The following is a 144,179-nucleotide window of genomic DNA, read 5'->3' as shown; positions in this document are numbered from 1 at the left end:
TGTTAGCGAGATTAATGGCTGAAGCGGTTGTTTTTGACGCAGCGATCCTTGGCTCCGCTTCTCGCCTGCCGCTTATTGGCTTTTCAGAGCACATTTATTTATTTCGTTAACAAGAGGGAGCGGCCACGTTGCTGTCACTCTTTTGGCTCGCTCACCGCCACAGCAGACTTGTCATCTCCTGCACCGCGGAGTGCGCCTTTGAACCCTGCTACGGACTACGGAGTGAGAATATTAATAGTGCAACAAACAAGACTTTATAAATAGCAGAGTTCGGTCAGAGGCTAAGTGTCACTGACGCTTTCTGTGTGTTTTTGTCAAGTAGACATGTCGACAATCATTTAAGGACAGGTTTTCCTGGACTTAAAAGTCACATATCACCAAATTATCTGTATAAAACAAATCAAACTTTTTTTCTCCAGCATTTTGAGAAAAAGCAGAGATGGCTACACGAATGCACTTATTGTAAGTCGCTTTGGATAAAAGCGTCAGCTAAATGACATGTAATGTAATGTAATGAAAGTAGTGTTGGTAGAGATTTTCTTACTGTGGTTCCAACAGGTGCCAGTAATGTGCTGCTTCAGGAAACTATGCGTTTTATAGAAAGTAACTATATTGACAATTTTATGTAAATGTACATAAATGATAATGTTTTCACATAGTATGTTAGTGATACAACATGTGTATGCATCTTGTACGTCTCATTGACTCCTTCACATCATAAATCACACCTAAAAAAAATAATTTACATAACTTGAAAAGACAAAGACCAGAATGGAAACGTAATCTACAAACAGGATTTGAAATCACATCATCCTCAGTGCAAGAATTCCTCATGCTAAAGTAAATAAACTGAGAAGTGTGATGCGAGATAAAACTGCGGCTGAGTACAATCTGAAATGAATAGTCAATCCATGGACTAATCTGTATTCAGCCTCCCAAGGGAGTCCACACAAAGGACCGTCACTGGCTTAGCCAATAAACTTATTCAAGTCGGTTTCAACACAGCGCAGCATGTTCCAACGTAATCTGTCCGGGAGGTCGTGACCTCCACATCCCCTGCCCGTGGAATAAAGAGGACCTCGGGCCGGGATGACAGGAGAAGTCTTCCAAGGAGTTCATGTTACCGCATGTCATAATAACAAGAAGCTACTGTTCCCCCGCCAGGCTCCTTCCCCCTTTGTCTTGGAGGGGCTCTGGACAGGGGCAGACAGGACGCGCTGGCAGAGCTGAAACTGAATATTATCATTGGGGGGAATCTTGTTTCATGTTACTGAGCGGCTAGGCCAGCTAGCTGAGTGCACCGTCACTTCACCTGACGGGAGCAGTTCCCTTTCAAACACTCAGAGGCCAGTTTTACGCACTCATGCGCGATTCAAAGAAATCTACACTTGGTCCGTTGAGCGTCGATCTTATTTATAGGGCCCTGCACACCTTTCACAGACGCATGCTGTACATTCACACAGAAGCGTTGACCGCTTTACTCCCCCCCCCGCTCCCCGCTCCCCGCTCACCCTCCATGGCGATTGAGAGGTCAATATCTCACTTTACCGTCAGCTACACTTTCCTCTGTCACTCAAAGCGCCCACTCCATTCAAACAGCGGGTTGGCCCAACAAAGGAGACCGCAGGGGAGCTGCCCGAGCCTTCCGCTCACACGCACACAAACACACGCACGTAACGCGGACCGTGCGAGCTGCGGCGCTGCTCGGAGCTTGACGGGTGCTTTGTGCTCATCCGTCAGCCGGCCCCTGGGTCCTGAAGATACCTTCAGTCAGCGAGGCCGGCTACCTGAAAGGAGGGATTTACACAGCTCTGAAATATTGATACCTGGAGCACGCCGACCTTTTGACCTCTCTACATCCTTAGAGGAGAAGAGGAAGTGGAGATGGAGTGGATAGGAGGCCGGAAGTGTTGGGAGCGGCCAGGTGGAGAAGCCAGTTAACTTGTGGGGGGAATTAGTTTTGCTAATGATGTGAAAAATGTACAGATAGTTATTTCCATGCATACAAGTGCCACTATGCAGGGATTTAGTCCGACAAAAAAGTGAATACATTTAGTTTGAAATGGTTACATTTAGTTAGAAACATCTCAAAAACACTCACTAGAGGACAGATAGCACTGAGTTAGCCTTTGACTCGGACAGAGATGTGAAGTGATGAGAGAGAAAGATGGAGAGGGAGAGGGAGGGAGCGGGTAACGGGTCGGAAGTTTGACATTCCTGTGGGCGATGTGTGTCTCGTCAGTGAACGCGTTTGGATTCTTTTAACGGGAGTCGATACCCCCTTCCGCTTCCCAAGCACTCACTGTGAGCTGAGCCGGGGTAATGCCATTGAACAGGGACAATGGGGCCTCTTAAAAGGCAGCTTTTAACTGGGCGTGTGCACGTGTATATCAATACAGCTGATAGTTTTCCATGTAAGAAGATCAAAAGCAGAGACACTGGGTGAATTCTCAGTGAAGAAGCAGAAAGATAAATACATTAAATGACTAGAGGGAGTTTATTTAAAAAAGAGAGAGAGAGAAGTGTTTTGCTGTTGTACAACATACAGGCGTCCCCTCTTTTTTTCCCTTTTTCTCTCTGTCCCCCCTCTTTCTCTTTGCTCAGACACACATGCTCAAGCGTAAGCTCTTCAAGTTTAAAGCATGCATTTCAAAGGCGCTTGGGTGCCCGTATCACTGCTTTAGACAAATGGGCCAGCTCTTAGGAGATAGAGGGGACATCTGAGGCAGAGAGAGAGGGGGAGACAGGAGCAGAGAGAATGAAAGAGAAAGAACGAGCAGGGTTAGAGAGACAGAGGGTGAGAGGGGGAGACAGAGAAGGAGTGAGTGAGGGAGACAAGGGAAGAAGAGAAGGAGGGGGGATGATTGCACGCTTTCAACTGCCTTTTGTGGGCCTCACTGCAGATGTCACCAGCTGTTCCCCTGCACGGAGGGTTCCAGAGCGTGGAACATCGCCTCCGGCCCCGTCCTCGGCCACCTTTCAAGTGTCAATCAGACAGGAGGGGTTGTGGGGGCGGGCGGTGACTGAGGGGTGGAGGACCGGTTGAGGGAGGCAGGAGGAAGGGGGGAGTTCGGTGGAAGGGAGGCAAAAGGGGGCCAACAGACTGGGCTTCGGTCACTGTCCTGAGAACAGTGCCAGCGATTCGCCATTGATTCAGCCCCCCCACTCCATCCAACCCGCTCAATAACAGAGAGAGGATGGAGCCAGCCGTGTGCGGCGTGCAGACAAAAGAGGCCCGTGGGCAAGGTTAGCTGGAGATCACACGGCTGCAAGGCTACTGCTTCCACAGCGCTACCGTTAGCCATAGTGTTAGTGATTAGCGATAGCCGATGCCCTCAACCCAGCCCCTCCTCCCCACCAGCGCTCCTTGGTTCAACACACGCAGTACCGTGAGGGTGACCTACAATTAGCTGTGTGTGTTGTAGTGGGGACGAGGGCGCACAGCGATGGGAGCAAGAAAAGTCGTCATTACGAGTGAGCAAGTAAACATAAAAGAGACTGACATATGGCGTGATTGACACTGAGACAAACAGTGTCTAACGAGGAAGAGACAGTGTGCTTAACACCGCTTAACCTTGGAGCGTCTAGTCGAGTGACATAACTCCAAGACACTTTTATTGACAACATCAATATCTACTGTACGCGGCAGTGTGTGTATAACCTTCTGATCCAGTCGGGGATGATGGTGCTGAAACATGCAGCACAAAAGACATTTAATCAACCAGACAGGGTCAGTCGTCGAAAAACCACAGACGGGAACACAAACAATTCTTCCACGGTTTATATTGGCAGAAAAATAGTGCCGCTGTCACATTGACGTGATATAATTCAAAAGCCTGAAAAAACACACTGATTCTCTGGTTTTATTGACAGCCTAACATGAGAGTCACAGACTCTCAATGCATCTTATCAGGCAGCGTAAGGAGGTCTATTATACACACTATTGCCGTTGCCCTGCTGATAACCTCTGTGCCGAGGCTGTAGAACAAAGGCCTTTGAAGAGGAGAGGAACCGGCGGATTTCGTGTGATTTATGTCTTTTAAAAACAAGATGGCTGAGCAGAGGTACCAGACCATGGCTGACCTCAGTGCTTCCTGTCACCGCCTTGTGTGTCTGCTCTGCGGGGATACTCAAAAAGTACTCAAAAACATGCAGACATGATGAATTAATACCTCTCCTATAATAAGGATAAGGATGTTTATTGTCATTGTAAAAAGATACAATGAAATTTAGTTGACGACTCAGTCAGTTCAGTTCAGCAGCAACAAGGTAAAACGACATTACTGATTTAAAACAAGACATTCAAGTATATTCAAATATATATTTAAAAAAAGATAAAACACAGGCTCATCAATGGCTTTAAAGTGACAAGAGGGCTTTGTTAAAGTGTCGTTTTATTGCTCATATCATTTACAAGATCGTTAAAGTCAGAAAAGTTTACAAAACACAAATGTACTTAATCTGTGCCTCAGCTACATAGAGAGAAACGTATCATGGTAATCGTAGTAAAACAAGAAATCCTAAGATCTGTTGCATTGTTTGTATTTCCAGACTGTTGACTGACTGTCTAGCCCTGAAGCTGCAGTTTTTAGAGGCTGTGAATGAAGGGAAACGGTTCATATATAGATAACAGTTTAAATTTAACTGTGTGTTGTTCATTTAATGTATTTTCAATGACTTGTGCTAATCTTAAAGAACAGCCTTTCAGTAACACACATGATATCATTGTAGGGAGCATTTTTAGACAGGTTGAAGTAGTGCGTCATTTCTTTTTAACTGCAAATGTTGTGCTGATCTCTCCAAAAAAAAAGTTCCCACTCATTGTTAGTATTATTAATATAGAAATGGATGTATTTCTTCAATAACAGTTATTCTTGACCAGACTAACCAGTTCATACTGGTTTATACTCATTATAAATTCATCAAAAAGATATTTCCTGGCTCGTGAACAAGAGATGACCCCTCTTCACATTGTCGTCATAAAACAAAAGGAGGCCAAATCGCTCCTGCCTGTCAGACATGTAGCAAAACACAACTTCAGTCAAGGGGCCAGCACTTTTTCCAAGGGGTAATATCCTTGGGCATTAATCACCCCCGTCATAAATCAAAAGAGCGTGACCACCCCTCCACTTCAACGCCCCGCCGCATCCCTCCTTCACTTCCCCATCCCCTCTCCCCCTTCCCCTCCCGTGCTGTGCATATACTCTCCACTGTTAGAAAAAGTAGAAAAATCATAAATCAAAAGAACGACCTCAGCTATCCTGCCACACGCCATCGCCCGCTCCCCCCCTCTCTTTCCCCCTCCTGCCACACCATCACCCTCTCATCCTCCTCGACCTTCGACACATCAAAGTTCGTCAAACGCGTCAGAAATCAAGAGTGGCTTCCTCAATATTTCCTCATCATCCACCTCCCCCCCCTATCTCTCAGATTAGTTTGCCACCCCTGACAGAACGCTCCCCCCCGCCTCCAGTCTGAGGTCACGGGGTCACCGCGAGTTCTAGTGGCTGACCGACTGAATGTGTCATTGTCTCACCCGGTCTGAAGCGCTGCTATCTTTGGGAGCCGGCTCACTTGCTTGCGGAGGTGGCCCCGTGGTTACAGAGTCCCGTGTTTTTCTGATCCCCTCCTGCAGAAATGAAAAATAGCAGGAAACGTATATCTGTCATTGTCCATTCAGGAGATCACCTGTAAGGAAACGGAGCGGCCAGCAAGTGCTGACACAATCATCCCTGCGCCTAGCAACACATCCTGGTTCCGGCCCAGACGCGAGGGACCGTACAGTATGTCTGAGCTGCTCCGCTTCCTGCCCCGCAAGGCAGAGAGAGGGGGGTGGGGATGGACGGCAGGTTATCACAGGCTGAAAGGGGAATTCTGCAGAGAACAAATAAAGACTTTTGTGGTGAAGGATTGAAAAAAGACCAGACACACTGAATCAGATCATATCTAGCAGTTTTTCCTTTTGCAAAAGAAACAAACACCCAAACAGGGTGGAAATAAAAGTCAAAAGGGCATGTTGCACATGTCAGATTTGAGCAAAAACAAACACAAACTAATTATCAAATTACCAGTTGTGCAGTCAAAGTCAAAGGGCATGTTGCACATGTCAGATTTGAGCACAAAAAAAAAAAAAATCAAATTACAAATTGTGACAAGATAAAAACAGTTATTTCCAAGTGTTGTTATAAGACACTTGCATCTCCTCCTTTGGTGAATTACTGCCATTTGTTACACATTGAGTCAACTGGTGGTTTTCTTAACCCTGACTCAGCGAGTGACCACCGTTTGATCTTCTCTGCTGTTGTGATCGCGTGTTCCTCCCATTACAAAGAGCACCAGGAAATGGCAGTCCCTGGAGAGATGGGAAAGAGACCCTGTTTATCCTGAGCAGAACCCATACTCGTGATTACAACCCAGCCCTGCACCTGGCCCCAGTGACATGCCAAGTACACACACTTTGGAATCCTCAACACACACATCACACACTAACTTGCTCCACTCACACAAGACGGTACAATTCATAAAACACATTATGTTTGGCACACACATATCGAGAGGACTATGAGATTTTGATAAAGTACACAGAACTTAACTGTGGTGAGGAGCTACTCTCATATGAGCACCACAGATTGAATATCTTTGAGGTTGATGTGAAGCTGTGAGATTTGACACGAGACATGATTTCTGGGAAAGACAACCCTATTGAGTGTTTTTTTATTTATTTTTTTTCGAGCGCAGAATAGTCCCATTGTATTGGAGATAAGGCAGACATCTATATAGCCAATATCTTTAACACTCTGCAACTCACACCAAAACAATCAAGACAATCAAGAAAAATATGTATTCGTGATTTTTGGGGTGATCTGTCCCTTTAAGACGGCTTCTGTCTTCACAACATTTTAATATACTCCTGACTCATGATTATTAATTGAGAGTTGATTAATTATTAAATCTACACTAGTAATGAAAAACTAACCAACGATGTGTTTTGTATTGTATTTTCAAAAGTAATTTTGACTTGATAGAAATAAAAATAAAATTAAATAGACAAAACTAGCTACGTTTATAATAAAGGCACATAAATAGAAACACAAAAAGTGAAAAACATCGATTATTATTTCCAACATCAGCTATCAGCTCGGTTAAATAGCTCACTCACCTTGTGTGACTAAAAAAGAGACAATGCTTTCTCAGAATTTTGAGGGGGGAGGTTTATATCGTGTTCTGACCTGAGATGAACTTTATTAAGAAACAAGCCACAGGCCAGAGGAACTTTATTATTTGTATATGATCTCAATCATGGAAACATACATTACACTCTTACTAAAAATACACTGCCAGAAACCACCCAACATGTTGAATCGGGGCCATAGAATCCAATTTGGCAGCAGGGGTTTGTATTGTGTGGGCGGTGCAAAACCCCAGCAGTCCTCGGACCTCTCGTCTTTGTGCTCCTGAGGAGTCACATTGCAAACCAGTGGAATCAAAGACTCACCGAATACTTTCCACAGGCTTTTTATTCCCCTTTTTCGGGCTGAAAGAGCTGTGAGCTGCATGGGTGTAGCTCTGTATCTTTCATGCTGCTTTTTTATTTACCTCTTCTTCCCTCAGCGGCACTCAAGTTCACTTACTCCGTCTCCATTTCTGTTTTCTACAGTCACCCAAACCACTTATTCTCACCTTTTAATTCAGGCAAAACTTGGGAGAAAGAATAGCTTTGGAAAGTCTCTCTCATGCACTCACGATTACGAATGCCACTTCTTTTTCTCTCTCTTCATGGTGTGCTAGCTGCCAGTTCTGGAGGAGCTCTATTGTCTCTTGGACCAGCACCTGTCACCACAGTGTTAAAATGCAGAGGAGAGGGGCCGTATGGTGTAGGACGCCCTCAGCAGGCCACTGGATATGTGGGCAAACGCTTCAATTTGCACGCACACACACACATGAACACGTGCACGTGCTCACAAGTTATTCCTTGTCAAATTGGGGAGGGGTATGTTGGAGGTGTCGGTGAGGTCATTGAAGCTGTGCGCGTGTGTGTGTGTCTGTGTGTCCCTGTGTGTGTTTAATCCACAGAGCAAAGACAGTTTGAGCTGTTAAACAGCTGAGTGTCAAAGGGCTTTTATCAGGGTGAGTGGCGCCTGGACTGAAACACACACACACACACACACACACACACACTTAATTTTTACACCACTCACACATTCATGTACCATACAAATGCATCAAATTAGATTGCACATGCACACACTCACACTATAGCATGACCGTAGTTGTCAGAGATATCTTGACCATACACACACACACTCACACACACACTTCAGGTCTGTCTTGCTGTTTGGGCGCAGCGGTGAACCCAGCTGTTGCTACTTCTCACTTTCAGAGTACATGACAAAAGCATTTGATGAGGACAGGCAACAGCAGTATATGTGTTTGTCATTATTCTTTACTTTCTTGATACTTTCCCATTTCGGTCTTAGCTTTCAACATCCACTGGTATTTTGAATGTTACTTGAAAATAAATATTTTGCATTTATTTTTGGAACATTTGTATGTTCACTATTGTAATTGAATTAACAACAAAAAAATATATCATGCTCAACCACAATGTCGGCTCCTGTTATAACTGTGACACTGCATCTTTGCCTAAAAGGAGAGCGTTCAGCGTGCCGTTGCCTCTCTATAGATCTCACAGATTGAAGCTATTTTTGACCACAGTTTACAAGAGCAATTATATTCTCTAATTCCGCAATTACAAAGAGAGAAGCATGTTGCTGTCCTCAGTAATATCCCCTCACAGAAGATGTGCTGTAAGTAGCTCTGCAATTTCAACCTCAGTGAAGGGAAAATGACTGATAAGTGACTGCACTTGACTCACTGCATGCATAACCTCAAAAAGTCAAAAGCTGCAGTGTCTATAGGTGATAAAAGTAAAGCCTGTGAAATAGTAATGAGTCAAATTAGATTGTTCCGTTGAAAGAGTAACATGTAGAAAGTTTGACATAGAAGTGTAGGCTACTTTATGTTTGACAGTAGTAGTGAGACAAAAGTCTGCACACCTTCTGGGAAACAGCAGGATATGAAGTATGTGTGTCATATTGTAGAAAAGTGTCATAAACTCCACAAACTGACTTGCTAAAGTCCGCTACACAGCAAGACCTATCTAGCTAGCTTTGCTAATATCAGCTAAAGTGTGCCACCATAAGCGACTGGTCAAACTCAGCTCATTCTCACTCCTAGCCTCATAACTACGTATCAAACATACTTGTGTTAAACCAAACCTCAATCTTCTTGCAAACCTAACTACTTTGTTTGCCTAAACCCACGCTGTTTCCTGTGAACACTGACTTGTATTTTAAGAAGACAGTGTGAGCATGTGACAAGCAGAAATTGAAGAGCAAAACTGATGCTAGATGGGTATGTAGAGCGTCATAGCTTGAAGCATGGGGGCCATTGAACAAGCAGCCGAGTGTTGTGTGAGAACCATGGATGTACTGTATATTGGAACTGAATACAGCGTTGGAGGCGGTTTTCTCCATTCAATCCTATGAAAGCAGCTCAGTGTTGTAGCGGCTCTTGAGTGTGTTGAATCAAGCAAGACTGTGTTTTATTGCTTTATGAATTTCACCTCTCAATTGTGCAAGGAAGATTGTGCTATTTCTTCTCTGAAAAGTGACACAGTCTCGCTATAATCTGAGTGTATTAACGACACTGAGGGCATTTCAAGTCAGTCGGTCTCATAGATGCTGAATGGTAAAACAGTGTATTATGTATAAAAGCTGTTATAGCCTGGCATAAGCTGCTTAGCATTCAGACTTGCTATGTTGTCACTGTATGACCATGCATCCACGGACATGAGCTCCTTGTACATGCACACGCACACGCACACACAGAGGCAATGCGACTCCTGCACGCAGAATCACACAGACACTTGCACATCACAAACTCCTCCCCCAGTATAACCTACATCTTTATCTAAATAAAGGCATGTTTCAGATTATCATGCTAATGCGGAGGCATTGTTTACCAGACCACTTTCCCTTGGCCTCCTAGACCCTCCTCCTCCCTCCTTCTCCCCCCTTCCTATATCCCCATCTCTGTGTGGACCTCCTGATTGTGCATTTGCAGCTCCCAAGTCCTCCATCCAGCCATTATCTCCTCTTATCTCTTTCTAAGTCCCCGTGGCCCCTGCCCAGAAAATGTCCACATATTGTTGCTCAGGAGGACTTAAGACGCTCTTGGCCGCACTGAAATGCTCCGAGCAGATGTTTCACTATTTGAGCGCTTTTTATTGCCTGGGCTTTCTTCCTTTGAGAGGTGGAGGGAGGGAGAAAGAATAGAATGGATGGAGGAGAGGAGGTTTAAACATTAGAAGGCCAACAGCTGGTTGCTTCTCCCTCCCTCGGTGCATTAACCTCTTTGCCCCTTTTGCAGCATGTGCCAGTACAAGGAGCCTCTCAGCATCTGGAGCTTAAGTAGGGCACAAATATCACTGTCGCCATGATAAGGGGACAGCAAATCCTGGAAACCGGCTGGAAGATGGAAGAGCAGGTCAGGGCACCACAGATGTAAAAGACATACCAGTTTGATGTGTGTCTTTGGCAGCATACAACTACATGCTAAGCCTTTGCTCAAAGCAAGAAAACAAAATAGTGAAACCAACTTACATAATTGTGCTTTCCACATTTAGTAAATTAACAAAAGGGAAAGTTTAGAGGAATCTTTGCACAGACACAAATACAACTCTTTTACACAGTAGTTTTACATGCAGCCACTTAAATGGCATTTTGTTGTGTTACAAGAAGTCATATGCCAAAATATTGAGAAACCACATATCCTTTTACCATGATTAAGTGCATCTACCGATATACTTGGGGCTAAAGGTTTACTCATTTTGATTGTGACAAAGAAGGCGCTGACAGTTGATGAGCGATCAATGTGTTTGCATCGGGGTGTTGTCAGTTAAATGTCCCATTTCTATTTTGGGGGCCTATAAAATTAAAGGAGGTTTTATATCTTTTTAACCAAAAAAACATGTAAAAGTTTAATAATTACTCCTGTAAGAAGAATTGCAAACTGGAGCCAAGCTAAACGTCTAATCTCACTTGTCAACATACCTTTGATTTGCATGCATAAAAAAAATAATAGAAGCCCAACTATTCCTTTGAGTTATCGATACGCATTGAGGTATGTAATCTTGTTTACTTAGTGAATTGTCATGTCACATGGTATTATTGTGAGAGCATGATATGCATGTCAAGCCTGAATTAAACAAATGCCAAACAAAAAGGAGAAGCTGAATCAAGCAGGAAGCATTAATTGCAAACTGTGTGAGATGGACCTGAAGGCACTCCAGCTTGGCACACACACACACACACACACACACACACACACACACTCACTCACTCACTCACTCACACACAAGTCAGTTGCCATTCAGCAGCCATCACTTTGAACATCCAAAGTGTACATTTTCTTGAGTAAACAGGCCGATTGTCTGTGCCTCTCTCAACCCCTCAGCAGCTGCTTCGCCTTAAGCCATCGCCATCATCATTACCATCATCATCATCATCATTATAATCATCAGCCTGCTTAAACACAAGACAACAAAGGTAGAGACACACAATGGGCCTCAGTAGCTTTGAGGAACATATCAAGGCTTAGTGAGAGAAAAGACAGAGGGATTGCCGTCTTTATTTGAATAGGCAGCCTTTGCCTCATGCAGGGCTCGGCCCTTTCTTCATCTTTGCTCAGTATTGGGTGTTGTGTGCTCAAGTGAAAGGTGTGCGAGTGAGGGTGGGTGAGAGCATGACAATAGGGGCAGGTGCTCTCGAGTTTACCTTCATACAGTTTGTTAGCTCAGGGAACAGACACACAAACACACAATGCTCAAGGAGAAGCGTTCTGTCCCCGACACTTGCTCACTCGTCTATCGTCATCACGGTCTCTTCCTTTTCATATGAAGGACCCGGAGTATCATATCACTCGCGTTTGAAACTGACAGCGCTTTGCCACCGGCGCAAGAGGATGACAAGCATCCACTTCCTTTGTTGAAAACACACATCGCACACATCGATACACCCAGTTATTTAGTATGTTTAAATGGGAACACGACTGATTATAGACGCCAAAGTTAATTTACTAGTCAAGGAGAGTGTGTGTACACAGCTGCAGGATGTCTTCTGGGGTTCTGGAAAGAAAATGTCTTGAGTCTCAAGTGCTTGGAGATCATACATTTCAAAAGACTCTCTAATATGATGGTGAGTGTGGGTCCAGGGTTTTTGGATCGTGGCCGATGACAGCAACTAAAAGAGCCCTTGGTGCACCAATTGTAACCGTTCTTTTGTTCATCTATTTGCCACAGTATTCATATGCTTCACGTAACAGTTATAGCAACTTTCCAAAACCAACACCTTGACAAGTACGCCCATTTCACACAGTGCACGGGGATATTTACCCACCTAAGTGTCTCTCATGGAACACAACAAGTGTTGAACTCCTTTGTAAACACAAAACGTGAAGTGAGAAGAATGACAAACCTAAGAATGAAGTGAGCTTAAGTGAGAAGTTCACTTCAGGAAGTTTCAGGAAGTTACAGAAGTAGTCGGACACAGTGCCCCTAATGCCGATGTGCCAAAGGTACAGGAGGGAGGGGGTTTCGGAAGCTGTTCGGCAATCTGACAATCATTTTGGATTTGTATACACAGGCCCCTTAAGGCGACCTCTTTCTCATCCTATAAACTACTTCTCTCTTGCCTTAACGAGTCTTGCATTGTTATGAAAATGCAGTATTGAGTCAATGTCGTGCCCATTTAAAGCTAAATGAGAGAATTGAGACAGAGCTGAACTCAGTGAACCACATCCTTCACACTGAGCACCTGTATGAATCATTATCATAGTGTACGTTTTCTCTCCTTGATTTTGTTATTTTTTGTTGTTGCTGGCCTTGTTTACCTCTCTTTCTTGAAACGCAAGGAGCATTGAGTCATTTTCTGGCAGCCACAGGAGATGAGAGCTGAAATTGCAGGAGCAGACACTTCCATGGCCAAGTCTCATACGGCAGCACAGCTAGAAATTAATTAAAACAGGAGATGAGAGTGAGTGGGAACAAGAGAGAAAGAGAGGGTTGGGGGGGGGGGGGGGGCTAAGAGAGAGAGAGAGAGAGAGTGAAAGGGGGGGGGGCAGACTGAAAGGATCACAAGGAAAATACAGACATGCACAGATGTACAAAAGCATTGTTACATGTGTCTGCGAGCTGGCTCGCGTGTGAACACCAGTTGTCCTCTCTCGACACAGACAGACGAGGGGAACAGTGCGATCCTGACACAAATCCTTGGTAAGGGTCCTTTTTCTGCCCTCCCTCCCTCGCCCTTTTCTCTTTGCCATCAGTAAATCCGGGTTTCACTACAACTTAAGCACTTAGCTGTAATCCCCATGAAGAGGCAATAGCCCTGCACAAGTCACTTTTCCACCATTAAAGGCATACAATAGGGGTGTGTTAGGGACTCACTTAAATGGATTGAGCACAAAGCCTGTGCTTGATAAGTTTTTAGCTGGGAAGAATCCGCCGTTTACACCCCTCCTTTTGTGCATTCTCTTAGATGTACTTGTCTCAACAGTCTAAGCCGATTTTATCCCTTTTTTTTGCGTTTGTTTAATTCCAGCAACACAGAAAGGCTTTAGAATATGTCCTATTTCTTTCTTTCTCCCGCTCCCTTTTTTTCAAACAAATGTCACAGTGTAAGATTTACAATGGCGGATATCTCTATCCACTTCCTACAAACTAAACACAGGGGATGATGGCCTCTTCTTGATATTTCCAAAGCTCTCCCTTCAAATTAAGCCACTGTTTCTAATCTTTAAATATGGCGCTTCAGCCGGACTGAGGGGAAGTATTTTTTGATACGCCCGTCTCCCTTGGACGAAAGACTCCAGACTCTTCAGAAAAACACTAATACCCATCATCCTCTTGGGGCAAGGAAGAATGCAGTCCGATACTGCTTATCAAAGCAAGAACATTGAAACACAAGCAGCCAAGAAAACAGGCCACAGACAAAACCGGCATTCTCTCTGCTCGTCATTTGCACACTGGCCATAGAGGACCATTTTGGAAAGACAATCCACATTTGTCGCATGTGAAATCAATTAAGGAGAGAGCCCGTGGAAAAACCAGGGTGGATGATCACACTGAGGGGGACTCACCATGAACAAGTTCCAAACCTTTGGAGAGTGGGAATTCTGTATGTTCAAGGACATATAGGAGTTAGTTTTTGGGAAACATAGAGGTCATTACTTCGCACAAGTTATCCAATGAATGTCCGGAAACACCTGCATATCTCTCTGCAATGTCGCAAGACTCTAGTTTACTGGCAAAGAACAAACCAGGCTTCATACAAAGTGGTTAAAAAGAGTATGTATATATTTTATCCCTCGCTGATCTGTTTATAATTGAAATGCTGTCTCATGCTTATTTGCAGTTGCTTGCTTGCATTTACCTTTAAAAAGCTTCTAAAGAAAGTGCTATTAGTCCCACAGACAGATGAAGCCTGGCAGAGAGAGAGAGAGAGAGAGCGAGAGAGAGATCACTAAGTCGTTGAGAGACAATCTAATCCAGAGGTTTGAGTGGTTGCCACTGCCACCATGTCTTAAAGCAGATCTCAGTAGGAGGTGGTGAGATGCTCCTCAGGGCTCAGGACTCTAATGGTTTGATTAAGCTCATCCAGCCAGGCCTGTGCTGCAGAGACTAAAACTCCATTTAAGGACCAGACAAAGACAGGACCGCCGGGACGGATAAGAGTATTAAATCTGACTGCCAGGCTCACAAACACACAGATGTAGATTGTCCACAATGCATACACACACTGCCAGTGATGGTAGTGCATATGTGCATCACACACAGCAGCAGCAGATCATTTAACTATAACGTTGCTTAGTTATTAGTTCTGAGTAACTTTACATATCAACATACATTTTTTTTAGGTGAGTTAGCTAAACACTGCAGCACTGCCATTTGTTCTGTTGTGTCATTTGTGAAATGTGTGTTTTTTTTAAATGCAATCCACAACAATTACTGTAGTCAATCTAATAACGTATAGTCCAGTCTTATTTTATTATTTATTGATTTCTAATGAGAAAACCTGAGATAAATAAAAATAAATGAAAACAAAGTAGCATCATACACACAACCACATTATACATACAATACACACAAGTCAACAACACATCAATACAAATAAAATGTATAACATTTGCATGTTTACATCTCTATAAACTGAGTATATCATAATACACTGGTTTGAAGTATTTGTGAGTAAAGTAATACTTACAAGACACATCAGCATTTATTATTAATGATACACACACACACACACACACATACTAGTGTGTTGTTGCCCGTGTTTAGCATTGTTTTGGAGTATAAAGGGTTAAGTCCGCCAGCTCACTCTCCCTGACTTTGCTGGCTGAGCTGTTAGGCTACTAAGTAGCAGCTGTCCACCTGGCGAAGGAAGACCCTTCTACTGACACGCACACATACACACATCCAATCACAAACACACAAACAGAGACATACACATATATGCCCTCTTGAGGAGAAACTGTTCTCAAGCTCACACACGCTTATCTGCATGTGCACACGCACACACACCCACACACACACACACACACACACTCACACCCACACACACACACACACACAAACACTTTCGTGGAGGAGAGGCCCAGATGGTCAGGGAGAGGAGCAGTGCCCAGTGTCAGTGAGAGAGAAAGAGAGAAATGGAAAGAGAGAGAGAGAGACAGAGAAAGAGAAAAGGGAGAAAGTGAGATAGTTGGAAAGAGAGAGACGAGGGACGGGAGCCAGGCCCGAGTGCAGGAGCTGAAACAGGAAGACAACATCACACCAGTTCAGTCAGCCAGAGCGGCAGACAGACAGAAAAAGGGGCCATCTCTGTTACCAAACACACAATCTGTAATCACATGCCTCCACTGAACTGTGGACTCCACCAGCACTTCAAGGTCTTAATGACAACAGTGAATGATTTAAAGGAACAGATCAGAGTTTTTCTGAGACTTGGTGGCAAATAGCTTAGCTTAGCATAAAGACCTAGCCAAGCTCTGTTTCAAAATTATGACAACTGACATTTGTGGTTTTAGGGGCAGTTGCGTAGTATAACTATGTCTTTCTGGTTGACTGGCAACCTCACAGTGACAGCATCTTTAGCTCGTCATAAACTGTATCTAAAAGTGGACGTAGTTACCATAAACGTCACCCAGTGGTTTTTGAACTCCCGAGCCATCTTGGTTTTTGGTAATTGCCATCTTGATTTTTTGAAAGCACACGTGACACAATATGGTGGAGTACAACCGAACTCTGAATAAAAAATGGCCTATTTAGGCGACCAAAATGTTACCATCAAGTTCCCTGAACTGAAAACTCATTGTGAAAGGGTTAAAGTGACCTGCCTATCACAAGGTAAACACGCCCTAAAGCATACCTTGCTTTAATGTCTACTTTACTCTAAATCGGACAATAGTTTATTAAATTACCATCATACTGTATTAAAGAAGACTTGAAACTAGTGATTGAGACTCATGTCTACAGTTTTTACTCAGGTACAAAATCAAGTGAAAAGTAAGGTAATTTTCTCATAGACTGGCCAGTAGAGAGAATGCACAATTAAAGCACATAAACTTTTATTTTGCATCCTCCGGCGGACGTTCATCTGCATGCACTACATGCACTGTAGTGACCCAAAGCTGGTTGATGATCGGTTCCCTTGAATGAATTGAACCGCAACCACATTATTCTTGACAACTTCAACTTTGCACAGAGCCAAACTAACTGTTTTACCCCCGCTTCCAGTCTTTATGCTAAGCTAGGCTAAATATGTCAAGAATCCAGCGTTGGACTCAATGCATGAGATTAATATCAATCTTCACATCTAACTCCAGCTATAATTCTATACCCCAAAAGGTTGTTTAAATTCCATGCATTTCATCTATGAAACCAACCAACCGACAAATCAATACGAGCAATCGTTGAATCTAGTTCGGCCTACATAACGTAGACATTTTGACAAGCAAAAACAGAAAAAAAGGGGGAGAAAAAACAAAGGCAGGCATCTGAGCAGTGAGTTGTTTCTGGGATGTGAAAGCCTTCGTCCAGATGGCGATATTTTTTTCCAGCTTTAATTCATTTATTTCATGTCACAGTTGTGCTTTGATCGCTCCTCTCTAATAATTAATGTGGTTTTGCTGCGCGCTGCTCTTGAAGTCATTGTTCCAGTCTCCGCTGTACCAACGCGAGCTGGCTTTGACTTCTACACCTGATGGGAAAAGCGCCGCGCCCTCCCCCTCTGCCCCCCCTCCACCTCCCCCCCTGTCTGTTTATCCATCGCTCTCTCTTACTTTTCTTCTCTTTCTCTGAGCTTTGAATCGTCTCGAAGGGGGTCTCACTGTTGCTTTCACACATTTCTACTTACATACACACACGGAAACACACACACACACACACACACACACACATTGAACTGTCTGGTGTCTCTCCAGAGTGGTTGGGATACAGTGGTTGGCATGTGTCACTCATCCATTATTGATTAGATCCAGCTGCCATCATCTACAGATCACTTAGAGATACACCATTGTCTCGCACATTCACACCCAAGCAAACTTGCTTGTTCGCTCACAAACTCATCTATTCATTTTTTCCGCTCAGCTTATTGTCTCGTTGTCATCTCAAAATTCATAATTAGATTTCGCTATTATTATTCCTACTTAGTCTTTGGATTACTTTAGATTCTGGGAAAGGATTTCCTCCACAATACAAAGCACACTATCCCACTATCTCTTTCTATAATGTAGAAATGTTTTTACTATTTTGGCTACATGATCTAAAACAAATCTTCAATCACACACGTAATAATTTGCACAGTAACAGCCGCTCCCTCATCACACCTGTAACTCCTCAATGTATTAAGTGTCTCAAAGATAGTCATCATGGAGCCATGATAAATAGATGTTTAGGTGCTACTTTCTAAAAAGGTTTTGTTAATGCCTAATAGAGTATTCACTAACGCTTTCTATATCATTTATCAGTTATAGTCATTGATAAAAAAGAACGTTTGGGTTGCCATGTTGTGAGAAATCCCTTTTGGCTGGTATTAAATCTCTCCCCGCATGACTTTGTCTTTTTAACTTGTTAATTCATCTAGAAGAACTTTGCCTCATTTCAGATCTCTTTGCTTCTCACAGCTCCAATTTGTTTTGCAATTTAATTATGAAAAAAACTTAAATGATTAAAATCTGTAGAGAATACAGAACACATCCCTTTTTACTAACTAATTAACATTTGAACATTTAGAACTGCAGATGTATTTGAACACTTAAACACGTTATTAATGACTTATCAGCATTTATAATAAAGTGTCATGCTGGAGGAGGATATACACCAATTATTGCAATATTAATTGCAATATGGCAAACATATATAAATTAACAACTAAAAATGTGTATTTCAAATAGTATTTATAAAAGGCGGCCTAATTAGAAAGAGGCAAATTCCAGTTGGTTGGGTGAAAATATAAATGATGAATTTACGTCAAATAGTCTTATTGTTTTTTTAATCGTTTTACACGTTGCTATGTGTGCGCACTGATTTGTAAATTTGCCTAAAAGGGAGGAAGAGGGAGGAGGGAGAGACAGAGATAGGGGGAGAGAGGGAGATGCACTTGTTGGTTGGGGGGTAAGAAGAGGGGGTCTGGGAGAGACACGGAGGGAGGAGGGAGGTTTTGCCCTCTGCAACATATCCACTCAACCATGTCTGTTCTCAACACCCCCTCTCACTCCTCTCTGACTCGCTTTCTTTTTTTCCAAATGCAAGTCACCGTGAAAAATGTGCTGGTCCAATATTTGCACAGAAGTGGTGCTGGGACAGGCAGATAACCTATCAGTATTTGAGTTTGGCTTCCCATGCTCCAAATAGCCATCCTCCGCCTGTTTAGCTTATTGATTGGCTTGGCAAGAAACTAGGTCCCCTCAGCAGTGACCAAGGTCATACAACACATGGACTCTGTGCCACCCATCTGCCCCCTCCCTAACAATACCACCACCCCTTCAACACCCACCACAACCTCTTCCTCCTCCTCCTCCTCCTCCTCCTCCTCCTCTCGCTCTCTCTCTCTCACACATGCACACACACACGCACATGATGTGCACATGCGTGTATTAGCGGGCTTGTTTAGATGCATTCACTCTATCACACATACTTGCACTAAGACAAAGGCATTACACATGAGAGTTTGAAATGTGTTCTGTGAATAGTTGAAAAAAGTAGAAAATTACATGTAAAAACAATGTATGTCTGTGTGTGTGTGTGTGTGTGTGTGTGTGTGTGCGTGTGTGTGTGTGTGTGTGTGCGTGTGTGCGTGTGTGTGTGTGTGTGTGTGTGTGTGTGCGTGTGTGTGTGTGTGTGTAATGACTCAGGGTATGGACCAGAGGCAGCGTCCTCCACTCCTCTGTGGGAATCAATGAGATTGAATTCTGAAGGTTTTCTCAGGGGCATCGGCCCTGCTTGTCAATACTGCTCTGTGTCACAAGTGCATTTTGTACACACGCATACACACACACACACACACACACACACACACACACACACACACACACACACACACTTCCAGTTCACTGTCCCAAGCCAGACCTCTCCCTCGCCCCTCCTCTTCACTTCATCTCCCTTCCAGTCCTCAATTAAACTAGCCCCATGTTTCCCTTTTTTCACATCGCTCCCATTGTCTGCATCGCCACATCTTCCCAATATATTTTTCTTTCTTATCAGTATGATGCTATTTGCTACTGTACACAGAACCTATACAAACAACAAGGTGATACTTGATTGACAACATGTTCAAAGAGTTCATAATTGTGGCCTTTCTGGCTGTGGGTCTGCTAACATCGTCATTGCAATGCCAGTTGTAAAAACACATGCTGCTAAACAATGTATATTAGTGTTTGACCTAAACCACTTCAAAGTGTGTCTCTTATTTCAGACAGAATAAAGAAAATAAATAAGAGTGCTGCAGAAATGAGTACTAAAGCCTGGAAATTGAGGTTCCCTAAAATAAGGTCTGTGGTTAACACAAGCTCAAAAAAGTGTGATGATTTGTTTTAAGATATGAGTAAATACCCCATTTTGAAGCTTTTACGTATCTTAAAAAGGTATCTAAGTATCATAAACTTGTGTTTGCCACAGAGCTTATTTTCCGCAGTAATCCAAAAGCCAATGGAAAAATCCCATTGGCCTTTTGTCGAGGGAACCAGTGTAATGCTAACTACCGGGGTAAGCCTACAGAAATACATCATGCCTGCAGCACTCCATTAGCTCTGGATTAGCTACTTGAGATCTTTTAAATGGGCAACTGACCAAAACCTCTGCAAGTTTCCTTTAAATGTCTGTCTCCTTGCATAGAGGTCAGAGGGTACAGAACGGAAACATTCTTAAACATACTGAAGCGGATGGGGATTCAGGTTGTTGCTCATGGACAGTTGAATACAACATATATTAGTTACTTAAACCTCAGTGTAGTGGCAGTCTCCCTGTTCTATTTTATTCCTGATTTGTAGTAAAACTCAGTGTGGTCACAGTGTCCTGTAGCCGGTGGATGATGAGTGGGACAAGCTGTGTGATTTATGTCCGTTGCTGTGATGGTCTGCCGTGATGCACTCTGACAGATATTCCTGATATTCCCAGAGTCCTTGCTCAGAAACCCACCGGGCTCTGAGGGTAATCGGCCAGCCAACAACAGCCCCGCCTCCTCCCGTTTCTAATTTGAAAGGGCCCTTCACTACCTGCTGGCTGTAGGCTAAACAGTCACACACAAACACACAGATACAGTTGCTACACACACATAATCACTTACTGTTGCACTTAAATATGGCTCTGGGGAGTTTGAGTGTCATTCTCCGGGAGGAGTGAAGGCCCTTGGGCAACAGCTGTGTGTGTCTGAGTCCGATCTGGTATCATGCCACACAGAGGGAGGCCTTGGAGCCCGAGGCTTGCCTGGAGGCTACAGCCAGGCCTTGAAGGACATGAGATATATAGAGGAGACGCTGCCTCTCTTCTGCACCAAGCCAACAGCTTTTCACAAGCTTCTACCAAAAAATAGACTTGTGTTGGATTCTGTTTTACATCCTTCATGTTCATCCTTCTATAACATTCAAGTGCTTTTTCAAACTTGGAGAACCACACCGCAGCCTTCAATGCGTCCCCTACACCCTCCACACACACACACCCACACACACACACACACACACACACACACACACACACACACACACACCCACTTATAGTACTAGCCCCCGTCGCTAAACAGCTGTCTGAGATGCGGCAGCGTGGTGCACCCATGCTTCATCAATGTCATCTCCACATCACCTGCCTTCTTTCTCCTCCTTCCACTTCTCCTCTCCATCCCTCCATCCATCAGCATTTTCAGACACAAGGCTCTGACAAGGGCACATCCGTCCCCTGGTCATACATCACCTTTATAGGGGGGTAGGGGATGAGGGGTGGAGGGAGGGGTTGAAGTGGTGCTGTCCCAAACTCCTTCACAAGTTGGGACCGAGCCAAGTTTCTGTTTGTCCCTATCCTACTTTCCTTTGTGTTTGAGGAGTGGGTTTCTTTTTTTAGTGACACCCTGATGTTTTCTGTTAACTTTCTCTGCCTAAAACTTCTGTTTTCACGTCTTCCAAAATCATATCATCAGTGTTCTTCAAGGGTCTTTATTTTGGAGTAACATTTCAGGATGAGAAGCCCTGATCAACGGGCTCATTATTAGGAAAATTGCAATCGCTGAATCTCTGATTTAAGGTGTTCGGCTATCCAGTTGGCTTGCAAATAGTCCAGCATAAACATTCAGCAATAATCGTGAAATCAATAGATCCAATTGAGGGATTTGGATTTGTTTGCACAAAAGAGGAACTGTTGCACAAAAGAGGAAAGTTATTCTGTCAAACAAACTCTGAATAGCTGGTTCTCCCTAATATGAGAACAGCTGGTCCACCTGAAGTGATCCCGGGCCGAAGATGCCGCTAACTTTGTGGCTAACTCCGTGGCTAACTCATAGCTAACTCCGTGGCTAACTCATGGCTAACTCCGTAGCTAACTCCGTGGCTAACTCATGGCTAACTCATGGCTAACTCCGTAGCTAACTCCGTGGCTAACTCATGGCTAACTCATGGCTAACTCCGTAGCTAACTCCGTGGCTAACTCATGGCTAACTTGTGGCTAACTCCCGTCACTTCAATCAGAAGGTGGCAAGCGAGACACAGGAATTTTGGAGTTATAGCATTTATGTATTAACTCTAAACCCAATGTTCACAGCTATAACGTTACTTTAAATGTTATACTCCTGATGGGCCAACTGGCAGAAACCCTGGTTTGGTGTATTTAATGCACGTTTGTAACTGTGAGAGGTTTGGTTGAACGAGGTACTATCTATGTACTTTTTTGTGACACTTCTGATAAATAGCCTCAATTTAGTAAAAAACGTTTTTTTTTATTCTACAATTGAAATCCGAATACCTACCCAAGGAACAAGTATCCAGTTTAATTCTTGCATCAGTCCTACAAATTATCAGACCATTTTTGAAAAGAATGTTTTTAATTACATGCAGTGCTATGGCAGCTCTTTGTTTGAATACAAATTACTACTAAGTCTACAGAAATCTAGAGACTTATTTAGCTGATGTAGGCAAAATGTTTCTCAACTCATCTGTATTGCCTTTGTCATTTCAAAGATTTCATAAATCTTTTCATTTGTGAAGTTTTGTAACATGTAAATGTATCATATTGTTTTTAGTATGACTATTCGTGGAGAAAGAATGGTAAAATAAACCTTTGTCTCCTTTGCGCAGCTTTAACGTGGAGGACAACTCCTGCTGACCCGGCCTCACTCCTCCTTCAACGTTCTCCTCTATCCCGTCCTCTCTTTCACGGTCTCCCTCACCTGTTCCTTCACTTTTCACACCTGGACTCTATTCTTGGCTGTTTGTTTACTGCTTCTGTTTTCCAAAGTCCTGTCCTCCCTCTTTTCCTCCATTTCCCCTCTCCTGCTGCACCATCTATCACTTACCCTCCTTCTCACCTCTCCCTGCTACCTTCTCTCTTGTCTGTCCTTCCTCCGTTTCTCCTCTGGCTCACCTCTCATTAAGCCCCTGCGCTTATTGCCACCATGCCCAGTGTCCACCCACACGTCTCACACCTCTCGTTCTCGCTTTTTATCTCTTATCTCTGTCCTTCTTTCTTTTTGCATATTTCCATTACGCCCTGATGCAGCCTTCCACATACTCGTGTTTGATCTCCTCCTATTATGTGTTTCCTATATACTTTGAAGTGATATTTTCATATCTGGAGTGATTGAAATTGACGGTAGAAATGCAGAAACTGAATTGTGTTGCTCCAGCAACAAACTGTAGATTGTTTCTGAGGTGTTTGCTGGTTTATACTATGTACACCATAAAAAGCAGTAAATACCTCATCTCTCTTCCCCTATACGAAATAAACCATGCTGAAGCACTATGTTATTTGTCAGTGAAATGCTTATTATAATTCTCATTTTGTGTATTATAAACTAGTCTTGTCTTATCTTGTGTAGATGATATAGATGACAATATAGACATATATTGTAAAAATCTCAGCAGAGTACAACAACTCTATGTTTTTTTTCTTCATTGACCAAATTTTGTTTCAGATCTTTTTGGGTTAAACTAAACTAAAACTAAACTACTGTATGTTATTTAGTTATTATTATATCAGCCACCGTGGGGTGTATTATCATGCTTATATCATGCTTATATCATGGTGGCTTACAACAAAAAGAGAAGCTTGCTTCAAATGATCATCTATTATTTATTATCTATTATTATTATTGTAGATCCAACCTATACACAAAACTGTGGTTAAACTGTTGCCAGAAGATCCTGCAAGCCAATCAGAAACATACTATTCTCAGCCTCTGTGCATACAATACAATATACATCACTATCTTCCTCACAGCACCCCCCTCCCCTTCCCACGTATGTATGCGTTTAGATCACCCGGCAGCCTTACCTTGACCGTACGGCTCCTCCATTGATTACTGCCCATACTTCTTTGCTCAAAAACACAATGCATCACAAAGACCAAACTGTCCGTGAAGGGCTAAAATAATTGTTTATAATAGACCCTCCACTTGCAATGACAAGAGCGCGGTGATGTGTTTTAGGGTGTAGACAAGAGCTCCCGCTTTGTGCTCAGGTAATTTTCTTTCCAGGCGTAAGTGGTCAAGGTCTGGCGTTTTTAAACGCATGTGAGTGATGTGGTGTGGGGGAACCGTATTGTTTCAGGAGATGCACCAATGTCCATTTGGAGAGCAGCAACACTCGTCTCCCCACTTGAGGAACAATGGAATACACTTCAGAGATGCTGCGTATGAAGTATGTTTATGAGTGCGTTCGGACAATGGGGGACGATGTTACACAACACAAGAAATGGGTTTGGCTCTGAGAGGAAATGAGGTGGACCCAGCAGACATCCTTGACATTCAGCGTTAATTAAAACCCGTTGACACGGCTAGAAAAAGACAGCAGTGTTTACAGGAGCATATGATTGCAGAAAGAGCTGCAACCCCTGTGGGTGCAGGAGAAAGTGAGCCGGAGTCATCGTCGAGGTACAGTGAGAGAGAGCACGTTGTGTTGGTGTTTTGTTTGACATAAAAGCCGACTAACAAGCTACTGTAAACCAGGAGTGCTGCCAAGGCTCACAGGTGTCATCAGGGATGTGGCTCCGTGCCACAGAGAGTAGACCCAAATGCCCCGAGGCTCGCCTGGAGGTGTCACCCTCGCTGCAAGATGTACCAAAACATCACAGGGATGGGAAGAGGTCAGGAGAGGATGGGGATCACATTTGAAAGTGTGTAAGGAGGATGAAGAATAGATACTAGGTGTATGTATTTGTCATTGTATCTCGTGCTTAGAGAGGTGGAAGGAATATGGAAAATAATTTTTTCACCCTAATTTGTCAGATGATATAATGGATATGTTAATGATGCCAGCATTGGGCTGTTCCATCAAAGGTGTATATGTATACTAAAAAAAAAATGGTTAAAAAAATACAGCATGCAGAACAAATGCCTTTGGTTAAGTCAGAGTGTCTTCTAATGACCTCATTTACTAACAATAAACCCTGCAACCAAGCAGGCAAACACAGTGCGCAGCAAGACCTCTCTCTCCTTTATCCCAGTGTGGCAGTGGACAGAGGGAAAGAAGGATGGAGGGAGATATAGGAGGAGGCCAAGGGGGAATAAGGAAACATAGAGAGAAGAAATAAAGAGCAGAAAGTGTTGGATGAGAGAAAAAAATAATAAAGAGGAGATGTTAGGGTGGAGGAAAGAGAGATGGAGACAGAAAGGTAAGAGAGCCTGAAGGAGCAATGAAATCAAACACAAAAACACAGTCTCTGTGTGACTGCTCAACCTTGCCAAAGAAAATAGGTTACCTCTGTTTCTCCGGGTGCCCGGGGGACGCACAAACTGGCAAGAGTTGTGCCCCTGTGTCATCCTGTAAACATTTACCACAAAAAACTGCCCCGCATCGCTACCGAGAACAATCCCCACCAACACAGGACAATGTGTGACGCGTAATGTAAAATGTGTGGCAGACATTTTTGTTCAATGTTCACACTAAAAACACGATATATGCCTCTTTTAGCTGGAAAATGAAAAATAATCACACATGCTATAGGTGGAGTGTCAGTTTCATTAGCACAAATTGTGGTGAATTAATATTTGTTAACAGCATTTTTTTAATGATGAAAAAGAGACTAAATCCAAATAAAGTCTGAATATAAGGTTACAGGCAGTAGTGGCTTAGCTTAGCATAAGCACAGGAAACAAAAGGAAACAGCAAGCCGAGCTCTGTCTAAAGGTACAAAAAGTATATCACTACTGAAACCAATATAATCTTTTGTATATATTACAGAAATTGTCCTGCATGTTATGCATGGTATGATTTCATACCCCATGTAAAACTGTGGATTTAGTAGTTTTTTTAAATGTTGGTTTCCATGCAGCTTAAACAAACAACATATAACATGTTAAGTAGTTATTACTAACATGCAAGTGGATTTTCTGTGTTTTTTTTCACTTCCCCTTGTTTCCAACCTTTATGCTAAGCTAAGCTAACAAACTGCTGTCGGTAGCCTTATAATTAACGGACAGACATGAGAGTGATATCAATCCTGTCATCTAACTGTCAGAAAGCAAACAAGCCTATATGTCAAAATGTTGAAATATTCCCTTTAAATATGGCAACACAATACAAAATTATACTAAAATGTCTTTATGAATTTCATTGATTGAAACAAGACTAATATAAACAAAAATGAAATGTGATTTGATAAAAACAATAATTATATATGATTTCATAAAACTAAATTCTAAGATTTCCAACACTGGTTTGGATGCAGTTCAAATGAACAACAGGAGCTGATTCAACTGCACTTCTTTTCTTGACAGTATGAATGCATCCAGCCGTCTCTCTCCTTCCATCCATCTAAGCACCACTAAAGCCCATCTTAATCTCCCTCTTCCACAATCACGGAACAAAGGGCAGAGTGCTGGCAGATCCTTGTTTTTCTAACTAATGTCGATTACATATTTGATAAACATGCATTTGCATTAGCATTAGTGGAGGTCAGGATTAGCAGCGTTCATCCTCAAACTGTGCTGTCTCTACGCTTTGCCTGTTTGTTGATCTTTTTTTCTGGTGGTGCCTTTTTTTTTTCTCCTCCTCCTCCTCCTCCTCCACCTCCTCCTGTTGTTTGTGGCCATCTCAAATCCTAAAGGACACAACTCCACACAGGCGACGGCACAAATATTTGAAAGGGTGATTAAAAATCGTTTGGGAAAACAGATTATTGACTTTCTCTTTTTTTCCCTTTTTTCTTTTAAATCAATCTGTAAACACAAACAGGCTACTTTAAGGAGTCAAAAAGGGTCAGAAACAGTTCACATTGTATCCGTTAATTCAGATTTCAGCTCACTTTAAAAGTCTTGTGAATATCGTTATGGACTTATCCCTTGATATGTAACATTTCTGCGTCGTGTAGAGGCACAACAAAAAAGATTTTTAAGTATTCCATAAATGCCCTTCTTCTGTCTTTTCTACTTCTCTGTACAAAAGCGATACAAAAAAAGAATTAGCTCCAGACTGCCGAGGCTCACGAAAAGTTTCAAGTGCCTCTGTTGACCGCACACAAAGACACTGATCTGCTTAGCAGGCTTAAAACTCTCCCTCTCTCCCTTCTGTCCTTTCTTATGTCAGGCTCTTCCCAAACCCCTTCTCATACCCCCCATACACACCACACAGACACACACTCTGAGATGCATCAAATGCTGCGGCCCAGACCGCTCGTCCTGAATGAGAATCTTAAAAGACCTCTTCCCAACCACCTATTAAACGGCTTAAGGGCATATAATTGTCAGCCAAACGCTTCTTTCCAAAATGGGTTTCTAAAAGCCACATTGTTCCTCTCTGCCACCAAAGGTTGAGTAATCCTGAGGCTTAAGCAGCTGAGAAATGGTCCGTCTCATTCTGTTTAGTTAATGTTCCCTGTATGAATACTCCTGCTTTAATTGTTTGACATTAATGCTCATCAAGCTTTTGTTCTTACTTTGTAACTTCGCCGCCAGACTTACAAATATTTAGTTTCACATTTGACCCGCCCTCCCACGCACCCCGTTTTGCTTGATTTTTTTTTTTTAACATGTTTTTTTTAACATGGTTAAGACATGGTTAAGATTTGTTTGGAAAAATATTACTTCGAGAAAAGGAGAGCAATAATAATTGGCAGTAATGACAGAATATTTAGTGAAGATTATGTGTAGGGCAAACTGATGCTGCAGTGATGAAAAGAGGGGCGACATTAGTATCTAGAGTTGAACCTAATTACGTTTGTGGTAAACAGTATTGGACAAGAATCAATCAAGGAGTCCTGTGGTCACTGCTAATCTGATTGTATTATTGTCCTTATTGCTCGCTCATGGATCTCAAACGGGAAAAAAAAAATGTTTTAATTGGAGAGATGACAAAACAACTGCTGTGGAAGTCTTGATATCTGGAAGCTAATTTAAGGGCCGGAGTACAAACAAAGTGAGGAGGGGGGAAAAAGCCATTCCCTCCTTAATTAAAATGTTTGGTCTCCTTCCTCCCTGACCAGACAATTACCATATTAGAGACCTATTAACCGTATCAACGCAGGCAGAAAGACCCGAAGATTCTGCCTCTAATAAAGCAGGATTGTGGGTAGGAACCCACACGAAGACATTCGGTTGATTAAACCACGCAGCTATAACCATGATCTCTGTTTCCCTGTCTTGGTTAGCGAACTCATTAGTGTGCAAAATGGAACAACACATTCTGAGGGCTTATTATGTATAAAATTGTACATTAAAATGTGATCACTATTTCTTCCAATTGTATTCATGTTGTTTGGTGCAAGAGCTGAGGCCACTTGTCAGTTTGTATTGCTCGTGTCTTCCCAAGAATCCGAGCAGTCCCTTTAGTCCGGACGACTCTAAAGTGAGATTTTATTTATTACATTTCCATAAAGGCAAGTGCACCTCAGACGCTGTTATTTCTGTCACCGAGGACTTAAACCAAATAAAACGATTTGAGAGATTGGAATTGTTCAATTAACTTTCATTGAAGGCAAGTGATTGGTGGAAATGAAATCAGTGCTCTCCTGCTGGATCTCCGGGTTCGAGGATTTGTAGAGAACGTGATTGGTTGCTCGTCCCACCGAGAGTCGTCCAAGTGCTGGTCCATATGGACTCATCTGACCCCTCCAGCCTCTTGATGCTCCCAACTCCACGGCTCCATTTAGCAAACAGGAGCTGTTAAAGGACTGCTAAGTTGTACTTCAGCGGTCCTCCAGTCCAATCACTCATTTACCTGAAGTGATTTTATCACTCTCCAGAGATAATCATGGAGAGTCCGACACAAAGTGCTGGGTTACTGAACTGACAGCGAACAATTAACAAAGTTACAAACCTTGTCCATGTTCAGGCTCTGTGTTAGAAGCATCTTAATAAGGTATTACTGGGGTGAGTTTAGGGCATAGGAATGTGCTTTATTTAGATGCTGTGATGTAAATAAATGCTGCTGAGTTAAAACTAGACATTAGTCTCTAAGTAATGGACGGTGGATATCCTCTCCAGATGGATTTCTCTCTGTCAAGTAGCTCTAAAAGGTTTTGGGATTTGTAGAGTGGGCATGGCCACTGGTTTTTGCATTTTGGGTCCTGCACTCGCAGTGGTTGGTCTGAGGGGAGATTTTAAGAGGGGAATTATCTGGAATAGAGAGAGAGGAATGAAGGCGATTTGTGTGTAGAGAGAGAGAAAGAGAAAGACAGAGACAGGGAGAGATAGAGCGATAGAGAGAGAGAGAGAGAGAGAGAGATACCATGCTTCAGTGGTCCCTTCGGTCAGTGTGCAAAAAACCCACAGAGGGGCCCGAACGCATGGGCCGTTTTTGAGAAGGCTGCCTGCACCAGCTTTGCTCAGATCTCCCCTAATCCTTCCCACTTGAACCTTAGTCTGCCACAATCTGCATGCCAACAGATTAACACAATACGCAAAGATAATTCAGCCGGCCCATGACAGACAGTGATCTCACAAATCTCTGAACGGCCGAGAGAAGATACCTTCCCAAAACCCAGATTAAGTCCACAGATCTGAAGCCTTAGACCCTCTTAGGGCATATATTAGCATTACTGCTGGATGCTTCATTTATATATTTATCTGATTTTAAAAAGAGATAATGCTGCCTGGTCAGTTTGAGTGTCACAAAATCTGCCTTGGGTAGGATGTAGGGAGGAGATCATATCCCAGATTGAGGGAGCAAGAGTGGGAGGTGAAGAGAGAAAGAGAGGGCGAGCGCTCGATAATCCATATTATATGATTCAGAGAGCGAGGGAATTATTTAAGAAGCTCTTTGTTGTGCTCTTTTTGTAAGTGTCCTTTGGGAATGGGCTGAGGGCGGCCAATACCATTCTGTGACAGATTATGAGATTTCAATTAAGAGGCTGAAGATAGAAGATTGGAGAATTATGATTTTCATTTTCAAAGGATGTCAAATTGAGAGATTTAGACAGGGAGGAGAGAGAATTTTGGGATGGCATTTTTAAGCAAGACGACAGATTTGATCACAGATCTTTTACAGTGTAGCTGTTCTACAATGATTACAGTTACTGGGACACTGATAGGGGATGATTCTGCAAAACCCTCCGACAATACGTGTAGTGACAAAAGTTTTTGAACCTTTTTTCACATTTACAATTGCTGGATATACTGTACATGCATGTGTGAAATACGGTATTGATAAGAATGGGGAAAATCGTGGTTATAGTCAAGGTCTGTGACAGGTTTCTCTGACTGACTTTAGACCTGTGTGAATCAATGGAATTATGCACAGTGTTGGCAACCCATTCCAGCATTTTTTTGACCCGTCTGAGAGAACAACGGCATTCGCTATCGGTTAAGTAGTGGGCAATCTCCCCTCGCTCTACCCCTCCCGAACCTGTTCATTCTGCTATCGCAAAAAAAGGGTCGACTGATATTCGCACCAGCTTTGCAGAGAAACACGGAGACAGAGAGAGACGGAGAGAGGGCGAGACGTTCTCTGGTATTGGGTTAGAAGAAGACGTGGACACGGTGCGACATACCCTCTGAAATGCCTCCAAACGCTCCCTCACGTCGATGGTTTTCTGCTTGCCGATACTGTTCTGTACCCTCATATCACGTGCATGCGCCGGGTCTTTTGTCTTTATGTGCACAGGTTTTGAGGCTAATTAAATGCCATAGGCAAGACCAATGAAATAAATGCAAGCCCACATCCCCGGTAGATTACGGATAAACTAATTGCTATTGTGATGACATTCCAGAGTTGTAAAAATCAGTATCAGGGTAGTAGAAACATCTGTGCACCTTGTCTATGTACCTGAAACAAGGCTTCCCCCATCCCCCACCCCAATATATCAAAACCCTAACCGTCCATGACTCATTGGAAACACTGACATTGGACATAAATTGTCGCTCATTGTGGACATTTTTGCAAGGATGCTGGGCTTGAATATTGTTTTCAGACAGATGTGAAAAAATCTCGACCTTTCCTTTAAAGAAATGCAAAATGTCTGAGGTTCATTCACACACACAATTACACATTATCTAAATAGGACAACATCCAATTTGAACAGCACAATTTGCATCTACACTCCCTCAACTCATAACTTTTTTTTACATTTTTTGAGGAGAAGGTGGGGGCGTGGGGGGGAGGGGGGAGACGAAGTTGCCAAACTCCTTCCCCATTGTGTTTTTCCCAGTGCGGTGCTGGGATAGTTTGGAGAGCTCGCTGTGTTCCCGCGGCGACAGACTGCGGCCCCTCTCTGCCGCGCTCAAGGGCCCTTGAGGCGGCCATTATCTGGACGCCCGCCTCGCTGAGGCATATGGGTAATTACTGAGCTAATAGAGTGATGGAGGGAGAGGCAGAGGCAGGAGCCTAGGCCAATTAGATGATGCATTAGTGCTCTGTCTTTTGTAAGCACCTAATGTGTGGGGAAAGGATGGGGTAGATAGAGAAAACGTGTCATTTCTGAAGGGTCAGGATCCTTGAGCAAATGCAAACAGTCTCTCCCTCTCTCTCGCACACACACTCTCTCACACACACACACACAGACACACACACACGGGACTCACATGCACAGGAGCTGCAGACACATCTACACAAGCTTGTGTGCGCAAACACATGTAGACGCTGAAACCACATTTGCACAATTGCACTTAAAATGTACCAAACCACACACACACACACACACACACACACACACACACACAAACACACACACACACAAACACACACACACACACACACACAGGCATACACACACACTGATTACTGTGCTTTGTTTTGCTCTTTTCTCTAAGTGTCTGAAGAGTGTGAAGTCATAATTATTGCACACTCTAGCTCTACCTCATGCCTGTGCACATGAACACATAAACACACACACACATATACACACACACACACACACACACACACACACACACACACACACACACACGCAGACCAAATGCAGATGAGTCCAAATAAATGAGGAGACCCTGCCCAGTCTATTGAGGTCTGCTATGAGAATCCACTCCATCAATTACATTAAAGAGGCTGCCTAATGATGGCCACAGCTGTAATCACGCTCAGCTGAAGCATTTTACACCCCGCTTCTTTGTTTTCACCTATTATCATCCATTCCACAAAGGAGAGAAATTCTATCTCAAGCATCGGCACAGTGTTTTGAGTTAAGAATGTGCTTTTTGTCATCATCCAGTTTTTTCAGATTGTGAATCAGTGTTTTGGCAGTTGCAGCTGGAGTTATTGAAGTTGGCAGGCGACAACAAGTTTTCAACTTTCAGTTGTTCACTCTCACAGGTTGCCACACTTCAACTTTAAAAAGGAATTTGGATGTAAAACTAGATTCTGAGAGTACAGACACTGTCAACCTCTTTCTCATTCAATGTGCGCTAAAACTTTGATTTCATCAATTTGAGTGCCAGTCTTTCCCAACACCACACACATGTTCTCTTAAACGTCCATGTCGTTAACTTAATTATTATTCCACTGTACAATTAGCATCAAAACAGTCTCATCAAAGAGTGAACACAGCCGGGACTGCTGCATGGAAGCGTATGATTGACACTCCACATCGACTTCATTGTTACGGCCGTAACAATAACTCCAAGGACCTTCTCTCTATGTTGCCTGACCAAGGTGACCGGTCACTTCATCATCAACCCCACAATTACAGACGTACAGAACGTGCGTGTTTTAGTGTGCGACACTGAATATTGCACAGAGCATTGTTATTCATTCAATCCCAACAGATGAAACTGTAATAGCCATGTATTATTATTCTCTATCAGAAATAGCAGCTCTCATTATCAAACAAAAGACTATATTACTGATATCATTGTCAAAGGGGGAAACGGAGGAGGGGGTCTATAGCTTTGTTTCCCAGCCCCTTAGTGGGATTTTACTGTTGTCGTGATTGGCATGTACGTTTTATTTTTTTTAAACAGGTCAGCTTCACATCTTTGACCTTGTTGCTGCTGAGTGACAATGTGTGAAGTTAGTGGGCGATTATTGGTAATGATGAAGCCACGGCTCTCCTATCATGGTTTTTTTTTTGTTTTATGGTGGCTGTGGAAATACCTTAATTGCATCTAATTCAAGCTCATATTTGATGAGTGGAAGAGGGGAGGGGGGTAAACGCAACTGCGCTTGCATTTTCGCAGACGCATTGATCTTTTGTGCAGGCGGGCGTAGCTGCCGGGAGGTTCAAAGACATTCCCAAACTGAATCACCTTGAGGAGCTCGCTTCAGGCGGTCTTAGCTCCGCTGACTCACAAATAAAAGCGGCTCACGGTCGGGAGCTGGCATAAAATATGTTTTAAAAACCCTTGAAAGGATGTTGTGACCGCTGGACACAACCTCAGCAGCCAAATATTTTTAAGTACTTTTGATTGAATTTTGATTGCCGATAATGTGAAGAACCAGATCATATTAATGTACGGTATTCTAAATGATGGCATGTCCTTTAAATCAAAATCCAGTTCATTCCTAGCAGTCTGGCCATCGCTCCTCTTAGTAATGATATGATTGTACAACCCAATTAAACTGATCTGGGAAGTCAGACAAGATGTGTTGATGTTAGCCAATCAAAGCGATGGCTAGAACTACAAATAAGTTGTAATAAACCAAGGGCCAAATGTATCATTCACAAACATTGTTGAGCATGAACATTGTGTTTGCTCAATTTTAATCGCAGTGAAATCAGAGACAAAATGTGTATTATCTTTTTTCTCCTTTCAAAAGGAATCTGATTGCTTATCATAACACAAGAGCAAAGCAAGATAATGCAGAATTTATTAATAATCACTGATAATTGGGATGTGCCTGAATCGAGTTTTAACACCAAAATATAATGGCCAAAGATATCACGCATGGCATTGTCATGTTAGTTATCAAACTTTCTCTTCCAGTTTATTCTAGCTGTATTATATTTAGTACTGTGGTGGTCTACGTTTCTTAGCTACAAAACAGAAACAAAGTTTTACATCGTACAGTAAATTTAGGAAGCAACGGGGTGGCAACATTTAAACCAATCCCCTGTCTGTGTAGTATAAATGTGTGTGAGAAAGATTTACATACTAACATAAGCCTAACACGCTGGGCAAATACTGCTCAGCAAACAAGACGGCGGGTTTACCCTCCTCTACATCCCCCTGGTTGTTAGTGATACAACTGAGGAACGGACTCCGGGACAGCCGAGCCGAAAACACTAAACACATGCTAATGTGTGACCTGGCTCTCGAGTCTCACCTCATGCGATAGAGAACCATAGTTCTCAAGTACAGCCAACCTGGTCCTTAATCTATCAATGGGAGGCCCTCCTCTCCCAACATTCAGACACATAACCATCCTTCCATTCTCCAGACAGAGAACCCTCTCCTTTCCTCCTGAGCCATCATACCCCCCCCCCACCCCCCCCCCCACCCCACCCCACCCCACCCCACCCACAGAGTGGCCCCTGCCCCGGGTAAGACCGGTCCCCATCTCCTCTGGGCTGAAGGGCCCTTCAGACGTCTACTGAGAAAGAGCAGAGGGCTGGGAAAGAGAGGCTGAGGACAGAAAAGACTGCAGAGAGGGGAGGAAATGTTGGAGGAAAAAAAAAAGAAATGACAGAGAGGTGTGAAAAGAGAAGGAGTGAAGGAGGTAGAGGAGCTGAATATTGCATCGGGCCCCTGAGGGTTATGGCTGTAGTTCATGTTGTATATTAATGTGTGAAGCGCTAGCATTCTGTGTCATGCTAATCTCACTGTGTTTCTTTGTTGTGTTGGCTGGTGTCTGCTAGTGTCACATACACTCATCTCTCCTCTCTTCCTTTGCTTTCTTCTCTTTATGTGCTCCCCTTTTGGAGTGGACGATCAGAGGGAGTAATAGGGGGTAAACAGTTCTGTTGTCTAAAAGGATCACATTTGAATAACTAATACATTGTTAGCATTAGCATACATTAATTATTCAGTCCTGCAAAGGTGCTAGCCCTTTTCCAAATAAGCCTCAGTTGTTTTTTCAGTCGTTGTTTACAGAAGGAATGCTTCCAGGAATCAGGACACATGAAAGAAAAGAGAGAAAAAAAGGAAAATGTTAAAAGCACCATCAGCTCGGTAGACCCTGGGGCTCAACAGTGCAACGTCCGTCCTTGTTTCGCGTTTTTTTTAATATGCAACAATCAAAAGAGGAACATTTCAAATGCGTGGCAAGTGTTGAATAGTCACCACGCGGTTTTTTTCTTCTTCTTCAGTTTCCTCCTGATTACTTTATCGGTTTGAAATCTTGCATGGGAAGAGAAAATTGCGAGAGCGAGCCGAGCCAGATTTTCCTGGAGGTAACATATCTCTCAAGTCTCAGTTGGTGTGGATGGAGGAGAGGAGGGGGATCTCCTCCTGCGTGTTTATCCACAGTAATCAGGAGTCTGTGGAGCAGGAGCGGAGGCTTGGCAGTGGGGGGACCCTGCCACATTAGAGAGGAATGAATAGAAATGTGCCAAGCCTGGCACACCAACACTTTAGACACAGCATCCTTTCTGATTTGGTCAAAACTTTAGGAGGCAGAGAGAGGGAGCGAGAGGGAGAGAGACCTTGAGACTGTTAATCTGGAGCAAACTGGACCAAATGTTTCAGTTTTGTTTTGTTTTGTTTTTTTTCTTGTTTTTTTTTCTTCTCTCCACCCATGAACTTTTGCAGCAAAGCAATGGGGAGGGACAAAAGAAGCCGTTCTGGGTTGACAAAGAGGAGAATAGATGGTATGCGAACGACAAGCCGCCATCTGCTCTGGAGGACGACCAAAATCTTGACACACTTCAGCAATCCCACAATCCCCTGCTCCAGGAGCGTTCCAGGCGCCCCATTCATACTCTCCCCTCCGCTCCCAGAGTCTGTGTGATTTCCCCCTTTTCTCTCCTCCTCAATTAAGTCATTAATTCCTTTCTTCGCCCCCCTCTTAATGACCGCAGAGGCACAAACAAGCCATGGTTGCTTCCTATTGAGGCCTTGTGATTGGGCATAATTGCTGCGAGGGCCTAAGTATGGGGAAGCAGGGACGAGGGAGGAGGAAAGCATTGTTTTTTGGCGGAGGCGAAGAGCAGAGTAGAAATGAAGATGCACATTAGATGGGACCCTTCCTCTCTTGACCTGCAACACATTAGTGTCAGTGAACATTTGCCTGTCCGAGATGGAGGGACGATGAAAATAAATTGAACAAATCCGAACTTGTTCACCCCAAAAAAAAAAAGAAGGAAAAAGCTTGAATTTAGCTTCATAGAAAACCCAGGGGACTGCATAAATTTCCATGTTAAATAGCAGATCCTTTGTCCACCTCCTAATTATTATGACACGTCATGTCTTCATCATGCTAGCTTCAAGACTGCCATGTGTTGAGTGCTTCAGGGGGAAAGGTGCTCATGTTGGCAGCAAAGGAGACCTTTTTTTTTTTTTCAACCTTATGACTGGAACATCCATTAAAAAACTAAAGTCAGAGGTGCTTTTGAGATTGTGTTTGATGCAAGATGTGTGAGGTAATCACCTGATATATGCATGGCACACAGCATGTCTTTCTGCAATCCGACTACATTGTTTCAGGCAGGCATGCTCTTCCTCTCCCCCGTTTTTGGACTGGAACACGGTCCAGTTAAAGAAAGATTCAGAATTGGTTGTGACTGGTGCTGGCTCACTGTACACAGCTAACATCTAATGGCTGCAAGCTAGCAATGTCCCCCAAGGATGCCCTCCAAGAGAGAGGGAGTCCAACATTCCACCCGGAAATCAGCCGTCTTGTTTGGCTGATTGTGTATTATGTGACCATCTGCAAAAAAAAAGAAGAAAAAAAAAAAGAAAAGAAGCGAGTGTGTGCTTGTGTGTGTTGCTGGGCATGGTCAGGGGGTTGTGTTAGAGAAGCCGAGGGATGTGAGGGGAATTAGACAGTCTTTAATAACACATTTTGGGGATAAATGCATTACTGAAATACTCACAGATTGCTCCATTTATAGATGCTGAGAAGTAGAAATAGAGAGAAAAAAGAGGAGCAGAGGGAAAGGGGAACAGATATAGTAAATCTCCAGATTAGAGATTAGCCATAGTAACAGATTTAAAGGGGTGTCTGGTCCTCGGCCAGCCTGCTCAGGCATCTATCTGGCTTCTGCTGGCCAGGCCTGCCATGGCCCTTCTAAGTAGATCATTCAACCCTTACTGGGAATGCCACCGCTATCTCATATGGTCTCTTTTTCTTTTTCGCTCTCTCTCGCTGTGGTCGCTCAGCTCTCAGAACCGGAGACAAAAGGTTCTGCAGAGGATGGAAAGCATGTTGTCCACCCTTCCTTTTACATGATTTTCCCCCCTCAAAATAAAACTCCAAAGCCCCTTCGCTAATGTCCAGATCAGAGGAGCAGTTAAGCATCAACGTCGACAGCTCAGTTTGCTAGTTTCGGGAGGGGTAGAGGGGATGGAGAAAGGCGGTAGAGGGGTATTTACTCCTTTTTAACGTGTAATGGTGAGAGTGGGTGTTTGCGTGATGCAATGACTGATGTTCCCCTTGGCCTAATGATTATATTTGCTGTTTTTAGGCCCTGTAAGCAGTTCTTATTGGGAACTAATTCCTGTTTTTACATGGGTGTAAGTAATCTGCTGTAATCGGCACATTCACCCAAACACACTCACATATGTATGCACAGAAAGGCAGGGAGTCAAATAACTATTACACACACTCGTGGTGTAAATCTCATTGAGGCTAAGCTTTAGGGGTTGGACACAGGGGGTGGCTCCAAAGGTAAAAGGTTAAATATGATCTATGGGAACTTTTACGGCCTCAGTCATTTAACCCTTTTATATCTTTTTAATCGGTTTTAGAATATGTTTAAACAGACATTTTGTGCATCTGTTTACTCCTCAAATCTCTTGAGCATACGAGCTCATTGTCAACAGCTGGACACAACTGCAAGTGCACTGATCCAGAGACTTCATTTAAATAACAACCTTATATTTTAGAATTACCTGCTTTGCATCATTTTATAAACATAAATACAAATGTGTTGAATGTTAAACGTGGCTACAAATGCAGACGATAAAAAAAAAAAAAACGCGTGACACATGAGGAATATTCAATTATTTTTCTTTAAATACAAAAATAAAAATCCAGATTTCACACTTTTGACGGAGCCTTAAACAAAGACTGAGCGGCTGTATCTTGCCCTGCATTATTCTTCTCTAAGCTGCTTGCAACACAGTTGTGGTCTGATACAGAGATGAAATCTTGGAGGCGTGTCTCTGGACCCAGGAAGCGGTGGCCACTGATTGAAGAATAGAGCTTTTGGATGGAGGATGTGCTCTGGGGGTATCGCGCACACCCCAAAAGACGGCAGGACACAATGAGAAATCACAGCTCTTTCACTTTCCGTCCATCTGCCCGCCATGGAGCGTGCTCAGTGTGTGCCACTTGGCTTAATTCTGTCCCATCAGCCACCACAAAAGCCCCCCGATCCAATCGCAGGGATCAGACCTGGGCCAAGACCATGAAACGGGGAGCCAAGGAACAGACCAGAATCAACAGCCCATTCTCCCAAGATCTCTCACACACACACACTCACACACACACACTCACACACACACACACAGACACATAAAAAAGGAGGGACAGAAAAGTGAGGAATATTTCCACCTTTAATTCTTTAATTCTAAAGTTCAGCTGTAGCTCCAACTCTGCCTCCAGGAGGATGAAGAGATGACCAAAGTCAAACAAAGCGAGAGAGAAAAGGTTAACATATGTTACAGCTGGTATGCCATTAAAAAAAAGGGCAGGAGATCAGGGTAGAAAGATGAGAACCGAAAAATGCTTTTCTCAAATACCACACGTTCTCTCTCTCTCTCTCTCTGACTGTTAATTGTGTGAGAGCAGGTCATCAGCAGCCTGTGCATTAGAATAATGGAAATAGATGGTGGAAACCTACGGATGGCAACACAAGCCATCTTCCCTATTTGCATGGCTATGTGCTCCGGGACAATTATGTCATTATCACAGACCTGTGTGTGTGTGTTAAATCACTTTAAATAGCATGTTCTCCATCTTTTTTTGTTTTACTGTGCAGTTTTAACTCAAAAAACCTAAACATCTCTGTTGTAGTTTCCTGATAAAGCTTTTGTAAATATTAAAAGGATTACTTTGGCATTTTTTTGCTTTCTTGCCAAGATGTAGTTGAGGAGACCGGTACCACTCTCAGGCCTCTTCATTTAAATAGGGATCTGGAGCCAACACATGCCATTAAAAAGCAAAGAGACACATGAATACAGCTATTTTGCAACCTCTGGTAAAACCACAAGTTATCGTTTTACAAAAGCAGATTACATCTGTTAATTAGTGAGCGTTAGAGATGCTGGGAGGTCATTTATTTTACCTTTGGACAAAAACCAGGCAAGCTGTTTCCAGTCTTCATGCTAACCTAAGCTAACCGGCTACTAGTTCCTTATATTTAACAGAGTGGTAACGATCTTTAAATGATCATATCTTTTTAAATGACAAACTATTGCTTTGAATCAAAATAGTTGAATTCCTCTTCTATATAACAATTGATTTCATAAAAGTGGACTTTCTCCAGAAAACGTATATCTTTTGTCAACCCTTTCAAGTCGACAGATTTCACAACACCCCCCCGAACTGAACCCGCCGGGGAATTCCTCTCTTAGCCTGAAGACTCTTCCACCCATCACCTTGTGACCCTGCCAGGCTATATCGAGATCCAGACATGGCCTTCCTCCGTTTCCAGGATGTTGGTGAAAAAGCCCCGAAAAGGAAAAAGAAAATAGTAAAAACTCATCAATGACAGCATTTTAACCTCCTTCCTCCTGTTCCTCCTCTATCCCTGAAATGAGCGAGGCCTTACAAAAGTGGCGAGACCTCATCAGGGACCCCAGACTTAAGAAAACATTGCATAGAGAAGAGAGGGATGACCTTTGACTCAAACAAGTGTCCTCTGCCTCCGCTGTACACGGCGGACACTTCCTGTACTCATCAAGACAGGGAAGAGGAGGCCACCTGCTAACCAGGCTGTGTCACCTCTCTCGTGGCGGATGCGGTGAGTGGCTGTGTGTGTCTCTACTTAGATTTGATCCCACTAAAATAGGTAATAACCTATTAAAATCACCATCAGCCCAGCGCTTTTCAATCTACTTTCCAAACAGCGGGAAACATACAAAGTACATGTTTTGATGGTGGCAGACGGATCACCGCGCCGCCTGAATTAAAAAAAATTAGTATTGACATGACAAATCTGAGCAGTTATGAACATTGACAACAAGAGGCCATTAAATCCATCAGCAGAGTCTTCGGGCTGTTTCGGTAGTGTCAGAGATGTTGGACAACATGCATTTATTTCACTAGCAGCAGGCATTGTGGAGAAAAGGTGCAAGGTCTTTTTTCTCTCTGTGAAACCTCTTAGCGTCCCATAATCAGGAGTGATAATGCGTCTCATTCTATGCTAATGTGTGTGTTTTACAGCAATCAGGCGACAGGTGATGATAGCACATGCTGAGAGATGTTCTGCTGTGTGCATGCTGCGGCGGGTGTGTGTGCGAGCGTGCAAGTGTGGACGCAAGGCACCATTAGTGACTTCCCAGGTCCTCTTCAGGAATACAATGGGCGGCGAAATTGCTTTAATGGAAAAAGGCTAATGTGAGATGCACACACACACACACACACACACACACACACACACACACATACACATGCATGAACACACCGCCTTAGCAAATCACTCAAGCCGGTGAGAGGTAGAAAAAGGGAGGATATTATCACTTACACTTGAAAAAATAGAGATGGAGGAGAGAGAATAGACAGCGAGGAGAGAGTTGGTGCTGCTCTTCTTCCACTTGCACATGCTTCCACCCACTACAGTCAGTAGTTTTCCAAAACAGAGGCATACATTCTCAAGTTAAGATACAGAGTATTTTATTTTTTTCTCTGTCCTTAAACATGCAGGTGTGATTTGTGCAGAGAGAGACGGGACTGGAAAAGAGGAATGGCTGTATAGATTTAATGAAGCCTATCCTCTGACATTGCATCCCCACATTTTTATGTGACTTTAGCTTTTTTTATGTAATACCTATACTGTTTTCATTAAACTAAAATGGATACTTAATAGAAACAGATACAAATGGTGAGCTACCATCAACACAATGTCAGACCAAATTAATAAAGTGAAACAAAATAATGAATGATCAGGTCAGTCACTTCGGTTTTTGTTCCAAATACCTCCACAGCAGTTTCTATAGTTTGGTTTGTGCTCTTCATGTCTAGTGATATAATACTAATAATATTGATCTGTAAATCCTCCCTCAATAGAAGATACACATCAGGTCTGGATCGTGGTCCATGCCTACTACTCATTATTCATACATGTCTGTCATATTTATTGAATGTGTTGTAACGCTGTTCATTCTGTACACATGACATCTATTGCTTCTGTCCATCTGGGGAGAGGGATCCTCCTCTGTTGCTCTCCTGAAGGTTTCTTCCCTTTTTTCCCTGTGAAAGGGTTTTTTTGGGAGTTTTTCCTGATCCGATGTGAGGTCCTGGGACAGGGATGTCGCATGTGTACAGATTGTAAAGCCCTCTGAGGAAAATTTACGATTTGTGATTTTGGGCTATACAAAATAAACTGAATTGAATTGAATTAAATGAGTAACATGAACGAAGGTCCGCTAACCAGAATGTACGCCAACTTCAACACAGTATTCTCAGTCAATGCCTTCAACTGATGACCACGGAAGACAACTGATGTGCATTAGCATAGCTTCAAAAAAACATGTCCCCACACACATACTCACACACACACATGCACACACACACACACACACACACACACACACACACGCACACACACACCTCCTGCGCTGCTCGGTAAGACAAGGCACGTCCCTCCTTTGCTTCTCAATGGTCTCATCTGTGCCCTGCTCAAGGCTGGCAAGGCCTGCAGCATCTGTTTGACTGCAGGCCATGCCATAAGGTGCCAGGACTCCAAGGATCCTCCACACTCCCTCAAGAACACTGCGCTACGCCCCGCTAACCCCACCCTTTCACCCCCTCTCACCACCCTCAGACGTTGCCCTCTCCCTAACTACCTTAGACACCATGATGTCATGCAATCCATTTGGCAAATCCCCAAACTAACTCTCCCCTCCCCGTCTTTCTCACCCATCACTTTAAAGTTGAAGTTGCGCTTCCACCTGGTTAATACTTTGCCTCATCTCATCTGCCTCGACCCTCCTCTTCTCCGCCTCCCCGACACTCCTCCATCCTCCCTTCGTTTCCGTCTAATGCCCCGCTGTCAGGATGTGTGAGATGTCATCTACCTCGCTAATCTGCTGTCGTCCACCCCCCCTCCCCTCCCTCTCCCTCTCCCTCTGAACCTCTTCCTTTGCTCTCTCACCCGGGGGTGAGCGAGATGTCGTCTGGCTGGGACTGCAACTGTAAAGACTGTGCGTGTGTGTGTGCGTGTGTGTGTGTGCGTGTGTGTGTGTGTGTGTGTGTGAGTGTGTGTGTGTGTTTGTGTGCGTGCGTGCTTGTGTGGGAACAGTGTGTCTCATCGCCAGGAAGACTTGCGCCTGGGAGGAACAGACAGATTAGCGGGTAGATTCTAGCTCCCAGCACGGCACTCAAGCTGCATTCCCAGGAACAGCCCTTAACAAGCATCACATTCCCCTCCAGGTCACCCGCGGCAACCCCACAACCCTAGACACAAGGAGAGGAGAAAGTAATCCGATGGCACGCTCTCTGTTATTTTTTCTTATCTCTCTTTTTCTTAGCCGGGCAGTCAAACGCCTTTGCCCCTGAGCCGTGAGATGTGTCTGCACGTGTGTGCTTGTGTGTGGCACCAACTGGGGCCCTCGCCGAGGCCTCTTCAAGCCTCAAGAGAGCGGATGCAGTTAGTGAGAGGGGAGAAAAAGAGGGAGGGAGGGATAAAGGCCTAGAAGGAGACACAGTCAGGGGGGGGGGAGAGGAGAGGGGCGGATGGTCTTATGACAGAGGGGGGTCTGCGGATAACAAGCGGTGTGGAGCCACAGAAGGTGTGTGTAGCCGAGCGTGAGGAAACAGTTGAGACAGCAGAGGCCCACTGAGATGACCGTGGAGCTAATGCTATGTTAGTGAGCTGCTAACGGCATGCCTGGGCCCTGGCGCACCGCCCTTCCACACAGATCACAGAGGCCCACAGCACAACGAAAGGAGACACCTCAAGTCTGCGGGGGAGGTATTACTAGTGACACGTCTTTTGGGCACCAATTGGGACTCCTTTACCATCTGAGCCTCTCGTAGCATGACTCACGCGCAGCCATGTGGGTTATTTAAAGAGACCCCTAAATCCAATGTGGCGGGGAAGGTGAGGTAGAACAACGCTCAGAGCGGGGAAAATAACCGGCACTTCGAATCGAGGTATGCAAAGGACGATTTATGCAGCAAGGCACCTTTGGTAATTTGACTTCAAGGGAGTTGAGACATCTCTCAGGGTTAGCAGGCATTTTAGCTGTACTTAGTGTCTCTCTCTCTCTCTCTCTCTCTCTCTCTCTCTCTCTCTCTCTCTCGACTGTTCTCCTTCACTCTAAAATATCAGAATGCACACATTTGAGCAATTATCATTCAAAACAACAGCGTAATTAAATATATTATGTTGGTCAAGCAAAAAGAGAGCTGGTTTCTAACCTTGAAACCACGACTAGAAGTAAAAATACAGAATATGCTATCGTATTAGATGTAAGCAGATCAAAACTCAAAACTGGTAAAAAAATTAATATATATTTTTAAGTATTTAAATAACAATAGATCAGTTAAAATGTAGGTATTGCATTGTATTAAAAGAAAGAGAGGGAAAAACTGTTGCTGATGATGATGATGATGGTATATGATGGAGCTAAGTAGATAACATATTTGGGCAACAAAATACGCTTCATTAATACGTCAAGGTATCACAGAGCCATTATGTACAGTCCAAACCAACGATATATAAATGTTCCTATACGCTGTTTGCAGCATGAACATACAGCGTGGACACAGCGAATTATAGCAAATCAAACGACAGGAAAAAAAACTTGAACAGCTCTTACAGCAGCAGCATAATTTAACATCACCAAGGCAGACAACATTGACATGTGTAAAGAATTTATTTTTAAACTCCACAGCAGCAGCAGCAGCAGCCATGGAAAGCAAAAAGGTTTTGCGCATTACGCAACATCGCCAAGCTATGTTGACGTTGATGAGAACCAAAGAAATGAGGTGGTTCTACTCACCTGTGACGAAGGCATCTTGTGGGTCTTGTGGGCACCGTGAAGTCCTCCTCAGTCCAGCTCCAGGTTCCACTTCTCTAATGGTCCATTTTTTATATTTTTCATAACCAGTCCACTCAGCCTCTCCGTCCCAGTATAACCAAACCACTCCACTCAGTAATATTATCAGTCCTGGTCCCACACCATTAGAGCGGTTTAAAGTTCTTAGTAGAAATCACATGGAGGGGCCACCATTAGCATTTTGGCATGTTAGCTAGACCCAGAATGCAGTTCTGTTGATCAGGGGGGTGTTTGATTTGGGTAACACAGCGTGCTCGGCGGGTGATGTGTTATTTACTAATGATCTATTCATTTTAAAGCTTTTGTTTTCACTCTGTACACTTATATTAAATCATCATTAAAAATGAAGACATGAAGCGCTTTGGGGAAAACAAACACAGGATAAAAAAAAAAAAACATCCAGATTTGCATACATTTTTGTAAAATAATGGACAGGGCGAAAGTCATGTACAAGGGTCAAGGGTCAAGGGTCATGTATGGCAAGCACAACATTTTTAGGGAGGCTTCACATGACCTCACAGGCTCATGTTTCCATTAACCTCTCAGTGACCCCATTGTATTGTCTTGAGGCGGTCATGAGGCTAATGAAGGTCCTCAAATGGAGTGTGGCGCACCAGCACACTGTGGGTCAATGACTGGTTTGTAAGATCCCTAAACCCTAAAGGCCAATTTGTGGTTCATTTTGGGGTTGTATTTACAGACACTGATATCTACTGAGTCTGATTCTGTGGCTGCACATGAGATGTCTTTCACAGTTACCTCATCACTACTGCAGAGGAGCTGAGGTCAGAGGCAGAGCTGCTTTGTGCTATCTGATCAGATTAAGGCGTGAGACAGCCCAAGGCGCGAGGTCAGCGACAAGTTATATTACAGCAGTTAATTAAAGGCAAAGCAGGAGGAGATTTAATTAGCGCTTTATTTCATCTGGAGCAGGCACCTTTTGCGAAGATATGCCGTTTATTCCTTTTTTTACTCTTTTGTATAATCTGTAATGACCCTGAGTTACTGCAGGTACAAAAGAAGGTACGGGAATATTTTCATCTATTTTGGCATGATCGGATAAATCAGCCTTTTTCTCACACACAGACAATTCATGATATATTCTGAAAAGACACATGTATGCGGTGGGTGTTGGCCGGGTTTTGTTTATGGCTCTGCTGTTGGTCCTGATCTCTTCCCTGAGGAGGATACTGGACACTGGCTGCTAATAAACATGTGCCCCTATATAATGTAGATGCAATGGGTAGCGCATTGACATAAATGTGTGTTTATGTGTTATTTTTAAAACAAAATGTAAGGAAAGTGCAATATGCAAATGTTTTACTGTCCCAAATATTTCAAGCCAAAACATCTTATATTTTATGCAGTAGGTAACTTGAGAAATAAAATGAAGCTGTATATTAATCATCATTCACTTTTACCTGTTTAACAGAGCTGTTCACCTGTACCTTTCCACGTTCTGCTCCTAATGCTGTTGTCCATGTAGCTTGTGTGTCTATGCAGTGTGTGTGTGTGTGTGTGTGTGTGTGTATGTGTGTACGGTGGATAATGAAGAGGCATTGTGTCTCCTTATAATGACATCATGGCTCTGACAGAAGCTGGAGAAGATGCCCGGGGTCTCAGAGCGGAACTCTTCAGCTTGGCGAAAGTGTGTATGTGTGAGTGTGTGTCCGTCCCGGGGCTACAGGAGTCCTCCTGGGCTTTGTGAGCGAAAGTCAAACCGTCAAAGACAAAAACAAAACCTGACCAACAGCAATATGAAGCAGAGGGCAGGCCATTTGGCTGCTGCCCGCTCGCTGGTGCCTCAGCGTGATAGCGATGGGCGCGAGGGGCTGAGGGGAGGCGCATTTGAAGAGAGGGAGAGAGGTGGGAAAAGACTACAGAGAAAGGAGGGAGGGAGGTACAGGAAGTTGTAGAAAGGGTTCAGGGGTCAATTCGGCCTGCAGGCCAGGGTGACGCTTTCAGGGTTCTGGCCTGTATTGCATCATGGGAGTCCTTGGTGTGTCCTCTTTATCTTGCCTCTGACCAGACAGATCCTTCCCGGTGGCTTTGTGCACACACAAAGACAGACAAAGACACACACACACACACATGAATCTATATATATGTTTTATATATATATAATATATATATATTATATATTATATATTTATATATATATAAAACGCATGCACCATGATTCTTTGTGTGGTGCCAAATAGACAGTGGTGGAAGAAGTTCTTAGATACTTTTCTGAAGTAAGTGTTGGTACAACCATTTCAAAATACTCCATTACAAGACCTTCATTTAAAAAAAAAGCAAAAAGTATGACAATAAAAACTTGTTCTTTAGATTAATACCTAGGAAAAGTATATATTGAATGACTGGATCATTAATACTGATGTATCAATGCATTAGTGGCATTTTACTATCCTTACTGGTTAAAGTGGCGCTAGCTTTAAAGGAATAGTTCGACCTTTTGGGACATATATCTGTGGTGGAGAGTGATATGAGAAACTCCCAGAAAATTTAAATACCCCAGTAAAGTACAAGTATTACAAAACTGCAGTACTTGAAAAAGTGCAAATCAGTCAGTTTTGAGAGTTTGAGATTGTGCTGAACCACAGTCTACAAGAATGTACATTTAAGGCTAGTTTGAGTCCCTATCTGAGGAATTTGAACCATAAGTGGAAGAACTTCAACGGCAGAGTAAAATATGCTGAGAGGGATTCTGAGTCTATTGCGAACACATTGAAGGCACATCTCACATCTCCTCTGAGTAAGATTGACAGGTTTCTTCTCTGAGCTGAAGTGAACCTCTCGCCCTGAGTGTGTGTGTAATGAGAGACAGGTCTTGTGACAAGCACTAATCAGCCCAGACTCTTGACCCTGCGGCAGTGAGGCTGACACACACTGCGACACATCTAACAACTCCCGCGACCTGTGGGTGTGTAGATGGGCATGTGTCATATCAGGTAATAGAGGAATGAGCTCATGTTCAATTTAATAAAGAAATGTTCAAAATGTGACAATATTCATGAAATGGTTACTAAATCCATTTTTTTTGTGCTTAATCTATCCCAGAAAATATGTATAAAGACGCCAGTTCATCTTTATATTTTGTTTGTAAAAAAAAACAGTCTAGTTATTTTTTGGCTCAGTTATCACAAAGATGTAATATTTGTGGAGTCAACTGTTTTCTGCATTGCATTGTTTCATCATGAAAACATCACATGTACCTGGATGTAACCTGCTGCTTTATGGAAAACAAAAGATATCATTTTTAAATCTTCAAGACATGTTCAAGGCTTGAGACTGGTACTACCATCACTGCAACCAAAAATGTCCCATGTGTATCAATGTGAGCTTAGGATGTCTGTGTGTGTGTGTGTGTGTGTGTGTGTGTGTGTGTGTGTGTGTGTGTGTGTGTGTGTGAGTGCCTTTGTGCTGGCTCATATTACCGTCACAGTGACACTTAGCAGGAGTGACAGTGGCTTTCTAGGAGTATCATCGGCCCTGCTGATAAGAGGGGCTGTAGCCTCAGAACACACGTGCACACACACACACACACATGTAATCGCTGAATCAATAAAGGAAGCATCACTAGATGTTGTCATCCAGGTATGTTTATTGTTATCAAGAGTGCACTGACACACCAGTACGACATACAGCACAGACGGAGAAAAAAAAGATTTGAAGTGTGATGAAAGGATTAACGTGTGTATGCAGTACAGCCGCGACAGTGGAGTGATTAACTGTGTATAGTTAGACAGGTGTATCATGAGGCATTTCGTATATGCTCCAATAAATCTCAAATGTCTCCTCTGATTATACAGGAAGTGATATATTGCATGTAATGTAACCATGGCAATGTTTACCTTATAATGAAGTCATTGTAGATATTACAAAATCAGCATTGAGATCTGTGTCGCAAGTTAGCAAATGTGTGTTGCTCAGAAATAAAACACACAATCAAATAAAAAAGGATTTGATTGATGAGGCAGTAAGTGATTGAGACGTTGGACATGATCAAGGCTTTGAGACCTGGGTGTATCTTTCACTCGGCAAAACATCCTTTAAAAAAGGTGCATTTACAAGACGCACATCATTTATTGTTTGATACAATTTTCATAGTATTACATACATTACATCAATCATATTCTTCCATGCAGAAAATGTAGTGAACAGATTCATAAAACAACTACAAACTGTAAAAAGGGCTGGTTTGAAATATGTGGTTAGTCTCATTCTTTATTTTTTTGCTCTCCTGTCTGCTAAACGGACACTTTTTCCAGATATAAGCTATTAAATAAGTCAATCTTCTAAACTAAACTAAACACTTCACTAAACAACAAAACCATCTCCTACCTAAAAATAGCCATCAATTGAGCTCAACTAAATGGGCTCGGCGAGGAATAATTAATATGTTAAAGGCGGCAACAAACTGAGTGTATTGCACTTGTGTTTTTAGGAAAGCTGACTTAAGGTACAATAAACGAGATTGGGACCTCTTTTATTGCCTCTCGACGGCTCTCACAAGGCGAGACGGCCGAGCCGGCTAGCAGCTAACAGTGCTAGCAGCTAACAGCGCAAACAACGGCTAAAGTGCTGACAGAGCCGGCATTGTTTACCTGAGGGTGGAACCAAAGGGTGGGTGCTAGGCTTCCGCGATGATGCAATTGGTCGGGACAATCGTTACGTAACAACCGTATAAGCGCAGTGCACAGTGGCGGCCATGAACCACCCAGTGGGGCCCGCTCACATGCACGTGCAGCTGGCCCGGCTGGGTCAACAAAGAGCGGAGTAACTCTAAATTGTAACACTCACACACAGAGAGAGAAAGACTCCATTCTCTGATCAGGCTCCACTCTATCTTTACATAAATAATAATAATAATAATAATTTGTCGCTCTGAAGAACTCATTTAGCAGCTTTAAGTCTGCCTCAATTTAAATGGGTAACCTACACAACCTAATAAATGCAGTGTAAACAAAATTGTCACCTTTCACTCGTGTCCATTTGGCTTACCGCTACTGTGTGATTGTAAAAGTAACAATGTCGTATGGGATCATCACTCTGTACCAGCACTTATTGTATAAATTACTGCACGCATGTTGTTAAGTGTTCCCTGCACCACAAAGGTTACACAGTAAACCCTCTATGAGATAAAGAAATGAGCAATTTACGAGGAAAGTAATACTGCTTCTTGGCAAATTCCGTATAAAAAAAGAAATATGTGGGGACTGAATGGCCATACATAAAATGGGAGACGCGTGCAGAAATGCATATTTTGTATTTACTGTCTATTTGTGTTTCCAGTCTGAAAGGAACGCATTCAGGACAGCCGGTCTCCCAGCATGCAGCTCTGGTTTCCGCAGTCCCACAATGCACAGCGTCTATTTGGGCCAGTCCACTCTGGCAAAGAAAGGGTGGGATTTGATATCATCCACGCCTCCCACACCTGCCCCTAGTCTCTCCACTGGGTTGTACTGGAGCAACTGCAGACATAACAGAGACAATAAGAGGCATTTATAATTCAGTACAAGTAATAATAAGTGATGCCAGAGTTTCCGCATGTCCACTGACCATATTAATATACATTTAAAGATAACCAGTGTTGAGGATTTGCAATTAGCTTAAAGATATCAAATGTAATCCAGTTCTTCTTCTACTGTACATATTTCTAACAGAGCAGTATTGCTGCTGCAGGACATCTTGTGCAAAACAACCTGGGTATTTGAAGTATCCAACATCCAACATACAGGTTTTTTATATCTAAGTTTAAATTTTATTGTGTTCACCAGCCACTTTTGGAACATTATGTAAAAATGCAACAGATTATTACTATAAAATGACTCCCTCACCCACTCAGAAAAGGCTGCAAATCATGTGTCATTAGTTATGTTCATGTTTGTTCAAACTGCACTTTCAAGTGCAAATGACTTTTGTAAAGAATATATGATAAATACTGAATCATCAAACTTCTTTATCGCTAGGGGAAATGTATTGAGTGAGCCACTCTGTTAAATACTGTGCATGCCATTAACATAGTTATGTTAAACAATAAAGGAAGTTGCCAGTAGCAACACCAGACTCACCTGCTCCAGTAGAGATCTGGCCTCTTTTGAAACAGACTCGGGGATGTTGAGAGCGGTGTGGCGACCGATTCCTGCTGGATGGCACCGCAGCAAGGACTGTGCAGCGGGAAGGAGGGATGGAAAGAATAGATAATGATCAGTCAAAACAAAGAAAACCTGACCGACAGAGCGAAAGGGACATACACGCTGACACCCGCGGAGCCTCGGTCAATGTGAGAGCTCCAGTGCTGGACAAATAGGAGAGCAAAGAGCCAGAGCAACTGAAACAACACTGATCACACCAACTACAACAAGGCCGCGATTCAACTCCTGTTGCTCTTTCTTAGAACTGATGCGTGTGTCAGACAGAGTCACAGAAAGAATGAAATGGACAGAAAATGCCTGTTTTTGGTTGGTTTGTTCATCAATTATACAGCGCTGTTTTACTGGAAGAACCAGCAGTCAAGCAGGCAGCAGTAAATATAAAGCATTTTTCATTTGATTTTAGAGTAAAATATGACCAGGTCAAACCATCAATTACAAGGAATTGTTGCACTCTGAAAAAGAAGAAATAATCTCAGTAGAGAGAGAAAGAGAGCACAAGACCTGCAAATGCTTTTCCAACCATAGAATGCGGCCCATTGTTAAAAATAATTGACAATAATGACCATAATCACTATATGTTGCTACAGGACATCTTTCAGCGTATCTCAACCTCCAAATTCGGGGTTTGAACGTTAATGTTTTTATTTATTTTTCACTGATTGGGCAAGTGTATCGGAAAATCTACAGTACATTTTACTTGGCCTATTTATCGGATGATAACAAAGAGTAAAGTTAATTGTCTTGTTCCATCTGCCTTGCTCTCAAACATGGAGGAAACTGCGCACTACATAAAGTAAAAAAAAAGGCATTATTTAGGAATTACAGCCATTTTAACCAAGACCCCCACATTTTCAGAGGTTCAGAAGTAATTGGACAACATACTGAATCTATTGGTAATTTGTAATAGTTGGAAGAAACTCCTTTACAGTCAATCGCCTGAAGTCTTCCACCCATCGTCATCAGCAACTGCTGAGTTTCCTCCCTTGAGATGATTTTCCTTTACTGCAGCCTCCATCAGTTGCTGCTTGTTTGAGAGTCTTTCTGCCTTCACTTTTATCTGAAGTAAATGAAAAGCATGCTCTTCAGTTGACTGACTTGGCCATTGAAGATTATTCCCTTTCTTTGCCTTGAGAAGCTCTTTTTCACAGTGTTTTGGGTCATTATCCTTCTGCACTGAGATGCTCAGGTTTATTCAGCCATATTTTTCTGGCAAAGTCTAATTTGGCCTTCCTGTTCTTCAGTGTTCCCAGTGGTGTGCACCTTGTTCATGAAGGCATCTCTTGATTGTAGACTTTGACAATGACACGCCTTCCTCCTCCAGAGTACTCTTTACCTCAGTATTCATGTTGTAAAGGGTCTTTCTTCACCAAGGAAATAATCTACTCTCCAAGTCTTCCATGATCTTTCAGGCCTGGTGTTGGTGAGCTTGCCAGTACATTCCTTATTTTTAGGAATGTCCCAAACTGTTGATTTGGTCAATCCTAATGTTTCTGCTATCTGCCTGATAGGCTTGTGCAGTTTGTCAGCCTTTCAATGGCCTCCTTCACTTGCATTGACACCTCTTTGGTCCTCATGCTGAGAGTTCCCTGGACCAGCTACCAAATGCAAATTCAACATTTTGAATCATCTCCAGACATTTTTATTTGTCTAATTTGTCATGAAATAACGAGGGAACCGGCCACACCTGGCCATCAAACATTTGTAAGACAATTGTCCAATTACTTTTGAGCCTCTGAAAATGTGGGGTAATGGTTGTAATTCCTAAACGGTTCTGTTTCAATTCCATTGAATTAAAGCTGAAAAAGTCTACACTATAACCACATATTGACATTTCAAATCCATGTAAAGAGGAAAATCTGAAAAAATTGTGTTACAGTCCAAATACTTATGGCCTTGACTGTAGTTGGAGATGTGCACACATCATCTTTCAACGCCACCCAACTTAGCGCCTGTTTTCAGGGTAATTGAAATGCTCGCTAGCGCTTTAGATCAAAAGCTCTGTCTTTACTCACTGCCACGAGTGCCAGATCAGGACTGCGCATGTGCAACTTTCAACAGAGATGAGAAGGAAACAGGATCGATCACTCCTGAGCTACTTCCATCATCTGTTACGGAACAAAAAAACAAAGATGTGTTTATCTATTTCTTACCACTAGCCCGATCGATCAAGTGTGTTGCTAGATTTACTCGCCCCAGACTTGGCATTTTACTTGCTCCAGGCAAGCAGGCAGTCCTTATTGTTGAGCCTTGAAATTGAAAATGCTAGAACAGAACGTGTGCAGCAAGAGGGAGCCCATGAACTGTTTGTGTTGGGGGACCCCGTGTGCTCTTTCCATCAGTTAGGTCGGTTGCCTCTCTCTCTCCTGGTACGTACTGCGGGAGTTCTGGCTGTGTTCCTAGGCACAGTCAAGACTGCTCTAGGCAAGATCTTATCCTGCAAGGATCAAGAGACACTGTGTGCCTCTGTGTGTGTATCCTTGCCAGGGCTGTACCCAGACATAATCATCAAAGGAGACATCTGTGTGACGGAGTTGTTTTTTTTTTCCAGGTAAATGGGTGTGTATTGTTCACAGAGAAACACTAACCTAACTAACACCCCTATGTTTGGGGCCATTGATGGAAACCACTGATAGCTGATATGAAAATGTGCACGCTGGGAATCAGTTAGAGTTTATTCAAATTTAATAGAAAATACAAAATTGAAGGGACGCTGTGCACCTGCACAGGGTGTCTGTGCACAGGGTGTCTGTGCAGGTGCACAGACACCCTGTGCAGGTGCAACTGTATGTGCATGTGTCCTTCAACAGAGCAGCAAGGTATAATTAGCATGTGCTTGTGAATATGTATCATTTGTCTTCCAAACAAAAAGGCTCCGAGATGCTCCCCTTCCTCCCAACCCTTTAAAGATTGTCCCTCGGACAGCCCGGATCCCGGACTGGCCGAGTAGCAGCACCTTGAGAGCTGCCCTGGTCTTCACCTTCCACACCGACCTCGGATCGGCGCGCTCCAAGCCCAGCACTGCTCCAGGAGCCAGCCACGAGGCCGGTGAGAGCTGACCCCCCTACCCCAGCAGATGGAGCTCAGGCTGGGGGAGAAAGTCACACCGACACCCCTGGCACTCCCCGAGAATCAGAGTAAGAGACGGCAGCCAAGACACACCTCACACACATAATCACACACAATCACACACACACACACACACACAACACAACACAACACACTCTACAAACATACAGACACGCACGCAGAATCATACACAACTTGGCACAACCATAAAGAGTGTAAGAGAGCAGCTACAGACATCCCACAACACCGTAGCAACAAATAAGAACATTTGTTGTACTTTTTGACTCACCATGCCCGTCAGCAACTCGTACAGTACGGCGCCCAAACTCCACCAATCGCATGCTGCCGTCTCCTCGCTGATTCCTCCCACCTCTGAAACGAGAGGAAAAAGGAGGGAACACGCTGAATTAAATCAATAAATCAACAAGCAGAGAATAACTTGTGTTTTGGGGGAAGAATAGTCATAGTGGTAATAGATGTAAAGCCAAAAAAACAACAATATTTATAATTAAAATAATGTACTCTTCTTAAGCTTAGGTTTACCTTTAGTAATTACATTAAAAAAAAACTCAACATTAAACACCGTTTCCGACTGACATCTTGGATTACTTAATATTTCATTGAATTGATACAATCAATTCAAAATGAGCACAAAAACATGAACACAGTCTCTCACACAAACACGCACACACACACAAACAAGTGTGTCTCATAAAAGGGTGATTTGCATAATAAAAAAGCAGTTAAATTGAGGAAACCGTCTGCTGCAACTTCACACCATCTGCATGACCTGACCTCACACACACACACACACACACACAGCACACACACACACACACACACACACACACACACACACACACACACACACACACACACACACACACACCACACACACACACACACACCACACACACACACACACACACACACACACACACACACACACACACACACACACCGCAAGAAATGTAAAGCAGGAACAACTGAGAAGTAGTATAACATTATTGTTTAGTTTTCTTTTCGTCCCAAACCATTTTCAGCTCCCGAAAATAACATTTATTTTAATTCAATTGTTGGGGTTTTTAAAATGTCAAGAAATAGTGGCGCATAGCAATTTACTCAAGCTCAAAGTAATTGAATCAAAAGTCTTGTCCGTTTAACAGTCCAAACTTGTTCAGTTTAGGTTAAGAAAAGTAAAATGAAGCAAATCTTATATGTGAGAAATAACTTAAATAATTAATCCATTATCCAAATCATTGCAGCCGTACCCACAGATCCTGATGACAGTCCACCATTAAGGTGTTTGTCTCAACAACCACAACAGATTAAAGGCTCTCAATAATCAAAGACATCATTTACCATCTCTACATACATGTAAAGACTACAAAACCCTCTCAAGATAAACATTTCATGGGACATCTGTCCACCGTCTTGCTCATGGCCACATTTAATGAGATTCTGATCCAGTCAGTCAGGCTACCAGTTTTTAGGAAGGCTGTTGGGACACGACAATCTGTGTTTAAGTAAGACACAGAAACCAAGAGGGATACACATTTCAAGTCAAAAGTGTATGCGTGAGAGAGTGATTGAGTGGTGTGTGTGTGTGTGTGTGTGTGTGTGTGTGTGTGTGTGTTAGCTCCACTGGGTACCAGATGGCCTCTTGTGCCATTCAGCTTCTCTCTGCTCCGCTCTCTCCAGAGGGCTGGGACCCAGGGTCACGGCTGCGTGTGCCCAGAGACCAGGCTCCTCAGCTGGGTTAGCAGAGGAGACAAAGACCCCTCATCTCCCGGAGGCTGCCAGGAACTCCAGGGGCCTGTGCGGCTCTCTTGCAGTAAAGGTTAGAGAGGGCTATGATACAACTTGCACGTTTCGTTTACACACACACACACACACACATACAGCCAACTGAGCAACCAGTCTTCAGGGCTCCCCAGGACTACTGTTTTGACAGCCAAGGAGAGAAGATCGTCATTGAACGGACTAGTGATACCTGCGTAGTTATGAGCTGGGGGGGGGGGAGATGCTGGACACACGCACACACACACACACACACACACAAGCACACGTCTCAGAGCAAGGTCGATGTCATCACAATGGATTAATGTCTAAGGAGCTGCAGGGAGAGTACAGTGGAGCTGGCTACACTTACCGCTCTGTCAGAGCGAGGCAGGGAGAAAGGGAGATCGGGAGAACGAGGATGGGAGGGGAGAATTAACTGCATCCACGGGCCATGGGTCATTCAAACCCCACTGTTACACTGCCCTGTGCGACGCATACGTTTGACCATATCTCCACAAAGCTTTCTTAAACAGCACATGAAAAAAAAAAGAAAAAAAAAGAAGGTTTTATAAGAAAACGAAAGGATACCGAGGAGTTTGAATACAAACAATAGGGTGTTAACCTCGTGGCCTCTTCTTCTTCCCTTTCCCCTTAACAATGTAGTTCCCTCCTGCTTTGAATCTTAATCACTCCATCTCCTCTCTTCTCCTCTTAGTCTGACTTCCCTAAAAACTTAACAGTCAGCCATTGTTGAAAGGGGAAGTAAAGTGTTCGCAGGTAGGAAGTAAGGAGGCATCGGTGTATGATGTTCCAAGACTAAGTCTGTCTCATATGAGCCGGGGAGGCTCTGTTAAAATGGTGCCCAATTGTTGCTAAAATCAAATAAGTTTTATATTTTAAAAAAAACTAAAAAACAATCCTGTGAATATCTGATAATATTCAAATAATAAACCCAAAGTACGTTCAGGGTAACATTTCTTAATACAAAGAGATAAAAGGGGAACTAAACATTATCTTCCAGTCGATCACAGTGGCTGAGCAGGTAAAAGAAAACAAACAAACAAACGCTGAAAACACGCAGCCAGCATGACGACGGAGTCATCATTAACTGGCTTGTGACCTCAGAGGGGAAGAATATTTAATTTCCCTTTTCTTAGACATTGCAGAGAACTGGCTTTCCGAGCAGAACAATAAACAATTTCTATTTCTGCTCAAACTCAGGTTGTGTCTCACTGTCACTCAACGGCTTCTTTTTTCTTATTAGAGAACCAAACATTAGCCATCTGATGTTCATCAACAATTATGATGTGCTGAGAAAATAAATAAGCAGAAGTGCAGAATAAATACATTCACAGATGTCACTGTATTTTCCGAGTCCACTCCCGTGTTTTTTGGGCGTGAATGTGTGCGTTGTAAAAACATGTTTCCCTCCGTCTTACACACACACACACACACACACACACGCACACAAACACGGTCACAGCAGGCCCCCTGCTAGCTTTCTGGCAAACAGTCATAAATCTGTCATCAGGAATGAAGCCATCGTCAGAGCTGACCCCGTCTGGATAAACAGCAATACATAACAAGGGCAGGGGAGACACACACTCACTAACCTCTGCGTTAGAGTGTGAGTGTGAGTGTGTGTGTGTGTGTGTGTGTGTTAACAAGCACATACATCAACAGACACATGCATGTACCAATCGTAGAGGTTAACAGGAAAGACATTTTAAAAAAAGTCAATAAGACGGTAGCCATTACTTATTAATACGTACTATACTTAGTCAAATGTTATACTATAATTTACAACAAGAAAGAAAGGTGGATTCAAATGAGAAAGATAAAGAAGTTGCCAGTGTTTCTGTAGTAGATTCGATGCATGTTGAAGCGATAATATGGCTCAGCAGCAGCTTAACACACCCCCTGTTGACTGAAACATATTACGTCCATCGATCCATGTGGGATCAGTCGGTTACCAACATCTTTCACAGCTGGGCTGAGGTCGCTACAATTCCAGTTCATTTCACTTCGGCGCTGGGAATCTTTTTTTTTAAATTATTATTATTTGAGTGAGTGAGGCACCCAAATGTGACAGCACAATGATGCCTCCTTCAGCTCTTCTTGTCCCAACTTTGGGTACACTTGTATTCATCTATATTGCTAAAAAGTCCAGTTGATTAACTTTTGGACATATTCAAGTTAATTAATCGGATTGTCAAGAAAAGAAACCAAAAGTTGCCTCCAGCCTCTCAAGTTGGAACATTTGTTTCATTAGCCCAATTTCTTTGGTCATTTTTTAAATGAATACTTTCCAGTTTTTTACTGCTGGTCATAGAATATATGACATTTGACAGCCCTTTAAAAAAGTAATAAATAAAATATTTGATGGTGAAGATGGTTGCAGCCCTGAACCTTTACTTGATTGATCCTTGGCTTAACAGTGCTGTTATAAATGATATGTGAGTCAAGTGTACAATTTTGTCAAAATCTATAATTGTACATTCAATTTAAATAATAATTTCTTGAGATTGTTTAGACCTACCTTTCACTCTCTTAGACAAGTATAAAGACTGGTCACTGCTTAAATTAACTAGAAAATGACTGCATCAATTACACATGACTTCAGAGTCAAACATGTCTTGAATTGGCCATTTGGTTTTCAGCCACATTATACATAAAGCTTCTTGTGCGGAGCTTTACTCCTGTGTGTCTTTAGGTCATCTACTGCTGGCCACTGAACATATGCCTCGATGTGCTTCTATTTCCATTAGTGCACTTTTAAACAGGCCGTTTCTAAGGGAATATAAATAAACACTTTGGATATTAGATAAAGCATTTGTTGCTTTCAGATTCATCCCAACAGTGGCATACTGAATGTTCTAGTCACAAGGAGGATTTAAATCTGAAGTGACCTTCCTGGCTTGAGAGAGAGGATGAATATGAGAGAATAGCTTAATATAAGTGCGTGGGTAAGTAAATGGCTGCAAGGGTCATTGCGTATGCCTCTGAATGCATCCAGAGTTTTTCAGCAAACAGTTACCCATCCTGCATATTTAAGAAAGATGCAATCAAACACAGACATAATTTGTCATAAAGTGTGAAGCCTGATGCTTGAAACAGTAACAAATTGGAAAAAGTATCCGCCCATAGATGTCAAACGGATGTGCACACATGCACTCTTACACACACAAACACCCCCCCACACACACACAGAAGTGTTAAGTAGGGACATGGTGCTGTAGTCTAGCAGCGGTTTGTTTTAGGCAGCTTGTAAACAGCATGCCAGAGCTGCCACAAGCCTGCTGAGGGCAACACATGGAGTTACTGCACTGCTGGCTCATTGTTGCACAACAGCACACTCTACAGGACAATGAGAGAGCTACAACAAGAGCCAGCTTCTCCAAACGGAGTACATCAAAAACTCATATTTCTAATTTAGCCTCCAGATACAAACTAATATGTGTTAATTCAAATGTAAAAGAAGACTGCAGTCATGATTACTGCATGTATCTTGAAGATGCGGTTTCTTTAAATGGCAAAAAAAGGCTATGTCTATTTCAAAGTGGAGAAGAATCAGTGTTCGTGTGTTTCTACTGTCAAAAGTGGCGTGTGTGTGTGTGTGTGTCTGTGTGTGTGTGTGTGTGTGTATGTGTGTGAGAGAGTGTGTGTGTACACGTGGATTGTTTATTCATGTCTGGCTATGAATGAGGGTTTTGTGACCATGGGATAGTGGCCTACTTATGGCCCTGCATGCCTGCATAGAATTAACCCCACATAAAGCTCACGCAAACACACAAAATGACGCTCCCAATTAAAAAGTTTAGAGCAGTACCAGAGAGATAAAGTGTACAAGTATGTCTCACCTGGTGCACAGTACATATTGGCAATGGCCTCTTTGTCGCAGGACTCCTCCACATCATTCCAGCTGCAAAAGTAGGTGAGCTGAACATGACCTAAGGAGACAGAAAGAGAGGGAAAGTCTAAGTTAGAAACATTCATCTAATGCTCTGGCTCGAGTGTCACTCAAACTGTTTACTCACCTTCAAGGCACTTCCTTCCACCGTTCCTTTCTGCCTCTCTACATCCCTCAGCAAGCTTTTCAAGCACACAGCCCCAGCGATTACTCCTGTTTAGCGGCTACCCGTTAACGCTATCATTAGAACTAATGGTGTCATTAGGTAGCCGTGGCCATTAGCCTGGGCTAGCCAGACTGATGCACCACACTACGCCGTTGATGGGCCCTTTAGAACAATAATTACCACCAGGGAGACGAAAACAGCCACTCAGCTAATTAGACGCTTGTTGATAACGAGGTGGAGAGAGATGATTGTAGGACGACAAAAGAAGAAGTTGAGGGGGAATCTGTGACCTCCTGGTAAAAAACAAAAACACTTTTGCTTCTGGAAAAGCATTCCTTTTAGTCAATACATTACATCATGGTTGACTGACAGAGTAAAGCAGCTTCGGAGAGATGTGGTTTTATGCTCGCTGTCAAAGAAATATCTGCGGATGTCACCAAAATGTTCACGAGGTCTTTATTGAACGATGGATGTTTGAAATATCTGTCGTGAAACTCTAAATAGGCCACCTAATAGTAAAAGGTATTGCTCCTGCTGCCGCATCTGTTCGGAGCATAGGTTCACCTTATTTCACGTTTCTTGGAAGTTCGCATTTAAATCAATATTCACAAGTCAACCACAATATTTTGCTTTAAAAGTTATCCAGATAGCTTGTTATCGCTACGCAAGAGGGACAAGTACCATGTGTTAGTTTTTAACGGCAAGCAGATGTTTGATGAGACTCACAGATGTATCTTGCACTAAGCTAATCAACATCTTTTTCTAAACGTTCTGCAACTAAACTGTACTGCAATGCTTCCCTAATATTATAGCTCGTAAGCAGTAGTGGCATTATTGTTTAGTGCAGCTAATACTATAAAAATGCATTCTAATTTTTCTATTTTTAGAACTTTTCTCTCCCTATTCTTTAAGACATACGCTGTTGTACAACAGAGAGCTATGAGATAGGGGACAAGAGTGTGGGATCTCCCTGAAAGACTTCATAATAAGCTGCAGTAATAACGGATGTCTAACCTTGGTGGTCGAGCAGGATGTTGTTGGGGTTAAGGTCTCGACAGAAGATGCCCTCTTGGTGCAGAGAGTCTAGGGCTGTCACCATCGCTACGGCACAGCATCGTACAAACTCCTCCGGGATACGAACTTGGGATGCGGCCAACGACAGCTCGTCCAGCTCTGCAAACAGCTGCGATACTTCTTTATCAAATTCGCAGCCACCTGTATTACTAATAACTTTTGAAGATTCACCATTGAGACCAAATAAACTCTCAACCACTGTGCACGCCTCAGTCCCATTTGTGGCTGGGATGGAGTCTGTGCTTTTACCACTGCGGTCAGGAACCAAGTCTGTATTTACTCTTGTACCGGCCTCTAGTTTCCCATTAAGCAAGTCAGTAACTGAAAGGTCAAGGTGATTATTTTGGCATGAAGGGTGAACAAACATTTTGTCAGAGGCGTCTGACCCAAACGCCAAACTGCAGTCATCCCACAGTGAGTTGAAGGGAGAGGAAGATGCAACACTAGTGTCACAAGTTGCAGAGCCTGTACATAGAGATGAAAGCTCCTGCTTCAGTGGCTGCTCCTCCCCTTCCTCAGGCTGGCTGTGAAGCTGTAAAACATCAGGCTGGATGAACTTCTTAGGCGAGGCTGTGGCCTCGAGGCCGAGACACACACCCAAGGTGTCGAGTTCCTCCTTTAAAGAGTCTACAGTCCCACCCATTACAGGCAGGTTGACCAAAAGGTCTGGTGGGTGACCCTCATCCTCCACGACTGCTTCTTTAAATGAGATGACTGGCACCGACTCATTGGAGCCTTTAACGCTGCAGTCCAACCCCCAACGCTCTGAGCTGTGGCCCTTGACCTCCTGAGCCAGCTCTGGAAGGTCCTCAGTGACATCCGAGCCCAGGTCAGATGCAGAAAAGAGGGAGACCGGCTTATGAGAAGGGCGCTGCTCTCCTGAGTCAAGACAGGTCACCTCGCTTGCACTGTCTTTGCTGTCAATACGGAAAAACTCCATTGGCGTGTGCTTGGAGTGATCCAAAGACAGAGGCCCAGCAGGGGACAGCATAGGACTGAACACGTCACTGTGGTCCTGTCCCTCGCCACGGTATTGCTCATTGTCAAGGGTGTGGCTACTTTTGTCGGACAACTCTGTGAAAAAGCCAAGTTCCTGAGAGCTGATGGGTGAAGAGAGGCTGTCGTTGCTCAGCAGCGACCGGCTACGCGAGGAAGTGGTGGTCGTCGCGACGGGCACTTCCAGTGACAGCATTTCCTGTTCGCTCTTCTCTTCCGCCTCTTCTTCTAGTGCATCTGGTTCGACTTTGTCTTGCTCGTACTCATTGCAAAGTGTCAAATAACTGTTGGTGCACTCTTCCTCAGAGGCGGCTCCAGAGTCTGACTGGGCCCCAATTTGTTCGATAAGCCTGGGAGGGAGAACACTTTTCCTAGGAGAGGCGATCTGCTTCTCCCCTTTGTTCTGGAGCTCTGATACAGAGGTAGAACAAGAAACGGGCCCAGAACCAGAACTGGCTGAATCTACATCGAGCTGTGGTACAGCATGTTGGGGAGAGTGTACAGCCGCAGTGTGGCTCTTCTGGATGTAAGGAATGTCAAAGCTCTCCTCTGGACTGGAATTACGCAGGTACTTTCCAATGTGAGACCACAGCTTCCCCCCTAGGGATGAAGGAAACAAGGCATTAAAGACAAATACAAAAAGAAGGGTGTATCTAATACAGTAGGCAGCAGAGGTATTAAGAGGACAAATGAAGAATAAGAGAGACGGCTGGACAAATGCAGCACACTTCCGCTTCGGCAACTTCTCCAGGAATGGTTTTCGGAAGTCAGCAACCACCGGTGTATCAATAGGAGGAACCCTGGTCTAAATGTAGTTCCTAGGCCAAACAGGCTGAAACAGGGCCAAATGAACTGTATATGAGACCCGTGTCTAGATGCCCTATTTGGCCATTTGGTAATTGAGCCGATGAAACCACATGATTTCAGGGGCATGCGTCTCACTTTTCAGTACATGAAAACATTGCATCTAAAAAAAGAAAAGAAAAAGAAAAAAAAAAAAAAATATATATATATATATATATATATATAAAAAAAAGAAGTCTACCTAATATCTAATATAATGAAATGCACAGTCCATGCTCTGGATGTGCAAAAAGGTATGTGCAAAGGAGACTTTCAGTTCCTGACTTTGGCCTCGGAGTCCTTAGCTACTGGGAAAATTAGGTAAGAATGCTTGTTCCATTTAGGAATGAGTAACCAAAGCAAACAAGAATAGTGATTGATTGATTTATCCCAATTTCGCTAAATGGGGTTGGGGTTGGGGTTGTGGTGTGTGTGTGTGTGTGTGTGTGTGCGTGTTTTAGGTTCCCAGTGTTGTGTTAACGTTTTGACTTCTCTCTGTCTTACACACACATGCAGACATACAGACCCACACACACACACACAGCTGTAGTGTGAGCAATTGGAAGCCAGCATCTGTTGTGTGTGATGAGAATGAATAGGGAGTTCACAGTGATGATAATGATAGTAGGGCAACTCGATGGCTTAGAAAGTAAAACCATCCACATGTTGTTTTGTCCAATGTCACTCAGGTCACTGCCTCCCTCCGTCTATCTATTGTCATTTAACCTATCAGCTGCTAACAGCATACTAAAGCATAAGAAGCAATCCTGGATTTAGTTAATCGCAGCGCTGAACTATAACTGTGGTGAAACAATGCCTTTTCTGGCATTTGATTGGCTTTATTAGATTATGTTCATATTATATTAAATACTGTCCACTAATATTAGCGCAGGGTGGTTATAGAGTGCACCAGATTGAATAGGTTACGGAGCATTACAAAATATGGCTGCATTTCATCATACGCTCTCACCCACACACACACGAGCTACACACACACACACACGCGCATCGTAGAGCGAGTTGGTTGTAAGGAGGCCCAGGTGTTGGCATAGCTAATGAAGCATGACGCCACCTGGTATTCAGAATAATGACCTGTGACACACACCCATCTCTATCAAACATCTGTCTGGAACAAGGGCAGAGAGAGGGGTGGGAGAAGAGAAGGGGAGGGATCAGGTGAAGCAGGGGAAAAGACACCAGACAAAAGAGGGAGGATGAAGTTGGTGCGCATTAGATGACACACACATGTTTTACCTTCAGCATACTGCAGTAAAAGGAAAACTGTGTCTTCAGAGACGACGAACTTCTTTAGCTGCACCATGTGGGGCACAGAATGAGGCATGATTGTCCGCTTAGTCCGCCCACAGTCACTGCTCTTTCTCAAACCCTGCAATAAGAATTGAGTGAGTACTGTACTTTCTACATGAAAGGACACAAGGAGAAAAGAAACATTAACTCAATATGGAGGACATGAGTGGGAGGTGGTAAAGGAAGGTGAGAGTTTTAGCTTGTGTAAAGACTAAGGCGTAAAAAAAAAAGAAATGAGGAACGGAGTGTGGCAAAGGAGAAACCTCCTATTAGCAAGGTTCCAGCTTTGCCCCACAGCAACACAAAGTCACTGGATTCATCAAGCCACATACAGCCCCGTGACTTAAAAAGGGCCACACAAATCTATCAGCGATAGTAGTAAAGTTCACATTGGCACTGTGTGTGTGTGTGTGTGTGTGTGTGTGTGTGTATTCATCTGTGCCCGCACTGTGCGTTGGCATCTGGCACACGTCTCACACCTGAGAGCGGAGGAGCTGACAGGGACAGGCCCATTAGAATCAATTATACCAGTCACACACATACACACACACACACACACAAAGTCAGTACGACAAGGATGCGGGGTACACGTACACACACTTTCAACTTACTTTCAGGATGAACGTCTCTTGTGTTCTCTTGTCCATGACCAAAAGAACCTGTGATGGAAGAGTGCCATTAATTGCCAGATATGAACATACATACATACACAGTCTAAGATGATATAGTGGTTGTGTCCTCCAGAGCAGTGTTATTCTACACCCAGATCAGGGCACACAGCAGGGTCACTGCAAGACAAATGAAGGTCCTTAAAAAAAACTCAAAAAGTTGACATTAACATGTCAGATCCTGCTGTGTCGACCAAACCAAGTCCCAGTCACGTGACGATGACTAAAAGGAATCTATAAAAGTCGGTAGCATAATAGCAAAAGAAAAAAGGAAAACAAATGCCAGATTAGCTGCAATAACGCCAGTATTTTCTAATACCTGAATCAATTAGTTAATTAATCTATTAGCTGATCAACAGAAAAGTAAATGAAAACAACTTAACGACATTAAGTATTTTATTACTCTAGACTCCATTATCTCTAATAGAGTTTTAATGCCTTTTCCCTTTAGAAAAATATCTATTGTAGATTTTGGGTCGCTGGTTGAACAAAAAAAACTTTTATTTTTTTACAATTTTAGGTTATTTCATAGTTAAAAATAACTGAAAAGAAAAAAAGACAAAATACTTGTTAGATGCAGCTCTAAATACGCCAAATACATATGAGCAACCTGCAAAATGGCTGGTTATTCACATTTAGGCTCATATATCAAGTGCACACATTTCTTTCCTTTTTGCTTATTTTCTTTAAATACATGCAACTGCAGATCCATGCAAAGCTCCATGGCAGACACAATAACTTCTAACAGAGCCATCTCTGGATCCCTACCTCCTTCCCTCTTTCTCTTCCAAACCCTTATTTCCTCCCCCCTTCTCCCTGACATCTTCATTGCTCTTCCGCCCCCTCGGCATCTCAGGGGAGAGCTAAAGCATATGTGTGTGACCCGGTGTGTGTTTGTACGCTGTGCGTGCGTATGTTTTGTGGGTGCGCTCTCTTCATGTGACCCTGGCTGGGACCAAACAGGTGCAGGCTAAATGGATATGAATGGAGCTGTGAGTAAACAGAGTGGCAGTGCTAGCCAGGGCACTAATATAATTAAGACACAAACATCAGGGAGGGGGGAGGTGGAGAGGAGGGGCAGTAGGGTGAGGAGCTCTCTCCATCTGTCCCCTCTGTCCCCATTAAAAGTGAAAGAAGGTAGGAGGAGGAGGAGGAAAAAGAGGAGAGGAAAGCTGGGTAATTTCTGTATAGCGCAATTTCCACTTATGGCATGTTTTTTTTTGCTGTGTGCTGATTTGTCTCTGACATACTGTGGATTTTGCATGCACCTCTATAGAGTAACACATGTTAGTATTGTATCAACATTTTCCTTGGGGTTTTGTGTGTGCGGAGGACGAGCATCATTGATTCAATGTAGTGTGCAGCGCTCCGAGCTGCTTGCCAAGTCATTTCATGGCTGAGTGGTGAAGTTGCTTCGCCGGCAGCTGGTTGAGAGGACCAGCAACCTAAACTGACCTTGTGGTAGTCATAACTGACGCTGAACATACACACACTCAGCCCTTACCATAGCATTCACTAAATCCATTACGCTTTATTGCTTCAGATAAAAAAAAAAAAAAGAATTTCAAAAAAGGAAAGGACACAAGGAGGAGACATTTGACACATCTACATTTATCTGGGCAGGAAGTTCATTACAAAATAATTGTTTGCCAGATAAGTATTTTTTTTTTAGGATGTTATTATTGTCAACAAAATAATTTTCCTCTTTCATATGTACTATTATATTCAAGGAGAAAGGTCTGACATAAAATCAAACAACGTGTTTATTTTTTATAACTGATCTTGATTGATCAAAGTGTGAACTACTCCCTCTTAGTAAAAAAAATATTGCTTGCGGTTATAAATGAAAACCACTTTTAAGTAAACTTACAAAATGTGGCTACGAGTTACAAGACTTGTCAAAAGTGAACTCACCTTATCTATGACCCCCAACACCCGGTATGCTCTCAGCTCCTCAGATGGACTCTGCTGGCCTCCTCTGCTGGAGGAAGGGCAACAATGTGCCCCCAAAGCCTTGGACAAAGACAAGAAAATAAATTCATAGTGGATTAACGGTGTGCAATTGTATCATTAAAACATGGTTACATTTATGAGGTATTACAGCTTCTTGCAACACGTGACCTAAGTAATACGTGGAAAAACTGTCTGTGTCAGTGTCTGATCATCAGATACAGGTTGTGTACAGTGGGTTGAAATTATTATTTATTACCATCAATTCTGACAGTCTCTGTGCATTATGAAGATTGGTTTAAAACATAAACTGTACAGCCGGCTTTATAACAGATTATATACGGCCTCAAGTGGTTTAAGGACCCTGGCGGATGCACGCATATAAAAGGGTAATTTGCATAATCTAACATTGACAGCATACAGGCCAGTGGCATTTCCCTCCCACTCACCACTGTCTGTGTCGACCCTTGACCCATGTTGCTTCTCAGATGCTGACTGGATATCTGTTCTGCACGCATCAGATACTCTGCAGTCTTCTTCTTCACTGCCTCTCGCCGCGTGGGACTGGGCTCACCTGAAAAGGGTCAAGCATTTTTCTTTAGGGAGCACTTTTTATCGTGCGGCGGGGTTAAAAGTTCCTGTACAAGCATTTTATTTACCGACAAAAGAGCACGTTATTACTGTGACAAGGTAATCCACGATTACCACTTGTGTGAAGTAATGAGCTTCGATAGCTACACCAACAGGATATTCTAAAGCAGACCAGAACACAAGCCTGTACCAGTTCGCACAGTGCATCTGACAAGAACCGAGCATCCATCTAATCACTCAATTTACTCCCGCTGCCACCTGCCTGCCAGCGCAAGCAATGATGGCTACAAGACCACTCTTTGCTAGCTTGCTGGTTGCCACATCCAGGTTCAATATTTGAATCATGACCTAAATACTGTAAATATTGAAAACATGTGGGCCACGGAAGGTTTATAATGGATTTGCTAGTTGAGTACTAATTAGTCTGTGAAAAAGTTGTATAATGTCCTCTGAAACCCTGGAGGGAGCTTCATCATGTGTGAATCTGGATGTGGGATTGGAGACTGAATATTTATTTACAGAAAGCCAGCATTGGAATTTTGGGGTATGAAGTTTAAAAGATGTGAGTGTTCACCAGGCAGGGAGGGGTCAAATGTAAAGACGCTACTGTCTAAAATGATGGGACACGTACACTATTTTACTAGTCAGAATATTTTACTCTGTTGCATCTATATGAACCGTTCTCTTTTAATCTGTACCCTCTATAGAAAACAACTCTAAAATTGCTCTACCATACTTAGTACAGCGAGTGTTGTCAGGTAATAATTCAAGGCTCTGGCCGAGAGTGAATTTGTCACATGATACAGAAGTTGTGTCACTGCAGCCTAAGTAGTTACCCGGCTCTCGCCCAGACTAACCTTGCACTCCCTGCAGCAGCAGGTCCACCCCGCTGCGATAGCAGGAGAAAGCTGCCTGAAAGTCCCGCTCTTTTTCCTTCTGTACAGCCAAACAGATGAGCTCACTAGTTCTATCTAGGTAATCGGACTTCCCGTCCTTAGGGTTGCCACCACTGGCTTTCTTCAGACTGCCAGAGAAGAGCGCCGTTCGGCCTGGCCAGCTGACCTCTGGGTTAAGGGCTGAGGAAGCAGGGACTGGGGCAGGAGATGGGGTGCGGCGAAAGCGAGGGCTGCAGCTGCTGCTAATGTTGGTGGCTCCCCCCTGTGGCTGGTTTGGGGAGGTGCAGCCTGAGGCCATGCCATCATCCAGCTCAGCCAAAGAGTCTGTATCCACAGCCAGGGAGGTCAGGTCGCTGTCACTGGACGGGCCTGTGGAGGAAAGCAATGTTTGGGTCAAAACAGACACGTACTTACATACACACTCCTTAATGAGTCTATTTATGAGCTACCATGTATGCATGTTATTTTGATACATAAACAAACACACTTTACCTCCATACTCAGACGTTATAGTCAAATCATCCGCACCACTGATGTCTCTTTGAACTGGATAAAAAAACAAACATGTCCACACATCTCTGAGCAAGTGTGACCTCATTGTAGAATCAAGTAAATTAAGAGAAAGATCGATTTGAGGAAGGGTTATTGTGCTTAATCTTACCATCAGAGCTGCAGTCTGATAAACTGTCTGCCAAGAAGTCTGAAAAGGACTCAGCTGGCCCGATAAGCTCGGAGCCGTCGTGGACCTCACCTCCCTAGAAAAGAATTAAAAACATTGCAGTTCAAAGTAGTATGGGATTTTAACGTCCGTTTCCTCACGAGTGAGTGTTTTGGTACCTTGAAGAAATCTTGGATGTGCTGGCTGCTATAGAGAGCAGGGATATTAGCAGAGAACTGCAGCAGATCCTCGGAGCACTGTCTTCTTTCCTCAACTACCGAGTCATCAAAACGGCCTGCACACGCATACATGGGTAAAAAGATACACACGCACACATTAGAGGGATACTGCCTTCAAGCATGATTAAGTCAAGTAAGAGTAATGCTTAATGACTGAGTAATAACTCTGAGCTGCCTCAAGGGGGCAGAATCATCACTACTCCTTCAGTGATCCAAAGATCCAAGATTTAGTCTCTCTTACTACAGCAGTCTGCCACAGTTTTGTCACTAACACAGAGACAAGCATTTGGTCTCTTTGCATTTATCTGAACAAATGTGTGACACAGGAATCAAGGGCAATAGCTTCTTACCGAAGACTTTGGCCTTGGCAAACGGAGGAAACAGCTCCGACTGGCTACATACATTCTTATGCAACTGCCAGAGGTTCTGATGAAGCTTCCTGAAATCACTGTATCTCTTCCATACCGTTATCTACAGAAAGAACAAGAGGAGAGATGGATGAAGATAGGCAGGAGGAGGAGTTGAGGAATTAATAATAATAATAATAATAATATGTGAAGCTTCACCAAATTAATGAAATCAATTGTGATGCTTGAAGAAGTAACCAGACTGTGTAATTGTCTGTAAAAGTAATTTCATTAGCACTTTATTTAAAATATCATTGTAAGTGTCAACAGCAACTCTCCATAGCCGAAAGCTAAAACGAATTTTAAAAAAACAGCTATTGTTCCTCTGCTAAGTTCAGTAAAATTGCTCATCCCATAACCATCTTGTGCAATAAAACGTCAAACACAAGTCACAACATTCACACACAAACATTGATAAAGTAGTATCTTACTCTGCGGCATGAAGCAAAACATAATGGCCTAATGTTGAGCTGCGACTCCGGTTTGCTAAAATCCAGGTCAGCCTACAGAGCACCATCCGAAGCAGGAGTACTGCCCCAATAATGGCTGGATGTGTTTCCAGGCTAAAAGCTTTCACTCCGTCTCTCAGACACACATGCAGTAATTGACAGCATGCCTGCTGCATTAGCACTGGTTCCAGGCTAGACTGCATTCCTCAGTGTGTAACAAACGCAACAGAGTTTTTTACAGAATGTTTGTTGATACATTTTGAGAAAGGGAAATAGTTGAATGTTCTGTAAAACCTTTTAAAAAGACAGAACAGTTATTGGGCTGACTGTCAATATTTTAATAATTAAACTGTGGACAATAAAAGTCTGAGTGTCAGTAAATTGACATAAAGTAAGCTTGAAATGTAAAAATAAATATAAGGGGGAAAAATGTCCTGATGTCAACCTTATAATTTGCTATTTGCTTGTTTTGACAACTGACATTTCTGGGCAGAAAAATTAAGCTTTGCTTTACAATATCTGTGTGTGGATAAGGAACATAAAGCCATACACAACACACACTTGGTATTTGAAGGTCTCAACCAACTTAGTCTGAGATAACAGATAGCTCACACTTCACAGAAGCCGTGCTTATCCTCCAACCCTGCAGGGGAAATTCCCTCTGAAATATTTCATTAGATCCTGTCTTTCAAGAAAGTCAAATCTCTGCTAATGCTTTGCCCACTCACCAAGTTACAACATACAAATAATGACTGCATGTCTTACCTCTTGGACATCCTCTGGGTTCTTCCTGGAGATGATCTATGTGGAGAACGGGGGAAGAGAACTCAAGGCTTTAGAACCTCCAAGTGTAAGACACCAGCGCTGGTTCAAGACTTCATTGTGAGGCTGGCACAAGTATGAGCAGGGACACAGCTCTGAGTGTGACAATGCATGCTTTATATAGCGAATGAGTGTAGGAATGCGACATCGCCAACAACCATAACAAATAAGCATGATGGCATGCAGAGACAAACAAACCCAGCGAGTCCTTATTTTGAGTTATTGACCTGGGAGTGTGACCACGCATCTGTAAGACTACTGGTTACTTGAGGTTTGGCATAAGTGTGGCTGAATAATAGGATAAGTCACATGACTTACTATACCAGTTCTTGATCTGTGAGTTGCTGTATATCATCAATGGGGACCCATTGTCTAAAAATGAAAGCCTGATTGTCCAAAACTGAAAGTAAATTGAAAACTGAAAGCAATGTATTTATTTTGTATCCAGAGTTTCTCCTACCTTGAAATAGCTTCATAGTAGAGTAACACTTTACTCTATCAGATAGATACAAGGAGTTGCTTGTTAAGCAATGAATACGGAGGTTATGAAGGCTTTGAAGTTTCTCCATCTAGCTAGGTCTGGCTTGATCACCAGAATTACTTCTTTCAAGGCATTTATCTGAGACATTTGCCTCCAGATATAATGGCAACATGAACCTGCTAGTTATTGTTTGAGTCTGCTTAAAGATGCTTTACATTATGCTTTACATTATCTCCTTAAGGCCGTCTGTGGGAGGACTAACTAAGCTAGCTAGCTAAAACCAGGTCAACACAGCGTTTAGGTTTAGGTTAAATCTTGTCTTGCTCATATAGCAGCTAGATAATCCACTGGGGGGTCGAATACATACACATTTTAACAAAATAAAAAAGCCTGAATGTTCCCTCTAAGTCAACAATAACACGTAAACAACAGCAGTTACACGTAGCAGCCCACCGTAAGAGGTTAAAGTCACGTTACTTGTGTTTGCATCGTATTAGCTTGGTTAGCACAGCTAGCCAGATAGCTAGCTCTGGAGTGCTCGTCCTCCTTCTACTTACCCTCGCGGTGACTTTGTACACGGTGTAGCCTCTCAGGTGCTTTTTAGGATCTGTGACAGTATAAAAGCGAGCCAGTTCTCCTCTGTCCCGCTGCGATATCATTCTGAGAGTGACAACATTGCCAAAGCTACCACTCGGCTAGCCTTACACATTCATTCCTTGACAGCAGTGTTAGGAAAGGCAAACACGTCACAGCGCCTCCCGGTGGACTGTCTGTGTACCTGCATGCCTTAGTGTCACGTGCATCCACTTGTCATAACACCACTTTCATGTATTATTTGTGGCGTATATATTTTATTTAGTGAGAACTTTGTAAATGTTTGGCTCTTTTATATAATTTCATACATATACATATCATCAATGAGGCTTAATGAGCACAATACATGTACACACATAAAAGATGATTAATAATCAATAAAAGATATGCAATGAACGGAGAAAACTAAATCATAGAACATGGTATACACTCTGTCTTGTTAAGTTGAATAAACCCAGTTGTCTACAATAGAGCTTGTATCAACTGTGCCTTCCTTTACCAAGATTGCAATGGTTTGGATCTTTTGCTCATAAAACCATGTTACATTATTGCAATCGAGAGTATGAGTCCTGCTAAATTCATAATCCAGGAAGTGTAGATTCTGCTTGCCGCATTGGTTTTGTGACAAGTGACAGTCGGTGTCTCCATCATCTCTCTGACCGTGCCTTTTGGGTTTGTTGAGTAGCTGTACTGTGAAGTAGAAAACATGACAATTAAATAACTCTTTTTATGATACTTGACGGAGGCAGACAACATGTTTTCATTAGATTGGAGGTATAATAGAAAACAGACTGAATCAAACCATTCAGACTAGTTACTCACATCGTCATTAGAGACATACTGAATTTGTGGAAGGGCCTTTAGGAAACTCTCCTGCGCAGCAATTGTATCCTGGTCAGAAGTTGTGGCGTCCTCAGACATGCTGTCAGAAATTTGTATCAGAGCGTATCAAGACACAGCTGCTTGAAATCAATATGTGGGTATATATATATGTAACATGTAAGCTGATTGTAAACCAGCACTGGTGCCGTCTCAGCAGAAATATGTTGTGAAGGACAGCATCAGGTCTGACTGCTAACTTGTGTTTGTTGATAGATACCTTGTATTCGGATGGCTATTACATGTGATGATCTTGATTGCAGGGTAGTAGTATAGGAAGGCCAGGCACATCTCATCAGTAGTTGCTAACCCCATCTTAAAGATGAAATGTAATACATCGCAGGCATTAAAGACATGCAGTCCTCTTTATACGGACTCTTATGAGTTGTAGTTTATTGACATGTTTCTCTTAAAGAGTCCACCCTTAAAATGATACTGTATTCCATTTGTACATGAAGGACCAATACATGTTCTGTTCATGTAGGTGAAGGTGCACCTCTCTGGGGGTTATAGTGATACTTCCACACTGTTTGACAAACACATATGGCATCAATCTTTCTGACACATGAACGATAAAACTGCACATTTGTTTCATCAAAAGTCTTCATATTACTTGTGTGTTTTTTTTGTATTTTTTGGACAACACTGATTTAATTCAAAGCACATTGCGTGTGTAATGACAAGAGTTTAACATTATGTACCCACCCTGGTGACGTTGGTGCGATTGCTAGTATCGTAGGTGCACTCCACCACAATCTCATCACCCTGAAATGGGATACAAGAAATGTGGCATGATACATGACAGAGCACTGTTACAATTATATCGTTTTTAACAGCACAAACAACTAATGACTTACTTTAAAAAAAAAAAAAACTCGTAAAAGATGGGTGAAGTATTTGGGCACGGAGGCAATGGAAACTGACCTGCTTGATGTTCTTGACGTTTCCCAGACTGACGCTCTGCTGTAGCTCAAAGTTGTATTTGTCATTCACGGCCAAGAAGTCGATCTGCTCTCCATTTCTACAGAGACCCAGATGTATGGAACGGGATATTACTCAAACATTTGTTTTTAAAACAATTTCTGGCTTTTTTCATTCTTACACAATATTGACTGACACAAATCAAATCCCTTTTCTCTTTTTCCTTACCTGTAATGGCCCACTCTGACTTTCCTCCCAGCCAAGTGAGTGTGTAACAACACAGCAAACACTTGCAGTTCAGGCACATGAGTCACAATCTAGGGGTGGAAAGCAAACACTACTTACACACACATTACCAAAAAAAAGACCTTTTAACTTATATCGGTTTGAAATCCACACTGAAACACTACAGACCTGAGAAAAGAGCGTTGTATTACACACGCCGTAGGTGTGGAATTGAGCGGCTTTTGGAGGGATGTTGTAGTTCAGGTAAGAATGTGGTAGCACACCTGTGGTCAGGATGCCCACATCATACTTCCTGGGTTGGACTGTATAGTGAAGCCTCAGTCCTGAGCTGTCTGTCCTACCTAAACAGGAAAGAGACAGGAGTTTAAAGATGTTGCATGATGGTCGCCACTGACACTCTTCTCTCTACGCTGTCGTCCTCTCTTGATTCTCTCTGTCCTCTTACGACTCGAAAGGTCCGCAAGTCCTCTCCGGCTCCGTGGCTGTCCGAACCGGTGCGCGCCGAGAGAGCCACAATGCGAGCAGCGGAAAGGAAATGGCGAAAATCCAAACACGCCAGTGACCTGCTTGCCTATCAATCTCTTCTCTCCTCCTTCTCTGCGTCCATCACTGCAGCCAAAAGTTTGTTCTATCAATCCAGAATCGAATCCTCTTTATCTAACCCTAAAAAGCTCTTCTCAATTTTTTCCAACCTCCTTGACCCCCCTGTTCCCCCCCCTCCCTCCACCCTTCTACCAAGCCACTTTGTTGACTACTTTACAAAAAAGATAGACGACATACGCTCTTCATTTACTAATCCATCTTCCTCAACTACACCTCCAGTAACTTCACCTTCTTCCCCCTTGTTTTCCTCTTTTATCCCCCTGTCTCCCAATCAAGTTCTTACCTTAGTAACATCTGCCCGCCCAACCACCTGCCCCCTTGACCCCATCCCTTCTCACCTTCTCCAGTCCATTGCTCCGGACCTTCTTCCTTTTCTCACCCATCTCATTAACACCTCCCTCTCAACCGGCTGTTTCCCCAACTCTCTGAAGGAGGCAAGAGTCAACCCTCTCCTGAAGAAACCCACTCTCGACCCATCTGAAGTCAACAACTACAGACCTGTCTCTCTCCTTCCCTTCCTCTCCAAAACTCTAGAGCGAGCTATCTTTAACCAAGTCTCCTCCTTTCTTCACTGTAACAACCTTCTAGACCCCCACCAGTCTGGATTCAAGACAGGCCACTCAACAGAGACTGCCCTCCTTGCTGTCTCTGAGCAGCTTCACACTGCTAGAGCAGCCTCTCTCTCCTCTGTCCTCATCCTTCTAGACCTTTCCGCTGCCTTTGACACAGTGAACCACCAGATCCTCTTGTCCTCCCTCCAGGACCTGGGTATCTCAGGCACCGCGCTCTCACTCTTCTCATCCTATCTCACCGACCGCTCTTACCGGGTAACCTGGAGAGGATCTGTGTCTGAGCCTTGTCCTCTGACTACCGGGGTCCCTCAAGGTTCAGTCCTTGGTCCTCTTCTCTTCTCTCTGTACACCAACTCTCTTGGCTCTGTCATTCGCTCGCATGGCTTCAACTACCACAGCTATGCTGACGACACCCAACTGATCCTCTCGTTTCCCCAATCTGAAGCACGGGTAGCAGCACGAATCTCTGCCTGTCTGACCGACATCTCTCAGTGGATGTCCGCACACCACCTGAAAATTAACCCGGACAAGACTGAACTTCTCCTCCTTCCAGGAAAAGGCTCTCCCACCCACGACCTATCTATTAACTTCAACAACTCAGTGCTGGTTCTGACTCCGACTGCCAGGAACCTCAGAGTGACGCTCGACAGTCAACTCTCCCTGACTGCCAACATTGCCGCAATAACACGCTCCTGTAGGTACATGCTGTACAACATCAGGAGGATCCGACCCCTTCTCAATCAGAAGGCGGCACAGGTTCTGGTCCAGGCTCTGGTCATCTCACGGCTGGACTATTGCAACTCCCTCCTGGCAGGTCTTCCTGCTAATGCCATTCGACCTCTACAGCTCATCCAGAATGCAGCTGCTCGACTGGTCTTCAACCGACCGAAATTTACCCACACTACTCCGCTCCTCCGCGACCTTCACTGGTTACCGGTGGCCGCCCGCATCCGCTTCAAAACATTGGTACTTGCGTACCGTGCTGTGAACAGATCGGGTCCAGTCTACATCCAGGACATGGTCAAACCGTACACCCCAGCCCGTTCACTTCGCTCGGCTTCTGCCAATCTGCTTGTAGCTCCTTCACTTCGAGCTAAATCACGACTGTTTGCTGTGCTGGCTCCTCATTGGTGGAACGAGCTCCCCATTGACATCAGGACAGCAGAAAGTCTCTACATCTTCCGGCGCAAACTAAAAACACATCTCTTTCGACTATACCTTGAATAGGTAGCACTTAAATGCCGTAGTAGCACTTAAATGTCCCTTACCGATAGCACTTCAGTAGCACTTAAATGGCACTTACGGATAGTACTTTGTAGTTTGACTTTATTGAAGAAATTGTACTTGCTTGATTCTTGTTGTTCTGAGTTTAATGCACTTATTGTAAGTCGCTTTGGATAAAAGCGTCAGCTAAATGACATGTAATGTAATGTAATGTAATGTTATGTGAAAGAAAATAGTAATAAGTAGAGTACAAAGTAATACTGTGTTATGAAAGCACCTTATACAGTATGACTGTATGCTGTGTATTATTGTTCAGACAGCAGCCAAAACATATGTTTTCCATGTTGTATAAAATGCACTGGTGGTATTTTAAAGGGAAATGCCACCAATTTTACAAATAAAGGTGCATGTATTAATGTAATGTAATGTACTGCCAATGGGGAGTCCTACTCAGCCTGGGAAAACAGGGATATATAGTATCTATCTATCTATCTATCTATCTGAGCTACGTCAAATCTGAGACAGGTAGGTACATAGATACATAGATACATAGAGTCAGTATTTACCTGATTCATTGTTTAGATTGTTGTAGTGGATTTCCAGCCTATAGAAGGCATTGCTGTCCGCACCTCCAACAGGAATACCCATATTTTCCGGAAGCTCAAATACCTGAAGTTTCAGAAATAAAATTGTGGATTAGCTCATGTCAGCCCTGACATGGATACACACACACACACACACACACACACACACACACACACACACACACGAATACAGGCACCAACGTGAATTCAAGCATTCAGAGACAGACACTTGATTGTCCCTCACCCCTCCTCCCACTGCCCAAGCAGCCACCACCCCGAAGCAGGCATCCCCTATGTCGCCCATGTAGCACGGCTTGTCGTACGGGTCCTTCACAAACGAGGGGCAGCGGTACAGCAAAATGTGGTGCACAAGGTCAGGGTGCTCAATCACTGGTTCAAACTGTGGTACAGTACGAAGAGATTGGGTACAGAGGGTTTCAAAAACGGTTAATGAGGGTAGAAATGAGAAAAGAAATCTGGACGCATGTAGTTCATTTTTATGTTGACTTATCAGCTGCGGGACTATTTAATTCATCCACAGCCAGGAATTAATAAATGACACTTATTTATACAATAACAGTTAAGTATTGTCCTCGTAACTCCTACAGTCAGACTTGTTTTGCATCTGAAAGCTCAATCCACTCAAAAGATGATAGTAGCATGGTGTGATAATCCAATACCACGTAAATAACTATTCAATTGCTGATTTTGATTAAAGGTGAGGAAAAAATGAATGATGATTACCTGATATATATGATACGGGTTTTTTGGATCCAAGTTTTGAAACTTCATGACCTTGCAATGGTAGTAGGTATTGTGAGGGACAGTGATCTGCAAAAGATAAAGATAAAGGAAAAGATAAACACAACTAAATGTGTCCTTGTCTCTGAGCTTGGATGACTACTGCTATCAGAACTGCATAGAAGTTTTAATTGATTTTCATCCGTTCATCCAAACTATATATTGACTATAATGTATTCCAGCTACCCCCTTAGATCTCATGAGATAAGTGAGCTACAACGTTAAAATCTACAACGTTAAAATCTACAACGTTAAAATCTACACATTTTCCCATAATCCCTGCAAACATGCCTGGTTTATCATTTGTTTTCAATCATTCCTACATTATCCATTGTGATGCTGAGATAGTTGAGGTTGGTTAAGGTTATCCTGGGCTCATAGTTCAGCAGATTGACTTCCTTGGCGCCTCTACGAGCCCGGTGGTTAGAGATCACATCTGTTAATCCGTAGGCATAGATCATTTTAATGGGTTGAGCCTGTAAAAGAGGTGGGAGAGCTTTCATTAGGGGAAAAAGAGATGCGGCATGTCCCCGTGTTCTCAAAACTGAAAAAGCAAGTCTCTATTTACATTAAGAAACAACTTTCTTTTTTAATCGAGTGATAAACGGAGACAGTTTAATGCTCTGACTTTGCATCTTTCCATTTATAACTCAACAGGGTTGATGAGGAATGTATAGCATTTCATTTGTTCAATGCAAAACTAAAGCTTGCGTGCCTCTTTCTTTAGTTGCCATTGTCTTCATATCTGAAAAACACCCAACTCGGGAACATCCAGGTGAATGTGACAATAGAAATTCTCGAACACAGTTAAGGTGGATAAAAGCAGGAAACTTGAGCTTCATATACAAGATTTAGATCAGCGATACAAAAGAGTCTAGTGTTACAAATAATGAGCCACGGCAGTGGAGGAAAAAATGAAAACCATAGAGATTCAGGTTGAAGCTTCATGGTGTAAATAAACAAAGTTTAAGTTCAGTGAGGTTGAATGAGTTGATGAGAGGTGTTGGCCTGGATGCGTGGTATTGTTCCCATGGAAACAGCAGCCTCGTACAGGGGGTAACACCAATTCTGTCAAAAGTTTCAACCAGTCTGATATCAACACGATTAACATTATACATTACACATCTCAACACACATTTAGTGTGATTTAGCAATGAAACTTGACCGGAGTAAGAAAAAACAGCCTGCGACCTAATTAACGGAAAGAAACACTTGTTTTTTTACAACTGAAATGAATACGCATGCAACGTTTCTACAGCTGAACACTTATTACCACACATGCAGAACATAAACTTTAAGAAATATTGGGAGACAAAATATCTGAAAGTCTTACAGAGATTTGGTAATCGTTGTCATCACACGTCTGAATGGACCTCTGAAAGGTCATGATGGTTTGACCTTCACTCTCAATCAGAGAGAGGAGAGTGTAGCTCTGCTGCTCGTCCACTACAGGCATGAATTCCCCTGTGGCGTGGTAATCCTAATGGACAAAAAGACACAACTCTCAGACAGCAGCATTGTGCTCAATTTGCTGTTGAGCATGGGTGAAAAAAAGCAATATTTAAAAAGAAAGACATAAAAACCAACTGCTCCACGTGCAGTTGTTAACATCTGGTGCCGACTTACTGTGAAGTAGTGTCCACTGGGTCCAACTCCCCCCATGACGATGTCTGCCCCGGTCATTCCTCCGTCCGAACTGAAGCCAATACCCACCCAGCCTGTTGTGTTGACGGTCAGCTTGAATGTTATGTTTCCTTGCAGGTTATCGAAGCCCCACTTCAGGCACACCAAATGATTCTGGTCCAGGTACTCCATGAAGGGCAAGTAGGGGTCCGACGCCCCTGCTCCTCTGGTCCAGACCGAGAACAGGCAGAGGAAAGGAAGCAGAGGGCGCATGATGTCTCTGTGAAGTTGGAGATCTTCAAACTGAGCTCAATGTCTGTGGAGCTGCCAAAGACCCTCCCACCCCTCCTCTGAACACACCTGCGTTGCTCGATGAAACCGTGTGATAAGAGCGAAAAATGCTCAGTCATTTCACATTTGTCCTTGTGGCACACAAAAAACAACCCCACTGCATATATACCACTATTGCTGTTTTATTCTCATGTTTGTGCTATATTTCACTATACTTTCTAATTAGGGAATTCTTCAAAGCTCATTCTTCGTGTGAAATCTGCTTCTTCAACGGCTTTGATGTGAAAATGTTATGCCTCGAAGTCAAGTCTTTTCACAGAATTACACTCTCATCCTCTCTTTCTGTTTCTCCTAACGAGCTGCGGACTAATTACTGAATCCCCCCTCCCCCCCTCCTCCCGCAGGTCCTCTCACATCAACTTGCTCCACCGGTTCTTTCACATTGACGGACAAATGAGACCACTCAGGTGTTTGATATATGAGGAGGTGACGAGGAAGGAGCAGGAATGAAAGTTGAACTTCATTTTGAAATGAAAGGTTCACCTCTTTTTTTCCTCTCTCTCTTTCTCTCTCTCTCTCTCTCTCCCCCTGTACCTTCTCACATATCAAACACTTGATTCCAGCCAAAACAATTTCATTTTAGAGGAATGTGAATCATTCTTTCAGATTATTGGCACGGAAAGCCACCGTTGAACTTTTGTATTCAATTGGTGATGCACACTCATATTCTTGTATGCTGGTATAACTGTATTTGTATTATTTACATTACACACTTCAATTATCTCCGGCACTTTAACTGTAACAGAAATGTCAACTTCTTTCAGCCTCCACTCATCAACTGACACTGACAGCAAGCAACAACTCAACAACCAAGCGCCCTGCAGGTATTTTAGTGTCAGGTGGTAAGAAGTGACAACAGTTATAAACAGTAGGACCTCGTTAGTAATATAATAGCACATTGAGCCCAGCAGAGGTCGACCTCCGCATAAGAAATCAAGTGAGAGTCGCTCCCTTTCAGCCGTTGAGCCAGCTGTGAGCTGACAACAACATCAGTAAACACACTACAGTAGCGGCCTTGAGGTTAGACAACACACCGGAACTTGTTGAACACAGAAAAAAAAAAAAGGAAAATAGAGTATTAACCGACAAAAAAATACATGACGACTAATTAAAGTCCAGAATATATATTTTGAAGAAAAGATTTTGATGGCTGCTTATTTTATTATTACTAACATGTCCTAAAAAGGGGTTTAAGTTATAAATACACAGTATTCGTATTACTATCATTATTATTTTTATTTATTTTTTACAATAACTACTTTCAACGTACATTAGTATACGTGTTATTTCTTCGTTACGTTTTACTTGAAGCGAGCCGTTTTATTTTTGAATTAACGAGTCACGTCTCGGAGGGCCATGTCGGACCGAGACTACCTTTCCGGTTTCTCTCCGTGCTGCAGGTCACTCCCTCCGCGCTGTCAGCAGCTCTGCGCGGCTCAAACTTGCAGTCACACTGAACTAACTTGACAATTCCTTCCGTCTTCTTGCTGGGTTCATTTTAGTTTTTTTGGGAAGGCGTTTTAAGCGATACACTTTCTTGGAGTAGTAATGTGTTAAAGTCTGTGGTGCGGCCGCTCTTCACCGGGTGGAAATACCGTTTCGTCTCCGCTTTTTCGTTGTAAAGCAGCGGGGGGAAATGTCCAGCTGAGGGTCGGGAATCCAGAAAACCGCAGGGCCTGTGTTGTTTGTAATGATTGAGCGATACTTCGACAATGGCGCTAAAGGTAAGTCCGGCAACTTTCCTCGGCTGTTTCAACGTCAATCCCGGTATATCGTCTCCTTCTCGGTCCCCTGACAGCTGCATTTTTGTTACCAATAAGGCGGGCTGTGGATTCGGAGAAGCACAGACAGTTTCTCGCGTTATGTTCACAGTGAACACTTCGCTCGATAAGATTCATCTTAAGAGTCAAAAACGGTTCAATAATCCGGCCACGAAGCGTGTAATGGGCGTTTACGACACGTTTGTATGCAGTAAAAAGGGGTTTCTTGCTAAACATGGAAAGTGTGCCTCATTAAGTAAGTGTCTTGTGACATTTTACTACCTTTCCAGTGCGGGTCATCTCTGCCTCCGTGGAATGCTGGGAAATGTAGTCCTATGCGCGTGTGCATGGCGCTGTTCATCTTGTACAGAGTTACAGTGTGTGGATATGTTTTCACCATAGATTTCAAAGAATACAGTTAGTTGAAGTATTATTAATACATTTATTAGAGTTACTGTTGGTGTTAATAGTAGCCTATATGAGGTTTACTATTCTATAACAGGGATTAGGTTGGTGGGTCATTTTCGACTACAATTATATACTCCAGAATTTATGATTTGACGATTTGTCTCCTACTTCCCTGAAAAAACTTTTCCTCATCTGCAGCTGTGTGTACAAATAGCTTTTTAGTGTCATTAACATTACCATTAAAGTAAAGTAACAATAAGTAAAACACCTTTTTAATTGGTGGGGGACTTTAATTTTAAATAACATATCAATCCACATCATGTCATCAAACTAAGAGGGTCTAGATCATCAAGTAGACTCAACAGAAAAAAAGTGCTTTCACAAGAGAAAAATTGGTAATTGAGTCTGTGACTCCTTCTCTTTTGTGGTTCCTGTTTGAAAATATTATACAGTTTTCTTAACTTCAGGGAGGTGCCTGGCTAACACTAAAATAGCTCTCTGACTAACTAGTTAATGTACACTTTAGTTGGATTAGTCTGTGAAGTTGATACTGTTTTGATAGCACATGACATACTGACTGCGGAACTGACAATCCAAGTACATGTGCATAGTCAAATACATGAAAAATAATGAGGCCTCAACCTAGAAATCAGCCTGTGAAAAGTCTTATTTAGAATAGTTTTCACACTGTTACTTCTCTTTGTTGTGTGTATTTCACTGTTCACAGAACACACATATTTTACACACTCTGTTTACATTTAATTTGAATTGAATTTCCTTAATACACACTGCACAGTTATTTGTATTCTATTGTGATATATATTTTATATATATATTTTTATTTTTTATTTTATTTTATATATATCTGTCTTTCCTGTTCTTATATTTTATTTTATTTTGTGTGTTTAATTTATTTAGTCTATTCCATTTGGTGTCTGTAAAGTGTTAGGCGCTACTATGACAACAAATTTCCCCTTGGGGATTAATAAAGTATATATCTATCTATCTGTATTTGTTGGTGTGTGACATGTGTGAGCCAAAAGGGAAGGGACCATTTGTAGATGTGGGTCAGTGGGAGAGGACCTGCTGGCTCCTGTCTTAAACTGAACCAGGTAACATGATGGTTCTGGCCTTGTTTTTAGTTGATACTAGTGCCTAATTAGGAGTCAGCATAACATGTGCAGAACTAGTTCAGCCTGTTTCAGTTCATCTTCATTTAAGTCCACAAAAGGTACAATCCCGAGGGTGATATTGGGTGTGTTGGTATATGCGTGAACATGCAGATATTTGTTCATGAGCTGTCTTCATACAAGTGTTCTTCAAACATGTAGTAAATCGTGTTTTTTTTTCTTGACCGTGTTCAGGTACAAGTTTTATATGACTTCTCTGCTGAGGCCGGAAACAACGAGTTGACAGTGAAAGAAGGAGAGACACTTACTGTCACCAATCAGGTAAATCTTTACCATGTGTATCAATATCCCCTCTGCACAGGATCCCACTGCTGCATTTAGTTGTCTTTTTTTTTCATTGTATTCAGCTTGTTTACATTGTTGGTGATTGTTTAAATCATGTAAAAATCGTATTTGGATTGATGTCTTTTTGCATTATCTCATTAGATTATTAAGAATGAATCTGGACCTAATAGTTATTCACCATGAAAGAGGGGAAATAAATGTTCTGCTTAAAATTAAAGTATTAGTTAGCCATAATAGTTATGTGTTCTTGCCAGAAAATAGTGTTCATGTGACTTTTCTATCTCAAACGAACAGACATTTAAAAGGCCCAACTCACATGATCCCAGGCTGAACACAAACAACAAGGAGTGTCACAAACGGGTACAGAGGAAGGAAAAAGAGTAAACATGATGTCATTACAGCCTGTCGACAGTTCAAAGATCACTCACTGTGTGCTGACCTACATAGTTTTCTAACCAAAGTCGCTTTTAAGCCAATCAGGGCCTACTGTATCAGGAAAACAGCCTCTATTTTTTCTTGTCTAAATAAACTGGCAGTGGAGGAATTTGTGCGGGATGCTTTCAGTGTGTTTACAGATACTTGGGAAACCTGGTCATTGTAACCAACGTGAATAACATGTTAATGGAAAAAGCCAGTGTCCTTAAATGCAGTAGTGAATTATGATAAACACAGCTACATGTTTTAATGTATTGCTATGGCAGCAGGGACCAAGGTAACATCAGAACTTGTAGCAATGTGTCCTTGCCTCAAAATTGATAAGATTTATAGAGCGACTGAGACTGAGTTTGTTTTTGTGGGTGGCTAATTCCACAGCATAAAAACAGGGCGAGCGCTCTCTTTTTTTACGCTCTCTGTCCTTTTGCACTCTTCCAAATGCTCCAAAACTACTGGCGGAGAGGAGACTACTGAGAGGAGAAATACAATCGGCTGCATGTAAATGTGGGTTTTAAAGTAATCATGCATTTGATCATATTCTCAGATTTCCTTTGAATGGGATTTGTTTCCCCCCCAGTAGGATGTTTTTTGCGGGCATGTGATGCAGACACATACACTCTGCTGGCCTCAACCTGTTCATGCTAACATGTTGTGTTTTGGTCTCACTGTATTTCAGAGTATTGGAGGCGGCTGGATTGAAGCACAGAACTCCAGAGGAGAGGTTGGACTGGTGCCAGAAGACTACATCGAGGTAAAAGAGACAGTCTCTTAGTGTGAGTTGTTGAGCCACAGAAAATAAAGCCGCACAGCTATCTGCTTTGTTTTGAGGTCATGATGCACAATATGTACTAAATCAACGTTTAACAATTTAACATTTCAACCTATCAAGGCCTCTATCTGTTAGATATGTAGCATTATAGTCAAGGATGGCTTTCTCCTTTGACTGTGAACTGTGGTGCTCACAAATCACAACAGGATGTTCCTCCTTCAGGGTTTTGCTGATTAAGCTGTGTGTGTGTGTGTGTGTGTGTGTGTGTGTGTGTGTGTGTGTGTGTGTGTGTGTGTGTGTGTGTGTGTGTGTGTGTGTGTGTGTGTGTGTGTGTGTGTGTGTGTGTGTGTGTGTGTGTGTGTGTGTGTGTGTGTGTGTGTGTGTGTGTGTGTGTGTGTGTGTGTGTGTGTGTGTGTGTGTGTGTGTGTCATCATGGGGATATGATTCACTCTGAAGACATTCAGAAAAAAGCACAGAGAGAGTTTGATTATAAGTAAAGTTTCTGAAGTCTATTAACTGCTTAGCCTCACTCACAAACAACCATCTTGTGTGTGCGCGTGCAAGCTCATGTGGATGTGTGTGTTTGTCTGACCTTAAGTTACCTCCCCAGCTGCCCCCCAGGCTGATTTTTTTTTCAAAATTATGAACAAAAAACTGAGGACAATTACACTTGTTGCTTAAGTAACATCTAATGCAACAACTCAGTCTGTTCAAGCAACAACTTTCTGTTTCAGTGCACAAAAATAAGATCTGCAAAAAGAAAAGGGTGAACTACAAAAATAGCCAGAATAATTAAGTGTGGTATCTTCACATTGAGACCAGCCAGTGTTATCACACTTTAGATGCACTGAGAACGTTTACAACAGTTTGCCTGGGAATGCCAAGGAGACACGATCACATTACCACAGAAGAATGTATCTTTAAAAGTCAATAAATCATACTGGAATCTCTAGAATGGTTCTGATGGGACTGTTTTCTGTCTCTCCCTCTGTCTTTCAACTTTTCATTTGTAGTTCGGTCAGCAGTCACCATCATTCCCAGGAACTGCAGCCCTTACGCCAAGTGTAGGAAATGTTGCAACTCCAGACCTATCCATCTTTGATTCTTTGGCTCCTGCAGCAGCACCTGCACCACCACCTGCACAACACCAGGTAATGCGCTCACCTGATGAAGGTTTGGGCATCTGCAATTATTTACTGGTGTCATATCAAATGCTTGCTCTTTGACTACTTACTGATGTTTAGTCAGAGTTGTAGATTAATGTACAACCTAAACCTCTCTAAAGTCAGCGGTTCAGATTCGTGCTGAAGTAAGCGTTAAAACCTACGACGTTGCCATGCACAGAGCTCCTGCCACGATCCCATGTATCCACTCAACGTATGTGTGACGGGGTGATGTTGAAGAAAAATCAGAATGCAGAAGTGAGTGATGACCGAGCTTTACCGACAGTCTGTGTGATCCTCAGAGATGCAGAAGTGAGAGCAGCTGCCGTGTAAGATATTCATCGTGGTCATGTCATTTATAACCGACACAGGTTTTTAGCTCTAGTAAGAAGAAAAAAACAAGAGGAAAATATGCTCAGTGAAATCTTTAGTATTTAGCAGGCAGGAAGTTCCACAAGTATGAGCATACTGCTGGATCAGTAGAAATTTGGGCACAGTCCATGGTTGAGTGAAAGCAGGAAATGTGTCAGCCATTATCCCTCCATGCTCTTGTTCTCTCTTTCTCTTTTCCCACACACTCTCACACACACAAACACATCCATATCCAGCATCACTTTAACTCATCCCATGCTGAGTGTAAACCTCCACTGCTGGCCCTTTGTGCTGATGTCACCTTCTTCTCCCTTCAAGGTGGATGCTGGGGGCTTAAGTCCCCAGCCGGACACCCCCGACTCCCCAGTTTCCCCCTACCTTTCGTCCCCCGATGAGGTAACCGCCACGTAGGGGTGGTGGATGAAACCAAGTCCTGCTCCCTCACCCGTTCTCGGCCCCATGCCCCCTCCTCTTTGATTGGCCTGTTTTGGCAAATTCCCCCAACTACTCCCACTGCCTGCAAAGAGCATGATCTCACCCTCTCCTTACACCTTGCACTACAGTGTACACGCAGGCACTTTATCTCAACAGTATGAATCAGCATGACAGCGGAACTTTAAAAGATTAAAGATCACATATCTCACATATAATTGACTAATCATCCCACTGACGAATAATCAGACCAGAGCACAAACATTTACTTCATGATAATCTGAATCTCATGAATAATCTTAAATGATTTCAAAGCCATTTTGACTGGTGTATAACATGTTATCTACTTTTGTGCATGAAGGTGCTGCTAAATCTGGGAAATGCTGCTGCTGCTGCAGAGTGTTGGTCCTCACTGCACTGCTGTGTTCATTTGCCATTGCAGCAATTGTTCTGTATGTCTGTGCATTATGGGGTGGTTTAAGTGACCCTGCACTAGTTCTGTGTTCAGGCAGCTCATTACTTGGTTAGCGTTAAGATAACTGCAACCCACAAGAGGCACACATACACTCTGGTGCATGCCTATGCCTACATGTTTTCATAGCGGTTCAGAGTATGTCAGCCATCCAAGCACGGCATGCAGTTGTATTTTTAACTTACTGTAAAGACCTGAGGATGGTAGTGTTTTTGTGTGAGTGTGCATATTCATATTGTACATATGCAGCATTTTGTAAAATCTTTATATTCGTTGTTACTGCATGTGTTCAGGAGCATTTACAAACTACACTTTTTTTTTTTACAAATTCCCCATTAAGTCTGCATCATGTGTTTGAAAAAGCATGTTGTTAAATGACTACTGTCAGCTTCTCGTTAAACAGACTCCGGACTGGACTCTACTCTGTGTTGTCTCGCTCCTATCCGCACTTCATCTGTCATTCTTTAGTCCCTCTCACATTTCCTCTCTCCGTCTGCTCCAGGCTAGTAACGGTAATGACCCCTGGTCGGTGTGGAACACGGACCCCTCAGGGGGCTCCAACAATAACTGGGCATCCAATCCAGAGGGCACCCAGACTGGGAAGACTCCCGCTGACCCCTGGAGCTCCGTATCCCAGGGCCACCCTCAGGCTTACCAGGGCCCAGGTAAGACCAACTTCTCAGTTAGCAACCATTAGAAACATAGTATGTGTCCGTACAGTAAACATCACTGCCTATGACCTTGTACTATTTATACATTGTAAATATAATTCTTCTAGTTCTACTTACACTACTCGTTACTGTTATTCAAAGACTCAGGAAATAAAGGCTACGCTTCACATGTCATATTAGAGTGCTTCTGCTTTCTTTTCAAGTTCTTATATTGGTCTCCTCTTAAACAGGGTAGTTTAAGTGTATTTGAATCTAAGATTTCTGACGTAACAGACAAAATGATCTAGACAAATTAAATAGAGGCGCTAAAATCAGAGAGTACACCTCTACATTGTGATTGCATCCAGGCATGAGAAGGTCACGCTGTTATAGGTTTGCACCATAGAACAATAAAAGAAAGACACATATTTTTACTCAGGACAGAGAACTGTTTCTTGTCCTTCAACCTAACCTGATACTAAGTGAAATACCTTGAGAATACAAAGCAACCCTCTAATCTGGAACTCCGGAGAAGTTTGACCCAATGTTTATTATTTTCAAATTAATCCATTTCTTTAAAGATGTGCAGTAACTCCCAGATGTGGTTCTGCTCAGCTGTCTGTCTCTGGTCAGTCCCTCCACAGAGACATGACAAGTGACTGAAAAGTTATCCTAACTCATGACTCCTTACTTTTTAATACTCCAGTTGTTATTGTAAAAACAGAAATGGGGGAACAAATGGCACAGAGAAGAATTAACAGAATTTTCCTTTCTTTCCCTCTTGCCAAAGACATCTACCCATATCCGTACCTTATCGATTACACAGGTATCCCATGCCTTCCCTTGGTGGAAGCCTTTTCCAAAGTTTTGTGAGTGTGTGGACTGGCAATAAATACCAGCAAATAGTTTTAGGCCATGACGTACAGTTTTAAAAGCATGTGTGTGTGTGTGTGTGTGTGTGTGTCTGCAGCATTCAATTTGAAACCTGATATTAACACTGTTAACTTAATTGTGATGCGACTGAAACCAAGTGTAACTGGTTTAAATTACACCTCGTAAATGCGGCGTATTTGTGAAGTCAACATTGTTTAAATGTTTGACAGACGTTTGTTGGAGTTGGGAGTGTTTGATGATGAGTTTGAGTTCTGTCTCACTGCATGTCTCTGCTACAGAAGACAAAGAGCAGCCACTAAAGACGGGTTGAAATTAAGAAAAGGAGTTTTAAGCTGTTTGACAAACTTTGTAACATGTTTGGTCATTTTAAAATGATTCTTCAGTGACAGGAAACGTGTAGGAAAGAGTTGTTACATATTGTTTTAGCCGTGGCTATCTCTGTAACTAGTTTTAACTTTGTTGTTAAACTTAACATACTGTTTTTCGCTGAAATTTAAAATGCCAGAAATTCAGATTCAATTTTTTAAGTGCACAACCGTTGATAAAGTCCTGCTATGCAAATTATGTTTCATGTTTTTAGGGATACAAATTGAGAATTGCTTCCCGTTTAGAACCAGGGTTACAATCGCTGGCTATTTATTTCTCAGCTGTACTTGCAGATGCACTAAATAATTCTCCACCAGGGCGCGTGCGCTCTGTTTAGTTTTTGAATACTCTTAACCGAGCATCACAAGATCAAAGTGCAATATTTGCAACTAATTTGTTTTGGGGAAGGGCGTCAATGTTGTGTAGATGCTAATACACTTGATGGAAATGCACGTCATTCCAGAAATGCAATTTCTCTGATCACTAATAGGCGACTGCTGCATGCTCTCAAACTGGTGCAACTGCATCTGTTAATTTTGTAAAATTCTCTTTCTAATCTAATTTTCGGGACCACAGAGTAAGGCTAAGCAGCATTTTCCACTTCTTAAATAAGAGTAAATAACCTTAATTGGACTAAGATATTCCATCTACTTTCGACACTATTAATCAGACTCTTGCTGCAACATGTAGTTGTCTCTCTATCCACCACAACAGCAATCAATAATGGAAGCAATTAGGAATTGGTTTGATTAACAGAATTGATACTTTTAATGTCCGTCCCTGCTTGTGGTTCATTGATTTTAATGGAGCAGAAGCTGCTGTTTGTATCACTACATTTTCAGTTCCTGCACATCTACACGTTTTACCGTAGGTTGCTGAACAGTTTGTACTCTCTGTGCCTAAAACACAATCATGTGTGCATGTATCTGCTCTCAGGAGCGGAGGACGATGAGTGGGATGATGAGTGGGACGACATGAAGTCCACTGGAGGTTACGCCGAGTCAGAATCTGGAGATGGTGGCGGGATGCAGAGGGGAGGAGCTCATGCGCCTTCAATGAAAATCTCCCTAAACAAGTAAGACTTAAGCAGTGTGGATTGTTGTGAATCACTGCGTACAATACATCACAGCGTCTGAAAATAGAAATTTAAACTATTTAAAATGCTTTGTAATAGGATTCAGCTGATGTGCTGCAGCTAAAATGTTTCTTTAAGAGATTGGTTTACTTCTTTCAGGAATGTCAACATTGTGGTTGATTTCCAAACTTCTCTTTGAGCAGGTTTCCTGGGTTCTCCAAGCCTGGTCCAGAGCTCTACCTCTTATGCAAGCAGCTCGCTAAGAGCAAAGAGAGGTTACCAATCTATGTGGGTTATATCTAAATACACATACAAATAGTTTGTATTCCATAAAAAGCTGAGTAGCAGGTTTCTAAACCTTGTTGTTTTATGCTCAGGTAGGAGAAGTTGGTCCGGTGTGGTCTTACCCAGAAACTCAGCTCGACTGTGTGGTGGCTGATCCCAAAAAAGGCTCAAAGATGTACGGGCTCAAGAGCTACATCGAGTACCAAATCACACCCAATGTAAGTATCCAGTACCGTCTAATCATTTTCAAGTCGCATTCAGTCAGATGAATATGATGAAATATGGTGAAAATAATGCTAAACGTTTGCCTCCAGTTTGCATTACTTACAGTGTCTATATTTCCATGTTCTTGGTTTGCAGACCACAAACCGACCAGTCAATCACAGATACAAGCACTTTGATTGGCTGTATGAGAGACTTCTAGACAAATTTGGGTCAGCCATCCCCATTCCGTCTCTACCTGACAAGCAGGTGACGGGTAAGTGTGACCAAGACGTAAAAAAAGATGAACTTTGCTTAAGATAGCATTAAATATGGAATCTCTTCTGTGCACCACCCCCCCTCTACTCCAGGGCGATTTGAAGAAGAGTTTATTAAGGTGCGTATGGAGCGGCTGCAGGGCTGGATGACCAGGATGTGTAGGCACCCCGTTCTTTCCAACAGCGACGTATTCCAGATTTTCCTCACCTACAAGGATGAGAAGGTAGGCTGTTTCTCCTCGGGTTCTTCTCCCCTCTCCCTTACTTCTTAAAAGATATAGAATGTTGTTATTATTAGTGCTTAATTAAAATGATGTATTGGTACAGGACTGGAAGACGGGGAAGAGAAAAGCAGAGAAGGACGAGACAGTGGGAGTGATGGTCTTCTCCACAATAGAGCCTGAAGCTGCGGACTTGGATCCTGTGGAAGTGTGAGTTTCATCGAACTTTACTCGAAAACTAAAAAGACTCAACAAGGCACCGACATGAATTGTGCGGCAGACTGTATGCTGCATATGGTTTAATGTGTGTCAAATGTGTCCCTCGTCCACAGGGAGCAGAAATGTGAGCAGTTCAGCAGGTTCACCAAAGCCATGGATGACGGCGTGAAGGAAATCCTCACAGTGGGCAACGAGCACTGGAAGAGATGTACAGGCCGTACGTACACTATCGAGCACTGAAGCTAAATGTCTCTTACTGATGGCACTTTGTAGTTTAACGTTATTGAAGAAGTTGTACTTGCTTGATTCTTGTTGTTCTGAGTTTGGACTCATGGTTTAATGCACTTATTGTAAGTCGCTTTGGATAAAAGCGTCAGCTAAATGACATGTAATGTAATGTAAATACATGTTTAAACATACACAGGCCACACCTTCATTTTGAACTGTAATTACTGTTTGTACAATGCGTGGTTCATTATGAGTATTTTGTCAACTGAAAACAAATCCGTTCACACAGCGTGTGTCTGTCCTCACGTTTCATTTCTTTTTCCCTCCACAGCGTTGCCGAAAGAGTACCAGAGAATCGGCAAAGCCTTCCAAAACCTGTCGTCTGTCTTCACCAGTAGTGGATACCAAGGTACAACAGTGGCGACAAATATGACCTGTGTATTCATCATAATCGTAGTAGCTGGCATTCATCACGTGGAAGTCTGTTTTGAAAGAAGTTGGCACACAGACGCTGTTTAGAAACGCGTGTGTTGTTGACATATTTTAACCCCTTCTCTGCTCCAGGCGAGTCAACCCTGACTGATGCCATGACGGCAGCAGGAAAGACGTATGAAGAAATAGCTCAGATGGTGGCAGATCAGGTCGGTACCACTATTGAGTAAATATTTAGTGTTTCCATCATGTGTTTTTATTCTCACCCAAACAACCTTTACTTCTACCGTCCCGACGGGTGTTGAATGTACTGCACCTGATTTCCAAGTAGCAGAACCCGTGTTTATTTTAGACCCGTTTATCAACCGCATTGTTTTGTGTTCACACTCTCAATAATCATCATATCTCTCAATGTCTGTGAACATTTCCTGCTTGCAATCAGTGTTTACATCCTGGTTGTGAGTTTTAATGACCCCTTTAACCCGACATCCTGTCCGTGATGCCTGTATCTGTAAAGGAAGAAGCCACCGGCAAACCTATGTCTAGTATTTCCTTGTTTTTAACCTTCTATTTGTGGCTTTTCTGACCGTTCTGTGTGGGCTGATTGGTTTGGTGTGTAATAAAATCAAACTTGGGCCTTTTTTGATACCCATGCAGCTTCCAGAGGGAGGATTCATCTGGTAAGCGTTTGCTGCTCCAGACACGTTTTGTCAGTGTGACTGTAGAAGTGTTTGCTTCAGTTTCGCTGTGCCTGTGATAGTCTGGACACGGATGGAGAAAAACTTCTACAACAATGCAGTGTATCTGTTGAATTAAGGCTGCAAACGGCCTCCATTTGATATATTCAAGGATAAGGCAATAATGCAGGTGTTTAATTTGATATACATATATCCAGATGTACTGCAGGATACGTGGATATAGCAGCTTAATATTATTGCCTCTTCTATTATTACATGTTTTTGTCGTACTACAGCAACTCTTGTTTAAGTGTCTGGCTCTGCTGGATGCTCGCCTGAATCAGTGGTCCCTTAAAGGAAGGCGTAGGATTCAGGGGGGTTTATTGGTCGCAATGGAATATAATATTAATAACTATGTTTTCCTTGAATGACCTGAAACTAAGAATCGTTGTCTTGGCATAGAATGAGGAGTGTATCTCTACGTAGGAAGTGGGTCCTCTTTACGGAGTCCGCCGTGTTTCTACGGTAGCCTAGAAAGGACATACCAAACACCGACTAGTGAGAGCCTTTCACATTTCATATGGAAAAATATATGCGTGAGCTGAATGGTATTCAGTTGGATGCAATCTGCAACCTGACCTAGATGTCACTAAATCCCATACACTGCTCCTTTTTTAAGGAGAATCGTCACTATTATACATCTCTTTTTTTAGGCCTTCGCCTTTTTTTTTTTTTTTGGCAGTTTGGCCGCTGTTTTAAAATTAAACTTTGGGAAGTTACTCCTGTGAGATGATGTTTCCCTGTGTTCTTCCATATCACTTTCACATCTCTGGTATTTCCTGTTTTTGATTTTAAGTTACATTTTTTCTGTTTTTGTCTCTGTCCATCTTCCTTTGCTTCCTTTACAGCCCAGGAAAGACCTCCACTTCGTCATGGAGACCAACAATGAATATAAGGGTCTTCTCGGATGCTTCCCTGACACCATCGGATACCATAAGGTATACTGGGAATAGTTACACAAAGGTTTATAAGAAAAAAACAAACTGAATGGGGTGTCTCATTTATATAGCTATAACCTTCAAGCTTTGCCTTGGTAGTTGTTACTAAGTAGAGAAACTGCTTGAACACTAACTAACTAATTGTCAATTTTTGCATATATAATTAGTATAATATTATTTAATAGTTTAATATATCGTTTGCCTTCTAAGTGACAGTGACTTCCCGTTTACATAGTGGATTGCTTTTGATTGGACAGCGCTACCAATGTTCCCTAGCTGCCAACTTACACATTGTTAAAGTTTACTAGCTACGACATTCAAGTCTTAAAAGTGCAAATCAATTTATTATATCGCTAGTTTAGACTAGCTAGTCGTAGTAGCTGGTGGAACCCAGTTAAAAGTGTAATTTTGCATTTTTTTTTTAAATTCCTTCACCTTATCTGGATGCAGATGAAATAGTTAAAATGGTCTTTTGTCTTCATCCAACTATTTGTAATTCCTGCAGGCAGCAATAGAGAAGGTGAAGGAGGGAGACAAGCTTGTGGCCGCCAGTAAAATTACCCCTCAAGACAAAGTCACTATGGCTAAACGAGTCAGCATAATGTCGTACGCGTTACAAGGTAACACTCACTCAGAAACATTTTAAGCTGTGGAGTTTTACCGTAACCTGATATCTAATATCTGGTTTCCCCCCTCCCTTGTGTCCCACAGCTGAGATGAACCACTTCCACAGTAACCGTATCTATGACTACAATAGGGTCATGCAGTTGTACTTGGAAGAGCAAGTCAATTTTTACGAGACGGTAAAGCCTCTTCATCGACCATCTATCAGAGCAAATTGGAGTCTGTAACAGTCTGTGCTCGTTGTTGCCCTCTCACCTGTGGAGCGGTCGCATGGTGCTCAGCAGCCTCTCATGTGAGTTTCTCTTCTTCTGAATCTACAGATTGCTGCAAAGCTGAAACAAGCACACGGGCAGTTCACGACTATGTGAACGCAACGACCTTCAGTCTCGCACTACAAGACGAGAAGAATTAAATCAGCTCAACATCCAAAATACTTTTCCTTACACTGCGTTCCTTTCCCTCCCTTTAATTTAAATGTCACTTCTCTCTTTCTTTGCGTCTTACCTCATCTCTTTACTGCTCATGCCAACAGTCGCAGCTCGTGGTGTTTCTTTTGTGCGCCGCTCTCAGAGGGGGTTATGAACAGTTAAGGAGCATGTGCAGCAGCTGAAAAGGCTTCGACGCGTTTATTTTTGGGCCAGCAATGACAGCGGACCAAGACACGCGTTGCACCGCCTTTCCTTCGTTCAAGGTCTGCAGCTCGTGAGACGGGAAGTTAACACCATGAATTGCACATTGCATTGAGTTTCTCTAATGTGATGCAAGAGAAGTGTTGTACATCTATAGGTGCCAACATGCCTGTGTTCACATTATATCTACTTATTTTAAAGCAATACTCTGCAGTTTTTCCATTTTTCCAAGTAGAAAATTGTAGCGGAACGGTTTTACACATGCTGTCTGCACAGTGACGTAGTGTTGTACTTACAGCCAAAACCAAAGCTGCCCTCCCCTCTGTCCTGAAGGACAGCATGGGGGAAGGGGTTTCTGAATACAACAATGTCAACAAGTCAGAGCTTTTTTGTCTATTATTTTTGCTGTTAACATTTGAGAGAGTCCTAACATATTTGGTAAAAGCAGTGGAGTATTGCTTTCATGAATCCATGGAGTCTTGGAAGAGCCGTCAAAGACGGTGTGTGTTCTCTCTCTGTACGTCCATTGCTGGCAGGCCCTAGCCCCCCTTTCATCCGGCACTTCCTCAAAGAGCTAACAGGAAGCTCCACCTCCTTCCAGTCTTTCCCCTTTTAGGAAAATAGAAATGGTTGACCTAGTTGCCCCCCAGGCTGCGTACCATGACACTGCAGTTTACATATCAGGAGAAATGACAACATGTGGGATAAATAATACTCAAGTTGGGGTTGATTATTTTAAGCGTTGGGGCTGTAAAGTCAAAAGTCAGTAAATATAATACCCCCCAGTTCTGAAGAATATTTGTCCTTTTTTTTGGACCAGATTATAGTGTTTTATATGAAGATGTAACAGCAACGTTAGCTGTAAGAATATGTAGTAAAAGAAGAGTTTGGGACGGAGCCATGGATTACATCACGTTCTGCAGTTCTGCTTTTCACCACCCAGTTTTCAATCATTCTCTAATCTTGTTCACTCTGTTTTCTTATCACTTGATACATGAAAAAAAAAATAATAAAAAAAAAAAATATATATATTATATCTTACCTATCAGGTGCTTCTTTTTCACTGAGATACTATTTTATGTATAGGAGTATAGTATTTGCAAAGCAGTGTAACTCAAAGAGCAGCAAAAATTCCGTTTGATTTATTAAACAATGATTTGTACTCATTGGGAGTTTTTGTTTCTTTGTGTGCGTTTCCCAAAGAAACCTCGTCTTGTTCCCCGCACAGTTGAGAGTGCAACACACTACGCATTCTCTGACCCACTCACAGTAAAGCCCTTATTCGCTTTTGCAGATTCTTGCGTAGAGATGGATGGGAATGAGAATGAGTCGGCAGCGAATGGTCAAAGAGTGTGTTTGTGCCGTTTGTAGTGGAGGAAGTGAAAGAGCCCTTTTACCCCACGTTCAGCTCTCGGCCCCCATCAGGTGCAGCTGGATGTGTAAGCCGCATAAAGTACAGATATTGTACACCAGACAGTATGCGCATTCTTGTTATTTTTTTGAGTGCACATGCTCTAATGTCTTTGGGGCTTCGTTGGAGCTCGGAGCGCTCGTTTTAGTTTTAAAATGATTCTTCAACAATACAAATACTCTCTCACTCGTGTCTGTAATATCAATGTCAAATATTTGTAACTTAGATGTCAAGTTGCTTCCGAGTTTAAAGTGACCTTTGTACACACCTGCAGCTCTCTTTTCGCCCATATCCTTTGGCCCAAAGACTTAACCCCCGCTCACCACTCTCCTGCTATATGGACACAGACTAAAAGGTCTGTGGAAACCATGTGTGAAGTAATTTGAACGTAAGTAACTCTTACTGGATGCCACAGATAAACAGTAGTATGTGTACTGTATATGATAAGAGTTTTCTTTTATTTCTACCGGTCAGAAATGTTCTTTTTTTTTTTTTTTATATGAAATTGTGAAGTTTGTGTCACATTTCGTATATATGTTTATTGTACAGTCCATATAGTATGTATACACAGTCCTCATATAGCACATCTTCTCTGCCATACCCTTATACTGTGAGAGAGTAGCACTTATCAAATCAAAGGGTTATCATAGCTAATACAATACAGTGTTCTGATGTTTTAGTAATAAAACCCTTTTTTATTTTAACAAAGACTTTACTCAATGGATTAAACTCATAGTTGGCTGCAAATTCAAAATGAATGAAATTGGATAATAGAATAATCATAAATATGCAATAAGCACAGACCGTATGCAGATAATTGAATAAACAATTTCATGTGCTAATCCTGCCAGTTGCACATGCCTCCTCTGGAGCTCCTTACCTCCTCTCCACAAGAATGTCCCATTTATCTTCTACGTTTTTTGGCTGGGTTACTATAGTCTGTCAAGTATTGATGTATTAAACTAAAAGTACAAAATACAAGTAGAAAAAAATGGATGAACTTGCTTCCTCCGTGACTGAATGAAAAATGTCCGTGTCCCGAAAAGAACTCCACAGTATAAAGTTTGTTTTCAAAAAAATCTACAGCGGAAAGAAATGTCCACAGTTCTGAGAACACCGAGCATATACCAGTCACTTGCACCTACAGTGGTTCAAAAATAGCAGGAGCGAGGCCATTTTTGTTGACATAAGCGACATTCAGTTCCTTCTGGATCATCACTACGCCGTCTCCGTGAGATCCTGCACGTGAGCCCTCCAGCTGGGATTGTTCCTGTGAACTACCTGTTGTCATGGTGACAGTGGGTCACGGTGACAAACGGGTTCGGAAAGAGCGTGGTCGGATCATCATGCTGACTTTGCGTAGGGAGTAATAGTCAGAGTCTCTCCAGGAGTACCAAACGATCCCATCGGGACCCAGCGGCCCCCGGCCTTTAGGGGTGTAATGGCCTCCCTGCAGGATTAGGAAACAGGAATAGTAAACCTTCTCCTGACTTCTTAAAGTGAAGTCCCGGCTGCCCGTGTACACTTACCCTGTAGTAGACGCCGTTAAGGTTGGTGTAGAAGCACTGATTGTACCACCATCCGCCGTGGGAGATCTCAGCGCAGATGTTGCCGCTGTCTGGGGTGCTGAAGCCCTGCTTGTCGTGGTACCAGCTGAAAGAGTCCTGCACTGTCCCACTGAAGCCTGACACATGGAGACGGTACTGATGCTCCTCATCTTCCACACTATAAACACAGACAGAGGAACACCAGGTGTAGAGATTGTTTTTGCAATAGCACACAAGTAAGTGTTCTTGGTCAACTGTTTGTGGACTTGTGCATGCTCCCAACCTGAAGCTCTGGTAGAGGGCATGCTTGTGCATGTTGCTCCAGTCCTCCAGGTCGATGCGGAGGCTGTAGTCCCCCTGGGTGCTCAGTTCATGTATGTGATTGTTGCCCAGCCAGAACTCAGAGTGCAGGTCGCCAAAACCGTCACTGTAGTCCCTCCAGCTGCGGTCGAAGCTCAGCGAGCCATCAGCACGCCGCTGGATCACAGTCCAGCCACCACCTGAGGCAAAAAGAAGGCATGCCACTGGAAGGGAAAGCATATGTCATGTCTAATCCATTATTGTACTTGTCCGTCCCATGCGGCCAAAGGGGAGAGACGGGACCACAGCATCCCTGGAGTCGATACTCTCATGTACTGGGACGTGGCCTACCTTTCTGTTATTGTGTATGCTACTCACCGTCTGTGTCCATATCACAATAGACCTCCACGGGCACACCGGCCAGTGACGGCACCACTGTGTAGAGACCTGATCTCCTCACTCCATTGTAGTAGATGGAAGCGCAGTCTATGGGACAGTTCCTCACATGCTCTGAGGGAAGAGAACGGGAGACAGGCTGGGGTTGGTGCCCTCTGCTGGCAGATCACGGCACACAAGACTATTTACTGTTAATGTTTCTGAGAGAGTGAGTGTACCTGAGTGCCGAGCTTCTTGAGCGCTCATCAACGGGTTGGGATGGAGGATGTTGCTCAAGCACCCGGGGCTTCTTTTTACTTTATCCACCAAAAGAGTGAGATTATGGAGGTGGTTCTAAACAGGAATACAGAGTGAATCAGTAGAACTATCAAAAACCACCCAGTGCACATTTCACCCGAAAGTGAAACAGCATTATAAACATGATAGGTATACCTGGAGGTCCAGGATCAGGGTGCCCTGAAGGTGCAGCAGGGTGGTGGCTTCAGTGTAGTGATGCTCCAACTCATGAAAGCGCCTTTCCAAGGAGGTATTTGAGGGGTTCCTCTCTTCACTCTGACACCATACATGTAAATAGCCAATCACACAAGCATGCACACAAACCAGAACATAGGCAATATCTGTGATTTGTACAAGAAACCCTTTATAATGGCCTGAAATGTCTACATTTATTTTCTTTCCGTCACCTTTACCGCAACAGCCACTGAGCCTAGAATTGACATATTTCAAGTCTATCTCAATACACACATTGAACCTCTAACACACTCCGTCTCCCCGTGCTCTGGAGACAAAAGGGACAAACCCTCTCTTATAAACCCTCTCTATTCCTAGCCTGGACCTAGAGGATAACACTAACTCCCATTACCACCAGCCCGGGTGCCCTGTCCCCTGCCCTCTTCCCATGTACAACACATCCGACACACGAACCCTCTCCAACATCCACCTTTGGTCACTGACCCGTGCAGCTGAGAGTCTGTGTTTATATAGGCTCACTGCCTGAGCACATGAGGCAGCACGTGGAAGGAGGCTAATCCTGTTAGTGACTAAGGTCAAGGGCATGTTAGGGGGAAGCCGGCCTGATGACCAGGCACCACATTACATTGCAGAACTGTACACAACTAATGGGTTTTTCCTGCACGAAAATATGGTACAGCCAAGTACTTTTGAATCGTTCCACCACATTGCACAACACGATATCTAATCAGAGTATAGAGAGAACAAAAATAGGAAAGTGTACTCCTTCCTTTCAACTAAATAGTGAAAGTACATATTGAATTAAAGCACATCTTTATTTGAGCCAATATGTATGCCCCGTCTGAACTGTCTCTCAGCCCTAAAAGCCCTGAATAGAGGAAATACAAAAAATAATGTCATATTTAACAACAACAAAAAAAGGTTCATTTAATGTCACACACATCCATATCAACAAAGTAGATTTACTTTTCCAAATGAGCAGAAAGGTGGAGTTACGTCACCTGTCTAGTCTGTCAAAAGGAGCAGTGACATTGTTACAACATCCGGTGAGCGGCGGGGTGAACTAAAGCGAGCTCTCAAAGCAGTTGAAAGGATTGATGCTGATAGTTGACCCAGGTCTGCTAAGTCGATATGGAGATCTCACCTGCAGCTCGAGGACATTGATGCGGTGCCGGTGGTTTCTCAGCTCCTCCTGCAGCTCAGAGATGGTCTCCTTCAGCGCCACGATCTGCTGCTTCCTCTCCTCGTTCTCCTGCAGCCAGTAGGAAACCTCGTCCGTGCAGCGAAACATATCCGGGCATTTCCGCTCCTCCAGCTGAGGTAGTGTGGCCACCAGCCGACACATCCCATCCTCCATCACCTGTTAGACGACAGGCAACTCCTGACTTCCAGAGGAGAGTGGCAACATATCGGTTCATAAATAATATAACTAGATGTGGGTTTTTTTCTTCCCCTAGCAGATTCAAAGTGCAGCCCCTTGGGTCCTGCATGTTGTGTGCTTACAGACCAGCCACAAGCTGGTCATGCTTTACACGAGATGTTGAGAGAGGATTTCCAACACTTTACTTTGCTCCTGAATTTGTGCTGATACAATCACGTTATGTTATGACAGTATCTTGTTACATTTCTCAACGGTTAAAGATTGTTACTGTTTGTGCTTACTGAAGAGTGTATAAGGCTAGAGTGCAATAATGTAGGTCTATGAACAGGACCTTTTTATGGCAATATTGTATTCAAATACCTTCATTTCTTTCAGTTATTACATTTACTGGATTGGCTAAAAACATACCTTCCCGTCTGGCTACTTTATCAATAAAATGTCTAAAAAATGGATTTTCCAGAAAGTTTACTTCATCCTGATGTATGTCGATGTTGTGATATTAGATTGAATAAACGCGACACAGGATTTTATCCTTATCACCAGCCCTTATTTTCAATAATAACATGTATGCCTCAGTTTTTCACACAAATAAGAATACAGTATTTAAAGACAGTATTTAAAGACATCATTCTGGACTCGAGTTGATGATCACCGCAATCACTCTAGTTACTTTTCAGATTCATATTTCAAATAAAAAATACTGTGAAATATAGTATGATCAAATTGTTTTGATTGAATTACTCAAAAATATATAAAGCAGTGGAAATTAGCTCAATAGGGATCAACAGTTTTGAACATAATATGTTAAATAACTGTCCAAGGCCCAAAGAGGTAAATGTACTCAATCATAAATAAAGGAAGGTCCAAAATAAGAATATAGTTTGGTAGAGCAGAACTTTGTTTTTTTTCTTATTTCCAACTACACCCCTCATATTTCACTTCAGGCCTGACCTCTACATTGGGAACTGGACTATACTAGCTGCAACATGACCAACTACATCAGTAAAATGCTACTTGCTATATATCTTATATCGTAATAGATAATAATATCGTCAGTCACAGATTCTGGAGAAGTACTTTTCCCACCACTGCTTTATTGCACGATTCATTTCATATTTCTGGAAGAGAACTAAATTCCTGAAGTTGAGATGCTTTCACACACAGCTGACACTCCTCGTTTAGAGAACATCACGGGTACCTGGTTAGTGTACTCCCCACACTGGGATCCGCCGCCATTACGCTGAGTGGTCGTGTTCAGGTCGTCTGCTTTGGCCTCCGGGAGCAACGCGATGAGGATACAGAGAGCGGAGCACACGCTCCAGCCGGGAGGGTTGGTCAAAGACAGGAGAGACATCGCTGCCACCCGGTTAGTGGTTAGTCTGTCCCGGCCTTGTCAGTGTAAGCGAGGACGAGACTCAGGAGTGTAAGCTTCACCATGTGAGCCTCTGCTGGCTCTCCCTACAGGAAGAGAAACTGAGAAGATCAATCTTTTATGCTCGTGAACAAGAGTTGTGTCTAATTCATTAAAGCCACCAAGACGCATTTTGGCATACAAAGTCCTTTCTCTCTATCTCTTACCCGCTGTATTAGAACATAAACCTAGGAAAGTGAGATTAATGAAAGAGGAAGTTCATCCCCTTAGTCTATCACATTACTGTAGTGGGTGCTCAGGTAACTCAATTAACACACACACACACACACACACTCACACACACAGCTTGCACACGTCACTTGTTCTTAATACCAAACTGAGATTTTGACTAAATTAAGCTGAATTAGAAGGCAGGACAATAGTTCACGTCTTCTAACTTTCTAAATCTTGCTCAATAACACAAACGTGCACAGATATATCATGACAGAATATGGTATTGTCCTCTAGAGCAAATAGATGTGTACTGTCCTCTTGTAGAAAGTGTAGTGAATGGTTGTCTCCTCACTCTGGTTACAGACCGTCTTCTGCCCCGTTCCCGACCCATTTCAGGCCGAAGGGTTCTCTCCATTTTCTTCTTCTCCTTCCCTATATGTCCTCCTGTAACGATCTCTCTTTCTCACGGTGCCTCATGCTCTTCTTCTCTCCCTCGCTCTCGCTTCCCCTCTCTCTCCCTCACAGTGTAGACATCTTAGTGGCATAATCCACTTCTAAGAGGATTCACAACGACCGAGGGATGGAGGGAGGCAGGAAGTTGCTAATAAAATGATTGATGTTTTTTTTTTTTTATCTCCATCTATAACCATTTCTTTCATAGTACAACAGGAGGTTACAATACATTTGTTACCGACAGGTCATATAAATAGAGAGAGTGTCAGGTTCAGAAAAAAAAGGAATAAGGTAATAGCAGAGTATTGCATTTTAATTGAATACACATAAATTACATGCATCAGCAAAACGCCAACACACATCAGCACCTACAGTAAATAAGCATCACCTGCAGGCTCAATAATCCTGCTCACAGCGAGTCGTAATGAAGGCTCATGTGAGTGGGAGCATGAGGGGTGCTGATCCTATTACAGGAGCCAAGCCGCTCTTTACATCGTTATACTCTTGACTATGGCTCAGTATGCATGGCCTTCTTGTTATAAGAAGAAAAAAAATTATTGTAAGCCCAATTATTTGTTGTTATGTAATTCTAATACAACAGCTTTTTAATAGACTTTTATAAAATGCAAAAATACATTTCCTAAAGCAGCTTTCTGCACTGTGAATGCATATCAATTGACAACACTGAGGGAACGCTCTCATACTTAAAGAGGCCGTGAATGGATAAATGTGTGAGCAGCCATCTTCCTGCTATAAGGGCTCACACATCATCAGGGCAGTGTTTTACCAGGCTGATGCATTGCAAATTGAAATGTATGAATACAAATAAAAAGCCTAATTCCACATATAAGCTCACAGGAAAGTAAAACGTCCCTCATAAAAAGGTGTTGCTGTTGTAGTGTCGGCTTCATGTGGTGCGCGAGGCCACAGGGTGGCACCACGTAACAACTTATTTCCTGCTCTCCTTGATTACAGCGATAATGAGCTTCCCTGTTGAGGTGCTCAAGAGAGACAATACAAACAACAACAACAACAACTACAAAAGTTAACAGAATTACAAGACAACCAGGGCTGCTGCTGATTTATAACAGAAGAGCAGGAGGCTTAAAGTAATGAATAGAGCAGAATGATTGAATGAATGATGGGAAGTGGGATCTTGCTAACCTGGTTTCAAAAATAAGGGCGGACATATAGTGTGTGTGCACTGTACAGAAATGAAAAACTATTTTCTTATTTACTTTTCAAGTGTTTGTAATCATTAGCATTCATCATGAAGTTTGAAGGAAGGGCAGAAATGTAGTTGACATTTCAATAATAAAAAACTTCATGGCCACGTTTGTGTCAGAGAACAATAATGATCCTTTTGAGCCCATTATTAGTCATTCATCATCAAGTTTTTTTATCAATGCACTGATTTTTAGTGGCGATTAGAAATATCAGCCTTTTGAAATGACTTCATGTCATTCATGTTTTTCAGAAGTGAAAAATAATTCATCTCGCTGAATTATTCATTATGTAAAAAAAAAGGCAGGAAAACATTGAATGATGGTTGTTGTTTTTTTTTCGCTAAAAGCTGAGGCTGGGTGATGTGACAGCTTGACAGGATGCAGGAGAGATGATGATGTCTTAAAGAAGGTGCTGTGATGGGGAAATGGTGCTCACGTAAAGCTGATGGGTTGAAGCTCGCTGCCTCTGATAAACGATACGGGACCTTTTGTTGAAAGGCCACCTGCCTGCGTCGTACCTAGAGACCATTCGTGTGTAAGCAGCGTGGGAAATGTCCAAATCGAAGGCTGAAAGAACCGTTAATAAAGCAGCGGTTGCTCCATACTGACCTGTAGGGAGACAGAAAAACAGGCTTCAAAGCTATACATTATTTATAAATTGACATACGTGTGTGTGTGTGTGTGTGTGTGTGTGTGTGTGTGTGTGTGCAGTTCAGAGAGAGGAGGGAATTATAATACAAAGCCATGGAACTGTCTAAACACACACCCAGCATGTTACTCCATTGATCTGACACAGCTTGCTCTACATTTTCTGAGCTGAATGAGGAGTAACACAAGTCTCTCTCACCCCGACCAACATCTCGAGCTCCAATGTCTACAGTTGCTGGAATATTAATTCTGTGGGAACAGAAAGACTCGTTTTTCCATGCTGTTTATAATCGCTGTCATTTCTCATACACACATAGCCACATGGGAGACATTAAATAGATAATTAAATGAGCGGAGACGCGTAATGAATGCAGATGCTTCCATACAGGGCACTTCATGGTTTGATTAGTACGAAGGAGATGTGAATTACAATGATGCAAAGGCCTCCGTAATCTCCAGAGCTCAACCCTTCATACTCACTCATCTACGCATCAAGTAAAGGAGTATCTTGGTGTTCCATAGACTTGGATAATCTCTGCCAGGGAGCTGTTAAATAAAGATGTTATTGCCTTTTGTGGTGGCTCGACACCTTTATGTTTGGTTTCTCCTTCAATTTTTCACGTGTGTTTTCAAAAATATCTTTGTTTGCTTACGTTTTAAACGTTCTCCTCCAATTCATGGTTTATATTAAACAAAAGAAGAATGTCCTTTTAGCACGAGAGTGAACTCTCTCTTTTGAACCATTACATGAACCATGCTTCTTCAGGGCAGATACAGAAATAAACTGCTGGTTACACGAGAACATCTGTGAATAATGGAGTGAGAGTTCAGAGCTGACATTTAAATGAACCAAGTGTCACGACATGACATTCTTGAAAGAAACAGAAGAAAGTACAGAGAGAAAAGGACGCTTTTGTGATTTGAAAGTACAGAACACCTCTACCCTCTGATCAGTGCCAGAAAGAACATGCTTTATATCTGCTTAATTATAAATAAAACCAGATGAATGATTACAGATGGATTCATGGTTTCCAAGAGCCAGCCCTGTGACACGCACACTTATTCCTTTCCAATAAAATCGTTTTGCTCATGACTCATGTCATCTATTTGTGATGCGAGAGGCTCTGATGTATCTTTCTCAATCAATCGGTCAATATTAATCAGTGTATGCATCGCCTGTCCCCCCCATTCTATGGACAGATGTTTATCTGCAGCACAAACCAGTCCACCGGCCAGTTACCCATCATGATGCAACCGTTTCCATCACATTTCAGTTCCTTTCAGTCTACCTCATACTGTGCGCACGCACGCACGCACACACACACACACAGACACACACACACACACACATGGATGTAAAGGTCTATCTTAAAGCTTTCCAGCTTTAGTACATTTGAAGGCACCAGATTTAATCGGTTCTGTTTATCACTATCCTCCCCTTGGTATTATGTATCAAGTGAGCCTCATACCTGAGTGCTCCACAAGGACATGATAGAGTAGAACTAAAAGGCAAAAGAGGTGGCTCAAACAAACACGGACGGATAATGCCTTTGATGATAACAGCTTTGGATATTATCTTTTGAGACTGAAGGGGGTCACACAGGGCAAAGAGATGAGTCAGCCTCTGGTGGTGCCTTCCCCCTGGCAGCAGAGCTGAAAAGTCAAAGACAAGCATGTCTTCTAATCGACCTTTGATGCAACATCTGCTTCTACCGTGTAATGCCATTTCTATTTTACAGATACTAGAGGTAATTTAAACATTGCACGGCATCCGTGACATCCTTTTTTAACACCATATCCTCCTCTAATGCCTCTCTAAATGATTTATAAGAAAAACCTAAGGCTTCACCTTCCTCTGCCGCAAGAACTAATTACAGTCCACTTCAGAAACATCAGCGGCCCTCATTCACCATGTCAGTGACGTGTTGGCAGGTTCATCAAGCACGCGGCTGCCTGCCTCAGTGCCTTGCCTGCGAGGAGATTTATTGCAGCATGGAGGAGTGAGTATACATATATATATATATATATATATATATATATATATATATATATATATATATATATATATATATATCATGTCCTTTAATTTATACAGGCTGCTCAATGCATCAAACTCATTGCTCGCAATAATCTGTTGAGGTACAAAGCAATGGTTCGTCGAATAGCTTTAAAATATCAAGATCAAAAAATGTCCAACATCTTCTTAGTGAACATTTAAAATACATGATGGCAAACTGAAAACTAGGATGACTACATGACAAAAGGATCAATCACCAACTTATATTGTTGGTCACATGCTTCACGACTATGTCAACCTTTAATGTTTACATTTTTGAGTTGACTGCTCATGTAAACATGCACTAAATGAAGCTCAAGTGGAAGTTTAGTAAGGAAGACACTCCTCACACTCTTGTTCATTCAGAACAGTCTCTAAGTCTCACAGCGATTACTCCATCAACTGATTGGGGGCGTGTACGTTATGTGAACCAATCAGATTCTGCGCAGTCTCTGTAAGCCAATCACAGCGTTGTTGTCAAACTTTTAAATAGGTTCTCCTCTCTGCTGCTGTCAGTCTCATTTCAGCTCAGACAGATGCGACCCTCCTCCACCCCAGGCTCCGCCAGTCAGCATCAGTCCCGCTCATCATTCATCATCGGGTTACAGCAACTCTCTTCTTCTTCACCACCACCACCAGTGTCTGGACTCCAGGGGGATATCAGCATCACTACCTCTTGCTTATTCTAATTCATGATGGAGTCCAATCGCCAAAGACTTTGTATTCAAATATATGCAATTGTAATAAATTATTGGTAAACTGTAAACAAGACTCTCCTGATTGAATTCATAATGGCTAGTTGGGGGCTGTGGAAACGAGCTGTAAAGACAACCCTGACATACCTTACGAAGTTCATCTGGCCAGCAAACCGTTGCTTATTTACACATTCAGCGTATACAGAGCAACGTTCATTTTGAGTCCAATATTCACGCTTGCAGCATTTTTATTTGTCTCTTTATCTGCTAAATGCTCCACTGTGTTCATCAGCTATCTTCGCTTCGTGTCTTCTATTTCTTGGCAGGTTTTTAGCTGAAACCCTGGAAATTACGCTAATTAAAATGTTCTGTAAATTCTATTTGTTTCATTGTTTCCCATATTTGTTCTCGAAAACACACTAATATATTGCTTCATGGAGCTCATCACCATCACATTTCATGACACATTGATTGAGTGTATATGATTGTATGTGTGACCAATAAACATGATTTGATTTGGTTTAATGATCCAGGCGAAACAAATATATACTTTAATGTATTTAAAATATACTGATATTTTCAATAGTACATTGCAAATATACTATCAAAGAATTGTACTTTCTGCAAATATATAAAAAGTATACTTTCACCTATTTTAAAAATACAACTTTTAACACACTTTACAATAAATCTACTGTAGTATACTTTCAAGAAATATATTATAAGATAAATATACTTTAAGTGTAAGTTCTGAGCAATTACTTAAATACAAAAAAATAATTATTTTCAAACATGTTTTGTATATTTTAAAATGTATGCTCTAAATTAGCATTGAAACAATGTATTTAAAGCACATTTGATAAATACCGAGCCAGAAAACACACGCTCTTCAAAGCTGCTTTCGGGCGACAAGGATAACTGTCGAGCAGGAAACACGATGTCTGAGACTGTTGTGTTTGTTTTTCTCGAGAGCAGTGAGAATGAATCGAAACAGTAAAGGCTGGAAAACCAAAACAATGATTTGAAAGAGGTTCAATAAGGGAATTGCAAAGTTTGGTAATAATTATTTGTGGATTTGAGCAACCCCTTTATTAGAGCAGCTTTAAACACAAATCATACATGGAACTAACTTTCATTTTACTGTTAAAAACTGCCTTTAAAGAGCTAAAATCATAACTGTGTGTTTGCCGGACAGTGTGTGGTTACAGCTGGTCTGTTGTGTTTTACTTTAAGCTGACAGATGTATCATAAACCCTGCAGAGCGTCCTCTGGCTGCATCCCTCCTGCCCCTCGGCTCATTTAGTTGTGCTGTTTGTGTCTCCAGGGGTCACAGCTGCCTCGACCTCCGCTTCACAAGACAGAAACAGCATTTCACACATACAGTAGTGCTGACCCTGAGACGTCTGACCACGGGGAGTGTGTGTGAGTGTGAGTGTGAGTGTGAGTGTGTGTGTGTGTGTGAGTGTGTGTGTGTCTGTGGAAGCATGCGAGTGAGAAAAATAGCTGGACAAGAAAGGCTGTCTTCCTGTCGTCAACACTCTCACAGTACAAACACTCACCCGGACATCATTATAATAGAATACTTATTTTCAACCCACAGAGTGATTAAGTAGAGAAAAACACGTTTGATATTCAGTGCAGACACAAACCCTCCACGAATGAGTGGTGAACGGACTGAATTATAAGAGAGGGACATAGAAAGAGTCAAAATCAACATTCTATGGAAAAGCACAGAGAAGAAATGAAAAATGACTGAATAATAGATAAAGATCATCAAAGAGGCCCAAACTATTTCATTTACGTCTGATGACATCAATATTTCCAAAAATTATATCTGAAAGTGTGACAAAAGTTCCCTTTGACTCATTATTGTTACAAAGTGATTTTGGGATGTTTAGATGATTTCCCTATAACTTCTAAAACATACAAATAACAGAATATTTTAAATGGAGGTCTACGCGATACCCCAAAGATTTATTACAAACAGAAAGACTGTGGTACCAAAATGATAAAAAACGTAGTCCATATTGTCATCGTAAAAACTGAACTGCAATTTGTTCCTACATACACCAACGCATAACAAAGGAAGTGACTGACACATAGTTTAGTATCTTGCGTCTGTGAGAAAAGAAACCCAGCAATAAGTTGTTTTGTTCTTTCTTGGGAGTTCTCTGGAAGAAGAGCAAATCCAAAGCAACAGGAGGAGAAAGACAATTTACCACATAAATGGAAAGCAGCAGATAACAAGAGGCATACTCAGCAGCTCTGTGAGTCTAGGAAACAAACTCAAATGTTCCATCTGGGAATGTTGACGACATTCATCTCACCTTCAATTGAAGAATACAAACATTAACCTCACGGTAGCGCTGGAGGAAAGGTCAAGCAGGTTCATCATCTGGGAAACATGAATGTCTGGGCCAATCCATGGATGTTGACATATTTCCCTCAATAAGTGGAAACTTCAAGTCAAAGCCTCACTCGAGGTTTTATCCTCTGGGGACTTAAAATGTAGAAAATATCCTAATCCGTTCAGTCGTTGAGATTTGGACCAAAGTGTTGGACCGACTTGTCACCAATGAGTCCTGAGCCAACATGCCTTGGTTTCCGGATTCTTAGAAATGTTTTCTTTTTTAACGGCTGCTTTTTTTCTTCTTCTTGAACTACTTCTGATTGAATGAGAAAACTGTTATTTTTGTCCCCACGTATAACGACCCTCTGCGTCCGCATACCACATACCCTCTGGCCAGCTCAAAGGTCTCACAACAAGACAATGAGAACAACACGCATACATATCTATGACCACGAAGACAGATAATAATATTGATTCCATAATTGTAAAGGTTATGTTAGACTTCAGGCTCCTCGAGGATTTAACTGCAGTTGTTTAACCGGTGAGTCACGACAAATCAATGACCTGTTGTTGGGAAACTATGTTACGCAGTCGTGTCACAGGCGAGACCTCAACTGAACTCAAAGTATTGTGCTTAGCGTGAATATTTTCGAGGCCGAACCCAAAAGAAGTATTTTTGACATCCTTGCTGTATTCACAGCACGTGGGAACTCTCCAGCAGGATGGAGTGCTGAATGAATGTTGCATGAACGTGGAGCCTCTTTGTCTCCCTCCTCTCACCCTGCTCATGGCGTAAAAAAGAGATGTGCTTTTCTGTCAGTTGCATTATCCATATGTTGCTTTCACTTATTGTTTAGATTAGAAGATGTACGGCCGCCTCGTAAACCGTGTTTACTGCATGACTTCAAACCTGTAAGCCTTGCATTCATGAATATGTTCTAAATGGAAATTAAACTGTTGTATTATATTTTACATCTAACACATACAGGACTTTTAAGTCATTGTTAAGATCTATGTGATGAGTTTCTGTAATTATGTTAAGTTTCTTACGCTTTACTTACAGTAGTTTATGTATAGTTATTTGAAGTCAAAACCACAATGTTTTCCCTTTAATCTAAAGTGGTTTTGTTGCCTTCATATTCTGGTTTGTTGTTTGAATTCACAATAATAACGGTGGTAATAATAATTATGTTTTTTCCCAATAAACCACGAGCCTATGTTGGTATAAATATCAGCCTACGACTGTTGATGTACATTTATGTAATAACTCATGTGCTTTTGATCAATCCCCTTTGTGTAAGTAATTCACCATGATATATTCAGTTGCAATCAAAGTTTGCAGGATGATTGGAGCAGCATATGGCGAGCCTGAGAGAAACTTCAACATAACTGCCTGTTTAAAAAGAATACATTTATAATTCAGTACGCATAAAACTATCAGACCGTAAAATATTTGTTGATTTATGAACGATTCTGCAGAGAGAGGCTTGTAGACGCATAATCACACTTCAGAGTTTTTCACACTGAATTAGAGCATCCCTATTAGCAGAAGTAGATTCTCTGCACGCTCTAAGCACGACATTGTACATCCTGCTAATCAGCATGACGTTGAAGAAAGGTGAAAACCTCATATATCTCACACTGAACTGGTTTGCTGACACAGACTCTAAAACCAATCATGACTTAATATGGATTTCTTTTTTATTCGTCCAGTGTGTCACAAACACAGGCAGAATGGAAGAGATGAGAGATGTTAGTCCACAATTAAGGTACATACTCTATGGGGTCATATGGGCGGATACAAGTTCATATTAAGGGGAGAGAAGCTCTAAAGCGGAAACACAAGGCAAGACATGAGAGTTTAAGCTTTGCCAGACTGGCAGGGAATAAGTGGAAATAGTCTGGTTGAATACTACAGGGCTGTGGAAACAGATGAGCAAGTGGACGGAGGGAAGGTCAAGCAACGGCACAGCAGATGAGGGAAGTGGGCATTTGGGTCAAATGATGGAGAAAAGACGGAAAATCCGTGGACATCTGGTGGATGGATGGAAAACATGACGTGGTTTTATACAGTGAATGTCAAAAAACCTCCATGAAACTTGTGACTTGTGCAACTCTTTCAAGTTCAACTTGTGTGGAATACCAGACAAGCAACTAATGCAACTGAGCTTATGTCAATGGGATGTGTATGGGCTTCTCTCTTTTGGCTGAAGACTGTAACATCATATGATAAGCCAGTGGAGCAGTCCAAGTCAGTGTAGTTCTGTTCAGGCTGTCGTTAGTGAACCATACGAAGCCGAGGCCCACAATGTGACCCACTACAAAAAGGCAATAAGACGACTATGAGCAAGCAACAAAAACAAGGGATTCGTAATACACTTAGGCTGGAAACTGCACATGAACATATGCTGTGAGTTTATGAACACCCACCCACAAATAACAGTGTGCCTGTCCTGGCAGTGACCTGGTAGCCATGGCAACAATGCACGGTCATTTGTGGAGAGAAAATAAGTCCCCTTCATGCTCAAATGTAGGTGAAAAGGCAAATAAAGGAATGCAAAAATACAGATTGGTTATTTGCATCAGGTTTTGATGCATTGAAACCAGGTTCTGCTGGTGCCCTTCAGGACAGACAGTGAGCGATGAACGCCCATAATCCCTCAGACTGTACGTCAAACCATAGCTCCATCTGCCCACTCGAATCATTTAATCTATAGGTCTCTCCGCCCACTTTGTGTGTGCTCAAAGTGGCCTCCTTTCTTTTTTCATTTGCATAATGATAATGACAAGATGAATGTGTGTTGGTGGGAGTGTGTGCATGTGTTTGGCCATTCAGCAGCCTGGCAATGTAATTACTATTTGTAGTATTAAAGTGGGTATCCCCATTCCAAGCAGCAAGACACTAATTACTGTTTAAAAGCTGGGAATCCTATAAATGACTCATCGTTCCTTACATGAGCCAATGTGAAATGCAATCTTTGAAGTCAAATATGATTCTGAGATTATCCTCAATGTAGTTATCAGAATAAATGTACAACAAATAATCAGGGATTAAAATGAATAGTACAATATTTTGAAAGTGTTGTAAACATGAAGGTAAGGAGAGTGCCGTGAGTGGTTAGAGTTCAAATCTGCCCTTGGGACCTTTGTTGCATGTCCTATCCTTTGGCTGAGTGCCGGGCTGGATAAAAACTAAAGCCCTGTTCATGGGGGCTTATTGAGCTTGAGGAACATGTGACTCTTGGAATGGAAGCATTGAAAGGTGAGCAATGGATATGTTTTAGTGCAGCAAGAAAAAACGATGCATGACTTGTTGTGTAAATGAACCCTTTCCTCTTACAGTTACTTAACCCTTGTCCCCCGTGTAGTCCCACCTCTGTGTGGTTTAATAAAGGACAGGAACTCATTTTTTCAAAATGCATTTAACACTTAATCAGAGGGTTATTATGAATTAAGTAAAAAAAGACAATCCATTTTTTACAGTGTGAATGAACCCCTACTCAATAGACAGCAGAGGAACGTTACTTCTAACTAGATTAACTGTTAGCGCTAATGGCTAACAATGAATAGCCTTTCTAACCTTTGGATTCATTTGGATGATGTTAACTGATAAACATTATCCAAATCTAGAATTTACTGCAAAATGAATCTGAATAGTTTACGCAAACAAACAAACTGAAAGGATTTTTAAAAAATCGTTTTTATCATTATTTTCTGCAATAATCCAAAATCCAGTGGAAAAATCCTGTTGTCTATTTGTTGAGGGACCTTGTGCCATGCTAACTTCTGCGGTTGGCTTTTAACATTAAAGTAGGAGAAATGTAACCTTTCTCAATAGCAGCAGTCTTAGCCCGCGGTCAGAATGGGAGAGGTCAAAGGTCACCGAGGAGAAAAGGACTCACATAATTTGTGTTGTCAGTCCATTTCTGAATTTGTGCTCATTTCTTTTTGAGACTGGGAATCTCTCTCCATGTCTGAAAGACCTGCACCACCGCTTACAGGCAAAGATAATAAAAATTGCATTCTGGAATTAAATCAAGGAATATATTTTGGATAAATGAGAATGATAATTTAATTTCTCCAAATTCAAGGCTCATTCATGGTCACAAATACAGGAGCCTCCATTCAGGGCAAGTCTCTGCAGATTCAGACCTCCTGTCATGCATTTGTCTGCATGATAGACAATTAGATAACAGATAAAATTACAAGCATTCTAAATCTGATTTTAATGAAGGATTTTTAATATTAAGATCTTTGTTTTTACTGTAAGTGTGACAGACTTTCTCTCTTCTACGTTGCAGTGACTGTAGGAAGAAAGAACAGTGTGTGTCTGGGGAGAAGGTTATGAAACACACAATGGTGCAGATGTAAGGTCTGCCTCTGCATATTTTGGTGTGCATCTATCCATGTTGTGATCCAAGATTCATACACCCTCTTTTAATCGGATTAATTTTAATACAAAATAAAATAAAAAAACACTGATAACACCTTTTAACCCTGATTATCTACTTGTTGACCGTTTTTAAACCTCTCCAACAAAAGCCTCAGATCAGAGACAAACTGGCTTTGGCTCGGTTCTTGCAAATCGGCATTTGAGTTCTGTGTGGAAAATGAATAAATCAGCCTTAACCTTTGGGTTCACACGGGGAACGAAGAGCAGTGTCCTGGCTGCAATGGCGTCATTTGATGAACAAACTAACTAATGCAGAATGCATTGAGTTAGCTTGCATTAAATGACTGCTCTTGGTTGAAATAATGGGCTCATTTATCAGGGAGCAGTTCCCTTACTGCCCCATGTTTATTTTTTTTTTCAATCTCACATTATGCTCTTGCTCAGCTAATGGAGCTTGAGATACGTGTGTCTGTGGAGGACACATTTGCAATTACAGTCAAAACCATGTACTTTGCCGGAAATTGACGTAGGCCCGCTACATTAGCTGCAGAGCTAAAAAATATGATTTGAGTCTCGCTGTGTGAAAATGTATTGTCTAACACCTCATCAGGCACCACTCGAGGCATGATGAAGGAGCCCTTCTGAGAATTAGGTTCTTCTGGCCCTGAAATATCTGCTCCTGCAGCCATCTGGTCCTAACTGCTGCTCAGGTTGGCAGCCACGCACTTACAAAGACTGAACAGCCCACACCACTTATGTTTCTCACAGCAGTGTGAGGAGATGTACATCCTTCATGCAATACTGTTGTTCTTTGAACTGCGGCAATGAGAAAGAAGCTGTAGCTTTAAACGGAAGACTTGTCCGTCGGGGCTATATTGCTCATAATTTGTAAAAGGTTCTTTCTTCTGCTTATCATCTCAGAGAAGATCATATTAATTTCATTCACTCAATATTAAGTCTCTACAGTTTGTGCACCACTAGGCACTTCTTTCTAGGCGTTTTTATCAAAATGTATGTTGTGTCCTCAGCATATAAAAGTATCACACGTCCACTTAACGTTCATCTTCTTCTGTAGATAACACCATACGTCAAAGAGGAAGAAATAACTTTTAATGTGTGTGTGTGTGTGTGTGTGTGTGTGTGAGTGAGTGAAAAATGAAGTGCTCTTTAAGTAAGTTTAGCAAAAGAGCTCTTTTTATTTTATTTTATTTGCTCTCTCGTCTGACTGAGCTTGAGTGTCAAACACACAGGACCTTTTATTTGGTCTGTTCAATCACTTGGATATGATGAGAAAAAACTCAGTGAACTGTCTCGACCTACAATTTCAGGTTCAACAGCGAGATACATTTTTGTGAGTCGCTGCGAGCGGGAAAAACACATAACAGATTGCAATGAATGTACAGAAAAGAATCCACTTTATAAGAATGATGATTTTTAATGTGAACATTTATAGACGGGGATATCGATACTACCTTTTTGTAACAATGAATATAAAATATGGAGGCTAACAGACACTCCATATTTGTCAGGATCTGTAGTTGTGTGTCTTGTTTCCTGTTTTATTTTGAAGTCCCCGTCTCTCGTGTCCTCTGTTTCTCTGCACTTCCTGTCCCTGTGATTGTCTGCCATGTCCCTGATCGTTTCCTCCTGTGTCTAATCACCTGCACCAGCCCTGTGTGTTTAAACCCTGTTTGTGTCATTCCCCTTTGTCGGTTCGTCTTGTTATGATCACTATAGATCACGTGTGTGAGTCCGTCTTTTTTTATTCTTCTGCTTGGAATTATTCTTGGAGTGACAATAAAGTTGCCTTTTTCCAAAGTTGTCGGCATTTGGGTTTAGTTCCTGTGGCTACACATGACAATATTAGAGAAATGTCTGGTAACGGCAAGGGTTATTCCAATCTCTGGTGTTTTATGGTGAATTCTACAAAGGCTTTAGAGTAATAGGCAGAGGTGTATTTATTACAGTAATGTTGTTTTAAATGTGGCCAGTGATCAACAGAAATCACAGCTTTGCCTGTACACCTTATAAACACTGAGTATATGTTGATGCTGGTCTTATGACTGGAATAACAAATATTTCATACCCAGAACTAATATTTTTCAGCATGGCCATGTACCTCTGATTTAAATGAAAGCAAAATAATTGTGCTAAATAAACCTACAGTGTTGATCGTATTGAATAGACAGGTCAACGTGGGCAACCACTCATTTATGTATTTTGGTTAGTTTCTGGACTTCAATGGAGGTCTAAAGTAGATCAATCCTTGCCTAAAGTACTTGGTAGTAGCAGTAATAAAATGTTGGCTTTGGTCTTTCCAAATAAGAGAAATGTACAATGTCCCCGGACTTACCCTTTAATGTCCATGACGAGACAGTGTCACTGTAACAACCGTGTCAAAAGAGAGATAATTGCAGACTAATCTCATGTTGCCTCTTGCAGGTAAACAGAAGGCAATGGATTAACATCTAGGTGAGCCCATATCCGTTCCCTGCCAGTGTAATTTCCACACAGATGGCATCTGCTTTCTGGCGAGATAGTAGAAAACACCTGGAGATGAACCACAAACGCCGCTAAGCCGTTTCCCCCATTCCTAATCATTGTGTCTGTGAGCGACAGGGTAAGCCGTGTTTGCTGTGACGTACACGGCAGGAAGCACCGCAATCGTACACCCACTCTCTTCATCTGACTGATGTGGAGCACAAAGAGTGTTTGAAGAGATACAGATGTGTGGCCGAGGCTGCAGCGCAACGTAACAGCAATGTAAAGCATTGTCATTTCACTAAAAGAGGGCTGATGGACCGGAGTCAATTTATTATCACTTTTCACCCATTTCAACAATTTAGTTTTACAAACATGAAGTCACGCGACTCTCATTTTTATTCACATTAAGATGCAGTGATCTGGATGGTGCAAACTGCACACACATGCAAAGCCGCCTTCCAAGTATAGTATGTGCCACTAAGATAAGTGTGTTATCCAACAGATAATGAACCGTTGGGATGCTGTGGGTTGAAAGCTCCAAAGGGAAATGGGTAACTAAAGTCTCTGGATAAGAGGAGAGGGAGGGCTTTCTTATCAAAGCCCACCACATAATAATGTCTTTGGGCGAGAGGTTCTTATGGAGTGAAACCTACATGCACACTCGCATGTCTAAAAACACGAGTCTCTAGAGACATTTACTATTTGTCTCTGCAGCAGCATCCTCTTTGTTACAGATCAAAAGAAAGTGGTTTGTTCTTTAGTGATTGTGTCTGTATGGTAGGACGTGGTGGGAGTTAAATAAAAGAGCCAGAATAACTTGTATGGATTGGGTAGTTCAGCTCTCAGATGTATATTGAGTAGTCCGTCCTCTGTTTGTCCCCAGCATAAGTATTCACTCACAGGCAAGAGCTACAGAGAGTGAGCTAAAAGCAATGTGAAGGTTCCCTTGTGTAATGGAGCGTGCGTGTGTGTGTGTGTGTGTGTGTGTGTGTGTGTGTGTGTGTGTGTGTGTGTGTGTGTGTGTGTGTGTGTGTGTGTAAATCTCTAAAAGGGTGACAGACAGCAGGACCAACATAATGTTTCTGTTCCACCTTTTTAATTTAGGAATCAATCTCTGTCAGGAATGAAATGCAAAGCAGTGTATATGAATAGTACCCATAACGTCACCACACAGAATGCTATTATTTAAACCCCAAGGAAAAATTTCATATTTCTTTTGTGACAAGAACATTTTCTTGGATCCTGCAGAAGGAAGAAAAGACTGAAAAGAGCAGAGTTATTGGTTCCAACAGAAGAGCCAACATTGTCTATTATCATCATGAATAGAGCAGCAAATGAATAATTTAGTAAGTATTATTAATAGTGAGCTGCTATCTATCTATCTATCTATCTATCTATCTATATGTCTATATATCTATCTATCTATCTATTTATATAGATATATCTATCTATATATTGAGCCTCATTTTGAATTTGGGACTCTGCAATGGAATCTTGCAATACTTTGTTAAAATCTTCTGTGGTTTGAGATTAAATGAAAGATCTGATCTGCAACACTTCAGAGGCCCAGTGAGAACATCAGCATTTCAGCTTGAATTACACTCTTAGGGATACATATGCATTCAGCACTCATAGCCCATCTTATCTCTTCTCACCAGCTTGCATAGTAAAGTGTGTGTATGATGTGTGTGTGTGTCAGCTCGGTCAGCAATACCCTTGTCAGCCCCCACATTCATCTTAATTCCCCCCCCCCCCCCCCCCGTTGCCGAGGTGTACCGGTGGGTTGGTGACACTGACATCTCGGTGGGTGGTGAAGATCACGGGGACATCAAAGTGTGATGTAACAAAAGGAGGGAGAGTAAATCTGAGAGCCACGGCCAAGAAAGACCTCAAACCCATTCCAGAAAATAGAAAGCCTCCCTACAGGGTGATGATCTATATTCCTAGTAGAGGAATACATACACCATCTGGGCAGTTATTGTCTCTGGCCTTTTTAGCTTAAGACCAGTCTTTCTTTTCTTTTTTTTCAATTTCCTTCATGGGCATGTCTAAACCCATTGATGGAGTCAGTGTGACTGGGACATTCTATGCCTGACGTTTCATTGTTTAGTCCTCACTCACAGACTTTCATTGTTTAAGGAAATTACAAAATGTCTTATGTGCTTTAATATGATTTCTCATTGCAGGTTCTCAATATCGACATTGTTTTATTGAGCCCCTTTCAACGTCTATCACTTCGTAAATTGTGTTCACCGTCAGGGCATTTTTGGAGAAAAAAAAACTATTTTCATAGATGCAGTTCTCATAGGATGATGATGATGGTGATAAAGGCCACAATGTGAATTATGTTACAGCTTGGACTCTGAAAGAAAAAGGCTGAACCACAACATGACAACTTCAAATGTTCTCTTCAAGCAGAGATCAGAGACTGTCTATAAGAAGTGGGCGTAGTCATCGTGGCGTTACCCATCGGTTTCCATCGTTTTTAATCCACAAGTTTGACGTGGCACAAGGTAGCCCCGCCCTAAAGCACAACCTGCTTTATTGTATATTTTATTCAAATCTGACCATAATTTATGAAATTAACATCATGCTGTATTTATGAAGACTTAAAACTATAGCGACTGAGACCATAAACCCATATTTACAATGTTTACTGAGGTAATATTTCAAGTGAGAAGTCGGGTCATTTTCTCATTGACAATCAGACTTCTTTTTGCAACCAGAAGAGTCGCCCCCTGCTGGCCAGTAGAGAGAATGCACGTTTAAATCCCATCCTCATTGCCGTCACTTTTTAGAGTTTATTTTTTCTGAACACTGACTCCTGATGTATACTGTTATTGAACTGAGAATCACTCTCCACTAACATGGATCAGGATGTACATCCAGTAGCTCCAGACAAGTTCAACTGACTTCAAATATCACAACTCTCCCTGTTACTGCATCTCTACTATGATAGAGAAGTAGTTGACAAAGCATTGGACCTTTAGCGCTGATGTGTGTTTGTCAGGAGGAGATGATGCAGCAATTTACTGACACATTTATAGTAGAGTGAAATACTGTAAACCTTTTCCTTGATAGTTTGTCATGCAAAAAGTGACCTCGACTGCCTGATGAATACCAAATCATAACTGTTAAGTCATTATTATTGCAGCACAAAGGGCTGATTTTCCTCCCCTGCTTTCGAGGCTTTTGTACTTCAAATACCCGCAGGAACCAGAGCAGGTTCACATTTTAATGACCATGCATGCGTGTGTGTTTGCGGGTGCTCCACGTGAACACACATATCGCATGAGTTCATTTTCGCTCAGTTGTTCACAGTGATTGATTTCCGCATGGCTCAGTCAAATAAGCAGGAGATGGAAGACATGAAAGTCTACTGTGAAACCATAATTATTCTTTGTGAGCTCTGTCGTCTATTGAGAAGCAGCGAGTGGAACAATCACAGCTGACAGTGAACGTGCAGCGCATTGTTGAACATGGTTTAATGAGGGAGAAGCTTGAGACCAGCATCGGTTATAGAAACGGTTTCCACGTGAGCGCTAACTGGGTCTTAAACTATGATCCATCTGCACTCACTTCTGACCATAATCACTGATCTTTGTGGGAAAAAAAGAGTGAACTGGAATCTTTGCCCCATGAAACAAATGGCTTCATCATCGTTATGGTCTCACTCAACAGACTTACATTCAGTAGGTTGGATTGTCTTTATAACAATCTTTTCAACACTTATTCCGAGGTGATAACTTCTCTTTTAGTGAAGTTAAATGAGTAATTACACCACCAGTGTTAGTATAAACTTTCTTTAAATCTTGCAAACAGATGTGTTTTTATAATAATATTTGATAACACAAAGTCAGAATCTGTGTGGGATTGTACAGCACAGTCATATACAGTATGTCAATATTTATTACAGATTATAGATCTAAAAGTAATAATTCTTCATTCACTAAAAGCCCCTGCTGCGTGTTGAAAATACAGCTGATGATTCTCTGCAGGATGAGGAAACTGCAACCTCTGTAGAAAATATTTAGGTAGATTCAGCAGGATTTGATGTCAAGATGCAATTCATTTTTACCAACAGCTGAGTCTTTACAATGCAAGCTTGCAGACAACCGTATAAAATATAAATATTGATCTTATTAATCGCATTCAACTTTCAGCATTTTTGTTGGCTGATGTCGCAGAAAATTTTTCAAGCAATATCACTGTTTGTGTGGCTTTGAGATTGAGAATAGAAGCATTTAGACAATGTTCTCCAATTATCATACAGTAAATAAGAAATAGATTAAGTTAAAACCACAACGCTTAGAACTAAAATCCTAATTAACATCCATTTTCAGTAAGAAAGACGCCTTTGTAAGCACCTTATGTCAAATAGGTAACAGGGGAACTGTAAAATGCTCACGACACCATGTGTCTGGCATTGTGCTGCGACATTAAGGGACATTACTATGCTAATAGAATCCATTAACAAAACAACGTCACCAATAATACGATTACTGTCATGCAACAGTGGCCATATGCTGCTTCTGCAGGTGATGTCCTGTTTGAGAGAAACGGTCCGCAAATGATGTCAAGAGAAGCTGAAGCACGAGGTTATATCTCAGGAGGAGGTTATTAATGAGATGACAAGGAGACACATACATTCATTACGTTGTTTTCTGTCCGAAAACCCAAAACACCTAAATGAAACTCCACCTGAGACACATGAAGTTGAAGACACATCAATGTAACAGTGTCTCCTGAATGATTAACAAAGTGTCGCCTCATTCCTTTACAGCATTCAGGTCGAGTTAACTCTAATTTAATTATGCACGTCTACATCATATTCATAGATAAGACGCTTTCAAAGCCAATGCAAATTCAGCTCATCTAACGTATAACTTATGTATGAAACGTACACGCCGCTCCATTGTCACCACACAGGATTATAACAGATAGCAAACAAACATGAGCCGGCAGGCAATTTAGAGATAAGCCTCGCGTTTCATTATATAACGTATATGACTCAGGCTGTAATAGCTTCTTTAATGGAAGTGGAGACTGTTCAATTGATTTTTTTTCCCTACTTCGACCTTGATGAGAAATGCAATTGTTTTGTCCAACTGCAAATTACACCGAAGAAGAGCAAGAAAATTAAGAAACAGAAAGTTCAGAAGAAGACCATGGACATGGAAAAGATTGCATATTCATGACTTTGCAGCATCTGTATAGGTCCGGATGGTTTAAAACCCCCTTGATATCTAGATAAAGGATTATCTTATCTTATATCTAAATGCTAATGCTGCGTTCACACCAAAAGCGTTGCGAATTTTTCGCGGGAGTAGATCCCAATGCAAAGTCAACGCAGACGCGAATGGAGCGAATAGAGCAAAGCCCGACGCCAATCAGCGTTGAGACGCTCCGCCCGTCATCACTGACCTCGTGCCGTTGGTGAATCTAACTGTCTGCTGCGACTCTAGTAGCGCTGGAAGCGACAGTAATTCAGACGTAGCCGTGGGAGCACAAGTAATGAAGATATCCAAATCAACATGAACAAACGTTAATGTTTAAATTAAATATTATTGTATTGCAAGTGTCACATTGCCATTTTTGTTATTTTAATGGCAACTTTTATAAAATGAGCAATGTGAATGAATGAGATGGTGCGATATCTAGCTAGGCTAACAAACGTGATGTTCCCAATGCTGTTTGTCTGTTGCATAGCAACAGACCCACACACGGGGACTATTTTCTCTCGGCTACTGAAATGCGATACACAACGTGTTTGTGCTGAAAGGCAGCTTACTATTTACTTACTATTTATAATGTCGCATGCAACCGTATTATAAAAGCAATAGGGTACTCAAGGTTCCATTGGAGCCGCTAAAGGGACATTGACGATGGTATTTGATGAGCAGGATTGCAAACAATGATTTTTGCTATACATATGTAACAGCAACTATTTGCTACAATTACAGCAGAACTGTAAGCAGTAGCAGAACTGTAACCGTAGCGATGAAAGCAAATCCGACACTCAAACCCTTCATTCGTTTGAGGTTCTTGGGTTCTGTGGATAACATTAAAGTTAATATTAGACAAATGAATAGTACCTACTTAACTTCTTGAGCACAGTGACGTGACTAGAAGTGACAGAGGCTGTTCAACAACGTAGTGTAGCGCATCAGAGCCCTTTGTATTAATAATGTGTGTCTATGAAAAGAACAAAGAGAACAAGTAAAGACTTGAATTGATCACAGAAATAATGGATAACTATTGCATCAACAACAAAAAAACGTTATACTATCTGAGGGAGGAAAAAGGAAGCTCCACCTCTAGAGTGATGGAGGCGTCTGAGAAAACCAGTAACGCCCATTGTCATAATTAATCTGCCATTCGTTGAGATGCTTGTGCAGATTGGATTCTTCGCTGATTCAAAGTAATTGGAAAAAGAAAAGAGGAAGATATGGCTAGAAAAGGAAAAGAGTGAGAGGAAATAGGAAAGGACAAAGTAGAAAAGAATTAGTGCTGGTGATTTATTATGGGAAAAGCAGTTTCTTGAAATCTGAAAATGTGTGTTTTATGGATTGGTTAGTCATACTGCAAACACGGCTACTGGAATACTGAAATGTCAGCAAAAGTGATGATTATGGCTTGTTCTCACCATTATCTCTCATTGCGCACTTACAGATTGTTTGTATAGCTTTATTGACACATATTTCAGTCTGTGTGTGTGTGTGTATGTGTGTGTGTGTAATAGAGCACTGAATTGCACAGCTGTGCAAGTATCTCAATTCAATTAGCAATGGGAGCTCATGCAAATCAATCGTGTGGACACGTCTGTGCACACGCACACCCTTTCCTATAAACACGCACACCTTCACAAGGGCTGAAAAGGGCTGAAACTCATCCCATAATCAAATCACTGTCAGCCTTAGTTTAGTAAATTCATGTATTGTTCACCACTGCATGCCATGATGAATAATTACTTACATCAGGGACATAAAGCACACAAACTCCCTCACTAATTCAGATTAATTTAATTACCACACTGACACTGACTGTAGTCTGCATATACTTACTGAGGAGATGGCTGTTGCCTGGATGTGAGATGTGGACGTCAATGTCACCAGTTTAAACAACTGGGCAAAACAAGGAAAAGCTTTTCTCGTCTCTCCCTTTAACAGGATGAAAATGCTCTTGGGAAGGAAAAAAAACAACAACAACAACAAGGGCAGTTGTAGGTAAGCTCCAGCTTAAAAACAAGGTTATGTTGAGCCAAATTGATGACATTCAAAGGTATTTTTAGCTTCATGAAAGAAGAGAACACTCTCTCTTCCTAGCAGCATCTGTCAGTGGTCCAATTAACTGACACAATAACTAGGTTGCAAAGTCTTGGCTGAGTTACTACCTTTTTTTGCAAACATGCAAAAGAGTTGTGAGGCATCCCGTGAAACAGATGTGACGATTTGCATTTACAGATGAGAGAACGTGAAGGCTGAAGATGGACCAAAGCCATTAAGAAACCCCGTAAACCTTAATGGCTGCTCAGAGGGGCGGTGGGCAGGCAGCTTCTTGGATGAAACAACCGGAGTTGTATTTCATAATGCATGACCGTACTGTAGCTACAGATGTGAGATATTCTCCTGCTGCAGCTACAGCTATTTTTGCACAATTTCAACTGTGAAGAAGATAGTCGCACCTCTTCTTTTTGTGTGTGTTCATCCATCGCGGTGTGACATGTTGCAGCATGGGAAGCCTCTGAAGAGCTCCTCTCTCTCTGTTCCCACACTGCCCAGTGCAGCACAGTGCATCCAGCCAGCGTGTCGGAGTGGTGAATACCTCCTCTAACCGGTGCAGTCCCAACGCCTGCGTCCTCCCATTAAAGCGCCTCACAGCGCAACAATGTCTCCAAACGCGCGCACGGATTTCATGGACGCGTTGTGTTCCCTCGGTTCCTTTGACGCTGCGTCCTAAGCGCGTCTTCTTCTTCTTCTTCTTCTTCTTCTTCTTCTTCTTCTTCTTCTGGTGCGGTACGCGATGTCCCGGCTGAATGTTCTGCGGAGATTTTAAAGTATATGGAAGAGAAGCCATGTGGAGAGCGGCCACGTCCCTTCGTGGGAGCACCGGAGGCGAAACGCAATAACGGGAGATCAACATTTGAAGCTCTTCGTGGAGAGAAAAAAAAAACGAGATCCGTCGATGAGGAAACAACGAGAGACGAGATGGTAGAGAAGTAAGTGTGCCGATTACAAATATTCTTCATGACTGTGCACCTTCTGAGAGTGATGCTTAAAGGCTATAAGGGACAATTGGTGTTGTTATATGTTGTTTAATTGTGAGTTAAGTGAATCGTGGCATCTTTTTCTGCCTCACATTGGCATTTCTATATTTGATATGATCTCTTTATGATACTTTAACTGTGGGAAATGCTCATGCTGTTATATAAAACAAATATAGTAAAAAATAAAACAGCTTTATTTATGGGTTTATTTGACATGGTTTCAGCTTAGTTTAGTGAATGGTCATCTCCATAAGTTGTTTACTGTAAAATACTGGCTAGTACTTCATGGGCTGGTTATGTAATTGCATCTAGTTCAGCAAGCTGTTGGGGGAAACGGGATTGTGACAAAGAGAGTTCAATTTTTAATGAGCTTCCATTCAGTCGTTGTATTCATTGGTAATGTGGGACCCAAAAGCAAAGAAAAACATCCTTTTATTTCCTATAGGGAGACATAAATATAACCAGTTCCACTGTCGTAAGATCGTATACCCTATTAGGAGTTATGGTTATTGATCATATATTTTTTTGTATCACGCTGAATGTACATGTATTCAGAAAACTTAATGAGTTGAAGATTTCCTTCATTAGATCTGACTCAGAAGAGGAAGATATGAAAAATCATGCATTTAACTGTAAATGTTGCTGCTGGAGAATTGCAGGTGCGCAGAATGTGCATTGAATGAACAGTGCTCCACCTGCTGCAGCTAATACCTGGAAATCTACATTTCAGTTGTCTTTTAGACTGGCGGAAATGATAACGGTTATTAAAAATAATATTTTACAATAGTGTACATGTTAGACACTCATAAATTATTTGCATTGATTGTTTTATGTAGAGCTGAAACAATAAGCGGATTAGTCAGGTGACTAAAAGCATATTTAAATAACATTATTAACATTATCATAACATTTTGATAATCAATTCAGTGTTTCAGACCTTTTTAAGTGGAAATGTCCAACTTTATCTGGTTCCAGCTTCTTCGATATGAGGATGTGCTGCTTTCTTTTCATTGCAAACACATTTCACATTTTTATCCGCCGAACAGTTTATCAATTAATTGAAAAAAATAACCACAAAAATAATCGAGGATGAAAATGATTGTTTGTTACAGCCATACACTACATTGTATGAACCAGATGGTACATATTGTAACCTGTGTATGTCTTTAGCTAACAAATAGGCAGGTAGGCAGATGGATAGATAGAAAAACAGAGTAGCCCACAGGGAGTCTCTTGTAATGGAAAGAAATTGATTCACATTCATCACTTCCATCCTCACAGTGGCCGCACCTGACCTTCTTGACCCGAAGTCTGCCACCCACAACTCCAAACCTCGCCTGTCATTCTCGGTCCATCCAGTGGTGCTGTATACTCCAGAGGACGAGTGCGACACCCGGACTATGGTCATGAGGTGGAAAACTGTGTCAGCCATCTTCTTCTTGGTGGTGTTCTACCTCATTATTGGGGCGACGGTGTTCAGAGCACTGGAGCAGCCTCAGGAGAGCTCCCAGAAGCTCGCAATTCTGGCACAAAAACTTGAATTCTTGGCCATGCACGCCTGCGTGAACTCCTCTGAGCTGGAGGATTTGGTGAAGGTGGGTGGAAACAATCTATCAATCTATTAAAATTTAAAATATTTTCTCTTCTGCAGGACCTGGTGATGACTGACAACATATATTACAGTTATTTATTATAATTACTTATTTTTATGTAATTATTCAATACCTACAGAGGTCATTACTGGTATTTGGCAGCTTGAGAATTCTTGAATAGTGGACACAATGATTTTGAATAAACACTGCCAGAGCTTTCACCTGAGGATATTTAAGAGAGGAATGGACTCTTTAAAAAGACTTCACTGTTGATTTAACCGTTCAGCAGGACCGTGATCCTTCCCTAACCTGTGGATGTGTTTCGACTTTTGTCACCATGACGACGAAGGTTCCCTCAGCGTAAGCACATGAGAAACGTTTTTATTTCTGCCAGAAACCTCCTTATTGAGGCAACACACCTACTTGGTAGGAATATATCATGTTTTGGGTTAAAATAATAATGTAATGTAATGTAATGTAAAAAATAATCCCTTTATGGCAGAAAGCCCTGAAGCTAAAATTCTTCTGGTGCCTTAAGTAGCCATTTTAAGCCAACCCGTGATGTTTCCCTAAACCTTACGCAGTTGTTTTTGTGCCTCAACCTAACCGAACCATAACCACAGCGTTGTCACATCGTAAAATTGATTTGTTTTCAACAGAGATTTGTTTTGTTTTTGAAGGCACAGGAAAATGATTAGATGTTATTCTAAAGGTCAGTTACAAAAAACACATTTTAACGATTACTTATAGAACTAGTTTAGTCCTACGTTTTACTGCAGAATATCTATACTTAAGTTTCCATCCAAAAAATTCACAAAAATTGGGATATTTAAGGAAACTATCAAAGGAAATTGGAAGTTTCTTAAAGTGATGCTGTTTAACTTTTCGTGTGGACCTTACTGTAGCCAAACTGTGAACTATGTAGTTGTATAGAAGATAGAAAATAAAAGACGACAACATGTCAGATCGGACTCAGTATAGAACATAATAATAAAGGATCAGGATCAAGTAGAATTTTGTTTTTATTATTGCTCTGTGGGTCCTATAACCTAAAACACTTTCCAGGTACAACGAGATACTATGTGAATATTCGTTCCTCTCTGTTGCATCTCTGGGCTCCAGTTTGAACGACATCCTTGACAGCAGGACCAATGTAGTTCATGCATATTCACCGTTATCTGGAAAACAAAATGTGTTGTTTCTAAATTATGTATCAATATTTCCATCTTCTGGGTTTGCTTTGTTTCAGCCGTTGTTGACCACTGAGTTGGCATTCAGTGACATTAATGTTGTAGCTTCTTACCGTGTTAAGCCTGACAAGAGCTGACAGGATTTATTATTGAATGATGTTTCCTACCTATGTACATTACATTATTTTTAGTTAAGAAAGGTAACAGATGGCGTTAATTTGAATTTAAGATGCTGAATTAATATTCAAAGATGTTAATAATGCTTTCTGTCCTGAGATCATCATCTATCTCTCTTTTTATTTGATGTTATCTTAAACATAGTAAAGTATAATTAATGCTGCTCATCGTTCTTCTAATTTTTCCTTCCGCTTGGCAGCCATTTGTTGGCATAACAGAAATAATGAAGCTGCACGACAAGTCAAAGATAAGAAAGAACAAGTGTGGACCATGAAAACAGTAACTTAATATCAATGCAAGTGAGACAAAATGATGAAAATTGAATATAATACAATTAAAAGCTGCGAGTAGAGTCATAGTCAGCATAAACAATAAAAATAAACTGTTAACATTATATAACATAATACAAGTAAGCACTATCTGCTTAGCATGCTAAAAATACCAAACTAAGCTAGTGAACTTGGGAAACATTAAACCTCTTGAGCATGTTAGCATGCTAGCATTTAGCTCAAAGCCCCGCTGTGATAAAGTATAATCGCTGTAAAGGTCGATTGAAAGGTCAAGTGTGTATAGGTGGCATCTTGAGGTGAGGTTGCAGATCGCAACCGACTGAAACGTTTGCCGAGCTTGTAGAAGAACGCTGGCCTCTCTCTCTCTCTGAGCCAGTGTTTGACTTGTCTGTTGTAGAAACATGCATATGTAGTTATAAATGACTCATGCTATAAGGCTAATTATGTGCCAGTTTCTACAGTATATACACATAACACCAGTCTTACTATCGGTGTGCTTTTAATAGAAACCGTTCGACAACTCTTCCTCTTCTTATAATTAATTGATAAAAGCAGGTGTCCCCTAGTCATTTTTACTGACTTATGTACACACACACAAACACACACACACACACACACATTTGTAGGCTCCCACTGATCAAAAGCCAGTCAGGAGAGATGTGCTCTCAGAGGGAGTAATTAAAAAAGTGAGTGATGTCAAAAAGCTCAGACGATCCAATCTCTCCTGGCTGTTTGGCTCAGGTGGGCGACAGCCAGTGAAGTACTCACATTATCCGGTCTTATCATTTCCCATGGCCATTGTTGGTTTGCCAAGACAGTGAATTAATGTGGCCGCTTTGGCTGGGAAACAAAGGGGCTGGCTGAGCCAGACCAATCTGATTGTTTGATTTGTTAAATTATGTTTTTAGAAGCACAGTGGACGTATCTTTGAACAATCTCTATTGTTGAATTTAGAAATGATATTGAGATAGAAGAGATTTAAAAAAAATTTTTTAAAAAGGAACTGTTGATTAATTCACCTTTGTTTATTTTGTCTGTGAATACATTTGTGAATACATTAGTTGAACACAATGTGTGTTTTGCGTCAATGTTTTTTTTCTAAAGTTAGTCGCTACTGTTAAACTTTCGATAAGTGCGATAAAAAAATGCATCCATTGTTTTTTTGAGTTTTTTTAGTTTAGTTTAGGAGCAAAGAAAAAAACTGGGAACGCAATTTTCATATATTATAGGGGCCTATTGCTTTATGCATTTGAACAAACCTGAGGGAAATATCAGGCTCTTTAGCAGCTAAATGCTCTACTATGTTTACCAGCTTGTCACACATTTTCACTGTCTGTCGTGGCGAGGCCGTGTACAGTGAGATCCTCCAAGGATTTGACTGGAAAGACCGTTGGGCTGAAAACAGCTGTCTGCTACAATGAGAGCGGTGAGAGTGAACCAAAACAGTTGCAGGCAGAAAAAAACAAAACAATGAGCTGAAACGTTCTGAGGGGACCGGAAGAGTCAGATGATTATTCTCTGTGAGTTCCTCACAACAAGTTACCTTTGACAAGAAGGTGGAACTAAGCTTCACCCAGCACAGGTGTGCTTCAGACACATTTGTATGTGTGTTTCTTATACAAACTGTATAGAAAATGAAAGAAAATCCAAACAACTGTCTATCTATGCGCTGTTGAGACCTACAATTACACAAAGACTTTACCTGTATCAACACAGAAGCAAAAATTCATGCTTTAGGCTACACGTAGTCCTTTGATCTATTTTTTAAATTCAATATTTGTTTCCCTTCCCATTGGTATTCATCCATACCGATAGTTTGGGTTTTCTTTGTTGAGTTTGATTACAAGTACTCTCCATCAAAAAAATAATCGCAAATAAAACCATTGGCAAAGATATCTTTTGGGTCTTTTTCACCTCCACAAACTAAATGTGCTTTAATCTATCAAATAAAACTCCACATGGCTAGATACGTGTTAGTTCAAACCTATCACCACACAAGAATGTTGATGTTAGACAAACCTGCAAAACTTCTGACATCTTACAACACCTGCGCATCGTATGGTTAAAGGTTCGAGAAAGATTGTAGTTTTAGTTAATAAAAAGATGAAGGATAGCTTCAGGTCTGTGACTGTATGGAAACTACACACCTTTACTGTCCATCTCGCAATCGATAGGGAACACCATTTCCTGCATTGGCACCTAACAAGTGCAAAATCATCCAATATGAATCTGCTCTTTTGTAATTTAAATGAACCAACCCTTGAAGCCGTGTTTGTCAACGTCAGCCCATGTCTCCTCCTTCCACGCGTTGACTCTTGTGTCGTTACATTAGTGCCTGTTGTTCCCTCACTCTCCATCCATTATTCATTCGTTTCAGCTCTCACCCGCTCTGTCTTTACCGCCTTATTACACTCAACAGTCGTAGGCCAGTGCGTGTGTGTGTGTGTGTGTGTGTGTGTGTTTGTGTGTGTGTGTGTGTGTGTGTGCAAGAACAGCTGACTGTGCTGCTTCAGTAGGACTGAGTGTGGGCTGCACATGATTATTGTAGCATTATTTCCTGAAGGGTTATTGATGTTCAATAAAAATAATGGAGATCATCAAAAATACATGTATTACGGTTGTGTGCCGCACAATAATTATTAAATCATCTTTATTGGCAAAAATCCCACATATACACACTGGAATAAAAGCTTTAATGTTCTTCTGTGATTTATTAGCATTGGCTCTGTGGCAGTGTCTGTTATTCCCAGGAGGTCTCAAAGCTTTTCTCTTACTTTCTTCTTATTTATTATTCTGTATCTTGAGAATCCACTTAGGGCCAAGACATTTCTTCGTGTCAGTGAACTGATTCTGTTTTTTAAAAGCCTAGTGAGATGAGTTTGATCCAGCCTTCAGAGGTAAGCCTCTTTTATAGAGTCATACGAGTTATACTTTCCATTCTAACACAGCAGATATGCAGTTTAACATAATAATGGGGGGGGGGGGGCAGTCCTATACAAAATGTTGGGTAAAGTTTAAAATAATTGGTCCTTGAATTCAATTCACTGCAGATAAGCAGCATCTAATAAGTGACGACAACTGCTGCCGACAGATTTCACCAGCTGTAGATGGCTAGCTCATGAAGCTAAACGTCTCTGGCATGCTTAAGGATTCCAGCTGACCCTTAAAAGGGTCTTGAATATGATTGGTGGTTACATACACGGTTTATAATCTATGGACAATGGGGTTGAGCAACAAAATGCATAGTGTAGTCCTATTTTGCTCCATAAGAAGAAAAGAAAACAACAATATATTTTGGAGGTTGGAAAACATCTGCCTGTTGCTCTGAAGTCTGGTGATGCAGCAGCTCATACTTCTGTATTTCTTGCCCGGCGGCAGCATGTTGAACAGGCTGCGGCCGGGTTGGGTATCGTCTTTTAAAAGCCTTTGGGCTTTTGTTCTTGGCACCTCTATAGTCGCCAATATCACTGATGCACGATTGATGGTTCTGAGCAGTATAAATATCTGAATGTCCCAGACAAAAGCCATGTTTTCACTTTTGATATTACAAGAGAACAGGCTTGTAACCAAATACGTTTTGACAATACTCTTGGGTAATGTTTAGGTTGCTGGAGTCTAAAGTTATCCTTAGCCTTGAGTAGTGGGGAAATTACGACGCAGTGGATGTGCTGGTTGTCTAAAAGGCTTTTGTTGTCGTTTTTTACATAACCTGTGACCCCACACATGAATGCACTTTAGTTGTTTATGATCTTGGCTTTGGCAGTAATACTCAGGTGTTACAACTGCATGTAGTAAGCTATGCAGCCAGACGTATTGGGTTTGTGCATATGAACACACTGTTTATCCATTTACAGCCTGTGTTACCAGCCCACTGTATCTGTAGTGTGGATGCACGTCGTCCGGTGTGTGGCTCTGCACTTCAGCGCACGTCTATGTTTGTGATCGTGGGTGTAAAAAGGTTGTGCAGTGGTGTGTTTCCTCCAGCTGGCGGCTGCTCCCCTCTTGTCTCCTGTCATGCAAGAACATCAGTAAGTGAGAAAACTGTTCTGTTTCTTGTACAACCGGCTGCTGTCTCAAGGCTCGTCACACTCAGCTGGGATTCGTGTCACACCAGCGCTCTCCCACATACACACACAGTCAACCAATCACCTGGGATAGATTTACAACCATAATACTGACCCAGCTAGAATCACATCATAGTCATATATATATACAGTATATGGCTATGATCTGATTCCAGCTATATATATATATAGAGCTTGTATAATGTTCAGCAATGAATGTATAATTAAGGGATTTTAGAGAATGAAAAGCAGATAAATATGATGCAACTGTGATGTCTAACTAGGAATTGTATTTATATTTTGAGAATGTGTAAATCATGTGTTAGTGAAACTGTGACAGGCTTTAGTTTAGAGAGCAGGTGTTTCACATTTGAACCTGTATTAATGAAGGTGACAGATGCCTCTCATTGTTTGTCACAACTATTAATTAGGTTTTGGTTTATAATTATTCGTCTGTCATCTATTCCCCAAGAAAATTGATGCACACCGCTAATTTTCTCCTGTTCCTCTGTTCATCTCGTATCCCACTCCTGGGAGATTCTGCCTTATGTGCTAACTGTTTCTTTTACTTTCCACTCCAGCAAGTGGTTTCAGCAGTCCGAGCAGGTGTGAACCCTTCAGGAAATGCATCCAATCAGACGAGCCTCTGGGACATCAGTTCCTCCTTTTTCTTTGCTGGGACTGTTATCACCACTATCGGTAAGTCCGATAACTCTGTCCTTTTATTTTCTCTTTGTAGAAAACTTCTATTTCACTCTACTTGCATGCAATGCTTTGAAAATGCAAAAAAAAAAAAGATTTAAAGATATTCACTTTTTTTATGTCGAAATGTTTTTTGGATTCATAAGCAGCTGTATTTGGCACAAAGTTGTCAGAGGCGCGGTGCAATGTTGATGTCCATTTTGGCATGAAATTGCATTTGCATAGCAAAATTACTCTTTCAGATTGTACATCATTGCGACATTCCTTTCAGTCTACTAGTCACCAAAATTGCAAAAATCATATTGACCAAACTAAATACATCAGCAACAAAGCAAAAAGGTGTTTATACTAGCAATGCAAAACAACAAAAAGTAGGTCTATATAACCACTATATAAGGTGATGTCAACTACACTCGCCTGTAACGCATTATCTGTCACCTCCAACTGTAAAGAGCTAACAAATCAATTATGCAAAACAGCACATACACACACACACACACACACACACACACACACACACACACACACACACACACACATACACACAGCTAGTCTTATCGAGCTTGTTCAAGGAGACCTCAACATATTCGGCCTTCTGTCAAGCTTTATTTCACCTTCACAATGAGCTCATTCCTCACTCGGAAAAATGTGTTACAGCATCTTTCTGCCCTCTGGTTGGAAAATATGTGTCCTTTTGTGTCATTAAACGTAACAGTGTGAAGAGTAAAAGCTGTAATGTGGGTTTGCCCTTTGAGTATGTTGACTTTCTGGTCTTCACTCAGCTGCCGCAGCGACTTAATCGTGCTGGCTCTTTGCGAAAGGCAGATTTACTGACGTTTGACTGGTGTGGTGTTTTCTATAGTTTCTTTGGAAAACTCAAACATCTAAAGGTTGTGGTAAGGTGAAGGTACTTCACAGAGTGCTTTAGTTTCCACAGCTTCGATTTCGCTGCAGAAGCCTCACATTCCCCGTGGTGTTTTGCGTGCATCACCTTTGATGCGTGTTAGTGTACACAGCACGTAAATGCTGCGTTGTCTGTCAGCAATCATCATCATTTTCCCTGATTGGTACAACATGTGGCTGTTGCTGCACAGAGAAGCTATTCCTAAAGCCACTGTGTAATTTCTGTGTCAGTGATCAGCCTTTGATGTTCTACAAAATGTCCCGAAAAAAGAAAAGTGACAATGCAGTTTCTTCTATTCTTCTGGCTTTACCTCAGCTGGAGGTGGATGAGCGAGAATCCGTATCCACATATTGATTTATTCATACGGAGATCTTTGATCGGATGGCAGTATTGAGGCAAAGGAGCAGTTCAATGAGTCTATTTCGACATCGTGGTGAGTTGGAGTAGGAGAAGCTGAGCCAGGGTTGCAGTGGAGCAGGGGGACGGACAGGACGCCGGGGGGGAGGGAGAGAGAGACTAACCAAATAATCAACAAGAAACACAAGGGAGGAGAGAACAGCACAAACAAGGAGGCAGTACAAACACAAATATGCAATTAAATAAACATAAAACATGCCAGGGTTCAACATAAAAAACAAATCCATAGTAATTTATACAAAACATTACTTTGGGAGCAGTTGCTTTTTGGGTTCATATCTTTAATTGTTTTTATTGTCAAATTGTAAAGCAGCATAGGTAAGCCTATACAAATGCTCTCTGCTTTCCTTTAAAGTTCTACCTTTTTAAGACAGATCACTTCAAAGAAACTGGTTACATTTCCTTTTAAAAAGTCACTGTATCTTTGACAAGAATGTTGGAAATTGAGCGATTAATTATTTATTCATTGCCAATAATTAACATTGTATTTTAATTTAAAGTATCATCCAGAAGCCCTGACAGAATGCATGTGATAAATCTAGAGCTCAAGATGTCTGAGCAGAATCTTTTAAAAGAGAAAGTGGTGTAATTTCATAATTGGCTAATGACAATGTATTGTTCTGCAGTTGCAAAGCCTTTCAAAGTGCTGGTTTTGATCTGATTGGTTAAAAGCTGCGTGATGAGGAGGAAGAGGTTGGGAGAAATCATCAACCCTGTCTGATCCCTTTGAGTTCAATATCAGATCATGGAGTTTACTTTAATAGGTATATTGCTATTGGCATGTCAAGTTTGAATAGCTTTGCTAAAAAAGTATGCTGAAAATGTTTCGAGTGAATTGAAAAGCTTTGTATAAATCCAAAAGGAGGATGAAACTCTGATCATTGCATAGTTCTGAGTAATCTAAAATGTATTAAGCTTTCGGATTAAGTGTGATTAATATTTGATCTATTTGTTACTCTTTCTTTTTTATTTCAAAAGGGAAAATGTGAAATGGGAGTATAGTTATAGTGATAACATTGCGACAGAGTTTTCCCAATTAACTCACTTTAATGCCAACTAAAACCCACCTGGACAGGGTTTCATAGCAATGTCCTTTTTCGCAATTAAATTACCCACAAAACCACAAAAGCAGCAGCTTGTGTCTTTGTCAGAAGCTAATGAAGTCAAACAGGGAAATGTTGTGCTGCCATTTTCACTCCAGGCATCACTTAGAAGGAAGTAATTAAGTTTTAATTGCAATTGCATATCGGTCCTGTAAGAGACGGAGCATGACATCTAACTGCACGTGATCATGACATAACCCAATGCTCTGACTTAGGGTTGTCCATTTCAAGGCTTAAGCTCATTATAAGGTGGGAATCTTAAGTCTAATGTATTATTCATGCAGGCCATGTTGAAGTCATGTGTAGAACTAATTGAACTACTTATTGGTATTTAACCTGTACTTTAAGTCCTGTATTAGAAACGTGATCAGAAAGTTTTAGTTTTAATCTATATTTTTGAATACAAATTACATATAAAAAATGCACCTTCTTCTTAGTTTATAACATGTTATCAATGTTTTACTGCTGAAATCCTTTTTTAATTGTTTTGCTATTTCAAATCTGAAAGACATACTTTTTTTATTCTAGTGCTTGACACTTTAATCGTTGAGCTTGCGAAGCATACATTGCTTTTGATCTCTACTTTTTGTGGGAGAATTCAAATACAAGGAGAGAATATAAACAAGAAGAAATCTGTTCAATTCAGGTTAAAAGGAAAAAGAAGCGAGTTCAGCTTCAAATTGTGTCTCATTTGTTCTGCAGGGGCACAGAGGTGGTAAAAACTAATCCGGCACCCTGTCTCCCATTGAACTAATCATGAAATTGGTGAGACTTGAGTGACAATTTGTTCTCACATTTAGTACCAAAGTAATTAAAGGGCGCCCTGCAGCTCGTATCCTGAGACAGATGACTGCATTCATAACGGAAAAGTGGTTGAGTTCATTATGCAGACCCATTATGAAACTTTAAATAATGGAAGTCACATTGTTTTATGTAGCTTTGAATAAGGCACAGGACATAAAGGTTTTCATTTACCAAGATACCGACTACTCAAAACCCCATCTGCTTTTCTAGCTGCGCACGATGATGAGTATGTGGAGAGAAGATGAAAGCCAATGAACCAGTGATGGACTCACATTGGTGTGTGTGTGTGTGTGTGTGTGTGTGTGTGTGTGTGTGTGTGTGTGTGTGTGTGTGTGTGTGTGTGTGTGTGTGTGTGTATACATACAAACACCTATTTACGGCTTACTAGGTCTCTTTATTTTTAGTGTTCATTTCATTTTTGCCCGAGTTGCTAGAGGTCTGAGGTTGTGAATTATAAACTGTAGTCTGACTTCGGGACACTGCTGACGTGTCTCAAAGCTGTTCTGCTGCATCTGTCTGCAGTGATGTCATAGCACAGTCAGCCTATGTGTTTCAATGTGTGTGATCAAACATTGTGTACACTTCAAAGATAAAGAATATGCAACAAATATACAGAGCTGTAGGCACTAACGCAGAATTTACTAGCAGAACAAAGCAGTTTGGGTCTTTCTTGCTTCCCAGGGAGAGAACAAACAATACACACTGATAACAAATATAACATTCTTAGAATATAAGTAAACAGCCAAAATACATTCCTATTTCGTCCTGTAAATACTCTGCAAGCCATAAAAAAGTATCAACACTCAACGGTTACGAAATATGACACCCCCAGAAGTGTCATACCAACCTTAAAATACGTCTTCCAGGAATATACATCCAACACTACCTTGCTGTGTGAGGGCTAATTTAAACTGACATTTTGAAAGAAGCTAATGAACTATCCGTGTCTCCTCTCTGTCAGGATTTGGGAACATCTCTCCTCACACAGAAGGCGGGCGGATCTTCTGCATAATCTACGCTCTGCTTGGGATTCCCCTGTTTGGGTTCTTGTTGGCTGGTGTCGGGGACCAGTTGGGGACCATTTTTGGGAAGGGCATCGCCAAAGTAGAGAAGATGATTGTGGTGAGCTCCTTCGTCTTTATGGGCTTTTCTTTGTCTCTGAATCATTTGCATTATTTTGTATGTTTACGCGTGTGCGGTGAGCCATTTTTATTCTGGACAACGTTTGACGACCTAATTATCCCAGCTGTAAAAGGATATTGCCCGAGCAGTTCCTGTAAAGAGGTGCAATATCGAAGTGTAACGTTTTAAAAGGTAACATAAACACCCCAAAAACAATACAACTGAACACACAGTCAACCGGGCAGAATGTGTTGGTTTTCTCCTCAGACTTCAGCAGTCGGTGCTCAATGCTGTGCAAGACATGATTACTGGGGTTTTTTGGGTTGCCATGTCAACAGATAATATATAAAATATTAAATGTAAAATGAAGGCGGATTTTAGCAATATTTCATATCATATTTCTTGCTCATGGCAGAATAAACTAGCAGCACACAAATCACACACATCAATGTTATTTGCGAGTCACACATCGACGGATGTTCATATATTAGTTGATGTGTTCAAAGTAAAAACGTATATCTGTCGTAAGTACAAAGATGGAAAATATGTGCTTTATCCTTTCTTCAAAGCTATACTAACGCAGTGTGGGGGAGATCGAATGTAATTGCATCATCAGGTATCGGGTTTTATCCTGACGTGAGCCACAGTTGCAGTAATGTAAGATTCGGCAGAACAAATCAGAGAAAAAATACCAAATGTGCTGTTTGATGAAGAAGAAACCGCACAGATGCTTGCAGTTACACATCATGTTCTTTACATGGGTGTGAAGAGTTAATTATGTGAGGAGTAGCTGTTAATGTCGATGCACTCGGTCACCCTTGTGCAGTATGTTGGCTGGGGAGTCATAGCAACCAGCAAATAGCTTTTTGCCTAAATGGACGGTGGACCTGGAGGGTGAATCTTGTTTCCGTAGTGGACTCCTCTTTGATTTGAGACAGTTCAGACGGCAGACACATTCATGGGTGCAGGGCTGGAACACCAGTAGTGCTGTGATGAAAGTTGGATCAAATGCTGATTATTGTGCATTAAAGCTTTCAGTATAAAAGCACAAACCTTGTCTTTTTTTTCAAGACACCAGATACTCGGAAGCAACAGGTTGATTATGACTATTGATTTATGGCTGGCCCTGCGGCCTCCCGCCTCGGGGAGAAGGAAACAGGTCGGCAGCTTGCTGGAAACAAAGGGACTGAAGCAGCTGCTGAAGTAGCTGCTGGTCAGTAAAGATGCTGGCTGAAAATATCCCCTCAGCTTCACAAATCCTTTTGGAATATATGAATTACTTGCATACGCAACGGTCTATTCTTTACCTTTTATTTTTTCATCCTTGATGTCCTTGTGCCTCGGTGATATTTCTATTCTTTTGTACGTACAATGAGAGAGAGATGCACAAAAAAAGTCAAATTATTTGCGTGTGCACACATACTCAACCTAGAAAGGTGATTCCGATGAATACTTTGTCTTCAGCTAATTTGCTCACTGTAGGTCTCTTCAAACTGTATGCCACTGGCCTGTACGGGGCATGAGACATCACAGACTGAGCAATCTGAGGTCTGCCTGCTCTTCATGCTTCCCCCCCAAGAGGCCCTGTGCTGTGGGCTTACATAACTGGGAGGGGAAAGAGCACTGTGCACTGGGAACCAGCTGAAAGCAGTGCCCTCGAGTGAAAAGGAAGCAGAGAAAACAGCAGCATGCCGAATGTAACCTAATGTTCCAACTGTGATGCAAAAGAAGGGCTGTGGAATGTAAACTATCGTAGTGATAGCACAGGCGATAACTGCAATGAATCCATTACAGTAGCTGCTACTATGACTGCATGGGAAATATTTCATAAGTTGTCAATATTACAGCACATGTGAGGCATGGCAAGTCCCTTGTCACCTCTCCGCAGCTTGGGTGGGCGTGCCATCTGACAGCAAAAGTGATGTCACATGAGATTGGCGGACTGACATCTGAGATGTTAGAAAAACGGCAAATGTATTCCTTGAAGGAGGTCGAAGGAAGTGACTCACCACATTGTGAAGTGAGATCAAAAGAAGAAGAAAAAGAAAAAGCCTGTGGGATATTAGGAATTGGGAAATGGGCCGCATGTCCACAAGAAATTGCTTATACCTGGAGACTAAAACCGTAAACTAGATTACACCACTGATTACATTGCATGGACACACAAAACCATCAACCTGCCCGGTCTCCTGCTGAGCATTTCATGTAGGAATCATCCATTCACTGTATCAACAATTCTTTTTATCTCCCACCAGAAGTGGAAAGTCAGCCAGACGAAGATCCGCGTCATCTCCACGCTGATCTTCATCCTGTTCGGGTGCCTCATCTTCGTGGCTCTGCCGGTCGTCATCTTCAAGCAGATAGAGGGCTGGAGCACGCTGGAGTCCATCTACTTTGTCGTCATCACGCTCACCACGATTGGCTTTGGCGACTTTGTCGCCGGTGAAAAAGGTTGCTTGATTTTCTTTCGAATTTATAGAATCAGTGTATTTATAGTTTTCTAGTTTCTAGTCTAATTCAACTGATGTGCATTTGCTTGATTTGACCTTTTCAAACACAACGGGATGGGAAAATCCCAAACAATTAGCTGCTCGATTAAACTTCCCTAAGCGGGCCTAATGATTATAGATTAGATTACTGTAGCCACTGGAGTTGGCACAGTAAAGTAAAGTAAGCCTGTTAGTGAAACTGGTGCTGTAACGGGTGGTTATCTACGACTGAAGGCTTACATGTGGATAGGACTTGTATTATTAAGGTAAGGCACAGTAAGTCCATGCAGCTGATATAATCATGTCACAAATATATTTATTACTACTCATGGTCAAAACCTTCAATTTTTCTTCCCTCATCAAGACTTTCCCAAGTAACCTTCACTAACATTCAGTCTCTCTAAAGAGAATAATATAAAAGGAAAAGAAAACACTGAATGGAGCTCATTTTCTATATCATTGAGGTAACATTATGATGTATTTAAACATCTACAGTATTCGTATGTTCATATTGTTAGATCCAAATCAAGATTTTACAATGTTGCTCAAGGAACAATGATTTTTATAGGAAACGATAACAGTTCCTGAATATTTAATTTTAATATATGCCATTTTTTTCTTACTGATTAGTCTCAATGTCTTCCCTCATTATGTTCTAAATGTTCCTATATAATGGCCTCACTCAGGATGGAGTCAAAGCTCCGGGGCAATTAAAGGCAACCCGCTAGCAGAGGAACATGGCTGCTCTCTAAAACTACGGCTCATTAAATGATCCACGTGTGAAAGCTGGAGACTTATTTTACTCACCTGACCTCACTCATGGCATCAGGCCTCCTCACTCTTCAGAACAAGCCTGCTGGTTTTTGTTCTTCCTCTCCGGAGGATTTATTTCAGTAACACGTAACCGAGGATTGTGTAACGGACTTGTGTAACCCACTTGTTGTATCTTTGGTTCTGCAGGTGGGTCGGAGAATCCAGAGTTTCTGAACTACTACAAGCCTGTGGTTCTGTTCTGGATTCTGGTGGGCCTGGCGTACTTTGCCGCTGTGCTCAGCATGATAGGAGACTGGTTCCGGGTCATCTCCAAGAAAACTAAAGAGGAGGTATGTGCCAACAATGTGCTGTGAGTTATGTAACACCGGAGGGGACACACGTGGGCGGTAAGAAACCTCTCTCCTGTGAAGGAGGAAACATTGACTTTCATCTCGAGGTTTTACACAGAAAGGTGGAGAGGACGTTGGGAGGGTTGCCTGCTACATTTGTTTTTTACTAATCAAAATCCAACTCTCCAGATAAACCAAATGTTTTCCCAAAGACATCACAGGGGAAACAGGAGGCACGGGTGTAGAGGGAAACAAGAGGCACAGGTGTAGAGGGAAACACAGGGGAAACAGGAGGCACAGGTGTAGAGGGAAACACAGGGGAAACAGGAGGCACAGGTGTAGAGGGAAACAGGAGGCACAGGTGTAGAGGGAAACAAGAGGCACAGGTGTAGAGGGAAACACAGGGGAAACAGGAGGCACAGGTGTAGAAGGAAACAGGAGGCACAGGTGTAGAGGGAAACACAGGGGAAACAGGAGGCACAGGTGTAGAAGGAAACAGGAGGCACAGGTGTAGAGGGAAACACAGGGGAAACAGGAGGCACAGGTGTAGAGGGAAACAGGAGGCACAGGTGTAGAGGGAAACAAGAGGCACAGGTGTAGAGGGAAACACAGGGGAAACAGGAGGCACATGTGTAGAAGGAAACAGGAGGCACAGGTGTAGAAGGAAACAGGAGGCACAGGTGTAGAGGGAAACAGGAGGCACAGGTGTAGAAGGAAAGACAGGAGGAAACAGGAGGCACAGCTGTAGAAGGAAACAGGAGGCACAGGTGTAGAGGGAAACCGGAGGCACAGGTGTAGAGGGAAACAGGAGGCACAGGTGTAGAAGGAAACAGGAGGCACAGCTGTAGAAGGAAACAGGAGGCACAGGTGTAGAGGGAAACAGGAGGCACAGGTGTAGAAGGAAACAGGAGGCACAGGTGTAGAGGGAAACAGGAGGCACAGGTGTAGAAGGAAAGATAGGAGGAAACAGGAGGCACAGCTGTAGAAGGAAACAGGAGGCACAGGTGTAGAGGGAAACAGGAGGCACAGGTGTAGAAGGAAACAGGAGGCACAGCTGTAGAAGGAAACAGGAGGCACAGGTGTAGAGGGAAACAGGAGGCACAGGTGTAGAGGGAAACAGGAGGCACAGGTGTAGAAGGAAAGACAGGAGGAAACAGGAGGCACAGGTGTAGAGGGAAACAGGAGGCACAGGTGTAGAAGGAAACAGGAGGCACAGGTGTAGAGGGAAACAGGAGGCACAGGTGTAGAAGGAAAGACAGGAGGAAACAGGAGGCACAGGTGTAGAGGGAAACAGGAGGCACAGGTGTAGAAGGAAAGACAGGAGGAAACAGGAGGCACAGGTGTAGAGGGAAACAGGAGGCACAGGTGTAGAAGGAAACAGGAGGCACAGGTGTAGAGGGAAACAGGAGGCACAGGTGTAGAAGGAAACACAGGAGGAAACAGGAGGCACAGCTGTAGAAGGAAACCGGAGGCACAGGTGTAGAAGGAAACACAGGGAAAACAGGAGGCAGGGTCTCGCCGTGACCCCACACAACTGTCGAGAAATACCTTCCAAGTTAGTACAATACAAACTTAAACAAAACAAATAAGGTTTTAAAACCAGACTTTGGCCCTTTAAAAGATACAGAGACAAGCTTGAGAATGGTAATAATGCAGGAACCTCTTCAGTGGATATGTTTCTTAAGTCATGAACTTCATCTGCCTGTGCAGTTTGTGTCATCTTTTGTTTGTTCAGATTGCATGGCGTCCATTAAGATATTTATCGTTCTTGAAATGTGTTCCTTTTTTGCCGTTGTTTATCGTCGTTGGTCGACCCGCACCGCTGTAAAATGACGTTAATGTTGAGTAGCGTGGAGGGGACTGCTGTGTTGATGGCGGTGGTGCTGTGGTGGAGGTTTGGCACCTTGACACCAAGTCACCAGTACACCAAAAGGCTTTCTGCTTCAACTTAAAAAGTCTACGAGCCCAAAACTACCTTTGGACATATAACTTTCCCAAAGCTTGACCAATCTGTCCGTAGCTCCATTAAAATGGGTTTCACCAGCATGCCTCGCGCCTCATTATAGCGTCCCTTGGGGGGTCTCTCTCCACCGGCACAGCCCAAACGTACTAGCCATATTCCAATGATTAGGAGGACCGGCGTTTTTGTAACACCTCATTTCGGTTGATGCAGCCTAATACCTCAAAGCCTTTTACGGTTCACTCTTCAATCTGGAGTGATACATTTTCCATCCTCCCTGTGGAGAAGATGCCATCTCGTTGGATCGACTATTTGCTGCGTTTTCCAGTGGCTGCAGTTGAGTAATAAGATGCCTTGCTGTTCTGGCAGGTTCATTGTTTATTTATAAAAAAGGATGGAAAGGACCATACATCCATGCACAAACGCAATCTCTTGCATAAACCAGCCACGTGCACATCTTATTTCTTTATTCTACATAACATAAGAAAACGGGGGCGATATGGAGTCCTTGCACAGGCATAATTAGGGGTGCAGCTGCGGAGGCTATGGACTCTTATTGAGAGAGAAGGTTTCTATGGTTGGGTAAAGGATACAAAGAAGTATATGCTTCTTGATGCTTAACAATCTAAAAAGACTATATAGGTATTTTACCCCCCCAAACTCATGTTTCTCATCTCCAGGCAGACATGGCTTTATAATAATTTCTTGACAATCTACTTGCAATAACTCCCACCAGTATGTTTCTTTAGCATGCGTGCTACAAATGTAACATGTTTGGATATTATAGTGTTTTTTACAGTACAGAGGTTGTGCTTGATCACCTACAGACATTAACAGTCTGTCTTTCACTCTCTGCAGGTTGGGGAGTTTCGAGCTCACGCAGCAGAGTGGACAGCAAACGTGTCGGCAGAGTTCAAAGAGACCCGGCGGCGACTCAGCGTTGACATCTATGACAAATTCCAACGCGCCGCATCCATCAAGCGCAAGCTGTCGTCCGAGCTGGGAATTAACACGGCCCTCAACCAGGAAATGACCCCTGGCAAGAGGGCGCTGTCCTGCAGCCTGTGTGAGGACAGAGAGGCCTACCCCAACTTGACTCTTTCCCTCAGTCCCATCACGGGGCGCCTGGCCAGGAATGGCAGCCTCTACCTGAACGGCCTCAGCCCGGACTACGCCGACCGGCGGGAGGTCGCCATCATTGAAAATCTCAAATGAGGAGCGGCGTAAAAATTGAGATTCAGGGAATTGAGTGAAATACATCTGGTAGCGGACCGAGCTTTAAAACACTTAAACACTTTTGTGCTCATCGATTGAGCCTCTGTGATAAGGTGCCCACGTGCATTCACTAAGCGGATTGTGCTCCAGGTTGTTGACGGAAAACCTTGAGAGTGACTTGAACACAGATCAGTCTTCAAGCTGCGTACTTTAATGTGCATGATTAAAACTCTAAGGATGTGCTCGCTCACGGGCTCAATTAATTCAATGGGGGAGGACAACTTCCTTTTAATGTGTATGTGCCAAGGTGATCGACAGCTGTGAAAGCGATTGAGCCAAATCAGAGGCGTGCTCCAAACTGGAACAAATGATTGTATCAAAAGGCATGAATTTAAAATAAACTTATCTCATGAGCAGGAAGGAAATGAAAGCCCATATTGGAGGTGGCCACGCACCGGACATCTTCTTCGAATACCCACAACACGTCTGTAAACACACATCATTAAATGCGTTCATCAAACTTAGAAAGCAATAGATGTATCCGTTCTCATCTCTTGTTGAATTACTCTGGTATCTGCATCAGATAAAGAGGATCCATAATGCTAAAAACACTCCAAGTCAACAATGAACACTTCTTCTTCTTCTTCTTCTTCCTCTTCTTGACGAGGCAGCAGTCCTGTGCCAACACAAAGGAATGTGGCTCTTTCATTCTTCTTTTAACTTTACACTTCTTCCAGTATGAATTCATATGCCTTGCATTTGCCTGTCCGTCTGTCCTTTGCTAAAGAGATGAATGTTGACACTTTTGTTCCTCCACGACTGACATTCAGCTCTTCACCCTAAGGAATAACCCACTTGTGCCTTTCTGAAAACCACACTGAATGGTGACACGTGAAGAACTGAGCTATACGCTCTGTCTGTCCACTCATACTGCTTAAATAAGA

General features: G+C 42.2%; 5 protein-coding genes across 7 annotated transcripts; 2 read left to right on the top strand and 3 right to left on the bottom strand.

The window, feature by feature from the left end:
* Positions 1 to 48,582: 48,582 nt before the first annotated feature.
* rps6kc1 (ribosomal protein S6 kinase polypeptide 1) lies at positions 48,583 to 71,727 on the bottom strand. Its single transcript, XM_034527170.1, has 16 exons — positions 71,538 to 71,727; positions 70,443 to 70,478; positions 69,172 to 69,292; positions 68,762 to 68,877; positions 68,586 to 68,679; positions 68,417 to 68,470; positions 67,886 to 68,293; positions 66,887 to 67,011; positions 66,402 to 66,500; positions 64,431 to 64,478; positions 63,766 to 63,898; positions 60,613 to 62,268; positions 59,383 to 59,472; positions 54,030 to 54,112; positions 50,591 to 50,686; positions 48,583 to 49,990 (listed from the first exon to the last, which is right to left on the bottom strand). Exons 1-16 carry the CDS (start codon positions 71,637 to 71,639, stop codon positions 49,889 to 49,891), a joined length of 3,363 nt encoding a protein of 1,120 aa, XP_034383061.1. The 5' UTR covers positions 71,640 to 71,727; the 3' UTR covers positions 48,583 to 49,888.
* Positions 71,728 to 71,825: 98 nt separating this feature from the next.
* On the bottom strand, positions 71,826 to 81,465 carry moxd1l (monooxygenase, DBH-like 1, like). Of its 3 annotated transcripts, none has more exons than XM_034527134.1 (14): positions 81,421 to 81,465; positions 79,031 to 79,253; positions 78,738 to 78,884; positions 77,728 to 77,880; positions 77,348 to 77,434; positions 76,848 to 77,003; positions 76,586 to 76,688; positions 73,789 to 73,961; positions 73,603 to 73,691; positions 73,378 to 73,474; positions 73,159 to 73,218; positions 72,674 to 72,768; positions 72,397 to 72,496; positions 71,826 to 72,264 (listed from the first exon to the last, which is right to left on the bottom strand). In XM_034527134.1, the coding sequence occupies exons 2-14, from the start codon at positions 79,217 to 79,219 to the stop codon at positions 72,115 to 72,117; spliced, it is 1,599 nt and encodes a 532-aa protein (XP_034383025.1). In that variant the 5' UTR covers positions 79,220 to 79,253; positions 81,421 to 81,465; the 3' UTR covers positions 71,826 to 72,114. The 3 variants fall into 3 exon arrangements, with proteins under 3 accessions (XP_034383025.1, XP_034383023.1, XP_034383022.1); XM_034527132.1 differs by having other exon boundaries at positions 79,031 to 79,307; positions 81,421 to 81,449; XM_034527131.1 differs by lacking the exon at positions 81,421 to 81,465 and adding an exon at positions 80,753 to 80,846 and having other exon boundaries at positions 79,031 to 79,307.
* On the top strand, positions 80,779 to 95,608 carry snx9b (sorting nexin 9b). The gene is made up of 18 exons (XM_034527130.1): positions 80,779 to 81,102; positions 82,911 to 82,997; positions 84,133 to 84,207; positions 85,239 to 85,376; positions 87,167 to 87,329; positions 89,511 to 89,649; positions 89,853 to 89,937; positions 90,027 to 90,152; positions 90,295 to 90,412; positions 90,507 to 90,637; positions 90,741 to 90,844; positions 90,967 to 91,070; positions 91,413 to 91,490; positions 91,646 to 91,722; positions 93,099 to 93,188; positions 93,694 to 93,808; positions 93,900 to 93,991; positions 94,133 to 95,608. Exons 1-18 carry the CDS (start codon positions 81,091 to 81,093, stop codon positions 94,178 to 94,180), a joined length of 1,782 nt encoding a protein of 593 aa, XP_034383021.1. The 5' UTR covers positions 80,779 to 81,090; the 3' UTR covers positions 94,181 to 95,608.
* Positions 95,609 to 97,155: 1,547 nt separating this feature from the next.
* si:ch211-203k16.3 (fibrinogen-like protein 1) lies at positions 97,156 to 101,301 on the bottom strand. Its single transcript, XM_034527129.1, has 8 exons — positions 101,146 to 101,301; positions 99,711 to 99,926; positions 98,528 to 98,647; positions 98,314 to 98,428; positions 98,078 to 98,209; positions 97,683 to 97,899; positions 97,382 to 97,577; positions 97,156 to 97,302 (listed from the first exon to the last, which is right to left on the bottom strand). Exons 1-8 carry the CDS (start codon positions 101,299 to 101,301, stop codon positions 97,156 to 97,158), a joined length of 1,299 nt encoding a protein of 432 aa, XP_034383020.1.
* A 24,079-nt stretch (positions 101,302 to 125,380) lies between these two features.
* LOC117727486 (potassium channel subfamily K member 2-like) lies at positions 125,381 to 143,235 on the top strand (the record flags this gene model as incomplete). Its single annotated transcript, XM_034527825.1, has 6 exons — positions 125,381 to 125,698; positions 131,998 to 132,115; positions 136,308 to 136,468; positions 138,724 to 138,910; positions 139,918 to 140,060; positions 142,879 to 143,235. Coding segments are annotated over 6 exons (1,284 nt in total), but the record flags the coding sequence as incomplete, so codon positions are not given.
* Between the last annotated feature and the right edge of the window lie 944 nt (positions 143,236 to 144,179).

This window comes from Cyclopterus lumpus, chromosome 24 (assembly GCF_009769545.1).
Source record: "Cyclopterus lumpus isolate fCycLum1 chromosome 24, fCycLum1.pri, whole genome shotgun sequence".
Classification (NCBI taxonomy): Eukaryota; Metazoa; Chordata; class Actinopteri; order Perciformes; family Cyclopteridae; genus Cyclopterus; species Cyclopterus lumpus.
The sequence above is the reverse complement of the archived record's forward strand: the minus strand, read 5'-3'. Positions and strand labels throughout refer to the sequence as shown.

Excerpts from the sequence above, each read along its gene's own strand:
- rps6kc1 (XM_034527170.1), bottom strand. The coding sequence starts at position 71,639 with ATGATATCGCAGCGGGACAGAGGAGAACTGGCTCGCTTTTATACTGTC. Across the intron at positions 68,680-68,761 it reads ACATCCAAGATTTCTTCAAG|GGAGGTGAGGTCCACGACGG; the intron begins GTACCAAAACAC and ends ATTCTTTTCTAG. Across the intron at positions 68,471-68,585 it reads ATCAGACTGCAGCTCTGATG|TTCAAAGAGACATCAGTGGT; the intron begins GTAAGATTAAGC and ends TTTTTTATCCAG.
- moxd1l (XM_034527132.1), bottom strand. The coding sequence starts at position 79,300 with ATGCGCCCTCTGCTTCCTTTCCTCTGCCTGTTCTCGGTCTGGACCAGA. Across the intron at positions 77,004-77,347 it reads ACCCGTATCATATATATCAG|TTTGAACCAGTGATTGAGCA; the intron begins GTAATCATCATT and ends ACTGTACCACAG. Across the intron at positions 73,475-73,602 it reads GTCAGAGTGGGCCATTACAG|AAATGGAGAGCAGATCGACT; the intron begins GTAAGGAAAAAG and ends GGGTCTCTGTAG.
- si:ch211-203k16.3 (XM_034527129.1), bottom strand. The coding sequence starts at position 101,301 with ATGTCTCTCCTGTCTTTGACCAACCCTCCCGGCTGGAGCGTGTGCTCC. Across the intron at positions 98,210-98,313 it reads TCAAGAAGCTCGGCACTCAG|AGCATGTGAGGAACTGTCCC; the intron begins GTACACTCACTC and ends CTCTTCCCTCAG. Across the intron at positions 97,303-97,381 it reads TTAACGGCGTCTACTACAGG|GGAGGCCATTACACCCCTAA; the intron begins GTAAGTGTACAC and ends CTAATCCTGCAG.
- snx9b (XM_034527130.1), top strand. Across the intron at positions 91,071-91,412 it reads CTGGAAGAGATGTACAGGCC|CGTTGCCGAAAGAGTACCAG; the intron begins GTACGTACACTA and ends TTCCCTCCACAG. Across the intron at positions 93,189-93,693 it reads ACACCATCGGATACCATAAG|GCAGCAATAGAGAAGGTGAA; the intron begins GTATACTGGGAA and ends TAATTCCTGCAG.